Source organism: Lonchura striata, chromosome 20 (assembly GCF_050655825.1).
Source record: "Lonchura striata isolate lonStrDom1 chromosome 20, ASM5065582v1, whole genome shotgun sequence".
NCBI classification, from domain to species: Eukaryota; Metazoa; Chordata; class Aves; order Passeriformes; family Estrildidae; genus Lonchura; species Lonchura striata.
In genome coordinates, this window is record NC_140722.1 from 10,349,198 (window position 1) to 10,489,567 (window position 140,370).

At 43.3% G+C, this 140,370-nt stretch overlaps 6 protein-coding genes across 13 annotated transcripts; 2 read left to right on the forward strand and 4 right to left on the reverse strand.

Moving 5' to 3' along the window:
* Window positions 1-2,406: 2,406 nt before the first annotated feature.
* GID8 (GID complex subunit 8 homolog) lies at window positions 2,407-9,842 on the reverse strand. Of its 3 annotated transcripts, none has more exons than XM_021553542.3 (5): window positions 9,767-9,842; window positions 8,508-8,637; window positions 7,154-7,350; window positions 6,462-6,659; window positions 2,407-6,124 (listed from the first exon to the last, which is right to left on the reverse strand). In XM_021553542.3, the coding sequence occupies exons 2-5, from the start codon at window positions 8,623-8,625 to the stop codon at window positions 5,951-5,953; spliced, it is 687 nt and encodes a 228-aa protein (XP_021409217.1). In that variant the 5' UTR covers window positions 8,626-8,637; window positions 9,767-9,842; the 3' UTR covers window positions 2,407-5,950. The 3 variants fall into 3 exon arrangements, with proteins under 3 accessions (XP_021409217.1, XP_021409218.1, XP_085414366.1); XM_021553543.4 differs by lacking the exon at window positions 9,767-9,842 and adding an exon at window positions 9,272-9,520; XM_085558240.1 differs by lacking the exon at window positions 9,767-9,842 and adding an exon at window positions 9,110-9,226.
* Window positions 9,843-9,936: 94 nt separating this feature from the next.
* DIDO1 (death inducer-obliterator 1) lies at window positions 9,937-62,983 on the forward strand. 3 transcript variants are annotated; one of them, XM_085558236.1, is made up of 18 exons: window positions 9,937-10,392; window positions 12,043-12,155; window positions 27,232-27,421; window positions 29,006-29,110; window positions 29,433-30,342; window positions 30,647-30,965; window positions 32,856-33,068; window positions 33,562-33,787; window positions 46,012-46,459; window positions 47,284-47,443; window positions 47,865-47,981; window positions 48,201-48,305; window positions 48,718-48,853; window positions 48,987-49,533; window positions 50,295-50,448; window positions 51,434-51,523; window positions 52,137-52,332; window positions 57,926-62,983. In XM_085558236.1, the coding sequence occupies exons 3-18, from the start codon at window positions 27,337-27,339 to the stop codon at window positions 61,267-61,269; spliced, it is 7,155 nt and encodes a 2,384-aa protein (XP_085414362.1). In that variant the 5' UTR covers window positions 9,937-10,392; window positions 12,043-12,155; window positions 27,232-27,336; the 3' UTR covers window positions 61,270-62,983. The 3 variants fall into 3 exon arrangements, with proteins under 3 accessions (XP_085414362.1, XP_021409252.3, XP_085414364.1); XM_021553577.3 differs by lacking the exons at window positions 9,937-10,392; window positions 12,043-12,155 and adding an exon at window positions 14,728-14,827; XM_085558238.1 differs by lacking the exons at window positions 9,937-10,392; window positions 12,043-12,155 and adding an exon at window positions 15,300-15,435.
* Window positions 62,984-65,775: 2,792 nt separating this feature from the next.
* Window positions 65,776-70,653, forward strand: TCFL5 (transcription factor like 5). The gene is made up of 6 exons (XM_021553578.4): window positions 65,776-66,637; window positions 67,341-67,527; window positions 68,073-68,232; window positions 68,941-69,181; window positions 69,596-69,737; window positions 70,403-70,653. Exons 1-6 carry the CDS (start codon window positions 65,904-65,906, stop codon window positions 70,514-70,516), a joined length of 1,578 nt encoding a protein of 525 aa, XP_021409253.3. The 5' UTR covers window positions 65,776-65,903; the 3' UTR covers window positions 70,517-70,653.
* An 849-nt stretch (window positions 70,654-71,502) lies between these two features.
* COL9A3 (collagen type IX alpha 3 chain) lies at window positions 71,503-105,787 on the reverse strand. Its single transcript, XM_077787074.2, has 32 exons — window positions 105,689-105,787; window positions 104,458-104,535; window positions 100,220-100,255; window positions 99,568-99,639; window positions 99,259-99,312; window positions 95,621-95,656; window positions 94,998-95,021; window positions 94,081-94,134; window positions 93,855-93,908; window positions 93,102-93,143; window positions 91,598-91,654; window positions 90,279-90,332; window positions 89,739-89,792; window positions 89,577-89,630; window positions 88,775-88,828; window positions 87,656-87,709; window positions 87,206-87,259; window positions 86,871-86,924; window positions 86,248-86,301; window positions 85,489-85,533; window positions 84,586-84,639; window positions 84,184-84,237; window positions 82,041-82,094; window positions 81,147-81,218; window positions 77,578-77,613; window positions 75,570-75,614; window positions 75,311-75,343; window positions 74,805-74,951; window positions 74,390-74,444; window positions 73,551-73,733; window positions 73,214-73,291; window positions 71,503-72,521 (listed from the first exon to the last, which is right to left on the reverse strand). The coding sequence occupies exons 1-32, from the start codon at window positions 105,752-105,754 to the stop codon at window positions 72,346-72,348; spliced, it is 2,037 nt and encodes a 678-aa protein (XP_077643200.2). The 5' UTR covers window positions 105,755-105,787; the 3' UTR covers window positions 71,503-72,345.
* A 1,964-nt stretch (window positions 105,788-107,751) lies between these two features.
* OGFR (opioid growth factor receptor) lies at window positions 107,752-119,017 on the reverse strand. Of its 4 annotated transcripts, XM_085558243.1 has the most exons (10): window positions 118,708-118,949; window positions 116,604-116,655; window positions 116,255-116,308; window positions 114,410-114,454; window positions 113,705-113,767; window positions 113,336-113,420; window positions 112,921-112,999; window positions 112,408-112,474; window positions 111,976-112,124; window positions 107,752-111,165 (listed from the first exon to the last, which is right to left on the reverse strand). In XM_085558243.1, exons 1-10 carry the CDS (start codon window positions 118,806-118,808, stop codon window positions 109,794-109,796), a joined length of 2,067 nt encoding a protein of 688 aa, XP_085414369.1. In that variant the 5' UTR covers window positions 118,809-118,949; the 3' UTR covers window positions 107,752-109,793. The 4 variants fall into 4 exon arrangements, with proteins under 4 accessions (XP_085414369.1, XP_085414367.1, XP_085414370.1 ...); XM_085558241.1 differs by lacking the exon at window positions 116,604-116,655 and having other exon boundaries at window positions 118,708-119,017; XM_085558244.1 differs by lacking the exon at window positions 116,255-116,308.
* Window positions 119,018-120,736: 1,719 nt separating this feature from the next.
* MRGBP (MRG domain binding protein) lies at window positions 120,737-125,550 on the reverse strand. The gene is made up of 5 exons (XM_021553580.3): window positions 125,316-125,550; window positions 124,315-124,436; window positions 123,694-123,775; window positions 123,115-123,192; window positions 120,737-122,079 (listed from the first exon to the last, which is right to left on the reverse strand). Exons 1-5 carry the CDS (start codon window positions 125,533-125,535, stop codon window positions 121,889-121,891), a joined length of 693 nt encoding a protein of 230 aa, XP_021409255.3. The 5' UTR covers window positions 125,536-125,550; the 3' UTR covers window positions 120,737-121,888.
* Between the last annotated feature and the right edge of the window lie 14,820 nt (window positions 125,551-140,370).

Here is a 140,370-nt window from a genome sequence, read left to right on the forward strand (position 1 = left end):
TAAATGATGGTTATCTCAGTCCACAACAAAAGGACTCGTGACGCACTTAAAGATCATGAACAAGCAGCGGAGGAGCCTTGTTGAGGCATCGCTCGGGTGATGCTGTGGCCGATCGCAGGCTGGAAGCAGGAACGGCAAAACTTCAGGTGAGCAAAGGATGGAGGAGCTCCCGCACAGCCTGAGCAAGGTCGTGCATGGCCCCTGGGAAAGATAGCAGAGCTGCTGGGCTGCACCTCCTGTCTGCTATTCCTGCACCCAGAAACCCCTCAATCCTTGGTGGAATGAAGACTTTAGCAGACTAATATTTAGGTAATTCAAATATTCTTCTCCCAACATGAATCCCTTGGCAGGCCCCAGATGAACAGCTTGCTACATAAATCAGGAGGCTGATTGTTGAGCTGAACCTTTGAGAGTGAAATAACAAAAAGGTTCCTTATACACCAAAGACAGTTCCAGGAGAAGGAGGTTGCTGAAAAAGCAAAAAATCAAGTCATACTTTATCCTTTGCTTTAGTGTTTCTTCCTCAGAAAAAAGAGATCTTCCCCAAAAGGCCTGTGGCATAGTCAGGCACAGTCACACAGACCTGCTGCACACAGAGAACACAAATACAACGAGCTTTGCTGCAAGTAGGGACTGAGGGGAACCACATGCAGTAACCACCTTAGTTTTCATTTAGTTGTAGGCTTCCCTCCCTTTATTTGGGCAGAAAACGAAACTGAAGTATTTTTATTCACTCTGCTACTGTCCCCTTTTCCAGAAGAGGGAGCCAAGTCATGGCAAATTGCAGCCAAAAATGTAAACCATTGTTCAATGTATTTTGGGTTTTTTAAATTGTATGTTTGGAGTCCAGTTAACTCGAAGCAGGAGGGGACATGAGCTCTGATGTAACTACAGAAGTGAATTCCATGCATTAAGCTCAGGAAAGAAGTGGTAGAGTAACCACAGCTCCAGAAAACTTAGCAACTCATACCCAGGAATGAGGGATCCTGTGTTCAGTCTCACCGCTGAGGGGTGCAAACGCTTCCAACACTGACACTGCAACAATGAATCATACTTTCAATGAATAAGTAGTCGAGTTGGAAATCAATCACAAATTTTTGTTATTTTTGTACTCTTTTGTTCCTTTCCTTGTCTTGCTCAGTGCCACCTCTTCCATTAGCAGCTTGACTAATCTGCCTCTGAGATAAGAAGTCACTTTCACTGTCCAAACCAGCTGCAGTTGAAAGTGTTTGAATGCAACATCCATCACATTCACATAAATAAATACACAGACATCATTTCTTTTACTGCTGTATGATTTTCTATAAGCAAAACTCCCACCAAGCTGATTAAATGACAAATGGAATCAGCTTAGAGAACAGGTACTGACTAAAGAAAATAATCTTATATGAGAACACAACCTCCTGTCATTTTTCCTGTGTTCAGCTTAATCTGTCAAAAGATTAAACCAAAGAAAAGATTCCTAGATTAATACTTGACCTGACATTTACTATCCCTGTAGTTTATCCATACAGTGGTTGAATTACTTGAAGATTTTATTAAGTACAGATTAGGATCAATACCTGAAAGGGTGTGAATGGAGCAACAGGCTCATACATTCCAGGAAGGACAATTGTTGTCTCCTGAAAGGACAGTGACTTCAGCTTGAAATCTCCCTAACCCAGCAGTTTCAATGCAACTTCTCCACACAATAATGCAAACACACCTGGGTTTCTACTGCTAAATAATCCAACTTGGCAAAATTACTAGACAGTAATACACTGAAAAAAAAAAAAAAAGGCAAATTATCAAAGATGTTGGCAAATTGAGCCTGCTTGTAAGTGAAGAGCAACTTCCATGCAGCAACTCATCCAGGTGAGACAAGGTAGCAGGATAGTGTTGGAATCATTTGTAATCCTCCTGAAGAGCATGACAGAACACTTAGGGCTTTCTGGTCTGAGGTGCCTGAAATCATCAACATGCAGCCCACCAGTGGTTTGACCAACTTTGTGCTTAACTTAATCAGGTGAAGGCAGGAGGGGAGCAGAAAGGAATAAAAATAGTTTGTAGCACCTCGAGGTGCCCATGGAGAAGTCCAAATCCATTTGAGGGTGCTGTTCATGAGTTCTGTGTTCTGTCTCTGCTCAGCTGAGCACACCAAGCACCGAGCAGGGCTGGGGACATCATCTCACACAAAAGCTACAAACCCTCCTCGTCCCTTTTTGTTAAGGACAGCAGAGCAGAAACAATTCCTGACGTGGTGTCACTTCTGGAGGGAAGAGAGAGCTACAGTGCAGGTCAGAACCTGTAGCCTGAAGGCAGATGTAGGGCAAATAGGACTCCATATCCTGTTCTATTCTGGCTCTCGAGGATGCTCTCAGCTGTGGCTGACAGCAGCAGCCCCATTTCCCGTGAAGACACAACACACAGGGATCCAACTCCATTTAATGAGCTTTGCAACCCACTTGGACACAAGGTGGTTTGAAATAAGTCGAACAACACTCAGCTAGTCAAGGATTTTTTTAAGTAATGCCTTTAAGCTTATACTCAAGCATACAAAGCATAAATATTACAAATTAAAAACAATAAAATCACCCTGGAATAATGTAGTGGCTTTTCCTGTATTTACAAGGAGTGGAAAGGAGGCAGAATTCTTTTCAATTTTTCTTTTAATGTGGGAGGAAGAAGCTGAAAGTGTTTCAATGAAATCATCTTAAAGAGAGAGAGATACTTCATCTGGCTTAAAGGTGTACATTTGCCTCTTCAAAAGTCTTGAGAGGAAATGCTTTACTCAAAATTTTGCTGTTCAGTTTCTGTGCAGCAGCCTCCGCTTTTCCAACTATATAAAATTAAATAGTTCAGTAAGTATTTGTCAAAGTATCACCACAACTTCATCTTCAGGAAAGTCTGTGAACCCCCACCCTTCCAAAACCCCTCCTTTGTACAACAGAAGCAGCCACAACTCAGCTTGGATTTGACAGGCAGAAACAAAACATGGGAACAGCAAAGACAGTTACAGTGAGGTGATGGCTTTGGGAAAAGGAGGGAGATTTGCAGCCTAATCAAAACACATTTGCTGTGCAGCCTTTCTGTGAGACAGGATATTTTACAATCCAGCTTCTCCACATCCATAGCATGAATGAAAAAATCTTATTTACTTTCACCAAAGGCAAGGCTGGGGGAGGATAAGTGCACCACCTTTAATAATCAGATCTGTCTGCCAACGTTGGGTTTGGAACAGTATCTTCTTACAGAAGTTATTTTCATATTGTTCTAAATTCAGTGGAACAAAATATGTATTTTTACACTAAAGCAAACTGATCAAAGTGGCTTTTAATAGTATTTGTTAAAGTGGTTATCTAACAAAAATGGGTTAACAAAAGCCCATTTATTAGTAGTCACCAAATAAGACACTTCTCATGCATATGACAAAAATTCATTTGTGTGCTGAGACATCTGTTTACTGTGTACAATATTTCCATAAATTATAATATGTTTCACAGCCCCTACCATTCAAGAATATTTCAAACAGATTATATATTATATTTGTATATGCAAACTATTTTATATACACTAATATAAAGATCCTTAGAAGTACCAATATCACTACCTTTATGCTTTCTCTAAAATGCATAGCTTTCGAGTATCTTCTTGCAGTTACCAAAAACTTTACAGATTAAAGCTGCTTATCAATGTGGCATGTTCATAAAAACAAAGTGAAATAGTTCTAGACTAATTTTATATTAAACCCCTTAAAAACGTGTTTATTTTTTAATGGAAAAAAACAACAAGCTAGTGGAAATTCAAGTAATCTATGCTCAATCATTGCCCAAATACTCTATGGAATTAAGGTAGCGTTCTAGGAGGACAGTGAACTTCTCACCCAGGGCTGTAATAATGCATTTCTCATGGAGAAAAATGCTCATCATGCCACAAAACCACACCACTTTCCACTTCACCCAGGAGAAGCTTTACAGGAGATTCAATAACACAAATGTCAGAACAGAGAGGAAAAGCCGATCAGTTCTACATGAAGAAATTAGAGCTATTCCAGTTTTGTTTCTGCAGTTTGTTATTAAACAGTTACATTAACCATACAGTTTCTCACAAACTAAGTGTTATACATGGTTTTCAGACATAACCGACTTCAAAAAAAAAAAAAAAAAGAGAAAGAAAAAACCCAAAACAACTAAACCCACAACTGTTAAAAGTTTGGTGTTAGAATAACCAGCCTGTGTGAAGGAAAGCCAGACTGCTGCTGTAGCTGGGGGGCTACTGATAGCATGTTTGTTATATATAAACTTGAAGACCTCCCTACCACAAATGCCTCAAACTGGAGAACAGAACAATCAGTAAGAAATGGGAACAAATGATTTTGTTACATCCATCATCTTGCTTAACCTTGGTGTTCTGCATCTCTCACAGCTGCTTAATGAACAATGGCTTCCCCCCCCCAAAATAGCTACACAAGTAAACAGTGTTCACAGTAATGCAATCAGTAACAAGTTTTGTTAGTTCCCCTAAGCCAGGTGTATCTGCAAAGCTTTATACAGTTTAATGCATTAAGTATTCCAGTAAAATTAAGTGAAAACTAAGTTTAATTCTACAGGGTAATACCTACCATACAAGACTAGATTATGTACAGTATGGGACTGGTGTGACAACTGCCAGTGTCTCATGATGTTAAACTGTTTCACTCATCAGCTTGCTCTGTGCTTGGCAAAACTTGATCTATAGACCTAAAAATCTAGAGATAGATTTGGCAAGATTAGTGCTTCCCACCACTGGGTATAAACCAGTGTGCAGTGCTGCAATCACTCGACCAGAATATCCCATACCCAGAAGATTATGATTTGTTGACTTGAAAGTCTGGACTTCACATTAAAACTATAGTTATAACTGGAGTGAGGACAGTCAGTAAACAAATACAGATGAGGATGAACTGCATCTCTTCAGAAAGGTATGGAAGAAGTGACAAAATGCAAATTTCTGGTTTTAGACAGCCCTGCTTTGCTTAGCTCAAGGCAGAAAAACAGCCCAAGTAGCTCTAAAACTACAATTCTTATTCAGCAAGCATGAAGGCAGATCCTGCACAAGATGATGCATCAGAGGCTTCAACAAGCATCTCTCCCCACCACTTGATTTCCTAACGTAAGTCTTTCAGCTTACAGACATCCAGTGGCCTTCAAAGCTGTAGCAGCCAACTGGAATTGCTGCAAATTTAACATAGGGGGAAAAAGGCCCCTCTTAAAAAAAACTTTCAAATGCCTCTGGGGCCGTTTTGGTCATTTGTGAATATTAAGAAAAAAACTATTTCCATCAATACTCCTCCTGAAAAGATGGGTCACTGATCCATTATGAACATAGCTCTCACCATATAAAGCACCAAGAAGTCAGAAACAAGGAAGGAAAAAAAAAAAACCCCAAAACAAAAGTCCTTAAATTATGATTTACAAGTTTGTACACTATTTCCTAAGCAAAAAGTTGACCTTACTGCAAAGTTTATAGATGAAAACTTGACCAGTAACTTTTAAGGGGAATGTATATCTGGCTATAACTTAAAGGTAGAAAATATTCACTGTTCTATATACACATTTCAAACAGGAGACAGTTAAACTGAACAGTTGCCATTATAACTCCATATTAACTCACTGGCCACTAAACTAGACATCAGCAGCCAATTAGAAAGCTTGAGTTCTGTACTTTTAAAAATGCTATTTTTCCTGTCCTGTTTAATAGTTTTTTTAAAAATGTATTATAGTGCATAGCCTAAGTCAGACTTCCAAAGAGATACAGCGCCTTTCAATGCAGTTTTTGCAGCATTTAAAAGGGACTTTTCCCCCTTCAAATTAGATGTTCATTGAAAAATCTGAATTGAGTGCTGTACTGTAGTAAAAATATTTCAGTCACAGACTGATATAAATGTATACTGTGCAGTACTAAGATTTTTTGATGTCCATCTGCACACATTTTACTTGGGCTCTTCAATCGTCCCCTTGCTGAGGTCTGTCATTTTGGGGTATTTCACTTTCTTCTGGTCCAGCTCATTCTGAGCCCACAGTAGTAGTTTCAGTAATTTTGCCAACTTGGGTGTTGATTCACGATTTTCATAGTCTAGAACAGCTTGATTAACCTCACTCCATACCTGGAAAAGAACAACTGGAGTTCAGTGATAGTTTTCATACAATTAACACTGTTAAAGTCACAAAGACACTGGGAAGTTCACACCTAGTGTGGTAATGCCTCAGAAATGGCCAGGACAGAGCTACACAGACTATTAGCCTGAAGAAAGCAAGAAAAGAGCCAAGCAGCTGAATACATTTGGAATATATTAACACCATTTAAAAAAATCTTGCTCAATAAACACTTCTGTTCTTTTGTGTATCACTATATAAGTTTTCTCTAAGCATTTCAAAAATATTTAGATTTTATTTTCATAACATACATATACAAGACATCAGTTCCCTTTGAGAAAGGACTACCTTCTGTCGCTGCATCATGTTCAGCAAGTCTCCAAATGGTGATTCTTCGGGATTATCAAAGGCAAGCAGAGCCAGCGTGCGCTCCATTTCTGTCAGGCATTCCCTGCTCTCCTCCCCTTGTTCTGCTAATTGGGTCTGAGCAAATTCCAGAGCTGCCTCTGTCTCACGCTGCCGAATCAGTTCAATCAAGTGCTGTTGCTACACACGAAAGACACAGCAATATTAGCCCAACAAATGAACAACTCTCCACTATTTCAAGCCTGGAAGATTGAGACACTGGTGTGTAATTTGAGACAAATACTAATCAGTAATTTGACAGTTTGAGGTCAGTTCTCAATGTGTGAGACAAGGAGCAGCAACTTGGCTGCAAAATCTACTGAAAAAGGGAACTTGGTGTTTTTGAGTAACAGGGTTTGAGAAGATGGGTTATTAAAGGAATTCAGACCAACAGCAACTGGAAGCTGGTAATTCACAGGTCACTGCTGCTGTTACAAGTTTTCATATTAGTAACTGTACGTGGTGGCTCCTGCACCATGCCACAAAGTTTCCCACTGCTACCAAAAAATGCCAAGAACACCCACAAGTGCATCCATGCTGAGTTACAAACGTACCAACATAACCTGAATTTCTTCACTACCCCATTCTCTCAGCAAACTCTAAGACAAAGATAAAAGTCTGCCACCTGTCCTCACCTGTAAATGAAAGTAGAGATATCTGTTGGTATCCAGCAGCTCTGGATGGAGGCTGTTTATCAATGCAATGGCTTCCTGGATCTGCCCTTTCAAGATCATCTCACGGATTTTTATTCTTTCATCCAGAGTCTCTAAATCCACACTGGGTTCAATTCCAGACTCCATCCGAAATTTCTCTGCTGCTTCTTTAAAGCCCTCTGAAATAGGAACATTTTACCCATAGAATGTATCGCATGAAACACTTTAGAAGAAAACCTATCAGCTGAAATGAAAGTATTTGAATGTTGCTTGTGCAATTTGGGGGTTTAAAGATTAACCCAAAACTGTGAAAAATCCTTCTCTATATAAGAAGTAATTTATCCAAAAGGCACCTTAGAATAAATGCTTAATTAATTCTGAACTCATGTATGCTCACTCTCCAGGAAAGCAACTTGTAGTCCAATACCTGTTAACATGGAAGCCTGTTTTATACTTAAATAAAGCACTGTGCTTATTGCAAAATGAGATTGTGAAAGTCACATTTTCAAATGGGTGGTTTTGCTTCACCCTCCAGCCCCAGATCTGTTTACACAGATCCAGCAGCTTTTCTGAGAAGATGGACAAGAAGATACAATTTTGCTTTCTTGTGTAGTATTTAAGGTTACAACAGCTCTTTTAAATTCCAGGTCTTGTGTTCACAGACACAAAACTGATCTACACCAGCCACTAAGATGCTCTTCCTTCAATCCAGAGGCTTCACCTACGCTCAGTGTAAACAGGGGTGTAGATGGATACAAACACCTCCGCCCTAGCACAGCTTCCTGGGATGGCATGCACCTAATTACTAGCAACAATTCTTGAGAAGTTTGGGCTGTTCCTAGTATAAAGCCAGGCCACATGCTGAAGGGGTTAATATTCTGGTCTCAAATTATTTTGACAACAGCACCCTTCCAGAGTTTATCTTTCTGCCCAGTTAAAAACTTGCTTCTGATAGTTGTTCTTGCAGCTTTCAGACTGTTATTTAACAACAGCAACTTATCTTGAGCTGCTTCAATGGCACAAAAAAGGACATCACAGAGAAGCAGGTCATGTTTACAGCACTGCAGAAAACACTTTGTTTTCTCTATACTTTAGCAGAAGAGTTCAGGCTCATAAATGTCATCTGTATTCCATGAGAACTGCTCAGTCTCTGATTTTTTGTCAGTCTGCAGCTAAGAGAACACCAGAGCAGTCAGGCTTTGCTAAGAGAAGCCAACAGCAATGACAAAGTTCTCCCAGCCCTTAATTCCACTCCATCCAGTTCCATATTCTACCCCAAACTGATCAAGTATCTGACACATACGAAGAGCCTCCAGGCATTGCCAGCTGCTTTTACCTGTGACAAGGTAGTTCATGATAAGGCGGTTCATGTCTGCTCTCTGGATATGTAAGTTATTAAGCTTTTCCATCCATTCATCTTTCGTGATTTCATCAGGTTTTTCTGCATAACTCATCCTGGACTCCAACTACAAAAGAAAAGCATCTCGTTTAACATAATTCAGTAAGAGGTTTAATGTGTGTAAGAATTGTGTTACTGCCATCTTTAGAACTGTCTCTGAGCTCTTTTAAATAAATAATCCAAAACTGACCCTTTTATCTTAAACCAGAGTTTTGTATTTTTTTCCTCATCATTCCTGTACTCTCCCATATCTATTTGCCAGGCTCTAAAGCTGCTTCCAGAAATCTCAGAATAAAAAAAATCAAATACCATCTTTTTTTACTTACTCTTAAATCCACTCTATAAAATTTCTAAAATTTACACAGGACATGCAGCATCACAGTGAGAAACCAGCGAATCAGAATTTGACAGCCAGCCAGAAAGACTGTGACAAACACTTATAGCAATGCCTACATAAACAATATCTGCTTTAAATCTTCACCAAAACTTCAGACCGCTGCCTATATTGCACAGCTACAAAACTGTCCATGATATCTTACCCAGTGTACAACTCAAAGCTTTACACCAGCTCAGCTTCGCTGCCGCCGAAAGTTCTCCTGTCAGCGCTACTAAAACGCTATTTCCACTATTTTTCTAGACAATATTTCTGTTCAGATTGGCACGCAAAGCATTTTACCAAAGCCGCATTTAGTGATTTCTACCTCCAAGTCACGACCACCGGGGCAGCGAGAGGGGAGGCAAGGCGGCCACAACACCAGCAACAGGCGCCGCCAGCCCGGTCAGACAATACGAGCGGCGGCGCGACTCCTTCGCCAGCGCTTCCAACAGGTTCTCCCCTCTGCAACCCGCGGCCGGAGCCGCCCCGCACCCGGCAACTCCGACAGCGCGAGCACGACCTGCCCGGGCCCCGATCGCTCCCGGCCCCGCGTTCCGCCGCGCGGGGGGAGCGGGGCCCGCACCGCCCCGCGCTGCTGCTGCGGCCCGGCCCGGCTCGCCGGGGACCCGGCTTCCCCCGGCGCGGCCCTGCGCGGGCCACAGGCGCGCTGGGCCACGGCAGCGCTTGGGCCCCGCTCGCCACAGGCCCGGCGCCGCCGCTGCAGCCGCGGCGGGCGGGCGAGCGGCGGGCCCGGCTCAGGGTGAGGGCCCCGCTCCCGCCGCGCCCCGAGGCCGGCGCGGCCCGCCCGCCGCCATCTTACCGCGCGCGCCCGGGGCCGCTCCGACGCACGAACGCGGGGCCTCCGCCGCCTCCGCCGGGCCGCCGCCGCGCGGGTCTCGCGAGAGCGGCGCTCGCGGCCAATCAGCGCGCGGGGAGCGGGCGAGAACACGCGACCGCCGAGCGGAGCCGGGGCGGCGCGGGGGCGGCCATGGGGCGCTGAGGGGCGCGCCCGCCTCCTCCTCCTGCCCCTCCTGCCCTGCACGGAGCGCCGGCCCCGCCGCGAGCAGCCGGGCAGAGGCTGATCCCAGCCGTGCTCGGCGCGAGGGGCGCAGGAACCGTCCTGTGAGGCGGCGGCGGCTGGTGCGCGGTCCCAGCAGCGGTTGTGGGGAGCGGCCGTGGGAGCCGCGGCCCCGCCGCCTGCCAGGGAAACGGGCTGGGCACAGCTGCGGTATCCCTGCGCAGCCCCCACGTGTGGCGGACGGCGGGGCCGGGAGCCGGCCTGGCCGAGGATTGATTGATGGTCTCTGCCAAAACGCGCAGTGCCTGCTGAGGCGTTGATGAACCCGCGCCGGGGTTTGTGGGTCACTGCAGAAAAAGCAGGAAAATGTTGCCAAAATAGTTTCTTTCACCGGGTGAACAAGAAGCCAATCCACACACAGAGTCGAGGTATTTGATTTATTTACAGTTCTGCGTAGAAACGGGTGCTGGGTGGCAAATACACAGAGCCGGCACGCCAACTATCAAAATTTCTTACTATTTATACATTTTAGCAAATGAATTGGTGTTCATTGGCTACCAGTTGGTTAATCCGCATGCTCAGTCTGGTGTTTCGGATCCATCAGTGGTCACGATCTGCCCCTGCCCTAATTACCTTTAACCCAGTTGGAGCTGATTTCAGAACAATTGCTGAATTGGCTTTATTAGTATCTTCCTTATCTTGGAGTTCTGTCAGGTGGCCTTGTGGCCCATGAATTCTGCATTCTTTGTGTCCACTATCATTGGTCCATCCTTCTTACCAAGCTTTGTTAACTTCCCCAAAACTTCAAAGAACATCCTCCCTTCAGAAAATTTTACATATTCCACACTTTACAACAAAACCTCAATTTATACATTTAAAGGGAAAACAGGTTTAAAATGTACACTTGTCTGTGTGAAATGATACTCCTCAGAAAAATGTAATTTCACTCACACAAATGGGGAATATGGACACAGTTGTACACTTTTCACTCTTGATTTTGTAACTGCAATAAACCCCAGGCTCCAAAATTCATTTTCATTACAGTTATGCTTATGTTAAAACAGAGAAAAGCCCACGATGTAATAAATAATCAGGATAATAGAATATCCTGAGTTGGAAGAGACACACAAAGAACAAAGTCTTAAGTCCTGATTCTATGCAGAATATCACAGCCAGCTGCATTTCATCAGGAACCACAGTGGTAGGAAAAGGAAGAATAGCTTTAAACTGATAGAGGGCAGGGATACCTTCCACTGGACAAGGTTCCTCCGAGCCCAATCCAGCCTGGCCTGGAGCACCACCAGGGATGGAAATCCTGATCCATGCCTTTTTTATTTCCCTACTAATGCTCTGAATGCAATGAAAATTCTGCATGTTTGGGTAATTGAGCAGTGCCTTGAGCAACAAATGATACATATTTTATACTCTAGGAAGATCCCCTGCTGTGCAACAATGCAGGGGAAAAGGTTTCCTACATCATTCTGTCTTTTAGCACCAAACACTGATTTCTGTTAAAAACCTTCCTAATTCTCTCAAAAGTTGGAAAAAACCCATTGTTTTATTGCTCACGGCAAACCTTGTAGGTTTGACTCCTTTGACTCCTAAGTTGTATTAAAATGCACAACTACTTTGCTCTTGGGAAATTCTCCCAAAATACAGTTTCCATATGTCACAGTTCTACAAGAATCTTACTGTGATGAGGGCAGTAATAACATGGAAAGTTGGATTTTGAGGGGGCAAGATGACAAAATTGAGATTAAAAGAAACCTATAATAACTGTAAGTGCAGTTTATAGATTTTTAGCATTAATTAGAATTTGTTAAATCCTCATTTCAAAGTGGTGTTTTGATGGCTAATATTTGGAGTTGTGCAGTGAATCCCAAACCAAAGTCACTAATTCCAGGAGAAGTCACAAAAATGCTTGTATTGAAGGGAAGGAATTTACCTAGAATTGGAGAGGGGGAAAATTCTGCAAGTTTGTGTCAGCTGGTTAAGAAGGGGGTTATTTTATGTAAACATGATGAACCCTCATTAAAGTATTTCTCTGTGCTCATCCAGTCTTTTTGGAAAATCTCCAGGAGCCTTGGAGAATCAAGAATCCTGAAGAAACCTTACCTTGACTCCTGACATGTCTGTTTTGAGATGTGCAGAGCTCTGAGGACAGAGGCCTTTTTCCACTAAAAGAAAAAAGGTAAAGTTGGAGCTCAGCCAATCGAAATTAGTCTATTCTGACTTAAATGTATTAATTATCTGTTAAATACAACAAAATCACCAGAGACTGAGGAGGAAAAAAAGACTTGTTTGCTGTCATCCATGCTCCTTTCATGGGTTAACTCTCATCTGCAGTTTTTCCTGCAACTGGCTCACTCAGAGGAATCAGTGATAGAGAACTGAGGGAAGGAATGAACATAAAATAAGTGTGGTATTTATATTTAAGGGTCGTGCATCTTCAAACAGTGATTAAGGGAAAGGGGGGTGAGAAGTGACATCCCAGATCTGGGGACATGGTGCCACACAACAGTGATGTCTTGTCACAAGGTTTTATGGGTCACATGTAACAACCCTTGTGTGAGACACAACAAATATAAGCGAGGCCAATTTTAGAAACCCAAAGATAAAAAGATAAAACAAAACATTAATTAGGGAAACTGAAAGCATAAATAAGATGTGTTAGCTGCAAAGCCAGTGCACTGACCATCCAAAGGTTTTGGAAGAAAGTGGAAAGAAGTTTTAAGGAGAGTTAGTGCTCAGGGATTTGTAGGTATCTCAGAATAAGCTTCTCTGGTGTCTGAGCAGTGACAGCTAAAGTGATTATTAGACTGTTTTAGAAGCTGATTGATGGTTATTAATCCCTTCTAGGATTTCCTAGCAGAGTTTTCATTTCAAACAGTTACAAATTACCATCATGTTACAGGAGAGAAAGCCTAAAGTGAAAAAAAAACCCTCACATTATAACAAAAAAAAAAAAAAAAATCCTTCTGTTGCTTTGCTGACAAGATGATGTAGATTCAGACCAGTAACCCTGGAGTAAATTTCCCAAATTACAAGAAATTAGGCTGTAAAAGGAAAATAATTAGGAAGACATCAAGGCAGGAAAAGAACTGAGGTGCTGCTGATGAAGGTGACACATGTTTAGTCAGCAAAGGTAGATCCTGTGACTGGCTTTAACACAAAGGTGTAGAGGTTTTGTGGTTTCAAGTGTAGTGTGCTCATGTGGTGCTCACTGCGCGTGCAGATTGCATCACCACTACGTTGAAGCGGTGTAAGCCTCTTACTAAATGTGTGTAAGAGGATTTTAATACCTGTTTCACTGCAGGATTCCTTGTGGCAGGTATCCCCCATTCCCTGCTGCTGTTGAATTCCTTGTTTTGTGTGTTCCCTCTCTGTTGGTGTGTAATTCCTGGGTTTGAGCACTCCCTAGATGCTAAATTTATCCATTAAAAGCATGTTACTAGCTTTTCCCAGAGCATAAATCACAGTGCAGATTGATCTACCAAACCCTAAGGTATTTTCCCTCCATGTGATTTCATTTATTGCAGCTTTGTAGCTGCAGAACAAAATCTGAATTCCTGCTTGCCCATAATTGTGGTGTTTTGTACTTTTGCACAGGAATCTGTTGTGGCTTTTTACCTCTTGGTATTCCTAGGTGAAGTATTAAAACTGCCCAGTTCTACAGCTAGAGAAAGAGGCTGACTATGCTAGCAGCAGGTTTTCCAACATTATCCTGAGCTTTTGCCACCAGAAGTGTCATGAATAGACTCCTAAAAGATGTAATCAAATTACTTGACAGAATCCTGTAATTCTGTAGAATTATTTCTAGGTGGGTTTTTTTTTTCCCCCTCATGTTTTCATTCCTTAATCTCAGTAAACACTGTATCTATCTGGAATCCACCTGAAACCTGTGTTATCAACCCATGAGGAAAAATGTGCAGGATCAGGGTAATCAAAGAGCCAAACCTTACACCTCCAGCTTTCTAAAGGCTCTTCAGGTGCCCAGGTCAGGAGTCTGGTGTTGGGGGTGCTCTGCAACCCTTGGGATCCCTCAGTGTCTGTCATAAGTAGGTATTTCTGGGTGCCAATGTCCCAGAAAGCAACAGAAGGAATTCCACACGTAAATTGAAATTAACTCCTTGTAGCTATTTGTAGAAACTTGGATCCTGCATTGGTTTTTTAGTAGCTTAATCATTGACCAAGGATGTTTCCTGTGGAGGCTCCATGTGTTGGATGGGCAGATGCAGAGAACATTCCACTCTTAGCACTCCGAACTTGGAGTCAGAGGAAGGCATTACAGCAGCTATTTGCCAAACAGTGTGAGTAGAACAGAAAAAGCATCCAAGTCCCAGTGGAATGCGCACAGGTGGGGAGCACAGCTGCTGTGAGCAGGTGGCTGTGCAGCAGCAGCCTGGCTCCGCTGCCCGTCCACCCTCACGAATCATGGCTAAAGCTGCCGTTCCCGGGACCAGCCCGGGTTCGCGAGCGGAGAAACGGGAGCGGGCCTGAGGGGGCCCGGAGGGGCGCGGGGAGTGAGCGCAGAACGGGCAGAGGCGCCGCGCCGTGCAAGCAGGAGCCGCCACGGCCCTGAGGGCTCCGTGGGGAGCGGAGCGGCCGCCCGGGCGCTGAGGGCGCTGAGGGCGCTGAGGGGCGGGGCCGCCGCCGCCGCTCTCCCGCGCAGCGGCCGCCGGGTGCTCCGGGAGGCGCGCGCCGAGGGCGGCGCTCTGGCCCCGCCGCCGCCATCTCGGTGTCGATGGTGGCGGGGGCGGGGCGGGCCCGCCCAGCGCTGCCGCGGAGCGAGGAGGAAATGGCGGCGCGGCGCGGCTGAGACCTTTGGCGGCCGCGGCCAGAAGCTCCCCTTCCCTGCTCGCGGTGAGTGCGGGAGGCGGGTGGGGGAGCACCGGGGCGGGAGGAGAGTGGGAGCGGGGCCGCCGCTGCGGCGGGGAGGCCGCGGGACAAGGCGGCCCGGCCGCCTTTGGGCTCGCTATAAAATGGAGGCGGGCGGGCGGCCGGAGTGGCTCGGGGGTGGGGGGGGTTCCCCGGGGAGCAGCGGGGCGCGGGCACGGCACGGTCCGGCCCGGTCCGGAGGAGGCGGCGGCGGCGTGCGGGGCCTCGGAGGAAGCCTTTGGCTCTCGCCGCGGCGGGGCGGAGAGGAACGGCCGCTCCCGGGCGGAGCGGGCTGAAGGCGGCTCCTCCATCTTGGGGGGAAGGAGAGGCGAGGAGCGGCCGGGCGTGCTCGGAGCCCGGCGCCGTCAAGGCCAAGCTGACGCCGGGAAGCTGCTTCGTGACGGCACCAGCGACTGCACCGCCGGCCCCGCGCCCGCGCCGGGGGTGGCTGGGGCGGGGCAGCGCCCGGGGCGCCCAGAAACCCAACCGAGCCCAGCCGGAGCCGTGCCGGGGCTGCGGCGGGCGGGACTGCAACTTCCCCGCCTCGGAGAGCTCTTGGTTTTCTCTGGGCAAAGGAGGGGATCTCCTCACTGGTGAGTTCAGCACGAGGAGTCGAACTTAATCATGATCTGCGTATTTTGTAGGGAGAAAAAACCGAATATTTATACAGTAGGAATTTTTGGTCGGTTTAAAATATTTAATAAATTCCTTGTCGATTTCCTATCCTTGGCACTAATGTATTGAAATGTTACTAATGTATTTAAATGCTGTCTCTTGGAGGTGGTGATAATTTGGAGCTGTTTGTTTGGCTTGCAAAAAAAAAAATTACTTGGTGGCGACCAAATTTTATTTCATACAGTTAAATAGTTAATACCTCCAAGCAACGGCTTATGTTTTAGTTGTGGTTATGAAAATGCTACTACCTTAACTTGTCCTTTTTAACTTAGAAAGAATGTTATCATCTCAAAACGTGTTATAAAATGAATGTGTATTATGCTTGCCCTGCAGTTTTAATCTCCAAAATTTTGAAACAGTGTAACCTGCTCTTTTTCTTGCGTGGGCTTTCATGGATTTTCGTTCCAGGAATTTCACAGAGAAAAAAAAAAAAAACAATTCCTTTTATTTAACTCGGAAGAATATATATAACATTCCTAATTTCCTGGGTTTTCCGCTTAGTTTTCCCCTGGATTATAGAGTTCACATTTTTTTCAGAAATAGCTCTTTTGAATACTTAGTAATCACAGTCGTGTTAAACTAAATTCTTTGGCAGGTAATATTAAACTATATTTTGCTTTATTTTATAACTTTTTCCACTGTATGTCTTTTATTTTGTGTATTTTCCTCAGTTTTAAGGGGTAATTCGAATTAGTTTAGCTTTAATTGTGCTACTTCTCCAAACAAAATTTGCTAGCTGCTAAAGCAATTTAATTGTAGGTCAGTGAAAAATGATGTGTAGTTACTTTCCAAGTGTACCATGTCCTATGTTAATTGTAGTAGATATTCTGGGTTGTGCTCCACTTTTATGTGTGCCAGCTGCTTGTTATCATTCCTTGACATTTAGAACTTTCTATAGGAATAAATATAGAAGTCAGCTTAAAATAGCTTTTCAGTTAGGTTTTAATATTTTTTCCCTTGACAGTTCCAGAAGCATGTCACACATAAATGTGTTTTAAAGCACTGGTGTGAAAGACTAAAGGCCCATGTTGGCCTTCAGCCTCCTTTGAGACCGCTTGACTCCAGTGATTAGAAAATCAAATAATTTGTGTTTTCAAGACCAGCGTTTAGATAACTTTTAACAAAGTTTTTGGGTTGTTTCTTTAAGGGGTATTTTCTTTTGGTATGCAAATGAAAGTTTTGCTACGTTGCAAATATATATACAGTGCAAAAATACCTGCAGTTTTTAAAATTGTTGAAATATAAAATCATAATATAAACTAATGTCTATTCACACATGATTTAGAGGGTGTTTTTGTATAATTAAAAGATGGATTTTGAATTAAAAAACCAAATAACACCAAAACCTTGAAACTCCTCAACGCAATGCAAATAGAACAGAATCTAGGTTAGTAGATAAAATAGAATAAATATTTTTTCAGTGTCTAGTGGACTCACAGAAGCCAGTGTTTGTTCTGCTTAATCCAGCTTTACTACTGAGATTTTTCTGGCAGTTGATCACGTTACTTGTTTCTGGTTTAAGATAGTAATTGACTTTACAGTTGTAACGTAAGGACTGTGGGATTTTAATTCTGTGCAGCCTGAAACTTTAAGCTGGAGGTATTAGTGGGAAGAGGAAGAGCAAGGATTAAAGGGGTTGGGCTGAGAGTTATAAAACCGAACTGATGGAAGTAGGAGCAGGGCCTGGGCTGGGTGAGAGTAACATTAGATGGCTTTACTTGATAGAACTGGTGTCTTTGCACCAGTTTTGTTCTCTGGTGCACTTTCTGCTTTGTGTCTCTTGTGCCACAAGTAGTAGAGCAGTGGTAGGAGATACAAGAAGATTTTAATAAGAGTAAGGTTTCCCCAGTTTATGCAAGAGCTTATTCCTGCTGGTGTGTGCAGTCAGGCCTGAGTGCTCAGCTCCCAGTTAATGCTGGGAAGTTTTTATCTAAGGCAGCTTCTGAAATAAGCAGATATTTGACAGGTGTTATTGATGGTGGTCTCAAGAGCACTGAAAGACTGTGAGGTTACAATGCTTAAATTTCTAATTAGGCAGCTCAAACACACATATTAAATTAGCATTATGCCTGTTCTCCCAGTAAATTCTAACCAAAACTGGAAACTCAACTGTGTTTACTGCATCCTTAATAACATAATCAGTATGCTGTAATTACCATGTTTCACCAAATTTGGAAAAAGTTAATTTCTGTTTATTTCATTTAATGAAGCTGTTTTGATGAAATAAGAATTAAAAATGATAGCTAGTTTCAGAGGTTACATTTTAACTCACTTTTTACAGCTGAAATAAGGGAAAAAATTTTATAACCACGTTAGTTTTTTTTCAACAGCTGCACTGGTATGATCAGAAATGATAGATTATTTAAAGATAAACAAACTGTGGGATTGTGAAAAATTAAACTTTAAGATTCTCTGATTTAGCTGTTGAACTTACAACTGAAAGTTTCTAACGGCCCTGATAAAGAACTAATTTCCCTGGTGCCCCGGTGGAGGAATGCCAGAGGGTGCAAATTGCCTTCCCTAAGCAATGTTTCCTGGACAGTTGCCAAAGATATCAAGTTCAGTTGCAGAAATTGAACATTAAGCAAATATATAGTATATATTTGCAAAATATTTTTGTTCAAGATGATGGAAAAGGAGTGCTAAAGATCCTGTATATTGAGTGATACCCCAGCAGTGTTTGTAATTGATACTTCTGTTGACTAAACTTTCAACTATGACTTATAAAACTGGCTTTTGCTGGAGCCTTTAAGAAGGTTTCTTGTTAAGTGATGATTGTGCTTGGGCTTTTAATCTAAGCATTTGACCACCTAAAGTTGTGTTTATTGATTCTTAATCTGTATAAAAGAGAAAAAAATCCTAAATAGTAGAGCTCTCTATGCTGCTTTGATTGTACTCACAGCTTTCCTTAATGGGCAAAATCTTTTTGTTACCTGATTTTTGCACTTGCTGTTCAGACCCTGAAAGCAGAAGTAAACCTGATAAAACCTCAATTTTTTGGGGGCTAAATTTTCGTTGTTAGGATGAGTATGGAATTATTTTACTCAGAAGAATATGAGTAAAGGCTTCAGAAGGTGTTGTAGGAGTAGTGAAATGCCAAATGTCAGTCAGTTACTAAGTCAGTATCTGCCTAGGTTACCCATGGAGCTCTGACTAGAAAATAAAAATGACATGTATGTAATACTTTACTTCCCTCTTAAAATTAATGTTTTCATAAGTGCCAAAAGCACTGCAGTCAATATGAATTTTGTTTCCCAAACACAGTTAAGAGCTTACAGCTTGCAGGATGTGCACAGTGTAAGTGCCTTGTATTAGTAGGGGTTACGAAGTTCATCAGTGCTGTTGTCACAGTTCTGTCCCCAGCTGCTGACACAGAGCTGAGCTGGCAAAGCTTCTCCTGCCTACACACCTACCTTGGAATCTTTGCCAATGTGACTTCTTTTCCCAAGGAATTTGATTGAGCTTTCCAAGTCTTTTTTTCCCCCCCCTGAGATGAACTGCTTGGAGGGGCCTGGCATAGAGCTGAGGTTCTGTGTGCAGCTGCACTGAGAGCCCCCTGCACAGGATGGTGCTCCTGTGGCCCACTCTGCAAACTGCACAGACAGGTAAAAGTACAGTTTTGCAGATGTCATTGCAGCAGTGGGAGGCACTTGTGCCAACGCAGCTCTGTTGATTATGGGTTGCAGCCCTTAACGTTCCTGACTTGTGCAGCTGTGACAGGCAACATCTGTAGTACAGATAGGATCTAATATTAAATTAAATCTTCCTGTTTGCCAGATATCTGATGGGCTGGCTGCTAAAAAGCCTTAAGTATTTCTATGAGAAATTCTTCAGCTGAATTTAACTTTGAGAACCTCAATCTGGCTCAAATAAGTTCTTTTTGCTACTTGCCCAGAATAAAATGCCTTTAATGCCTGGTGCCATTCTCATTCTGTGCATGACCTACCCATCCCTTCTTCCCATGACTGCTTGGGTCCTGTGTGCTGCCATCTGAATTAAGCGGGTTTTAACCTGAAAGACATCAAAATAAACTTCAGTGTGTGTGTGTTTTGCTTGGCATAAACCAGGGAGCTGCTCTGTGGTTTTGCTTGGTGCAGTTCTGTTGTTCTGTGGAGTCCCTCGTTGTCTTTGCTCTCTGTGTGCTGCTGGGCGCAGTCTGTGTGTGCTGCTGATCTGATAATCTGCTGCTCTGCACACACATTAAATTCCTCACTTCCAGGAGGGTCCCACATTCCCTGCAAACACGCAGGACTGCTGACCTGTGTGAGCACAGGTTTCCATCCTGTGAGGCACTGGCCCTCCTATAAGGCTTATGTAAGGTAAGTGAGCAGCCTGACATCAACCATGGAAAGCCTGAAGGTGTTGTAGTTTCAGACACAGCAGAGAGGGTTTATAATGCGTGACTAAAGACATATTAATTTGGAAATGTTAATGTCTTTATTATTGCAAGTAGCTTGTTCATTTAGTCTCTCTATCTTGTTATTAAGGGAAGCTATTTCTTCTTGGAATTAATACATTGCTTTGTGTTTTAAAAAGTAAGCTGTTCATTTGGTTTGCTATAATGTTTGTTTTAAAGTTCAACTATTATTTTCTGCCTTTGAAAAGTATTGATCTTGTGAAATTTATAAATGTATTGTCTAATTTTTCATGATGGAAAAATCTAGGAGATTGAAAACTTGTTTCTGCATCTTTGAAAATGTCAAAAATAGTTAATATTTGTTTACATTTTAAATCTCACTAGCTGATTGTCATCAGCACTGTGTGTTGGTATGTGGTATCATGTGAATGTGCACTTAATAGGCTTTCCTGTACCAAGGCAGGACGAGTGTTCATACCATGAATATCTGAAAGAATTCTTCAGCACCAAACTTAGAAAAGGCAGAAAGTCTGCAGTCCACAAAGCTACACTGAAATCTCCTGAGTGTCCTGGGTGCACAGAGGTGGTAGGGATGGGCACTCCTGAATAATTCATGGCACCACATCACTACACCTCATCCGCTGCCTTCAAAGGTTTCTTGAAAAAAACCTCAGGGAGATTGAGGAAGAGGATCTCAACAGATCCACAAACCTCTGGGTTAATTATGCTTTCTCTGTTCATCTCACTGCATTGATGTGCTCAAGTGTCCTTGGTGAGCTTTGCCCTCCTGTGGTGTTGGTACCATGAACACCCTTTCTTTCCACCACCTTCAAAGGGTGCAGATCCTTCATCCTCTGGTTCAGCCATATCTGTCTTGGGACAGCCTGGTCTCCCAAACCGGTCAGTTCTTTTCCATTACTTTTGGCAGAAACCCTATGGGATATTCCCCAACACTGAAAAAGGAAGCTGTACAAGGAGTAGAACCTCTCTGTATTTGGAGATGGGGAGGTGAGGGCACAAGCAGCAGGTCTGAGTAGACTGAGCTGTGGTGTGAGTCTGGACTGTAGGTATCCATGGTGCCATCCCTGACAAATCATTACCCTGCCATGCTCTGTACATCAGACATCGAAATACTGTCCTGATACTAAAAGCTACCGTAAAACTAGACCTTGGTGATACCTTGTCTTAATTTGGCTGTAAAGAACTTTTCCTGCTGGCCTAGAATGACTACTGCTTCCTGCAGCGTTTAAGAAGAGCACAGGTTTCTTGTGTGAGGCTGGGTTGTTCCTGAGGAGCATGGCTGTGTTACTGCTCAGTCTACATCTTGCAAATGTAAAAGCTTGTTAATTTTTTCAAATGGGAGTAATACATTGACTCGAGAATAGGAAGAAATGAACTGCCACTTTTAAGTTGTTAGTATTGTAGGTAGAGAAGGTGTAGTCTTGGAATTAATTTAGTATGTTTAATGATAGCCAGCAAAGCACATAGAGATAAGTGTTACAGGTTTTGTAGTGTTATTTCTCTTTGGTTTTATTCTTTTAGGTCTAAATATAAACATTTAAATGCTGTGATTCTATGCAAACTTGTTTTTTAACATGATATTTCAAGTGTAAACTTCTGGCATAAAATTCTTGTGTTTACCAGGAATGTCTGGACGTTTGACCTTGAGCTGCAGCTTGGCTATAGCAGTCAAGCAGTGATATAATAATTTATTTGGAGTGCAGGGGAGGAATTAAGGCCACAGTTTTTGTGTCTCACGATATCCAGCCTTAAGCTTTAGGACTGTCACCTCTCATTCTTCAGCTCACATTGCCTCTCTTTGTCACAAAGTCCATCTCAAAACTGTTTGCAAGACGTTTTCCTTCATAAGATACTTAAGTTAGCGAGCAGTGGATATGTTTCACATGAAGATAAAAGACTGGCTGCACTGTGGAATCCGATTTTCTGTTGCTTTCCATGCTAGTAGAGTATCTGTCCTTGCATCTGTCATGACTGAGCAGGCAGAGGGAGCATGTCCAGAGCCAGGGCAGAAGCTGTTTCTGCTGTTCTTGGGGGTCACTGAATGGCACTTGTCCCTGCTCTCACTGGAACCGCTTGTTCCTGTACAAAGTAGGTGATGCCCTACTGGCATCCACACGGTTGCTTTTGGAGTGTTTGTTGATACAGGGGATTAATTTTGCTGCTGCTTAGCAGAAAGTGCAGATTTCCCAGCTGTCATCTTTGCCAAAAAGGGATGCAGAATAATTTTCAATGGGATCAATCTTCTGAGTAGGAGTGCATCAGCTGAGCCATGCCAACATTTATTTGCATCAGAAATTAAATCCTTATATGAGTTCTCACAGTGTTTTGGTTTTGCTCATGTGATTATATTTGCTGATTAGAAATTTTTAACACTTAAAGGAGGCTATCATAGGCCAAACCCATTAACTCTTTTACAGAGAATAAAATGAGAAGATAGTGGAAATTTGGACTGAAATCACTGTTTTATCATTCTGGAAAGGATGTTTTCTGTCCTGTTTGTAGCATTCTACAATTTCTTTGGTATTTAAGAAACAAGACTCAGATATCATTGTTTCAGCCAAGTACTTTGCATATGAGGCAAATTCTAAAGAAACCTGTAGAAAAATACATCTAAAAGCCAGGTACAAGTCATTCTAACTGAAACTAGTATCTTATATACTGGGACAATCTGGATTTCTATTAGGACATGGACATGAAATTGCTCACTGATGAATGATACCTGCTTTGAAAACCTAGCTGGTGTAAAATTGTGGTTTGGCTTTCCTTGCAGATGCAAAGAGTGTCTTCTCACCAACCCTCATGTTCAGAACTTTACACTGGCCATTGTAATTGTTGAGATTTCCATCCTGTCCTTGGGACGTTGCCATTGCATTTCCTTAATGTATCTAACGCTATAACTGGAGTTTCAGTATGAAGACTTTAAAATTCTAAAAGATGTGAATGTTGTCTATCACAAGTCTGAAATAGGAGTAAATCTTCCTTCCATGGGTGTTTGTTTAGGGGTATATGTGTGATCTTTCAAAATCACAGAAATTCCTGTAGAGTTCTCAATGCAGTAGCAGTTAAGAGAATGAACAGGTGTCAGATATTAATCATTTGGATTAAAGTATTTGTGTAAGGGGCTGGTGTAATCCCTAATGAGGTACCATCTTCGGTGCAGATTACAGCAAATTGGCTGAGTGTTAAAGGGTGCTGACATCCAAGATCAGGGAATAAGATGCTGCATAATTTTCTATCTAGACGCAAGAATGAGGGAATAAAGATCACTGGTCTTTCGTACATATTCCTCAAACACTGAATAAAATCCCCAGTAAGCTGAGTTGGAAGAATTTATCCCGACTATTGACAGACTTTTTCGTATGGAAGTCCTCAGAGAAACAAGAAATTAAGTTACCTTTTTTGGAATGGGTTTAGTTAATGTTAAAGGTTTTATGACTATGCTTCCTTTCGAGATTATTTTGACTGCATTAAGATTTCCTTTCTTCAGGTAACTGGCAAGACTTCACTCTAAAAAAATTATCAGCTCCAGAAAAGACAAAACCTTGATGCAGTCAGAGCTTTTTATTTCCTCTTCAGGGAAATGAGAAAAAAGCAGATCCCGATCTGAATTAATATTTGTCATAATTTATTGAATCGGTTCTTTAAAGAAAAACAAAAAGATGGGTAAATGTTGATGTTCTTGAACAAGTTTCTTCTTTCATCTCAGATAAAGATGTTGTCGTGGGCATCCTATAAAAGGTTTAATGAAGTCAGCATGAGCAGATCAGGTGTCTTCAGAGCCCATCCTGCCATGAATATCTCAGCTCTGTGTAACTGGCAGAGATAATCTCTCCTTTTTCACCTGTGATTGCTGAGTGCTGGCTCACAATGGAAGGCAGTAGATAAGAGTGTGCTTCCTGTGAGGTTTTGTGTGAATGTGAAAGGGAGATTACAAGCGAATTTTTTGTTTGATTGCTGAAGGTGTGTTGGAGATTAGATTTTGAATGTGTGTTGTGAGGTGTTGCAGTAGTAGGATTTGAAATTCGGGACTCTTTTCAGTCTGTGATTAAATTGGCTGCTGAGTCTGCTCTGGAATGTCTGTTCAGTCTGTTTATTGAAAACCACAAGGGTTTGCAGTAATTGGAGAATCCACGGGGCTGCTGGATGTGCGTGCTGGGCTCTCTTGCAGTGTGGCAGCCCTGTGATTTCGGGTTTGTTACTGCTTGAGAATAATTGACTGAATTTCAATTAAAAGCTTGTGACAATTCTACAGTTTTTCTAGGTTACAATACCTCAGTGCTTCCATTGCATCTGGAATTTAAGTCCAGAATGAAATCACATGCCTAATTAATTTCTTTTGGAGAATTTGAAACATCTAACCTGAAAACTACTGGAAGAGGAAAAAATGAATTATTTCCTTGATTGGACCTTCTTTCTAGAGATACTGAGCATCAGCTTTATGTTCCACTTCAGTTAAGTGACTGTTCTGTTTCACTGGAATGTTCATGCTACTGCAGCGACTCCTGATTTGTATTTCTAAATTAATTTATAGTTGATCTTACAACCGTAGACATTTTCCCACAGAAGACTGCTTCTCACAGAAGCTGTGAACCTCAGCAGGAACCCGGCCTTTTGAATATGTATTTGTTAATGTTAGTTTGCCTTTTTATCCCATCATTTGTAGAAGTTCTTGCCTCAGTTTTTTTCAGAGGAACAAAAGTTTCCTTATAGTTACCTAACATAGAAAGACAGGATGATGCTTATAGGAATTGTCTACTAGAGGAAATACAATAATTTTCAGTTTCCAGCTGGAACTTCCAATTTCAGAAATGTCATTAATACACTGTGTTAGGAGAAATAAGTAAAATTATCCTGGATGTTCAGCTTGTTTAAAACAAGATAGCCAGTTTTCTGCTTCTGTTGTTGGTATTTCTTTCAGTATCTCAGCTGTAGTTGAACACTGAATTTGAGAACAAACACAACAAAATGAACAAAAAGTCCCACTGAATCTGGAAGAGGAACAGATACTGAAGATTCCAAAGTTGCCATATGTTGTAGTAAATATTTTGCAGGCAGTTTGTAGAACATTTGCTTAGAAGTACGAAGTATAGTTGCTAGTTAAGGCTTCATCCTTTCACGTTTTGATAGCACTTGATTTTTCAGCTTCTTTTAGGCAATTAAGTTTAGTCTGTATTAAGATGCAATTCTGCAAGAGCAGGTGCATCTAAAGTAAGTATGAAACTTCCTCGTTTTTTGTAAAAAATATTTTGAACCACATGGGAAAGGAAAAAGTGAAGATACTAAACAATAATAAGTAATAACCAGGCATCTTACAGCAAACACATGAGATCTGTAACTTCAGTATTAAAATTCACTGTATATTTTTATCTCTCAATTTTGGAGTTATTTTTAAATTGACGTTCCATAATTTTTTTTTCCTGTAGGTAATGGTGATAATATAGGTAGGAGCAATTAGATAATATTTACTATGGCAAAAAGAAGAATGGTTCTGGTGTAGAAGCTTAGTGGTTTTCAGGTGTTGCAGGTGTTACTGCTGTTCTGTTAAATCAGAGCTGGAGCCTGTGCAGCTGAGGCACTGGGTGGGCAGTGAATGACCCTGGAAAATGCACTTTGTGTTCAACCAGCTGTGTCTCCTAAGAGATGATGCTGCTTCTGGGTTTGGAATGTTGTTGATACTTGGTGACTCAAACACCATTTGAAGAGCAGGTTGCACACAGGGCTTTGAATGCCCAGGTGCAGCACTGAGAGCACAGCCCAGCAGACAGTTCTCTCCTCAGGGTCAATGCCCAAACAGGAGGTACTTTTTGTGTATGCTACAGGCATTTAGTTTGTTTCATAGTTTAATACAGAGTTAAATTAAGTTATTAGCTTTCCTCTCTCTTTAGGCATATCACTTAAAAATTGCATGATCTGTGATCAGTTGGAGATTCTGCACAGGGAGATTGGAAGATTCTTGCAGAACTACACTGTGGGAGGAGGAGGCATTTTAAACTCGGTGACAGTCCCTGGATATAATCCCGGATTTAGGCAGTGGAGCAAAATACCTATTAGAGCAGGTATTCAATGCCATGAGATACAGCACTAGGGTCTTTATAATTAGTGTGTTCTGTTCTCTTTTGCTGTTTAATTTTTCCTCCTGTTGTTGGAGTGGTAGTGATGGGCTGAGGCAAAGAATGTATGTAATCCTATAGAAAAGGCAGGTGAGGGGAAAAGAAATACCAATGTGAATCTAGCTCCCTACTCCAGTTAGTATTGTTTTCAATAGTTCTGCTCTGCCACAGTCATGCAAATCTTGAGATTTATAGTTCATTAAATAAAGGGATCTACTGATGAAAATCACATGTGGGAGGGTTTTGTCTTTTCCCCATTCCTTATTTTTCGGGTCAGTGACAACAGAGAACACCTAGAGATGACTGCTTAGGAAGTAAAAAGTGGTTTTGGGAGAGCACAGGTGCTTTAGGAGTTGAGGCTTCAGAGATCTGTAAATATAAAAAAAGGTATTGTTTAAAAATCAAAGTTAGACTATATATTGGTGTGTCTGAGGGATTATCTAACCTATTTTAAAATTTATATGTCTCCTTCCTGAATCCTTTCAGAGAATTATTATTGTTTTAGTTGTGTCCTACACCTGCTGTGGCAATTCCCCAGCATCTTTAATTGCAGGGTGCTGACACACAGGGTCTGTGTTCAGTTTCGTTCTTTTGTCTTCACTAATTGTTGTGATAGTCCAGTTCATCCTGTCCAGCTGGTCCTCCTTTACCTCCCAAATTCTTTTCCAGTGCTCTTGTAGTCTGGTAGGCCACTTTGAGTTAGTGCAGGCATTGCCTACTGATGATCAAACTCAGGCACTCAAAGCTGTAGTGTCTCCTGGATTGAAATTTTGTCTAAATCAGTAAATCTGCCCTATTGTAAGCTAGGCCATGCTAATGGATTTTAAAAGCATTTCTGTATTTTCACTGACAGTCTGTGCTTAGTAAATTCAACTCCCAGAATGGTTTTAAATGCTGTACATGGACTAAATTAATTATTACAGATTTGTTGCTGTTCTGGAAATCTTAATTGTATCTAAATGAATTAATGAGAGTGCAATAATCTTTTGTATTTCTTTTAGAGGTTCTCAGCTGTTGGTAACTGGGGAGGTGGTATTGCTTAATTTTGACTTTTTTTTTGGCAGTTCCAGTGTATTTCTGAAAGTGCAAAACTGTCAAGAAGACAAAATAATGGAATTTGCTTTATAATGTAATAGAAGCAAAACAATTCCAAATTCAATTAAACAACAGTAAGATAAGTTAATAAATATATTGATGCCTTATTTTCTCCTTTTGTTGTTTTCCAGGAGCCAGCAGGAAAAAGAGGATTCATAGCATTTGGACCTGCTGACAGCCCAGAGATTCAGTGTGGCACTTGTGAGTCAGGAAATTCAGCATGTCCTGGCTGGAGGATGCTGAATGACTCTGATCCCGTGCTGCCCTCCTCTGGCTCAGCTTTTCAAGGAGAAATCATTCGAGCCTCTGATGCTGTGTCAGGTACAGAGGACATTGGAGAGCCCTTCTTAGTTATTTACATTTTACCTGAAATTTGTATCTCAGAATTTGGGTAACCTCAACTTGTGCATTTGAACGTTTCTTCATGTTCCAGAGCAAAGATGTAAACTTTTAACTTTTTTGACTTGCTCCCTTAATTATATTGTGATAATTTTGGTACAAATATAATTTTAGTGCTGCTGAAAAAAAATTTAAAAATTTATCATTAGTGGTTTTTTTAATGGGGGCAGTGAAAGAAATTTCATATTGGATTGAGACAGTTTGAGCTCTTTGCATGTGTACTGCCAGCTTAAATTTCACTTATTCTGTCTGTAATGTTAATCAGTTACTATTTAAATTAATGTTCTGACGTCTGCTGCTTTTCCAGTGACATTTAGAGTATTCACAGTTACAACTGAAGTGTTAATTTTTTCAACATATCTGCATAGATTTTTATGTTTCCATAGCATTGCCCCTTAAGTTTTCTGTTCCAGCAGTGTTAAATGTAACACTGAAAGCAGAGGATTTGCAGAGGAGGGATTGTGTTAAGACAGAACAGCAATGGAAATCATGCAGAGTATGAAATAAGGAGGCATTTATTCCCAGGGAGCACTGAAAAGCTTGCTGAAGGATGTCTCTGAAAACTTTTAGCTGTGTTATGTACTGCTGTTAAAAGCATCTAAATCTTCAGTGCTGTTATCTAGGAATTCTGCTCATGTTCTCTTTTGGTTTTACACATCCAGAAACATCCTTGGGGAGAGTTGGGGTGTGTCCTTTGTTGTCAAATAACTTTCTATTCAGCCTGTTCTTTGAGGTGCAGTTACTACTGCATGTTCCAGTTCCCTGGGAGCAGTGTCACTGCAGTGGCTGCAGAGCAGTGTCAATCTCCTTAGGAGCAATTCCAGGGCATGCAGCTCATTGGAAATATATTAACTTTAATACTTGTTCAAACCAGGTTATTCTCAAATTTATCAAAATACAGATCTTACATTTATTTCTGTCATTTGCTTCTGCCTTCTCAAATAAGTCTTCCAGTAAGCTGGGAAAAACTTTTGAAAAAACAGATCTGGTTGTCAACACAGAGTTTCTTTTTTTTGTGGCTGAGTTTGTGACAGTTTTAGGTTCTTTACTGAATCAGGCTTCTTTTTTTTTTTTTTTTTTTTTTTTTTTTTTTTTTTTGTCATTCTGGTAGATCACATAAGCTGAAAATGTTTTTGTAAATAACTATGTCAAGGACCAGCCTTTCTTACATTTCATTTCATTCCACACAGGAGTGAGTGGAACTGCTATAGAGTTTTTGCCCAGCCAAACCCTAGGGAGTAGATTAATTCAAAACTCCATGGAGGAGTTTTTGTTTGGTTGTTTTTTTTGAGAAATAACCAGAAAATATCAGAAATCCTATGGCTACTCAATAAGATATGTTGGTACAGAATCCAAACTCATATGTTTAACTTAGTACTTTGAAGGAGCATTGTGGCTTGAAATATAAGTGCTTGTTCAAATTAATACAGAAATCAGACTATTTACTAATTACTTGTTCTAGGAATGTTTTTGAATGAAAGTTTTGGACATTTTGTTTCCTTTTAGCATTTCAGAGTGGGAACACTGTTGCTTGTACTATGGAACAAGCTGGAAACACAGTGCCATTAGAGTCTGAAGCTAATACTGACAACATGGAAAACAGTTCTCCTGGTAAGAGTTCTTCCTTTGCAATTGAAAATGCTTATTTGTCCATTATGTATGTGTGTGTGTGTTACATGTGTGTAAATTATTTTAAATAACTCAAGAGTTGTAACAGGAACAGCAGGATTATGTTGCCACAGTGATCAGCACTGTAATTAATTGCTACTGCTTTTGTATTACATTCACAAGAAAATACTTTATCTGTTTTGAGGCTCATCATACAAACTAGAGATACACAGATGTTACAAAGAAAATGACACATTGGAAAAAGGTTTTATCAAAGCACATCATTCATCACCACCACTTTATTAATCTTTCCCTTGTTTTTTAGCATCAATGTTGGATGATAAAGGAGAGCAAAGCAATGAGGAGGAACAAAAGTCTGTCAAGCCAACAAGTAAAGAGTTCAGGAAAACCTGGGGTTTTCGGAGGACCACGATTGCCAAGAGAGAGGGTGCAGGAGATGCTGATGTGGACTCCAGTGAGCAGCAGCCTCAGCAGCAGCAACAAGGCATAAACCTCAGGAGGAGCGGGCGGCAGCCAAAGCGCACAGAGAGGGTGGAAGAGTTCCTGACCACGGTGAGGCGCCGGGGGAGGAGGAGTGTTCCCACTATCCTGGAGGACTCCAGTGAAGCAGCCTCTGGGCCAGCCACTGATGCTGAAACTGCTTCTGAAGACAGTGTTGAGAGCACTCCAGATACAAAACCTGTCACTCGGAGGATTTGCACCAGGAGTTGTAAGGAGCAGAAAAGCCCTAAAAGCAGACCCCCAAAAGAGGAAGAGGAAGAAGAGGAGGAGGAGGAGGAAGAAGAAGATGCTACTTCTGATAGTGACAGCGATGGGTTGACACTAAAGGAACTGCAAAATCGGCTAAGAAAGAAACGTGTAGAGCAGAAATCTCCTCAGCTGGTGTTGAAGGATGTGCAGAACCATCTGAGGAAAAGGAATTCAGAGCAAGATCCTTCCAAAACAGGTGATGTCACACTTGGAAAACAGGATGAGTCTGAGCTGCCTGTCAAACAGGAGCCTGAGACTGCAGACAGCACTGAGATCGCGAGTCAGGTGGTTGTGTGTGAGGAGGACACTGAAGATCTTGAGGCTCAGAAGGAGGAAAAGCCTGCCCTTGGTGCAAAGGGGGCCTCAGATGAGGAACCTGAAGAACAGCCCAAAAGCAAACCTGAGTCTGAAATCTATGACCCAAATGCCCTGTACTGTATTTGTCGTCAGCCTCATAACAACAGGTAGGCAAAGGGCTCAGCTGCAGACACTGTGCAAGAATTTTGGAATTTTTCTGTGATAAAAAATTAAGCTAGGTGCTAGTGCTTACTTTTTGAATGAGCTTTTGGGTTTGTTGAATTTTGGCAGGGAGTTCTGAACAAATACTTAAAAGAGGATAAACAGATACAGAAATAACCAGTAAGGCAGAGCCGTGCACTGGTGCTTTATTGGGGTGCTGTAGTTGTGTTGCTTGAAATATTAATTGAACATTAATTCTCTTTTCATTTTACAGTGTTTTACTGTTCCTTGGTGTTTTTTTTTTTCCAGGTTTATGATTTGTTGTGATAGATGCGAGGAATGGTTTCATGGTGACTGTGTGGGTATTTCTGAGGCTCGAGGGCGATTGTTGGAGAGGAATGGTGAGGACTATATCTGTCCAAACTGCACCATTCTCCAGGGACAGGATGAGCCTGTTTCAGAACTAGACCAGCAGGAAGCTAAAATGGAGCAAGGAAATGTGGATGGCACAGAATTCACAAGCATAGGAACAATTGAACAAAAATCGGTTGAGGACCAAGGAATCAAGGGTAGGATTGAAAAAGCTGCAAATCCGAGTGGGAAGAAAAAACTAAAGATATTTCAGCCTGTAAGTATTGCTTCTTGTTTTTCATGTTTCACTGAGTACATGCAGACAATGACCTGTATGGTTATAAATCTGACTTGATTTAAAAGGTATGCATAAGCTGAACAGCCCACTGAACACTTCTGGTTAGCAGAAGTTTATCCATAGTTCTATCAGTACAGGAATTAAAACTCAGTTTCAATGAGGGATTTAAAAGTTTGTGCTGTTCTGCCCTTTTTGAATACTGTTTTGCAAGTCAAATAATGTAGTATTCTTTTAATAAAAATATTAGAATCCTGTGCTGTTTTATACTATCTTTGAAATAATCTCAAACATTTTGAACATTTTCAATGGTAATGAAACTTTTTACTTAACATGAACAAGACTGTTGGAGTTAATTCCAGCTGCACTTCCAGTTAGTCTTTGAAGTTCTGATTTTTGTCCTGAAGCTGCTTTAGGTTATCAGCAAATAGAGAATTTCTTTATACTGTCTTTTTAAATTTAAAAATGTGCATTTTTAAATTTCAAAATTTGAAGTTTAAATTTTGTAATATAAAGTTCCATGCCCAATTGGAAAGGCTTAGAAGCTTATTCAGCTTAATGTACCTGAACTGAAAAAAAGATCTAGTGCTACAGTGGTTGTCTTTCTTCTGCCTAAGGTACTGCAGTAGTGCCAGTGTCTTGGACATTTCCCTTTTGATTTCAGAGTTGTCCATGGCAGCACAGTGAGATTAATGTATAGATAGAACAGTTTGAGCTGAATAGATAAATATTTGCACATTTAAGATAAGTGTATGGAAAACAATATTCTCAAAAATATTTTCAAATACATTTGTACACCTTTGTACACAAAGGTTTTTGAGAGACCGTTGGTGTTGGTTCTGCTACTGAATATCACCAAGTGCTCTTTATCTGTACTTCTCTGTTAAGAGTGTACATAATGGGAAAATTCCCAAATCGAGGTTTTATCAGGCTGGTGCAGATAAAGCTGTGTACTGACTTTTGATTGCAGAGAAGTCAATCACACGATGAAAATAATATTTACTTAACTGGAAACATTCCTGAAAATTTTGGTAATTTCAAATGATGAGAGGTTGTTTAGAACTACAGTTGTTGTAGTGTCTTGTATCATTTTTAGGAATAATTTAGAAGAGAGACTAAAAGCATAATACCCAGAGGTGATAGGTTGAAGCCTAAAAAGCTTTCAAGTATTTCTAGACTTCAGCTTAATGCACTCTGTTTTCAAGGAATGTGTTATTTTCTGTATCATAACATTGGAAGAGGAAGTTCTTCATCTATAACACCCTAACATAAATGGAGAGTAATTTTGAATTAGAGGAAAATTCAGGTTGCGGAGACAAACCTATAAATGTGTAAGGAGTAGGAGGTTATGTGAAAGTTGTGTATAAGAATTTAAGTTAGAGACTTCTAAAATTGAAATTGGTAAAACCTCTAGAGCAAGAATAAGCTGTACACCTGAATATCTGAGTGCTTCCTCTTACATGTGTGCATGGGCGAAGATAGCAGCCGATGGGGATGCTTTAGAGACCTTGCTGTTGAGAACCCAGCTTTGCATTATTAAGGACATTTCTCACATGATGTAAAAAGCATTTGTGTACTTACGGGATTTGAAAATGTAGGAAACGAGCCTCTTTTATTCAGGGCTAGCAGAGCAGCCACTTGGAAATGCAGCATATACTGAGAAAAATGTGTTAGAGAAGTGAAATTCTAACCTTTGTATGGGTTATTTGTGTTGTGTCATGAACAGCTGTTGTCCTCGCTCTGGCAGTTGTGCAGGTCAGAGCTGCAGAGTCTGCACATGAGCTGTGTCAGCATTTCTCCATGTTGCAGAGGCTGTTCCTGCTGTTTACCCTTTGAAGTCTGACCTCGCTCCATTTCTCTCTGTATTTGAAGGTAATTGAAGCTCCTGGTGCTTCCAAGTGCATTGGCCCTGGCTGTTTCAACGTGGCCCAGCCTGACTCCGTGTACTGCAGTAATGACTGCATCCTCAAACACGCAGCTGCCACCATGAAGATCTTGAGTTCTGGCAAGGATGCAAAACCAAAACCTAAAGAGAGGATCAAACCGAAATCTGAAAAACCTGGCATACCAAAGTCTCAGCAGCAGGTAAGCTTGTGTTCATGATCCAGAGCAATTGCACTGGAGCACTGTGCCTTATTTCTGTGCTCTGCTTTTTGACTCAAATAAAACTGCCAAGTCCTGCATTGAAGAGGAGCTTTCTGTTACTTTTTTTATTATTCTCTTGCCTTTTCCTGTGGTAAAGACAATAAAATGTTTTTCGGTCATTTAAAAAAAAAATCTTAATAATTGCCTCTAGATGGAGATAGTTCCTTGCAAGGGTTTTCTAGATGGCAACGACTTTAAAAAAGTACTGTTTTAAGTATACATCTTTATTTTACTTTAAGTCAAATTAATTTTGCCTTCTTACACTAAACTTCACATTACCAGGTTTTGGAGTAATCAGTTTCAAATGGTGCACTATAAAAGTAAGGAGTTTACTATAAAAGAAACAGGTGTACATGTGTATAACTCTTGGCTTGTTTGTGAAATGCAATATATTTGATGATTATTCATAATCAGGCTTCTTTTATTTATCCAGGTGGGCAGCAAACCAGTTTCAAACCAGAAGAGACAATTCCCTGAGAAAAGAGAGGTGAATGTGAAGAAGACTGTTGTGAGCACAGCCAAGACTGAGGCAAACACCCAAGCTCCTGCTCGAGAGCCGGTGGCAGAACCCGTCACGCCGTCCTGGGCCAGTGATCATAATTACAATGCTGTAAAGCCTGAAAGGACTGCTGCCATTTCACCTGCACTGTTGTTCAAATGTATGTATGGCTTAGGGATATTCCTGAATAATCATATTTTCTTTGAATACCCATCCATTCTTGGCTCTGCAAAACTAGGGAGTTTAGAATTTGGGGTTTTTTTTCTTACTGTGGCACCAAGCTACTTTCCTCCACCTTCAAAGATTCACACATAGATGCACACAAATGAGAGACACTTCTAGGAGTTTCATATGTATCATATGACAGTTGTATGATTAAGAGCCTGTCGATCTACCCAGCTGATTTCTGGATGAAAACTACATGGTTAAGCTTGAAATTTTTCCCATAAAGAAAGTGTCTGTTTCTAATCTAGAGGTAAGTATTGAGACATTTGTGTTAAGTTTTACAAAAAGTTTGTACACTGTGCACTGTGAATCAGCAATTGCCTATACTAATTTCAATTGTATTTTTGTAATTTAGATTTGGCACCTGTCTCTCAGGTCTTGCATTTTCAGTGCCGGGTGCCAAGAGTGAAATCTTCAGCGTGGTATCCAACGATACTTGACACCTCTGCAAACAGCTTTTAACTGTCAAGTATTCTCCTGCTGCTTTTCTTTCTTACATGAAATAACTTACGGACCGTCCTCTACTTTTATGCTGGGGGGGAGGCAGAACTGTTATCTTCATTTTGGTTTTTTTCCCCCCTTTCTCTGTTCATATTCCACACATGATCCACACACACAAGAGCACATCTCAGCTGGATTTTGGGCAGAGATACTGCCTTACATATTTTTGCAGGTTTTGAGTAGCATCCTTGTAAGTCATGCAAAGGTAAGTAAATACTGCTTTGAAGCCTCAACAAATCTTTTTGCTTATGACATTTTTTTTATTGACTCACTTTGAGTAGTTTTATAATGCAGCTATGGAACTGGAACTTGGGATGAAATCTGACATTTCAGTTACCAACCATGTGACCTCCACTTTACTCCTTTGAAAAGTAATGAATCAGAAATTCAGTTCTCACAGCTTCTGTAACCACACTTCAGCCAATATACATTTTATTTTGATAAGTAAACCTAATTATTGAACACTTACATCTAAAGTAACTGATAACGTTATAAATAATACTTGAGATGAGATTTTCTACTTAGAGTTTTAAAGCACTGAGGGAACACCTACCCTAAATTGCTGTTGATGAACATAGCACATACCAGGTATATTTTAATGGTCATTACCTACATCAAGTTAAACGATTGTAGTTTTTCTGTGTGTATTTTTGCTGCATATTAGGCCCTTGTCCTCTTGTATAGTAAACTGCCTTAAGGTACATATTTTAATTAACTTCATTCCTTTTAGGCTCTTCTAAAGAAAATTTAGCTTTTTTTATCAGAAACATTAGTGTTTTAAACCTAACTAAAATTAGTAAAAAGATATAAATTAAACTATAAGAGCTTATTTTATGTCAGATTTTTCTGACTCTGACAATTACAGATGTCCATGGAACTATTTCACTTAAAATGTTCTTATTCCTACAGGGCTTGTTTTTTTCCTAAGAGACAGGAATACAGGTTTTGAGGCAGGAAGTTTGATGGGGTTTTTTTAAGGTAGTTTGCTCTTAAGATTTGCTACACTGTAGGTTTTACAGATTTAACCACTTCCAGTAGAAAACTGGATTCCTGCAGCTAAATAGTGAAATTTATTCCAAAACATTGTAAATACTAGACTTTAGCAACAAATAGAGAACAGCCTAGTTCATGTGATGAAGAACTCTCATATCAAATGTAAGGAAGAGTTTCAGTTTTTCTTTTAAGGTAAGTTGCATTGATATGTGGGAACTCTGCTGTTACTAAATGTCCAGATAAATTGTTTGTGTATTTGTAAAAAAAGTGTCCTGCTTTTCAGTGGATAGGTCTGAGCTGTAATCTTCCTGAGAAGCTGCCAATGCACCATCTGCAAAAGTGGCAGATTTTATTTCTTTAAGAAATTGTTACATGCTGCTCAAAACCCAAGAGTTACAGCATTAGGGAAATTCATGAGAGTCATCTCACTTCATTTCAGGTATCTAAGAGGAGAAGTCTCTTAAGTCTGAACTAGTCTGTCAAAGAAAATGTTTAGTGGACCAAACATAATCTGGTTTAGATGCAAATCTTAAAACTGAGCAACTCCCAGTTTAGAAATGTGCATTTCTGAACATTGAATATGAAGGACTTGTAGTCCAGAAGAGGCAAAGGACTTCCAAATGCAATATTTCAGAAGGCTGCCCGTGTTCTTCAGAGCTTCCAGCCATGTTCACCAAATCCTTGTTTGCAATTTCAGTGCAGGTGGCCTTTTAGGCATTCAGAAAACTTAACCAGATTGACAGAATTACTCTATAATACTCTTTACATCAAACTGTGTATAATTTCAGACATAGATTTATTTTATGTATTTACTCAGTACTTATGAGTTACAAGATTTTGTTGTTATTATGTGAGGTTGTTTTGTTAAGTAGTACTAAGAAAATCAAGTCATTCCTAAAGATGTACTGGGTGGTCAGAGCATGTAGGGTATTTGCATCTAAGCCTACCACCAGGGCCCTTCTCCCAACCTGTTCTGCAGTTGTTTAGAAAAGGGATATTTGGTGCTACTACTGTGCAGTTATCAAGAACAGTCATATTTTTTTCCTTCTGTTACCCCATTACTTTGTGTATTTTCACTTCCTAAGTTCCCTGTGTTCCCCTAAGTTTCTTTTGGGGATATGAGTTAGGGTTGTACTTTGAAGTGACTTGGTACACCAGAATCTGGTGCCTGAAAAATGATACGTATCTTCCATCTTTCTGTGCCCAGTGAAAATAATCCTTTTGATTAATTAAAAAACTAGCATGGGAAATACCTGGATTTGATAAACAAACATTAAGTACTTCCAAAGTTTCAGACAGCATTTGAAGTACATATATAAAAGGAAATTAGCTTGGAGTCGTATTCCCTTACAGAAGAGTTGCTTTTACTTTTGTTAGGAAATTTTGTGTTAATTTAATATGCAGTACTCAGCTTTTATATTGCATTTCAACAGTCATCCTGGCTTCCAAATTCACACAAGTATGTGGATTGTTGAGATTTAGGAACATTGTTCAAAGATCCATATTACAACAGCAACACTTTTAACACTTTTTTTCTGTATTTTTGCTAATGATTGTCAAGCAGAAGTCAGTAGCAAATGCAATTTTAAAATAGAAAATGAATCCCAAAGGAGGGGAAGAGGATAAGCATTTGCAGTATCCCAGTTTTTAAACTACCTGGTCCTAAGAATGCTGAGTATTCATTAGTGCTTTAAAGCTTTGAAGTTCACCTGATTTGTTAATATATATACACAAGGTGATAATTTACTCAATTCAGGTATTAAAATGGTTTAAATATCTTGCCTGCTTTTCCTGAGAAGAGCAACTAAGCATGCAGGAGAATGAGGAGGGTTTATTAGATAGAAACTCAAAGGCTTAAGTTAATGTTCTTGTGGGAAAACTTCAGAGCACTTGTCACACCAAATCACTAAACTTGTGTTTACATGAACTGCAGATAGATACCATGTGAATTTACAGCAAATTGTGTTCATACCTTATTTGGTACCAGTATTTCACTAAAGTTCTTAATGAGTGGGGTTTGGAAAAGGGGGAGTGTTTCCTTCAGAGAAAACGTCAATGTGTGTGGTCCTGCTCCTGCTTCCCAGCAGGGAATTCCGAAGAGACAACTCTGCCACCTCCTGGAAGTGGGAGCCCTGGCTCTGGTGATACAGATTTCCTTTTGTTACCTGTTCTCAGTATTTTTAATCTCTTCTACATCTGAACTTTACCACACACAAAGGGAATAGGACATGCATGTGTAGTTACAGATCTTGCACTGTTTGTTCCTGTACACCTCTAACAAAATAAGGAGACTTTGACAATGCAACACAGGGATAGTGGGATGCCCCACCAGCAGAAATTGCTGTTTGTATCAAAATGGCAGGATTATTTTATAGTATGCATAATTTGTGTGCATTTGCTTGTGTTTTTTTTCCTTTATGTAATAACAGCACGAAGACAGGAAAGAAAGAAAGTAAACCACTCTACAGAGAGCAGGGGGAAGAGAATGCACTAAAGACAGGATTTATGGCTCAGGAAGTAGTAGTGATGTAGGGAGCTGTAAGTACTGATATGAAGAGTAAAAGATAAGGTCTTGTCTACCCACAGGCTGGTGCCAATTTAATGCTGCTCTTCAGGCAAGATTATGCCACCTGAAGTTGTGGCTGTTGAGTGCAGTGGATGTGGATATACTGCTGTTGGTTTAGCTTAACTTAAAATACATTTTAGTAAAACTTCACTTTTTAAGCCATAGATATGTTTGCCTGCAAGGACTGACAGATTATTGGTAAACTGGATTCTTTTGGGTATGACTGCCTCCCCACAGGAAAAACTAGGCTGTACGATTCTATACTGTTGTTACTGAAGTACTGCTGGCATCTGAACTGACTCCTAGAAAGACAAGGTGTCTTCCTTAATGCTTTATGCTGCAATGTAGGCCCATCCTGAGAGGCAGTAAGTATCAAGTAGTACCAGGGAAATTAATTACTGATTTTGGTACTGTCCACTTTCTGGGACACCTGGCTGCCCTGTATAGCGGTCTGGCCTAAATGTTTGAACTAGAGAAGTTTTCTGAAGGGCTGACAGACCAATAATGATCAGCTTACTCAAGATGAGTCTGCCAGAAGTTCTGAGAAATTCACCTTGAAGACTTGGCTTTGGAAGGGTTGTACAGGAGAATAACCTGATGGCTCCAGTGCTGAACTCCCATCGTGAGACTGGCAGGGGCTGTGCTGGCCTGGGGCTGGCACGAGACCCAAGCCCTGCCTGTGGAGGGAGGCAGACCATAATTGTGCTGAAGCCAACGTCCCCTGGGACCCAGCCAGTTAAAAGGAGCAGTGGGATCCTTGGGGAGCTGTTTTCATCTCCTGCCTGTGAACTACTGGAGCTCCCCTTCTCTGCTCTGCAAGGTATGTCACACGTGCCCTGTGGCTGGCAGCCACGTGAAGATTTTTGCCATCTCTTAAGTTAGGAAGGCTGGTCCCTGCTCCTGGCATGTGCCTCTCAGACACCCAGCAGCACACCCGAGGCACTCGGAGACAGCAGGCCAGCACTCCTGCCATCAGGGGTGCTGGCATTCAGTGTGAGAACCATTGCTCAGGGGAAGGGTTGGGGGGCAGAAACCCGGTACAGCTTCCAGAGGCACTGCACATATGAGGGTGGTTTATCTCATCAGCAGCACTGAAAGCGATGAAATTTTGATTAAAAACACTCACCACCCTCTTGCTGTTTTGCTTTATTTTACTAATTTTACTTCAGTTCTTTGAACTTGCTCACTTGACTTCATAGCCAGTGAAAAAGTTCTTTGCTAGTTCCCAAATAAAAGGGATTTTTTTGAGGTGATCACTTGCACTTAGACTCAAGTTCACTGCTGATTCGCTGTGTCCAGTCTGTGCTGAACTTGGAACCTGAAGATGGCCTGTTCCTGCAAGGAGTGATGATGCCAATCCATGAACAGTCTGGAAAATAAGAAGTCATTTTTTTTGCCTCAGATAGTGCTTCTCTCCCTTAAGAGGGGGGGTAGGAGTTAAGATGTAGTTGTATAATGGAGATCAGATAGATCATTACAGTATCATGTAGATTAAAATAAACCTTGTATATCAAAGCTACAGATGTGCATCAGCACATGGCTACAGGTTGGCTTGAATACAAATCACTGCAGGAAAGGCAGGCCCTTGTCTCTTGAGTCTCCTGAATTAACTTTAGGGACAGATGTACTTTGTGTGCCTAAATGTAGAGGCTTGGCACACAGGCAGCTTAACTGCAGTACAGATCGGAACTGATGGAGGCTTTCAGAGGGCAGCAGTGGGGCAGGCAGCATGTGCCAGACACTAGTGTTCAATAAAGCTTGTTCTAGTCTTGAAAATGGAAGGCGACAGGGCAGACAGCAGTGAAAACTTAACACTGAAACCGGTTTAAGAGCAGCTCAACACGTCTGAATTAGGGCTAGCACCGAGTTATCTGTGAGGGGAGTGACCAAAGGCCCTGCAGAAGCAGGTGTGAGGTCAGTCCAACAGGCTCGGAGCTGCAGTGGTCCCAGAGCTGATCTGCACAGCAGCGGTGCTGGTGCCACCAGAGGGGGCTTCGGGGCACCCAGCGGCGCTGCGCCGTGCCCGAGGCTCGCCTGTCAGGGACTGGGCACAGCTGGCTCGCAACTGGTAAGTGGCTTCCCGATGTGGAGTGCTTGAGGACTGACAGCTAAAGCACCTGCTCACCCGTGTCTTTTACTCAGCTTTTTCAGTTCTGAAAGGTTTCACCTCGGAAGAAGCTGTGGATTAAAGTTCGGTAGTGGCCACTGCATTGGGGTGGGGGGGTGGCGGGGTTGGTTAAATTCTGCTCAGGTCACAAGTCACACAGGAGGGGGTCATCACACAGCTGTGTCGGATGACTCCTCTTGGGACGTGGGCTGAGTGGCAGTGGGAAACTGCTGAACCACACCAGTTTGGAGGTTGGGAAATCCTGCCTGTCCTCTCCAACAGTTGTCCAGAGAGGAAATGTGGTTGTTAAATTCTCAGCTGCTGGCAAAGGGGTGAGATGTTTCCCTCGTAGGCCAGCTGTGTGCCAGTGGCTGCCCTCGCCTTGCCCCGCTCGGAGCAGAGAAGCTGCAGTGCTGCAACAACAGTGCAGGGACAGCCACCGCAGCCACCTGCGGCTGAGTCCGAGGAGCCGCAGGACTTGGAGGCCGAGGTCACTGCTGAGTGGTGTGACACCGAAACACTGGCAGGGCAGGTCCTGCGAAGGTGACTGGCTGTGCTGGGCTGGGCTCACCTGTGTTCTGTCAGCTGGTGTAAGGGCCAGTGCTGGGTCCTCTAGAGATCAGCTCTTGTCACAGGATGTAATGGCTCAGGCTCTGCTCAGCCTTTACACTGGCTGTTTAAATACTTAATAACAGATATTAAAGGGTTTATTTCAACAGCACTGCTGCAGCATTGTGGATTTTCATCCCTCTAAGGGTATAAAAATCTACTTTAAACAATAGTAAATATCTAGTTTTGAAAAAGTGGCTCACAAGTAGCTGTTCTCTGCTTAGGTTGCATTATTAATTTTGTGGAATTTTACAGTTTATTGTTAAAGAAAAATGTTTATTACTAGCTTTCTTACTGTTCATGTGACAGAAGTTCATATACTTTGCATAAGACTGAAATTAGATATGGGGGTTTGGATGCTTCCCTAAAACTCCCTATTGTAGTGAGACAGAAGTCTGAACAGGAGCAGTAAAACCCATTCAGACTTGGGCTGCCTCTGTGCTGGGCAGTGCCCCCTCAAGCACTGCCTTCCTGACGTCCTGCTCCCTTGGGCCTGCGCTCCCACTGCAGAAAGTTCTGTGCAAGCTGGACACCACACAGCTGTCAGCTCCTCTCAGTGCCTGGAGGAATTTCATCCTGGGGAGACAAAGTAGATTAATGTAGGTGGAAGAGAACATGGGAGACATTAAGTTGATATTCAACACCAGAGATAGTAGTGCTGGTGTATGAACAGCCTTATGCCAAGATCTTTATTCGGTAGAGGAAATTGCAGTACTCTGCATGGTTGCAAGGCACATTGCACAGAAGTATTTTAATGTCCTGTAAGAGGAGCTATGATGCTTTTCTTAATTTAAGAAACCACCAAAAAAAAAACTCCAGCTTTACTGGAGTCATTGTGAAATGGGCTCTTCAGGTGTGATAGCCTGTGGTTTATCTCCACAGCATTTAAAAGTTTTAATATCAACTAGAGCCAGAAATGAATGTTCTTTTCAAGAGCAGTGATTTGAATAATTTTAAAACTAAACAGAGAAAAGAAATAGCACATTTATTGTAGTATTTTAAAAATGAAAAAAAAATAGTTTCAGCAAAACTGCTCATCACAAATGAGATAACCTATATAGAAATCAGGAGTTTTGAAGTGGCTTTCAAAAGCTGTAAATCCAAGGAAGGATTGGGTGGAGAGGAAAGAACCAGAATAGATTTAAATGCTATACAGAAATATCCTTTAAGGATTGGAGAAGAAACAAGAGTTTCCTTTGGATAATGTACGTGCTGGTGGTGTGAAACCCAGCCCCTCTGGGTGTTGGTGAGGGACTGGGCTACACATACAACCTGCAAATCCTTCATGCAAAGTTAACAACCCTATGCTCTGGAAATCCTGCTTAATTGGTCCTCCACAGTGGCCTGGCAGTGCTGAGACACCGTGTTGAGATGTGAACCATCAGGCTCATCTGTCCCAGCAGATGCTGTGAAAGCTCTGCTCCGCATGCAGAAACCTCGTTCACAGCTGTGTGTTGTAATGTCAAGTGTAACTGCAGGGGAAATTTCCTCAGGGGAGGGGTTCTGTGTCTGTCAACACCTGGTGGGAGAGATTCTGTGTGTGCCTGTAGTGAGCACACCAAGCAATGCTGTTTGTTAAGCCTGGGAGGAGCGAAGTTTTCTAGCAGAGGACTTGTTGGGTTTCACCCTGGGAACGTGCTGGCGTATTAGCTGCAGCTGCACCTCGGTCTCTTTAGTCCATGCCTCCCTTCAGTCAGTAAGGATCCTGTTCCTCTCCTAACAAGTGGCCCACAAGACAAAATGGGACAATTGGGAGTTACTGTTCTTTTCTGTTGTGTTTCTGATGTCAAGCCAGGGAGGTTCACCTGGGTATTTAAAAGGTTGAATAGAAGAACCACCAAATGCCTTATTCTAAACTGCCAGTGGTGAAACTCCATGTTAATCACTTAGGTGGGATAGGCTGATGTTCAGTGCTTGTCTCATCCTTTTATTTTAAATTTGGTTTAGGGTATTTATTACAGGTGCATTGGAGCTACTGATGGAAAGGACCAAACCCACCATAATAGTATAAAACACAGTGGCTAGTGTGTGCAGTAGCATTGGCTGTGCCTTCTCAGGCTGCCCATAGACTGCAGGGCCAAGCAATCTGGCCATTTCCAAGTTGGAAGTCATGGTTCTGAGGGAATACCTGGTCCATGATCTGTCTCATTCATTTGCTGAGCAGCTCTGGCATCTGTTCCGAAGTAAAGCTCCATATGTGTTGGCACACTGCTCTCAGAAAAGAGCGCATTTTGCTGTTGGTGCTTCCAAACATAATGCTGCCACACTCCCATTCCTGTCAGGAGGTGCTGTCACCTTTGGGGTGTGCTCACATTGTGGCTAAATGAATAGGAGAGTGAGCTGCCACTCCAAAAGACAGCGCTGCTCCTTCCCCACCCTCCACTGGCTGCTCTTGGGCGTTGGATTTAAGACCCATGTAATGCACAGTGAGTTGCTTCAGCTGAATTATGGGACAGCACATTGACACTGTAACCCAAAACTTGATAGGATAAAAATTCTGATTTCTCATTGTCAAAACAGAGTAAGAGTTGGGGTTTTTTTTAGATTATGTACAGGTGTTACAGATTATTTGTTTGTACAGAAGATCTAAGTATTCTAGAGTTGTTACCAAAACCTGCACATGCTTGATTGGACAGTGTCAGTTTGAACAGGACCTTGGTAGTTCTGGAGAGCTGAAGGAGTCATTTATGGCTGAGCTAGTACATAGAGAATCTGTGCCATCCATGTCTGATCAACAAGTCCTGCTCAGGAGACACTTGAAATTGGTATAAAATAGTGTTGTGTCTTGAAACAGTCAGGTGTGCATGATGCTTGGGAGTTAATTACATGTTTTCTGTTGGCTAAAGAAGCATAAAATCACACACCTTAAGAATAGTCATGGTGTTAGCTGGCAGGTTTAAAGGATGCCTCTGTGTGTCCTTTGACCTTACAGACTCTGGTGACCTTCAGCCTCAGGAATGTCACTCCAGCTTTGTACTAGGAGCTGGGTTTTTTTATTTATTAATTTATTTTACAAATCTATAGTCTTACTGTGGTATAGCTCTTTGGAACAGAAAGGTGTTTAGTGCAGGTATAGTTCTTACATATACACAACATCTGATGGATACAAAACATCTTGGTTCTGCTGATTTTAGTTTTATCAATGTAGTTTTTGTTAACTACTGTGAACTAATCATTACATAGATAGTGGTTAGAGGATTAAGAATAAAATTACAGTCATACTTCTGCTGTAACCACAAAGAACTAAGCATCTTAGTACTGAGGATTGAATTTTGCTGTCACTGCAAGCCAAGCTGTTCTGTCCTGCCTTGTCATGTAAGGTCACAGAGCGTGCTACTGTCCTACCTGCCTGGAAAGGCACAGTTCTGTGCAGAAGATAAATAAACCAGGAGAAAGAGAATGGGAAATTTCTGCAGTGTTACCAGTGCACACGTTTTGGATATTTGCCATCTCTCTGTTCAAGACTGACCTCACAATAGGTTGGCTGGTTATCTCTCGGGTTCTGGGGACCCTGCTTGACCAAATCAACCATATCAGCAATAGTTCCTTATCCTCTTCTTCCCTCCTGGCATTGCCAGAGTCTCTTAACAACTGGAATAATGTTAGGGGACACATACAGAGAGACTCTGTTGGTCACAGTGGAAGGTGTCCCTTGCTCGCTCAGACAGGAATCAAGGCCAGTCTAGGGAAAACTGGGGGTAGTGTGAGGGTAATAATTGCATTTCATTTATAGCAAAATCATCCCAGCCTATTAAATGATTTAATATATTTTGACAGCTGGTTTTGTTTTACACTTCAAGTAGTTAATCTGGCTCAGAAAAAAATCCTCAGTTTTAAAACACTTCTAGGAGAAAACTGGGATAAAGATACAGTGTCTCTCCATCTTCTGGCTTCTTGTGTTGAGCATACACTCCTGCACTTCACCTAACAAAAGGTCAGCTCCTGTGGTGTTTCTTGGCTCATCTCCCACCAGTGTCCATGGAAGCTGCCAGCACCAAGGGCAAGTTACGGGGAGGGGGCTGAGAGGGGCATTGCTGCAAGTGCATGCTGCTGCCCAGGGAAGTGCTGGTCTCCACTAGGCATGCAGAAACTTGCAAGGCCATTTCTTCATGAAATAAGGTAGTATAATTTGTCCCTTAAGAATACCAAACCTTCTGCAATTTGGGGGATGATTACATTGGGAATTTATGCTGATGTGTGGGGTGTTTTGAACCAGGCCCCCCCTAGGAGGGCTTAGTCCCCATCAAGTCCATCTCAGGACAGTTCAGGCCTTTTCCAGTGATTGCCGCCCTCATCGGAGCAGACCTGGAAGGTGAAGAGGGACCAGTTGGTCCTTGGTAGAGTTGCTGGGACTCCTGGATGTTGCCCAGGAAGTGTCCTGCACTTTGCACCTAAGGGGTGTGAGCAGATACAGCTACAGACTTTCAACAAAGTTTGAAACAGCTCTATTTTAGGAGTTGATTTTTGGTTGTTTTGCCTCAGAACCCATCCTCATTTGAGCTCTCAGGATCCATATGCTGATGTTACCTAATGTAAATTTGATGTCTTGGAAATTGTGTTCTGTTATGTGTATGTTTTGAGGTTTGGCTTTTTTTGCTGGGTTGAATTGTTCCTTTCAGTGCCAGGTGGTATAGATGAAATGCAATTTAAAAACTTATTTGCTTTTAAAATCCTGTGCCAAGTTTATCTTTTACAGGTGTGAAAATGAGAGCTTTTACTTAGACTTTGTAAATTTCATTTTATATGATGTGTATCAGTTACTGTAACATTAGAATTTTCAATGGAAAACTGAATATTATGAATGGAATAGTTTGAGAATGGTGAGAATTAGATTGTTGCAGCCTGACAACAGTGCTAATGTTTAAATACTCTTTAAATCTAGACTCTAGCTAGGAACTGAATAGGTTTATTAAACTTCAGTAATATTCAGCTTAGGGTAATACTAGTGCAATTTCAAGTTCATGGACTTTGTTGTCAGGTCAACCTCTGACTGGTTCTGTAAAGTGTTGATGAGACTTTCTCATGTAATGTAGCATGTGGATTGTATTGCATTATTTTTATTTTTTATATGTGTAAGTATTTGGGTTGATTTTGAAGCTTAACCATGAAATCCCACTCAGGAATCTTTGAAGGTGGTGCCTTTCCCCCCCTCTCATTTTTCTTTTGCACAAAATTTTCAACAAACAAGTCAACCATGGCATGATTTTAAAAATCACTTTTAACAAGGCAAGTGAGAATAAATAGCTTAAACTGCTTGCCTGGTAGCTATTCAGTGGAGATGGTATTTCACAGACTTTTCTTTATAAATTGATATTTGGTCTTCATGAATACAGAGTTATAAAATTAAGCCTTTAATATTGTATTTTCCTCTTTGTTTTAACAGCTCAAAGGGAAGAGAAGAGGAACGAAGATCGAGCAGAGTCCACGCTGGCACCAAAGAAGGCTGTGGTATCTATCATGGAGAAACAGTCCTCTTCTCTCACCAAAAATCTGCCTTCAAAGAAGTCCCCATCCTACTCCAACACCTCACTAACTAAACCACCACTGAAACCTGCTGGAAGTTTCAAAGGTGTCATTCCCAAGAAACCTTGGCCTTCCTCAGGCAGTGTTCCTTCCAAACAGTCACCTCTCTCTCATGGCTCATCAGTTGCCAAGAAAGCAGCTCCGTCTTCCGGTTTGAGTGGAGGACTCAAAAAGCCTTCACTGTCTTCTGTGTCAGCTGCAGCTGGAAGTAGTCAAGCAAAAGCCTCAGCCAGTCCTGCCCAGTCACAGCCCAACTCGCAGATTCGACAGAATATTCGACGATCCCTGAAAGAAATTTTGTGGAAGAGGTGGGAATTCAAAACACTTTATATAGGAAGTTACACCTAGAAGTAGCATGGAGAGTTTAGTTTGTCTTGATAAGGAATTTTGAGGGATTGAATTTATGCAACAAATTACTACAAGTGCAATCAGCATCTCAGGTTTATATTTGAAATAAAAATTCCTGATAGAAAATAAATGTGCATATGACAAAGCCTTTATAAAAAGAAACCTCTATTCCATTTATATGGAGACAATTACAGTTGAAGGATTAAATCACATCTTAGAAGTTTTTATAATGTAGGTGCTCTGAGTTTTAAAATCTGGAGATGTAGAGTTGTAGGGAACATAGTACAGGAAATACCATAGTTAAATCTCACTGAAGGAGAGATTCCCTCCTATCCCAACATGAAAATCAACAAGAAATTCTTGTCAACAGGCAGCTATCACTTAGGAAAAAATAACACCAAAAAATGCAGCTTTTCCCATATTAAAGATGACAACTATATAGACTTGCCATAGAGCACTGCAGTCTGGTATTGTCTCTGAAAAGGAAATGCTGGTCACAAGTGGGGAATCAAGGACTGAAACTCAGGTGCTTGGGCTCCCTGTGTCACTCCTGGCAGAGAAGCTCCAGATGGCAGGAGTCTCCCAAAGCTGTGTCCTCCATGGCCATCTGCAGTAATTAAAGTGTGCTAGAGTTCAAGATCCTGAGATAGACTTTGGCTTTGAGGTTTCATATAAAGGAGTCTCAAGCCCTTCTTGCATGAGGAGCAGCTGAGGTCAGCTCTGAAAAATGTATTTTTTGTGTCACCCTGACATAACCACACATTCCTGGTTTTTTTTGCCACAGAGTCAATGACAGCGATGACTTGGTCATGACAGAGAGTGAAGTAGGGAAAGTGGCACTCAACATTGAGAAGGAGATGTTTAATTTGTTCCAAGTGACAGACAACAGATACAAGAGCAAATACCGTAGCATCATGTTCAATCTCAAGGACCCCAAAAACCAGGTTTGGAATTGTCTTAAATAGTAAACTTGTATAGAAATATGCTTTTGGGCTTGAATGGCATGTCAGACTCTACCCTCAACGTTAGGAGTCTCAAAATAGAGACTTATGAATTAAATTATGAAATGTTATGAAAGGCATGCAAGCATTTTAATGATATTTTTATCTAAGTAGAAGTTCAAAGCCTTTAGTTGGTGATTGGTATTTATACAGTTTGAGCATTTGATGTGATATATTTATACTTGGAGTTTATTTCATCCCTGATTTCTGGTTGCTGCACCTTTCCAAGTTTGCTTATAAGTAGGTGATATTATAAATAGAGAATTAAGAAACTGGAGCAGGTTTTGCCTGTCCAACACTGTTAATATTGTCAGTTACCTGAGCATGTTCCCTTCAGCATGGCAAAAGTCTCTTCTGTTTTCAGGGACTTTTCCATCGTGTCCTTCGTGAGGAGATCTCCCTGTCAAAACTGGTGAGAATGAAGCCAGAAGAACTTTTATCTAAAGAACTGTCTGTGTGGAAAGAGAAACCAGCTAAGGCAGTAAGTAACATAATTTTTCCCGATGTCCTTAAGTGCAAATTAAGAACAAGTTTGCCAGCCTTTACCACCCATTATACATTAATGCACCATTTTCTTCCTGACAAAATACTCATAACACTCAGTTTCAATACACTTTTCCCCTACCACATACCAAATGATAGCAAAGCACAGAGTAAAATAAATATATGGAGCTTTTACCAACACTTTTGTTTCTTTCAGGTGGAGTCAAGAAGCAAATCTCACGAAATCAAGAAAGCAGCTGTAAAACGGGAACATGTGCCTGCTGTCAATATGGAGGATTCTCCACCAGTATCTGACTCTGATGTGAGTACTGGGGCTGTTCCTTCAGCATGAGGATGTGGAGTGGGAGCAATGGCAGTTAAGGCTTCAGATTTGGGCAGATGGTTTCACTGAACTGTGGGGATATCATTTGCCCACTGGGTGTGCTGTGAGCATTCAAGTGTGAAGGACTGCAACAGCCAGTATTAGGTGTATTTTTCAGCCCTTGATGTCAATTTACAGAAAAATCTTTTCTTTCTTAACATGAGCTTTACCTAAAAGCACTGTGGCTTGAAATTTGGACACATGTAATGTGATAACTCCAACTGACATGATATGCTTTAAGCAAGGACTTCTATGCAGTCTTTTAAAAAACTGAATTAACAGCTGTCAGAGTATTTTTTATTGTTGAAGTTAATGATAAACTGTAATTTTTTTTGTGCTCAATCACTTTTAGGAACAGCAGGAATCAACGCGAGCTGCACCCAATTTGAACAGTCCTCCTTCTCTAGACGTTTTTAGCAGCATGTTGAAGGATACAACAAGTCAGCATCGAGCCCATCTTTTTGACCTGAACTGTAAAATCTGTACAGGTATTTATTGACAATGCTGACCTTGGGCAAAGTAAAAGAGCTGTTACTTAAGTGTTGTTTATTTGTTTTTTTTAAATAGTTGCTCCAAACTACTATTAAATACTAATCAGAAGTGCTTGATATAAATCTATAGGTCAGATTTCAGCATCAGAAGATGAGATACCAGCTAAGAAGGTGAAGTCAGGGGCTTCTGCTAAGAAGGTGGAGTCGAAATCCAAGCCAGAAGTGCAGGCCAAGTATGAGAGTCCTGCAGCAGCCCCAGCAGCAGAGCCTGACAAAGAGCCTGTCGCTGATGATGCAATGGACATTGATGTTGAACCAGCAGCAGAAACGGTTTCCCAGCCAGCCACAGAAGGAATTTCCATTCCTACAAGCCAGAGCGAGAACAGCACAGACTCTGCTGTACCTGAAGAGGTGTCTGCTCTCGCTGCCTCCTGTGCTGGCCCTGTTGTCACAACTGTGACAGTTTCTGGCAGAGACCCCAGGACAGCCATGAGCAGCTCCTCTGGGACTGTGACACCGGCCCTGCATCCTGGGCCCGCAGCTGACAAAGTCTCCACGGGGGAAACCAAACAGGAAACTTCCAAATCAGTTATGGCTGCCCCCAAATCAATATTAACCAAACCCTCTTCCTCACCAGATACCAGATACCTGGCAGTTCATCAGTCACCCAACATCAAGTGCGTATCCTCAGCAGCTGCCACATCCCTCCTGTGGCTCTCTGCAGATTCCCATGTGTCCCATATCCTGTTCCCTTTCCTTCAACCAAAAGGCTTCTTGAGGTTTAAAGTTCAGGGAGCCTGATTCACGTTTTAAAATACCATCTCTCTTTATTTACTTTCTCTAGCTGGTAAAGTTTTCAGAGTATCAGTGTATGCATCAACAAGATGCACAGAGTATCAACAAAGATTCTTCAGTGTTCCAGCAGAGAAATAAAACTCGAGGGTGTCATGCAGACTTAGAGGTCTTAATATACATTAATATCTAGGAAGACAATGCATAGGAGAGGTGCATTTTCATCCTGTATTAAAATACTCTTGAATCTAAATACAAATTTAAATTAACCAATTGGTCATCTTGAAAGGAAGTGGATTTATTCCACATCCTGAATATACAGAATAGTAAAAATAAATACTGCTGAGTATATTCTTTTGCAAGGATATTGATTACTTAATTAATGACAAGTCTATAATTGGTTTTATAAAAGTTGTACCTTTTGGCATCTCTTTGCCTGTCTGCAGGTACAAGTTTATTTTCTGCTATTCCTTGATTTTTTGACTAGTACCAAGTTGATGGAAAACATTAACGAACCATCTAGTAAAAATTTTGTTACTTATTCGAAAGAAAGTATCAGATCAATAGGAGGAGGGAAGAAAATTTAAAATAAAGGACCCATCCTCACTGGCATTCTGTAACCTTTCTGTTTGGATTTGTTTTGCAGTGCTGCAGAGCCTCGCTCACCTCAGGACAGCGACACTTCCCTCTTTCTCTCCCGTCTCAACACCATTTGGAAAGGATTTATTAACATGCAGAGTGTGGCCAAATTTGTCACTAAAGCCTATCCAGTCTCCGGGTGCTTTGATTATCTTAGTGAGGTGTGTGTGTGTCTGGAATGGGTCTGTGCTGCAGTTCCTGGTGATAGAAAGGCTGGAGGCACTGTGTGTTTATAGAGTTACATTAGAACTGTAGCAGTGATAAATGACATCTTTCTAGTAATAGGAAAAGTAGCTCAAGAAAAAAACTTCAGCCTTTTAAAAATTCCTTACAAATCTGTGAAGAATTCTAATGTCTTTCAACGTGTTTATACATATGTTAGGATCTAACATGGGATAATGGCCTTAGATCAGCTTCCTTGTTTAGGAGCCAGTGTTTTAAAGTGTGTGCCTTGTTCTGTTCTCAAGCTGGATGGGTCACTGATGTGATCTGTTAGAAAATTTTGTTCAGCTGTTTTTGAAAAGTATCATCCTTGTTACTAACTTTCAAGTAAAACCAGTTGGATGATACTGTTCTGAGAGGGTATACATGCAAATACTGAGACAGTAGAAAGGTTTTTCTTTCTCTTTTTTTCTTTCAAGGGCCTTTTAGGTGACTTAGGAATTTTCAAACATAAATGTATGGTTTAGGACTTAGTAGGCTTGCTTGTTCTTTGGAATACTGCTTTTGCTGAAATGATTTTCACTGTCCTCATAGCAGGAATTTCACCAGAATTCAAGTGATTTGGGGTCTCTGCAGATGTGGAGAAAAGCTGTATTTCAGATAGCAGCTTCTCTATAAAAACCAATATATATACATATTATAGTTTTCCTATAAATGCCAGTAATGGGTATACAGGACTATTTGATGTGTTGTTGCTCTCCCTGTTTGGGGTGTGTACCTGTTCCATGTATCTTGTGGGCCTTTGGGTCACAGGCCATAAATACCTCCAAATTTAGGAATGGCCTGTCTGAATTTAAAAGCATGTACAAAAGTCTACTAAAATTTAACTATCCACTGGGCTACTGGGATGGGGCAACATGCACTACCTTTTTTGGGTTTAATTTTTGGTTTTTCTCACTCTACCATGTAATGCTTCTTGTTTAGGATTTACCTGACACAATTCACATTGGTGGGAGGATCTCACCGAAGACAGTCTGGGATTATGTTGGCAAACTCAAATCTTCGCTTTCTAAGGTATTCACTTAAAATCCTTTGCAAAACCCAGAAGAAATAGACAACAATGTAAAATGACAACTTTTTATAATACAGGGTAGTAAACAACAAATGCTGACATAGATCACGCATGGAAAACTACCTAAACAACTTATTTGAAATTTTTTATTTATTTTAGTAATGTGTTTATTAAGCTGTAAACCTTGATCTCTCTTCCTGCACAGTAATTAAATCTTCAAACTATTTACTAACTGAAATATTGGAGATTGAAATTCAAATATTAAAGAAATATTAATATTTTAGTATTAAAACCACTTCAGAGGTGAAAAAATTATAGACATTATAGAGAAAAACATGAAACTAAGAATTTTCCATTTCTTTTTCATTTGAGCCTCAAGCTGTTCAGTTTGAAATAAGATACACAAGTAATTTGTGTTTCTGAAAATGACAAACATAATTCTGTTTTAATGTTGCAAATTGAACAGCAGTAGTCTCTTAAATCTAGAGTGTTATCCTGAAGGCATAGTTGGAGTGATAAATGTGCAGTTTATTTTACCTCTGGAATTTGTCCTTTACCATTTCATTTGCTGGTATGTTGCAGGTTGAATTTTTCCACTTTGCTTTTGTATTCCAGGAATTGTGTTTGATTCGTTTCCATCCTGCAACAGAAGAAGAAGAAGTTGCCTATATCTCTCTCTACTCCTATTTTAGCAGTCGTGGTCGTTTTGGTGTTGTAGCTAATAACAACAGACATGTCAAGGATCTCTACCTGATCCCCCTGAGTTCTAAGGACCCAATTCCTTCCAAACTCTTGCCCTTTGAGGGACCAGGTAAGCACAAAACAGGGGAGGTTCAATGCTAGGTAAAATCACAAGACAAAAGGCAATCTGAGACAGATTTTGAATATTTAATGTAATCATTAGTTAAATCTTTTATATAATACCAATTTTGAAGTACATAATTAGGGAAAAACTGGAAATCAAACTCTAAGATAAAATTGTCCAAACTTCAGTCTTTCCAACAAGATGCTCTTAGGAGAATGAGTTTACATGTAAAGTCAAGGATGTGGAACAGCCATTATATTTAAAAAAAAAAAAAAAAAAAAAAAAAAAAACCAGAAAAAACTCCCACCCTCTTATCAGCAACTCCTACATTCACAAACCCTAGACCTGTACAAGCTGTTCACCATCACTTAATTCAAGCAGGAAACTTATCCCACAGAGGCATCAAGAAGTCAGAGTGAAGACACAGGTAACATTTCTGATGCTTCCACTACATTGTCACTGCCCATGCAGTGTGGGGCACGAGGTGTTTGAAATCTTCTGTTCTACTTGGATCAAACTCTAGTCAAATCACTGACTTCAGAAAATCAGTCCTTTGGGGAGAAAGGGACCCATTCCTTAGGCTTAGATTCTTCTATCTTTAGATAAAAAAAATTAGCTGTAATGATGTTTGGTCAGTTTGCCCCATGTTGAACATGAGAATTAATTCAGCTGTGAAACACCCTTCTACAAAATTTGGAGCCATCTTCATCTAAGGATAAGGAGAAGCATATGCTTAGTTTCCAAAAAGGATGTAAGTTTTATAGCAAATACCAAGTTGGGAAGCTGAAGAGCTGCAGGCTGCACTGAAGGCAGAACTCCATTGTCATGGCCATGGCTGGCACTGCATGGTAGGTATGGAACAACAACAGGAGCTCACCTTTCTGGGGGACTGAGTGAGCTCTGCCCCTCAGACACAAGTGTAGCACAAAACTCAATAAAGCATTCTCAGAGCTTAATGCAGGAGCAACAGTGGCTGGGACAGGTGTTCAACAAATGGAACATCATGAGTTAAGTGCTGTCTCTTCCTCCATGAGATGGCTGAGGGCTTGTACTGCATCCCCAGACAAGATTTTTCTCATACACTTCAAATCTCTTCTATCTGTCCTTGAACAGTACACAGACTAGGTGATTGTTTTTAGGCAATAACTAAAGAGGCAGGATAGTTGCTGTCTAAATTACTGGATAACTAGGATTGTTGAATCTCAGTACTCCAGAGTCTGTAATTTACTGTATTTTTGAAAGCTAGGAAAAAATTTAATCCCATTTCATAGCCAAGAATTGAAAAGACCATATACAAAAGACCTTGGCACAGGGATGTAGGCAAAGAATCTTAATTCATGGACTGGCTTTTCAAGGCAGAAGTAAAGAAATACCATCCTTTTTGGGCAGTAGCACAAGGATGGGACTGGCCATTGAAGCTGCTATAAATGTCTGCTGCTGGTCTGATAAATAACTCCGTTTATCTAATTGTTGCTGCTTGCATTCCTGTGGAAATACCAGCTTTCTGTTTTACACTTTTTTAACTTCTACATTATGGGCTTCATTTCAAATGAAACTCTTTTACCTTGGATTGAAGGCTGGCAAATATAGCCAAACTTTACTGTTAATAAGAGATATTTTTAATGTCAGACTGGTTTTGCCGAGTTTCAAGTGCACAAGTATTTCAAAACTGGAAGGAGTTGCTCAGAACAAGTTCAGGTCTCATCTGCAGGTGTTCATGGAGGCAAATATTATAATGCAGGTTTTCAAATTGACAGAAATAGTTGTAGGCCAAGTAGGTTAAAGGTTAGCAGAAACAAGGTTCCAACGGCAGGCAGGCCATGAGATGGGACAGTTTCATAGAAGATTCACTAAAGAGTTCTGCCATCAGCTAACACTTGTTGGAAACTCCTGTGGCAGCCTTTATCTCAGACGTGCTAAGCTGTGTTGTGTTTTAAAAGTGAGTGAAAAGAATCAGGTAAGCTGTTCCTCTTGTTTTGTATATGTATGAAAACCACAGCATGTAATCCACACCTTTTTAATGACATCTGATGGAATTTACTGTGTTTTCTTTCTTTCACAATCAATAAAAATATTTTGTGGAACGTGGTCATTGTCTCCTTAAATTTAATCGTGTGCCTTCCAATAGAGTCTAGCAAGGCCTGGAAAAGCATTGCCTTTGGATGGTCTGTCATATTTAGATAAATATGAGCTGAGGGGGGAGGAGGGAGAGGACAATCAAGCCCTGCCACTCCAGAAATCCTAGTTAGAAGATTTTCCAGCTGTATCAGGCACGTGTGGATTAGGAATTTCTCCTGTTTTCTGATGGATTGGATTTGGAGCACAACTGAGGACTGCGCTAGTACCTAGAAGATCTGCAGAAAACTTTGATGTGGGTGGCTTAAAAACACAGGAAAATGGAGGGTTATCCTGATTTATATTAACTCAGATATTTATTACCAGATTTTATGTGCTATGGGCTCTTCTGCACTGTCCTTTCTCAGTGGCTTACGGTATGTGAATTCAGTTCTCTGTTTCACATACACACCACTTCCAGTTGTAAAAGTACTATAATCAGACTTAGTTACTGATAGAAAGTGATTTTTTAAGGGATTTAGTGGTGATGGGAATGTAACAACTATCTTATGTAGCTGAATTTTAATAAAACAGACATATACGTATCAGCAAAGATTCCACAAATGCTGGTATGTCTTTTGGTAGTTTTTTATAGGGACTGTGAGTTTTAATAAAATAGAAAGGCATGAAATCTCCTCATGCTGCTGGAATGGTTTTAAAAAAACAAATGCACCAAAATTTTACCTGAACTGTGAATGGAGTTTGTTGTGTTCAGCTGAGCAGATTTCATTAGGAAAAGCAGCAGCAGTGGAGGAATGTGGCATTACAAACCCGAGTTTCTGTGCCAGTCAGTTCCACTCAGCAAAGGAGCCTGAACGTGGAGCAGTGTCACAGTGCTGGGAGCCAGCTGTAGCTCTGAATTAAGGGGGCACAAATCTGATGACAGTTGTCAGTTGCTCTCATGATTAATTGGGACAAATATTGAAATGGCATTGATAAGATACAGACAGAGTCTTGTGTTGGTCTCTGCAGTTTAAAATTCACCACAGGTGTGCTTAGTCCCTCCCTTGGGTCTCTCAGGGATGGGCAGAAGCTGTGTTTTGAGCAGTGCAGGTCAGCTTTTACCAGCTGCTGCTAATGGGGAAAGATGGGGCCAGTATACAGCTTATAAATATGGTAAACTTGATCTAATGAAGAAATATATTTAAAGCCAAGGAAAATAGTATTAATTCAATATTAGTATTTAGTAGATCCTATTTTATTTGCTTTAGTTACAGGAAGTAACTCAATAAAACCAGACTGGGGATTTCAAATGCATAATAGAATAATAACTGTTATAAATAATTTAGCACTGAAAACTACTAACTCTGCCAGCACAGCTTGCAGCACTTTTAAAACCTGTGTTTGTGAAAGGCAGTCATTTAGCAGTAGTGGCAGACTGCAGTCAACATTCTGTTGTTCCTAAAATTAGGCACTTAACTTATTTATGGATATTGAGATAGAATGGGGCTGTGGCCTTTGAAAGCTGCTCTGACCATGTGTCTTCATTGAAGGAATCATGCAGTATTTAATCTCTCAGAACTGAGTGAGTGTAGAAGTCAGCTTGGGCAAAATGTCTAATATTTGTGTAAAATTCCAGTATCAAAATGAAACATTTTAATGGATTTATTCTATGATGACTAAATTCTAAACATGATAATTTATAACTAATGCTCTTAACTTGCTGCTGGAATTTTTTGCCTTGAAAGTGTATTAAAATGTTACCCTGTTTTAATTAGTGATTTGATTTCTGTTTCTTACAGGAATTCAAACCTGATATCTCAGTAATTACTGTTTATTAGATATCCTGCCTGATGGATATTTGACACCTGTTTATTTCAGTTATTCAGTGTTTGAAATTCATTGTGACTAATCGCATAAATCACAAGTCTCTGCATGAAATTTGGTAATCAAAACATTTAACAACAGCAGAACAACAAATGCCTACTGGCAGTTTCTGGGTGAACTCCTGATTGTGAGATGCTCTGCACTGGTCAACACCCACCAGCTGGGGAGTTGTTATTCATTAACATAAATTTAGGAAAACAGCTGATGTGTTTTCCTCTCTAGATGGTAAATTTAGGAGTCCCAGTAAAACTTCTGAGTTGTTTCACCAGATTAATGTATGTGTGATGAGGTTTGCTAATGGAATGTATCTGCTACTGGGGGGTTTGGAGGTCGTGTTGGTATGAAAAGGTTTTTCGTGCTAATAATTAGATATTTAAAATTGTTGCTCAGTGAGAAGTTGGTGTAACAAGGAGAAAAACTTATATATAAAAACTTCCTACTTATGGGCTCTTGAATAGAAGGGTCAACATAAGTCAGACCTCTCACATTACCATTTATCCACAATGAGTATTATCTTTTATTTCATAGGCTATTTTATGTTTCTGTATTGCTGCTTCCCTGCTAAATAGAAATCGTAACTAGTGGCACATACATGGAGGGCAGTGGTCCTTAAATGAGAGTCTTTTAAAGACCATTTGGTCCAGAAGTTAAAAGATTTCTACATTTGCCATCACTGTATGTTAAAGGATTTAATCCCTGCCCTTCATTCTAGGCATGTTTATCTGCCAGTGGGACTGTGCATGTAAGAGTCAAAAATACAGCACACAGGCCTACAGACCTTTGCATTTTTCCTCTTTATCTGAAACTTTCTTATCATTTCTGGACATACTTCTCCTTCAAGTCTGAAGCTCTTCCAAAAGGAGCAGTTCTGTTCATGGTGTTTTTTACTGACCTATCAAGGCCTGACACCCCCCCCATCCCCGGCAGCTCCCAAGGCCTTCTCACCCCCATACCAGGCACTGGCCCAACCAAACACCTCTCCTGGGCTTGTCTGGGACATCCACAGTTTCCCTGCTTCTCTCGCCTCTTTAAATAATATCTGGCTGGAAAAAACCACAACAAACTGGGAGTAATTACCATCTTTACGCTGTTTCCAAACGCTGTTTGATGTGATCTTTTTTGCCATTTATTGGTGTTTGTTTAGCTTGAAGACAGGCAAAATATTTACAGATTGGTGTCAATGTGGACTTTTAGTACAGATTATATGACACATAACAATGTTTAGTCCAAGTTTTTTCTCACTTTTCAGTGTCTCTGTATGTTTGCAAACTAAATGTAAATATTTGCTTTTTCAGGAGGAGAGGTGGGGGTAGTTGAACAGTAGGAACAATGTAAAGATACAAAAATAACAGCTTGCTTGGGGTTGAACTTCTGCAGAAACACTTTAACAATGATGCCTGGTGCTGCAGTCCTTTATTAAAAATCTTGAGGAAGGAATTTAAACTTTTCAATTTATGCATAAATACATACAAAAAGTAAGAAATACAAATGCATATGCTATGTGGACTAATGAAAATTGCTAATAGGTCTGATGGAACTTAGAAAACTGTTACCTTTATGACGTTTGTACCTGCCACTTAGTAAAATAATAGGTTTCTATTGAAAGCATCATTAAAAACCAGATTTTTACATATACAATCTTTGTGTTCTCTTTCAGGTCTTGAATCATCTCGGCCAAATTTGATCCTTGGGTTGGTTATCTGTCAGAAAGGGAAACGTCCTGCCACTGAGACAGAAAAAATAGAGGAGAAGCGAAGCAGAATTCAAACACATGAGGAAGCCGAACCATCCCTGTTCTCTAAAGGGCCTCCAGCTTCACAAGAGAAGAAAACTCCAAAATACACACTTTATTCAGGAGACTCCACCATGAGTACAACACCACCTGGATCTCCTCCTCCACCTCCACCCCCGCTTCCCATTCCAGACACCTCGGCAGTGACACCTTCAGTATTAAAAATACTGTCGTCCATTAAAAGTGGCCCCATGGCTACTGTGACCCCACCGGTTTCAACAGCTGCTCCTGCAAGCAGCACTGCCACGCACTCCTCATCCTCAAAAACCTCCACGCCTCTCGAGCACATCCTGCAGACCCTCTTTGGGAAAAAGAAAACTTTTGAGCCCCTTGCCAAGGATTCTGGAACTGTTCAGTCTTCCAGTCAGGAAAGTCAAGCTGCGGCAGATAGTGGGATGTCAGCGGTTCCTCTGTTAGATCCCATTGTGCAGCAGTTTGGGCAGATGTCCAAGGACAAAGCCATAGAGGAGGAGGAGGATGACAGACCTTATGATCCTGAGGAAGAATATGGTCCAGAGAAAGCCTTTGAAATGCAGACTGGTGAAAGTGACAAACGCTACAGTGTGGAAAAGCCATCTACTACAGCAGAACTAGAGGATGAGGCCTATGATCCAGAGGATGAAACTATCTTGGAAGAAGCAAAAGTTACTGTTGATGATTTACCCAACAAAATGTATACAGACAGTAAAAGCAATTCTTCAGAAGCGTCTGCTTCATTTGTGTCTGATTTATCTGCATCCTCCTCCTTGGTAGAACAGCAAAAAATGTTAGAAGAATTAAACAAGCAAATAGAAGAACAGAAAAGGCAGCTAGAGGAACAAGAAGAAGCCCTCAGACAACAAAGAGCAGCTGTTGGTGTTTCAATGGCTCACTTTTCAGTGTCTGATGCTTTAATGTCACCTCCACCAGCAAAAGCTTCCCTAATGAAGCCTGAATTATTCCATCAGGACCAACAAGCTACACAAAAAGTAGATTTACCTTCATCTTTAAATCAGCAAGCACAGGTTTTAAACCAGAGCTGTGACCCAAGGCAGAACAGAGATCCTCGACAGGCTCGAAGGATGGTGACAGAGAATGACAGCGCTGACTCTCGAATAAAGCCACAGGCAGTACAGAATGAGATGTCCACAAGAGAAGTCGCTCCACCAAGTTTTCCAAATGCTTTGCAGACTTCACTTGGTAAGGAAGATAATGCTTTAATTTCCACTACTCAGCCTGGTTTTACTGCAGATAATTGGGTTTCAAGTGAACAGACATCTACGGTGGCCCAGAAAGAGACATCTAATAGCAAATTTGAACACACCATTCAAGTTACTTTGGAAAACTTGAATCAAACAGCTTCTGGAGATCCTTCTGCTTCCAAACCTGTACGTAAAGTGCTGCTTCCAACCCCACCAAGTACATCTTTTCAGCCTAATTTCTCCACATCAAATGACAGCCCATCTTTGCAAGATATGCATCAAGTGTCATGGTCAAATGAGTCAAAGGAAGCAATGGGAAGGGATTCCTTTTCAAATACGATGTTTCCTCAGCAGGAAAAGGCAGCTGGACACTTTGAACCAGAGATGGGTCTTTCGTCAGTGCAGTATGATGAACAAAGAAATCCTCAGTCTCATCAGTTTGTAGAACAAACTGAATCTGCACCAGCTCAGAGTGAGGGTGGACCTCCCTCACAGCACTTTGAAGAAAACCGAGCGTTTTCTATGTCTGGGCAGAAAGGGGGACCTCCAATGATGCTCAATGCACCTGGAGGACCTCATGGACCTAATTTTAGAGGGCCAGCACCACAGTTCTCTGAAGAGCATGGTTTTCCAAACAATGATGGGCAAAGAGGACCTCAGTCTGGAAGATTTGGAGGTCAGAAAGGTCCCATTCCTTCCTTATTTTCTGCACAGCATGGACCACCTCTTTTTGGTGATAATAGGGGCCCTGCTCCTTATCATGGTGGTCCAAGAGGAATGTCACCATCTCATTTTGAAGATCATAGGGAACCTCACATGGAACAAATGGAATTCTCAGATTCCCAATATGATGAAATGATGGGGCCTCCAGGACAGTTTGAAGGACCAGATTCCCCCCAGTTTATGGGAAACAGAGGACCTTTTCCTTTTGGAGGTCAAAGACGACCCCCTCCAGGTCAGTTTAAGGGACAGAGAGGAGGCCCTCAGTTTGGAGGGCCAAGAGGTCCAGCCCCAGGTCATTTTGGGGGACCAAGAGGACCTCACGCAAATCAATTTGAAGGGCAGAGAGGTCCAGCTCCAAATCATATGCCTGGTCCAAGGGGACTTTTACCACAGCCATATGAAGAACGAAGAGGGAGCCCACCACCCAGATTTTCCAACCAGAGAGGCCCAGGACCACATCAGTTTGGAGGACCAAGAGGAGGCACACCTCCAATGTTTCCGGATGAAGATGAGCCTCCTTCTAGATTTCATTACCAGGGTCAGTCACCACAAGGTATGAAACCACCCCCAAGACCGCTCCTGGACCTTCCAAGCCATCCACCAACTCACAGAAAAGACATGTGGGAAGAAGGTGGACCATCTGCATCAATGTCTGGACAAGGACCTGAGTCGGAAGGACAGTGGCCCACATCTGACTTCCGAGAAGGCAAAAACCCTGACTATAGAGGCCAGACATTTGAAGGGAGGCAGAGATATGAGGGAGGAAATAAAGATAAGGGTTTGGATCAGCAAGAGCTTCAACAAGCAGATAATCGCCAAGGTAGAGGCTTTGAGGAAAGACGAAGAGATCGAGAACACGGCAGACCTTGGGAAAGAGACCGTGGCAGAAACTGGAACAGAGACAGGGACTGGGAGAGACACAGAGAGAAGGAATGGGATAAAAACAGAGATAGGAGCCAAAACAAAGATAGAGACAAGGATTCAGAGCGAGGTAAGGACTGGGAGAGAAGCAGAGACCGAGACAGGACAAGAAACAGAGAGAGGGACTCTTACAGAAGACGTGATAGAGAGCGATCGAGAAGCAGAGACAGGGATCGCGACAGAGAGAAAGACAGGGACCGGGATCGAAGCCGGGAAAAGGACAGGGATCGAGACAGAGATCGAGATCGCGACAGGGACAGAGGGAAAGATCGCAAAGATAGGAGTAAGAGTAAGGAAACTGGTAAAGAGACAAAGCCAGAAACACTGAAGGAAACTCAGAAACCAGTGGAAACTGAAGCTTCATCTTCCAGCAATCAGTCATAGAACTGTGACTGATACTTCCCACAAATAATACACTTCAGCAACACAGCAAGGACTGCACATCTGTAAATACTGTACATTTTCTCACCTTTTAAAAAATTCTGTTGTAAAACTAGCCTTACCCGATGTACTGACAAATAAGCAATTTTTGAACAACTGTGAATGAAAATAATCAGATAGATGAAAAGCAAGAACATACTGGACTTTCACTTGCTGCATTTTGTGCATAAAGTTTTTCTTATAAAAATTCATGATGTTACCTGTACTGAAATTTTGTTTTTTCTACTTGCATCTTTATCTTAAAGTTTCCATTTACAGTACAGAAATGGAAAAAATCTAAGAAGAGCATATTGCTTTTTAAGATTATAAAGTTATGTTTTCCAGTAACTTGAATTGTAATTTTATAGGAGAATTTAATCCAGACCTGAGGAGCCATACCTTTACGTGATATTTTGGTGTCAAAATTGTTCCTACAGCACACACTAAAAATGTTGGTGTCATGTTTCTTTTACAATGGAAGGGTCATTGTTTAGGAAAAGGCTGCAAAAGAACAGTGTTAATAATTTCTTGTGACTGATGAAGGGTTTGAAAATGGAATGTTATAAGCTTAAAGTGCACTATCTTCCTTTTATATACATGTATTTTGGGTCTGGAATCCATCTGTTAAATGTACAGCAAAGAAACAAGTCATAATTAGTTCTTTTTCATGGGGTTTTAAATATCCCATATTTACAAGCCTGTCATTAAAGAAAATGCAAGAGTAGCACCTTTATAACCAGCAAAACTTACAGAAGCATCAGACATTTATTTTGAAAAGTGGTAAACCAAAGGAAGGGAAGAGCATTTGGTTAAATAGGCCACTAAATCTGTTACTTCCGTTGAACTGGTTTAGTGGAGCATTTTTCGGTTTTGTTTAGATTTTGTAGAATTTTCCCACAGATTTAAGAAATGTCCCAGTGTGATTGAACTTTTATTATAGAAGTGCTCTTTCATTCTAAAAGGGCTCTTGAAAAATAAATGATACTGTTCTTTTGTTAGGCCCTACTTAGGCTGGCAGTGTATATAAAACTCTCCACTGAAAAAGACACAGCTGCATTGAAGTTTAAATTATGGTGGTACATCATGTTGTAATTGAAGAGGGACATTTTTCATGGTGAAATACATCACATTGCTACTTCCCATGTAGTCCTCAAGCATGTAATTCTAAAGTGTGAAATAAACCCCCACTAGTTTATTTGAATGTGTAAATTGACCGCTGGGTAAATATTTTGGTATTTTGCTAAGATACATTTGGAAATGTAAAATTAAGATTCCTGTAAACATTTTGCATCTTGAGGACTATATTACAGGTAGAGTGTGTGTCACCACAGTCACATTGGTGCATCCTTGAGGTCCTTGTACATCCAGGATTTGCTGGATGAAATGATCATCTGTGTCCTGAACCTAAGGGAAAACGGTAATGTGCAAAGAAATCATATAAAATGCAAACATCAACTACGGTGTAAGATTTTTTTCCTTAATGACATGTTTCTAATTTAAAGACATACATCGAAGTATGCAAAATCTGTGTTTGTTTAGGTTTACTTGATAGAAATTTCTGTAAATTGTATTTTATATGGCAAAATATATAATTGTACATTAAAATATGGGACTTCACAGGTTTTTGTTACTGTAAGTAGAATAAACACCTACAGAGAGCTGTTGTCCATTTCCTAAATGTGTATGTGTATATTATTTTCTACATTTTGCTATTTCTCAACAAACCACAAGAGACTGATGGCACACAGGTTTTGTTTCCTCATAGTTTAATGACAGACATTTTGCAGGATGTCACAGCCAACCAGTGTGTGATTGCAGGCCCTCTAAAAATAGCAAAAATCTGTGCTAATAATTCTTTTCTCAGTTCTGAGCCATCTCCTAATTTATTTTTAAGGGTGTTTTTTTTGTTGTTGTTGGTGTTTTTTTTTTTTTTTAATTTGCATCAGAATGCTTGAAATTAAAAAAATTTTACATCAAAAATTCTGAAGAAAAGAAAAAGTATTAATTCAGGTCACACCATTTATGATTTTCTTGGTTTTACATTTTTTATGAAATGGGTGTGTGGCTTTTAGGAAATTCTCCTTTAGTAGTTTGGGGGACCTGTTTGTGCTTTAGGATCAGTAAATCCATCCTCCCAGAGATCAAGTGACAAAAAAAGCAACAGCATAGGCTCCAGTGACTTTGTTAAACCACAGCTTTATGTAGTTAACAATCATCTGGAGTTGGATTTTTGCAGGGTTCCTGTATCCTCCACGGCCGCAGGCAGTAAAAGCCAGGCTGGAATCAACAAGTTAACTCAATTTACAGAGAATAAAATTGGTACTGAATGATTGTCTTGCATTGCAAGAAAAACAATTTTCTGGCTTTGTCCAAACTTTTGATCAGCATGAAAGAACTCGCTATTTTGAGCTCTTGTCTGTGTTTATACTAAGAGTATTTTGATAATTTTTTTTTGTAAAAACCCCTGCAAAATCTAGAACAATATAAGCAGAAATATTATTTCTATAAAAGGCTGTACTATTCCAACTGTCAGCATTGTAAAGGGCAGTGTGGAAGAAGATTAGAGAAGTAGCAAAGTGTGTATTGAGTTCAGTGCGCACAAAACCTCTTTTGAAGCTGCAGGGTTTGTGTCTAGAGGGAAGTCACGAGTGAGACCGTCGGACTGCGGCTGCATTTCATGGAACTGTCGGCGCACACTTGGGACATTTGTTCCTCTCGGCTTCCCCATCCGTGCCCCGGGGCGGGATGGGCCGGGACCCCTCGCTGCCTGGGCGGGCTCGTGGGGAAGGAATGACAAGCGATTCCCGTTAACCCAGCTGTTCATCCCGCTAACCCAGCTGTTCATCCCGCTAACCCAGCTGTTCATCCCGTTAACCCAGCTGTTTATCCCGTTAACCCAGCTGTTCATCCCGTTAACCCAACCGGTTTATCCCGTTAACCCAGCTGTTCATCCCGTTAACCCAGCTGTTTATCCCGTTAACCCAGCTGTTCATCCCGTTAACCCAGCCGGTTCATCCCGTTAACCCAGCTGGTTCATCCTGTTAACCCAGCCAGTTTATCCCGTTAACCCAGCTGTTCATCCCACTAACCCAGATGTTCATCCCGTTAACCCAGCTGTTCATCCCGTTAACCCAGCTGTTTATCCCGCTAACCCAGCTGTTTATCCCGTTAACCCAGCTGTTCATCCCGCTAACCCAGCTGTTCATCCCGTTAACCCAGCCGGTTCATCCCGTTAACCCAGCTGTTCATCCCGCTAACCCAGCTGTTCATCCCGTTAACCCAGCCGGTTCATCCCGTTAACCCAGCTGGTTCATCCCGTTAACCCAGCCGGTTTATCCCGTTAACCCAGCCGGTTTATCCCGTTAACCCAGCTGTTCATCCCGCTAACCCAGCTGTTCATCCCGCTAACCCAGCTGTTCATCCCGTTAACCCAGCCGGTTCATCCTGTTAACCCAGCCGGTTTATCCCGTTAACCCAGCCGGTTTATCCCGCTAACCCAGCTGTTCATCCCGCTAACCCAGCTGTTTATCCCGTTAACCCAGCTGTTTATCCCGTTAACCCAGCTGTTTATCCCGTTAACCCAGCCGGTTTTATTGCCTGTTCCCCCTGGCACCAGGGGCCGCGGTTTGCGTGCCCCGTGTCGCTGTGCTGCGGTTGGCGCAGCTGGGCTGTTCCCTCAGCGCAGCCGAGCCCGCCCGTTGCTCTCCGTGAGCTTTCCGTTAGCGACAAAGCCGAGGAGCAGAGTTCAGCCGTAGGCTCACCAGGCAATCGGTTTAATTAATCAAAATCTGGCGTAACAGCGGCTACCCAGCCGAGAACCTCAAATCAGCTCAAACCATAAACCGTGTGTCCAGAACCTGAAGTACGCCTGCAAACACACACCGCAGCCACACTTTCTCCTCCTTTACGTTCTCACACCCCCGCCGCCTTTGCCCGGCCGGGGCTCCGCTCTGGGTCACTCGCAGCCCTGAGGGGCCGGGCCGGGCGGGGCGCGCGGGCGGCGGTTACGCGCGGCCGTTGGCGGCGGCGCGCGGCGCGCTCGGGCAGCGCTCGGCCGGGCTGAGGGGCCGCGCGTCCCCTCCCGCCCCTCCCGCCCGGCCCGCCCCGGCCCGCCCGGCCCCGCCCGGCCCCGCCCGGCCCGCCCGGCCCGCCCCTCCCGCCCGGCCCCGCCCGGCCCGCCCGGCCCCGCCCGGCCCGCCCGGCCCCGCCCGGCCCCGCCCGGCCCCGCCCGGCCCGCCCGGCCCCGCCGCCGTCCGGGCGCTGTCTCAGGGGGTGCCAGGCCGCAGAGTGCCCGCAGCCTCCCCGCCGAGGCCGGGCCGGGGACAGGTGAAGGCCGTTTGTCGTGAGCAGCTGTGCTGGAGGGGGAGGGAGGGGCTCAGCCGGGGTGGGGAGACGTGGTCAGGGTGTCAGGTACCCCGCCAGCAGCAGCTTGCTCCCCACTCTGTTACCTCGCCAATCAGTGTTAAGTGCAATTTTTTTCCGCCTTTGGGTTTGTTTTTTTCTTTTTTTTTTTTAAATGGATAGTACTGACAATTGTTGAAGGTTTTATGGTTTTCTGTTGAAAGGGACATTGGTAACTGATTAGGTTTGCTGTAGCCATGTCAGGATCAGCCCCCGAGGAGCCTCAGACCATTCCTCAGAGCCCAGCTAGTGCTCCTGACCCCGCTCCCGTTGCTGTCGGACCTGCAGGCTCAAGTGACAGTTCCTTTGGTGAGCAAAACCTTGGCTTCGCCACCCCCGAGGCCAGCCTGGTGGAGATGATGGACATTGAGTACACCCAGCTGCAGCACATACTTTGCTCGCACACGGAGGCGCAGAGTAGCGAAGGTGAAGTGGAAGCCAGGCTCAGCACTTTCTCCTCGCCTGGCCCCTCTGCAGACCCCCCTCTGCAGCAGCCCTCCCCCAGCACCAGTCAGGACGGGGGCTCATCCAACAGCTCTGGGAACCAGTCGGTCTGCCCAGTGACCTGTCAGTCAGGGTTGCCTTGTGACAGCTACTGGCTGAGTTCTAACCCGCACCTGGGCTATGCTGACTTGCAGGAGCTCAGGATGATGTTACTTAGCGAGTCCAACCTCCCCGCGAACCAGAGAGAGAAAGCGCCCAACAGCAGTAGCTCTGTAGAAGTCTCGGGATGCAGTGTAGCAAAAGCTAAACAGGGTGAAAATTTCTTGGGGGAGAATAAGGAAAACGTATTTGTTGAAAATTTGGCACTGGCACCAGAGGTTAGATCTAAACCTGCAGTCAGAGCTCGGTTGGAAGACAGATTCAACAGCAGCCCGACAGAAAACCCCAGATGTCAAGAACCCCAAGAATCTGGAGTAACTCTTAACAAGTGTGTTGCAATTACTTTTGGTTTATGTTGTTAAAGTATGTATCATGTAGTTCAAAAGTGATTTGCTAAGTGAAACCTGTGAATAGTGCTTGTTTTAATATATGAGAAAGATGGGCTGGGCTTTGTTAAACTGTGCCATCAAACATGGCTGCGACTCTGCTGAGCTCAGCTTAGGCCCTTCTGTTTATTACATAAATGGTACAGCATGGGGTTCCAAAATTAATTACTTTACAACTTTATTCTTGATAACATGTACTGTAAATAAAGTTGACAGAACATTACCTAGTTTTAATATGCAGCTTGCTAAAAGCAAAGTAGATTTTTGATAATAATAAAAATAATAATAATAATGATAGATTCGGGTTATAATGTGGAGGCCTGACTATGGGGAAAACTGGAGCAAAAATATTGTTTTACAACCTAACCCTGTACCTATCTTAATGTGCTGACAAAAATGTTTTATTGAGGTGTGAAGCACCTTGTTATTGCACAGAATAAAATACCTCCTTGGCTGGTTTTTCTTTTCTTTTATTTGGCCCCTGAAGTGGGCAATACAGCAATAACAGTGATTTCTGTTTACAGTAAATGAAAGTGGTTTCTTGGTGATAGTTTCTAGATTATTTGTAGCTGTACTTTATTTCTGCACTCATTTCCAAGCAGTCAGCCTGGTATGTTTTCTGTGTTTGTTTGTTTTTGTCTGAAGTTTAGTGACATTGATACGCCGGCCCTCAGAAGTGGTGGGTGTTCCTCTTCACCAGCAAGGGAACAGGTGTGCTGCACTAGGGAAAAATAAGGCTGCACCTGCCACACATTCCTTACCATTTACTTACCCGTTCTTTACCATGAATGCATGTTCTGCTGCTGGAAGTGCTAATCCTTCCCAAGCACAGGTAACTCCTCTGCCCAGTTCCAATGCTGACAGTATTAACTTCCTGGGTGTAGTAGAATTCTGAAGGTTTGTGGTAGAGTATGGCTGAATAGGGATGATCAGAATGATCAGTAATGCAATTTATGTGTTAATCTTTAAGACAATTGAGTCACTTTTGTGGCATTTGTAATTACGTGTGTCCCAGTAAAGAGCAGTAGGCCATCAGATTTCTTTTTTCCTAGAGTTTATCAGTTTATAATCTGTTTCATCTGTGCAAGACAAGAGACAATTTTTTGTAGTTCCTTTCTTTCTAATTAATTTTGATGATAGAGGCATTTCCTCCACCACAACTTGCAGGAACCTCTGAAGCAAAAGTGATAGCATGTCACTGAGAAATGTCAGAGGTATCCCCAAAATTCATCACTGTCAAAACCCCATGGTTGTGTGTATTTGGGATTTATTCTGCCTGAAGAAGTAATATAAGAAGCTAGCAGAAAGATATAAAAGTAGTAGTCTATTTTGTTCTAATGTATATAGTCCTGTATTTCCTTTTTTTTTTTTTCACAGACCTGTGGAACATCTTGCACTATTTTGGAAGCTGCCAAACATCAAGACCTTGGGATACCCAAAACATTCCCTTTTATCTATCAGGAAGCTGAATCCACAAAACAGACAGTAGGCACTATAAATAAAGCTTTGCCTGAGGAAGTTTGGATTAAAGTTGGAGGTAAACCATTTATCTTATTTTCACTTAGTTTTCTCTTAGTCTTCAAATCTGATTTTTTTTTTTTCCTGAATGTGTGTCTTTTCTGGAATTAATATGATTTTAGTGAAAGTGGGAGGTGGGGTTCTTATGGCAAATAAGTTCTATAGGCAACATGGGGCTGGATTTCTCCAAGGAGGTTCAACACCTATAAGTTTAGCTGTACTTTCAAAATTGTTTAGCACCTCTGGCTTGAAATGAGGAGACTTGAGGTTAAAAAGTACCTTTGAAAATCTGGGCCTTGGGTCAGCAGCTTGTTTCTTTAATATCATAAAGGTTGGAAAAGACCTCCAAGATCGAGTCCAGCCTTTGACCAAACACCACCAGACCCCATGGCAGAGAGGTACATTGATCCCAAAGCTGATCCAGCAGACCCAGTCAGTATCAAACTGAAGAACATTTTAAGGGCTGCCTCAAGTGCTCACCAAGGGAGGGCAGGCACAATCTCAGTGGGCTCTCTGAGAAAATAGAAGCTGTTTGGATTTTAGGAATAGCAAAAGTGCCTTAGGTCTTCTGCAGGACATGTCTTGCTGTTAGAATCAATGTAGGCTGGCAGTAAAGCTTCAAAGATTACTCCACATAAATAAAGCACCAAAAGAACTTTCCATGATCACTATTTTCAGGTTAGTGGGAGAGTAATAAATAGGTAATTATTTTTATTTTTCCAACAAGACACCTTATGCAAGCAAGCCATAAACAGAAGTTGCAGCCGAATAAATCTGTTGGATTCAAACATGGATCGCAAACCTCTCGGTGAGATTCGGAACACCCGGGACAACAACCAGAGCACTGCAGCTGCCCAGAGCCCTTGGCAGTCAGCACAGCCCAGCTCCAGTGTGCAGGTACAAAGTGGTTCCCAGGATGGAAGCGCCCAGAGAAGGGAAAGGCACAACCGCCTGGAGAGAGACAGGAGGTAATTCTGGGAGCAGGGGCCATGAAACACCTCTTGAAGGCTGAAATACTGGTACTGCAGTACTCGATTATCCAGAGTAAATGTAAACTTGACAGAATTTGTGTTAGCTCCAAGAAAAAGCAGTGCAGGAGGTAAGGGTTTGGTGTTTGTTAGAAGGAAAATATAATATCTGTTTCATTGTGATTGCCTTTGTATTTTCACTCTAAACAAACAACATGAGAGTTCAAAAAATTTCACCCATTCTATAAAGATAAGGTGACTTGTGTGTAACAAAACTAATACACAAAGCTTGTAGCAAACACAAAGCAGTGCCCAAAGTCCATGGCTGGTTGCACATGTGAGTTGTCTTCCTGTTTTCTGTATTTTTCCCTTCCCTCTGGCCCCTGGTTGATAACCTTGGGTATTTGCCTGCAGGCGCAGGATCCGGGTTTGTTGTGATGAGCTCAATCTCCTCGTTCCCTTCTGCACCATTGACACTGACAAGGCAACAACTCTGCAGTGGACAACTGCATTCCTCAAGTACATTCAGGAAAGGCACGGCGACTCCCTGAAGCAGGTTTGAAATCTCTTTTCATTTTTGGTCTTGATAAAAAGGGGAAATATTTTAAAGCTGTCATAGCCTATAACTGAGATGCAAACCTTCTGCTTGATGCTGTTTGTGAAGGACCCATCATATCCTTGAAGAGTCCTTTAAATTTTTATTTTTTATTTCTGTCAGCTGTTTGAGTTCACTAGTGAGAAATTACAGACTGTCCTCAGTCACTGTTTTCAGACTGGATTTTAAAATTAATTTTTTTATTTACACAATTCCTGAGCATGAATCTATTTGGACAACAATATGAAATTAAGGTCATCTTCAATCATTCCTCTTCTCCTTCATTTTCTCTATTTTCTACCTCTTTCACAGGCTTCTAGGTAGTCCAGGGAGGGGGATCACAGCTACATGCCCACACTGTATTGAGTGGGCGAGCACTAAGAGTTAAAGGGTTACATGCCTTAGAAGCAGCTCCCATTCTCCTCAGCAGCAGTGGCAGCTCCAGAGTAGCTCTGGCTCTGCCAAGAATTTTGGGAGGGTGTGTATTGGAAAACCTGCTGGTCTAGATATGGATATGACCCCTCTTCCTTCCTGTTGAAGGCCCTAATGAAACAAAAGCATCCATCTCAAGTAAGTATCTACATTAAATACCACATTTATCTTTTGTATTTTGATTTTTTTTTCAGGAATTTGAGACTGTGTTCTGTGGTAAAACAGGCAGGAGACTAAAAATTGGAAGACCAGACTCATGTGTAATGTGTCCAGCGCAGGAAAACCGCACAGCTATGGAGACCAAATAGCCTGACCTGCCCACCCTGAATTGTGGGGCAATAGTCCAAACTGTGTTTTATTCTTTCCATTTACATGCTGAATAGGAATTTGAAAGTGTAACTTGTAAATATATATAAATAGAAATTTAAAGGAAACATTCTCTATTGCAAATGAAAATGGAAGTTAACTACCAGCAATGGGAATCAGTGCCCTGTTCAAGGGGCTTTGGGACCAGAAGCTACAAGAAAATGTCATGTCTAAGTATTTTAACCCTTTAGGTAGACAAAATTTGCTTGTCCTGCTTTGAGGTCTTATTTAATTCTTTGCTTTTATTTTCTTTTATGAAGATGATGCACTACAGAGTGGAAGACTTGTAGAACGTTCATCTTCCTCTTATTTTAATGGCTAGATGCAAACTCCTTCTGCCAGTGTAGAAAGAAACTGAAGCTACTATATCATAATGCCCATTTTTCCATTTAAAATGTAAATATTGTATTGGTTATTTGGACAAGTGCATAGTTTCTTAACTGTGTGTATTATGAATTTTGCATTTGCATACATATTTAACATAATTAGCTCCAAAGAGTAGTGCAATGCTGTTGGCATTTTTAAATTCGGTCCTATTTTTAGTGTGTGCCACACAACTGTCCAACAGGTTCTTGTGTTGTTGCTTTAGACCAAAAGTGATACATTTTAAACAGTAGATATTTAAATGCACAAACTATTTTTATATTTAAAGAGAAATATGATGCTTCTTTCATAGGCTTTGGCATATAGGACAGAAATAGAACTGTGTGTGACCTGAAAGGGTTTTATAATTTTTTTTTTTAATAGATGATGCTAGCAAGTTTTGAAGTATAAAAAGTTCTACCAAAATTAATACTGGTTTAAATCACGGATAAGAACAATTTTGGAGCAATTTATGTCCAAACAATCCTAGTAAAACCAGTTCTGGAAAATGGAGTTTAGCCAAGTTAATTTGATTTGTATAATGACACTTACAACATCACAAAGAAAAGGTTAAAAAAAATCTCCTTTTATTTTTACAACAGTTCATACAGGTGGTTTTGGCTGGACTTTAAAAGAGCATCCTTTCTTAGGTGGGGTTCCATCACAATTACTGTGCAAATAGCTGAAGTAGAGGTCATGAAAATGTTGTTACTTCATTTCCTTCGTTATCATATGGAAATATGCAAAAATTCTTCCCTGGAAATTAAAATATTTACATTACTCCTTTTGCAGAATTTGCTTGCAAGAGGATTACTGTTTACTAGTCTTGGCAAATATTTGAGTTGCAATCTGAAAATTTCTAGCTGGCAGCACAGACTCAAGCAATGGTCATTCCTTAGGCCAGAAGGTTCAGATGTTAAAATACAGGATATTGAAATGCCTGATTTCCACTGATGGAAGAGGCAGCTTGGTGCCTGAGTGTCTTAACAACGTGTCTGAGTGCACAAACCTGCAGGACTGAAGTCAGTGGGAGCAGCACCAAGGAATTCAGTGGAAAAGGCCCAAACTTTCTTAGGAAAAACTCGTGATCTTTAGTACAGGGGGGGTGATGGTACCAAGGAGCAATGCTTCCTCTTGCAGGTCTCTTGAGCAAAGGGAGGAAGGAAAGGTGAGGTTGTTTAGCAGTAAAAATTCTGGGAAATAATTGGGGGGAGGAAAAGATAGTCATAAAGCATCTTTTAATTAAAGTTTTCATCTGATGCATTCTTTTTCATAGAACTGTGTCAAAGTCTCCACTTAATAGAATAGAAGGAGCATCTGTCCTTTTAGCACTAGAAGGATTCTTTTTTCTTACAATGCACTGTTTATTTAAATATTCAGTCACTTCTTCACTTCTTGTACTGTTGGTTTATGATTTTTTGGAAGTTGATGCTGCAACAGCTCCCATGCAAGCCGACGTGTCACATATTCCTGGAGTTCCCTGAGCCCCAGTAGTCCCAGGAGTCCCAGGATCCCCTGGCAGCCCGGGTTCACCCTGAGCACCATCACGGCCGTTTTTAGTAATCCCAGGCACACCAGGTGGTCCTAAACAAGAGAGGGGAAAGATACATGAAATGTTTCCATCTTTTCTTTATTTAATATCTGTATATATGTGTTGATTTTAGAGATCTTAATATACTTTGAGTGTCTGTACATCACACTTGTTATGGCCTGTTGGGTACAAGGTGTTTTCAATAAATTTACCCTGAATCTGGAGTATGTGCTTTGGATTTTTTTATCCCTAATTTGGTGAAGGGATGTTTTAGCTGTGTGATCTCACAGTTTATTAACATGGATTAATTATTTTATGAAAGATTCTGAGACAACAAGGTATAAATATTATTAAATTTTATGGTATAGATTTTGTGGAAGAATTTACGATAACATGGTTGTAAATATTTTGGCTTTATGAAATTCTGTGAATGGAGAGCCTACTTTTGGTGCCTGCAATTTATTCACTGTACAGGTGTAATCCCAGTTAGAAAAGCTGCTTTAATAGGTGAGCAGAATAAAGACTATTCTTCCAAATTTCCAATAGATATTAATTTGCATAAGTTAATATTGAATCTTTTAATAAATGAATCATCAGGAAGCAGGTGTCATCCTCTCCCTTAATCTGGAGAGCCTCAGAGTTGTCACACACTTAAATTAGTGATGATCATCTATTGCCATCAGCATCAGAGCTGTCCCTCCTCAGCCTTCAGCCATGGAGCATTGAATTGATTCCCCACACTTACCCTGCAGTCCTTGGTCACCATCAGGCCCATCGATACCTTGGCCAACAGGTCCTTTGTCTCCCTTTTCACCAGTGTCACCTTCAATCACAAACACAATTCCCACACTGAGCCGTGCTCTGCAGCTGGAGCCACCAACAGCAAGGGGAGAGAGCAAGAGGAGCTACAAATCCTCTGGATGCTGCAGGATCTTTGCTCACACAGCACCCTCCAGATGCACAACTCCACCCGGAGCTCCACCAAGGCCTGATTGCTTCTCCCCAGTGCTGAATTTAGTACCAGTTCACAATTTATTTCAGTAGGCATAAAAGAGAAGCAAATTGTTTCACTCTTAACTTGCCTCTGGGTCCAGGATCACCAAGCTCTCCTGTTGGCCCTCTGTATCCAGGGGGCCCACGAGGACCAGGATGCCCAACACTCCCCGTGGTTCCAGGAGGGCCTGGGGGCCCGGCTGGGCCAGGCCGTCCTGGCATTCCAGGAGCCAAGGGCTTCCTCAGGTTAGCAGCCAACTGTGCAATTTGCTCTGAAAAACACAATCAAACACTGCATCTCCATTTGCACTCTTTCCTTAGGCAGAACTTCCTGGCAGGAGGGAACACTGCATCTGTCCTTTCAGCTCACCTGTAGCTTTTTGGGGCTTTTTACATCTCCAAAGATGGAGATATTAATCATAAATCTGCAGGGTTGATTATTCCTGTTTCTAAAACCACTTAAAAGGATGTCAAGTATTCTAACAAATGACACTTAAATAATTTTCTGAAAAAAACTTTCGGAGTTTAACCTCATCCCAAACAGGGGATGTAACCTCCAAATGCAAAACAGTCACTTTGAAGAAAGAGGGACACTCCACGAGGACCTCCTCCAAGGAAATGAGGTGCACTGAGGAGAGGTGGAGTTCAGAATGACACAGGTTAGGGCAGGAGGTCTCACACAACACTTGTGCCAAAGCTGCTTTCAGTGAATTTTGACCATTGCCATGATGAATCATTTAAAAATTCTAATTTTAGAACACCGAAAGACATCCCCAGCTAAGTGACCTCCTGAATGATTTCCTTACACTAAAGGTCACTGTATTTTTTTTCATATGAAAACAGAAAATTAAAAAAATCTCAGAAGCTATTTGTGTTCAGGATCTACTCATCTGGTAATTAAAGTTGGTTTTCTCTCAGTAATACTCACCATTTATCATTTCCCCACAGAGTTCTCTGATATGTTGTTCACTGGCCTCTTTGCCCTGCAGTTAACAGAAGAATTTGTCTTTGTAGGAACCTCCTTATCAATAACCAGCCCTGGCAGAAGCTGCAGGACACAAAACACATTTCCAGGAGCTCGGGAAGCAGCACAGGGTCCTGCATGAAGAGCTGGGGTTTTTTCCCCTCTTCAAAAGGTGACAGCTTCCCTTCAGAACTCTGCTGTACAAATGGCAGCCAGTAATTTTAATGTTAGGCCAGATATTTAATCTGGGTTTTATTTGGCCTTATTTTTGCCTGCTGAAATGCAGGACCTTATTTTTTGTATATCATCCAAAACCCCACAATCCATTTTTTCACTTCACAGGCTCCCTAACTGTGCTGCAGAAGCAGCAGATACTTACAGGAGGTCCAGGTTTTCCTGTGATGCCAGGGACACCCCTCTCCCCCTGGTGACCCATGGGTCCTGGATGTCCTGGGATCCCTGGTGCTCCAGCTGTCCCATTAGGTCCTTGCACACCCTTTGGACCAAGTTCTCCTCTTTTTCCTGGCTGTAGTGAAGCATAAAAAAGCCAAAACCACTTGAAATGGTTTTCTTTTTAGTTCAAACTTTCTTCAGGTTTCCTGAATGGATCTGCATGATCAGATACATTCCTTACAACCTAAGGGTGTTTCTGCATATACAGGTCATGATAAGAGAAGTCGTGGCAGCAAAATTACCAAACAGATTTCAATATTTTTAATGCCACAAATCGCCATTTTTCTCATAGATTTTATAACATGATTGAGAGGAAAGCCTGCTCCTAGGCAATGACACCAGAGCAGATTTTATTCTATAGTTATAGAGGTGCAATGGTCACGTTTACTCCTAAACCCTTTGGGGTATGAGCCCCCAGTGTCTGACACTTACCTCTCCTTTTTGGCCAGGGGGTCCAAAGGGACCCTGTCAGAAAGAAAAGGGAAATAAGAAAGAGTGATTCATTCAGAAAATGCACATCTGAAGCCCAATCTCCCAGGCTGCTGTGACATGTGCAAGGCTTGGGTTGGCCCCTTTTCACAGCAGGGTTGGAGACCTCAGGGGATTAATTCTGGCTGACCACAGTGATCCATGGCTTTCTGCACCATCTGTTATTTGAGGAGTCAACTCTACTGAATTTAAGGACACCTACCAGCTCTCCTTTGTCACCCGGGAGGCCATCTGCTCCAGCAATGCCCTGGGAGAGAGACCAGAGTTAACACCACACTTACTGCTGACAGCAAGGATTTCCCTGCAGCCTGGGTAACCTGGGGGAGATGGGGGCTCCCCGCAGCCACAGCTGCTCCAGCAAGAAGAAATTCTTTCTTCCCAAAGCTGGACTCCACAGTAGCTACTCCCCGGCTGATGAGAGCACGTGTGCCACAAGGCAGATGGATGAAAGGCTGAATCCATATGATGGGCTGGCCATGAAAGACATCCACAGGCTGGCACTGGCATTCCTCAAGCAGGGAACCTAAATTGCAGCTCTGCCTGCTCTGTCTCACAGAAAACAGGGTTTGCAGCCACAGGCAAATGTTGAGTGCCCTGTTCTCATGGCCTCCTGAGCAGGGTCTCAGGCATAACAGCTTCATGCCACCCTCAGACTGCAGTGATCTCTTGGAGAAACATCCCTCTCCACTCCTGGGGACAGGAATACAAAGGTGGCTAAAGCTCTGGTGGCATCCACTGCACCAGCCTTTGCTGCTCACCTCCACCAGCAGCTGCCTGAGCAATCTGAGTGAGGCTGGGGTGATGTCGGAACTCAAAATGTCCCTCAGACATTTTTGGAGGTTCTGGGCCCAGGTCAGAAGCATTTGAGACCCTGACAGGCAGCTGGAAACAGCTGTGATTTTGGGTTTGAGCCATGGAATGGTTTACCAACCTTGCAGGAAGAACAAGAAGGCACAAAAGTTTAGATGTTAGAGTAGAAGTAGTTACAAAGTAAAGGGAAGAATTTTTGAGTGCTGTACAGGGGGGGTTTTGGTTTTGTACATGGGGGTCAGAGGTTTTAAGATGGAGGGATTTGGGCCTGCCCTGTCCTCCCTCTTTCTTCTTCCTCACCTCCACGTTCTTGGTGATGTTGGCACTCACAGATTGGTTTAGAGTAGAAAATCACCATTTAATATAGGTAACAGGCACTGGGGAAAAACTGTAAACATGTAACACGTAATGCACCATATAAAAGATAGAAAATCACCATTTAATATAGGCAATAGGCATTGGGAAAAACTGTAACCATGTAACACGTAATGTCCCATATAAAAGAGAGCAGCAGCCCTGGGCAGGGAGAGAAGAAGCAGTCGGGGTCAGAGAGGATGTCAGGGTGTGTGTGTGCCTCTGCCTGAGCTGTGAGCAAACCACAGCAGCCCCAGGAGAAAATCTTTTAGATAACTTGCAATAAACAACCATGAGACTGAATAACAGAGGCTGCTGAGCTTTTTTTTGAAAGCACGGGTTGGAGGAGAGATTCCCTGCAATCACTGCCCTGCCCAAGGCAGAGCTGGCTCCTCACAGAGCTCTGTTATTAGAGCAGATAATGAACATTGTTGTGGTGACTCCACAGCTTTCCAGGGGAAGTTTTCCAAGACAAACAGACATCAGGTTGGTCTTTCCCCTTAGCAACAAAACAGAGACCACACTGGTGCTGGTAAACCAAACCAGCAAGGCTTGCTAGGGAAGCTTCACCTTCTGCAAGAACACAGCCATGCATTAATGAGAGCCATATATTTGATGAAAACTGGCTCAAAAACTGCTGAGATTAAACCAAGCATGGAAGCTGAGCAACAAAAAGCAAAAGATATAAGTAGTTAATTAGTGTGGCAAGCTTTGAGGTTAGGGTGAAATATTCTTCATCAGGCACATGAAGCTGAGGAAAAGCTGCATTTCTAAACATAAATTGGGAGGAATTTGATGTGAGGAGCTCCTGCACAGATCCTTGAGGCTACAAAACACACAGCAAGGGCCTGGTGTTTGTGCCACAGCATTTTCATGAGTCTCCATTAGAACAGCAACATCTGTGCCAATGCAGGGAAAATGGGACCAAACAGAGTTTTGGGTTTTGCTGCAGGATATTTTCATTTGTGGAAGAAAAAGCCATTTGTGCTGTCAAAGACTGTCCCTGATATTTCTCTGCTGACAAGGGCATGGAAGTTATCACTTACCTGGTTCCCCTTGGGACCAGGAACACCAAGAGGACCCTGAAAATAAGAGAAAGAAGCAAGTGAGCTCAAATTGTTACTTTCCTATGAATTCCTGGTGTGGTCAGACACTCTCAGCAAGGAGTCAGAATCAGTCTCCCAGCTGCCAAGTTAGAGGGTACAAATCTCATTCACAGTTCCTAGAAATAAGAAGGGATTTCAGCACCCCTGCTAGCTCTGTGACACTCTCCACAGTCCCTGGTTTGTGTTGTGGGGTAATTTCTCAGCCTGGGATGTGAGGAGGAGCTTGGATTTACTTGTGGTATAAAACAGACAAGAATATTTTCATACCACAAGGGCAAAAAGCCAAGATGTTTTTTCAAGGCCTTATTAGACTCTCAGTTTTCCTAGAATTTAGGATTAGGTGCTCCTGATTTAAAGATTAATGGAACAACACGGCCACAGGAATAAAATACATTTAGATGATGAACTGATTATCGCCTCAGGAATAATCCAGGCAATTTGGAAAATCCTTCCATCTTTATCTACCTGACATTCACAGAGAGACATTTTCAGTCCTATTTGTGACTCTTCTGCTCCACAGAGCAGAGCCAACAAGGAGTTCAGGAGAACCCCTGATTTTTTTCTCTACTGCAAAATCTACATGTGAAATTCAGCTGTTTTACCCTTCAAGCAGGATTTCTACAGCACACTCATCAATCTGGCATCTGCAAACTGATCTTTTTTTATTAACTAGGTCTAGAGATGGCTCAGCAGAACAGAATCTTCAAGGAGAACAAATGCACACAGCAAGGACATTTTATTTTGTTCAATTCAAGCACTAAGTTAAAAAGAGAAAGGATTTCTATTAATGTAAAATAACTCAGAAAAACAGACAAGGGCATGTATAAATGCAAGAGCGGCTAAAGTTTTATAGCACCCATTTTATACTTGCTGATGACAAAAGCAATATATCCCTTTCTGAACATTTTAATCTAAATTTTATACCTCTGACTTCACAGAGTTTCAAGGCTCCATGACAGTTTATGGCAATAAACCACATTTCAGTCACCAAAGACCAGGCCCTGCAAGGAACATTCCCTTAAAGACAAGCTTAGCCCAGGGGATTTTCATTCCAAACTCTAATTCCCTGCAGTGGTGATTCCTAGCAGCAGGAACAAGGAGCTCAGGACTGCCAGCCCCATGTCTTCACACATTTCCTCTGATCAGTGCAACAAAACTCATGGTTTTGGCCAAGTATTTACTGCTCCAGTGGGGAGCCCAGAGAGGCAATGCCCCAGGTGGCTTCTGGCATCCAGAATCCTCAGGAATTTGATCATAATAAAAATCCCTAGGAAAAATATTTGTCTATTGCTGCCTCAGTCAGCAACAACAGCCAAGCCCTTCCCCTCCCTATATCCCACTCCAGCAGGATGGTTGATGTACTTTATCTCAACACTATTTTATATCTTACCATCAAATGCACTAAATCAATCCTATTTTTCATGCCAGCAAGCACATTTACTGAAATGCTGGTTTATATGCCTGACCAGTCAGTCCAAGGACTGTGAAAAAGCCTGTCAGTACTCAGTTAGCTCAGGCATGGGGGGATTGTTCTTTTTTCACAGAAAAGTCACAATTGATTTCAGCAGAGTTCGATGGGTTGGCTGCAGCTGGGAGAGGCCAATTGCATTGATCTGTGTGTGCAGTTCTGCCTTTATCCAGGCCAGACCAGCAGTGCAGCGAGCCCAGGGCAGATCTCTGGGTGCTCTGTGTGTCCCCAGCAGCACAGGCTGTTTGTTCAGGCTTTAAAAACACAACCTGAGGGTTTAGGGTCACCCAGCACCATCAGCACAGTCACCATTAAACCATCAAGTGTGGGAGTCCAGGGCTTCCCTCTGGCTGCCCTGGCAGGTCTGGGACCCTGGCAGGGGTCAGGAACCCCCCTGGACAGAGCCCCCAGAGACACTGTCTGTGATCTCTGTCCATGGAAAAGAGTTTTCAATCCTACAGGATCAATTACCAGCTCTGAGTGTTTGATAGAAGTAATAATTATGTGTGGCACGGGTGCAAAAGTAAAATTTTAGGATTCTAGATGAGGGGTCCAAAGGGCACAAGATGGAGGAAATTGGGTGTGCCTTGTCCTTTTTCTCCTTCTTCATGCCCTCCATGTCTCACTGTGGTGTTGGCATTTTTCTGTTGGTTCAGGCTGGGGACACACTGTCCAACGTAGGTGACAGATATTGGCACGTTCTTGTAAATGCAGCCCAGGGAGTTTCTGGTATTTAATGTTTGTCACATCCCACTGAGGGCAGAGCCCCACACGCTGCCCTGCAGGACAGAGCTGGGCAGGGCAGCAGAACATGTGAGAGATAAACAGAATAAACAACCTGGAAACCAGCACAGACCAATTATGGCTTCTGCTTTGGCAGGGGGCTGACAGACAGAGACTTTCTACAATCTGGGAATCATCAATAACACAGATTCTGACAATCAAGGGCCACATCCACACCTTGTTTGAACTCCTCCAGGGATGGTGACTCCACCACTTCCATGGGCAGCTTGTTCCAATGCTTTACAACCTTTTATGTGAAAAAAATTCCAAAAATCTAATCTAAACTTTCCCAGGTGCAGCTTGAGTCCGTTTCCTCTCATTCTGAGCAACCAACAGTCACATCTTAGAGTAACTACACTGAACTTCAGAGCCAGAAATAAAACCTAGATTATTTTTTATTGCTTTATGCACATTTTCCCTCCCTCTGCTTGGAGCAGCTCCCTGGATGCTTCATGCAGGGGCCTCTTCCCCTCTGAATGTACATTTTTCACCACAGCAAAGCCCTGAATGCAGCCAAGAGCCCCACAGCTCCACAATAACGCTCCTGTTTCACACTTCCAGCCCACAGCCACTCCAAGAGGCTTTTTTAAACCTGCCTGGAGCCAGCACAGAAGGACCATTGTGGAACCCCTGTGGTGCTGCTGCAGTTGCTTACACAGAAAGCAACTTAAAGCTTTTTTTTAAAAACATTTCTACCTTAAAGCTGAAGAGGAGGGAGCTGGTGAACATATGGCTCCTGTTCTCCTGCAAGCTCCCAACAAATGCTGCTCACTTTGCCCTGATGGCTTCTTTCAAATGAGAATGAACTCATTTAAATAAGAAGTCACATTTATTGTGAGGTGGGATGCCCAAGTATTTTGCTGTTCAGAAAGAAAAATCATTGATAAAACTCTAATTTAAAACAAACAGAGAGTCTCATCAACCATCTGAGTAACAAAAATTCATTAATCAGCTCTCTTGTGCTCCTGGGGAGCAAGGTTTTGTTGGAATCAGTGTAAGGAACAGGGAAAATTCCCAAAGACTCTCTAATCTGGCTAGGATAGGGTCTGGAAGTCACTTTTAAACAATCCACCCTGGATTGAAACAGAAACCAGGAACAGAGGGGATAGGATGCTCGAGTCCTGCTCCCTGCTCTGAGGTGTGACTTGGGCAGCCTCAGGGACACCCAACACACATCAGCTACACCAGGTTTTGGATCCCCAGTGACCTCTAAATTCCCATCCCAAACAGGAATGAGTCTCAGGTGAGTTGTCCTTACCCTGTCTCCTGTTTCTCCACGGATCCCAGTCGGGCCAGGAAGGCCGGGCTCCCCACTGGCACCTTTGGGCCCCTGTTGGGAAAACAACAAAATCCAAGTTACAGCTCACGGTGCCTTCAACACCCTGGATGTTCACCAGTCTCCATAGCAGGTTCAGAAAGGTTATTTTTGGATGTGTCTCTCCCTTTCTCCCCAGGACCTGGGGACCACTTGTGTTGCTTGGTAGAGCTCATTCCAGCTTCTCTCCTGGTCAGGTACGTGCCAAGGTGCTCCAAACTTTGTCCTGGGTCCTTCATTAATAAACCTCTTAAAATTAATAAGCCTTCAATATCTGTGATCCCACCAAGTGATGCTCCTCTCAGCCAGTGCCAGTGGGGAGTGGAGGAGTTCCCACATCCTTGGAGGAGGGAGGAAGAAACATTGGAGACCCCAGTGCAGCAAAAAGGAGGAGAAACTCACTGAAGAAATACAGGCAGAGAGTGGAGCAGATCAAGGAGAAACTGAGGTGTCTTTACAAAGATCAAACTTAAAAAGTCATAAAAACCTTCAAGCTCAGCTCAGAGGCTGGGACACCATCCCCAGACCAGGCTGGCCTTGGACCCTTCCAGGGATGGGGCAGCCACAGCTTCTCTGGGCACCCTGTGCCAGGGAACAGGCTCAAAACTCAACCCCTCCCTCTGCAAACAAACACTAAATATTCATTTCTCCTGCAGGCAGCTTATCTGGCCTTTTGCTCTTTCCACCATCCCGTGGTAATGAAGGTGCCACATCAGTTCTGGCAAATGGAAAGACATTTCTCCCTTTCCCTCGTGGCCATCACCCAGGGTCTGGCCAGAGGCTCGCAGAGAACACTGACCTGCCAAAACACCACAGTGACCCCTCCACCACACTCACCTGGAAACCTCGGACACCACGGGCTCCTACGGGGCCTTGGAGGCCCAGTGGTCCCTGCAAAGAGAGAGATCAGCTTTGGGAAGGAGGAAATTTAGGGCCAGGTGAGTCAGCTGTGTCCCTGAACTGGCAGAGTGTGCAGTTCTGTGCTGCAGCCCCTTGGCACTGCTGCTGAACCACTGCAAAGTTGGGTTTGGTGCTGGCTGAGCTTTGTTAATGGCTGTGTTGTTAGCAGGAAGGCTCATTTGGATAATCAATGCTTAAGAACATACCATGCTCATGAGTAGTAGAGATCAGGGACAGCAAAAAGTGCCAGCATGACAGAGCATAGACATCCATTAGAGGGATCTGCTATCCCAATATTATGCTTTTAATTGATTGCAAGGAACTCCTGCAAAACATGTGCTACAGGCCCTTGGAAATGAAAAATGGCAATTGCATCCATTTGCTTGGACATCCTTGGTTCCAGCAATGCACAAAAAGGCAGCAGTTTCTGCTGTCAGGCTTTTAAGAGCTCACCAGACAGAACATGCACTTTACCATTAGGAGTCTCTATTGCTTTCTCCTGAGAAAAATCACATATCCAATAAAGATCTTGGATTTAAAAAAAAAAAAAAGTAATTTAGGCATTTAAATCTCATTTTGTAAACTGTCTTCTTGAAATAGATGCCTTCAGCAAGCTTCTGTCACGAGGCAGGGCTGCAGCTTGGGCTCCTTTCACTGCCATCCCTGCTGGGTGGAGCATTCAGGGACACAAATAAACCTCAAACTGGCCACTGACATAAAGCAGCATCATCTTCAAACAGAGCTGAACAACTGCTCAGGTATTTTCGTGGTTGCTGTTTTCCACTTTGTTTTCTGCTTGTATTCAGCAAGGAACTTTGAAAGTTATAAATACAAAGCTTTAGAAAAACTGAGTTAAAAGCTGCATCAAAAGCGATTCTGCTGAGATGCTGATGGGAGCTGGAGGGACCTGACAGGTTCTGAGAAATCCTTGGTACTTGGAGCTAAAAAAACCCAAATTATTTTGAGCCTTAACACTGGAAAAATCCTGCACCTCCCTTGGAACAGCCCAGTCTTAACTAACAAATTATGATTCTAATAAAACAAATCAGAAATGAGAAGCCCAGGTTGGACATAACCATGGGTTCAGCTGCAACTGCACCCCTGTCAAAACTCTGCACCAACACAATTAGCTCAACTGCTTTTGCTTTTTGGCTATAGTAATGTGGTACCTTTTGTGAAGCCAGCCACTTTGTGAAAAATTGCAGACATAAAAGAAAACATTATTAATACAGCTTATTTCTAAAGCTGATTTCCCTCTCCTTGGAAGTTAAAGCAGAAGCTGCTCACAAACAATAAATCATGCAGTTCAATTTCTTCCAAGTGGCACGTACCAGAAATCATATTAGACTTGCTGTAGGCTCCTGGATTTCAAAATGAGATTAAGATGGAAAAAAAAAAAAAAGAGGGGAAAAAAAGAAAAGAAAAGAAAAGAAAACAAAACCAACAAAACCACTAGAAGATCAGATCCAACCCCAACAGCAGCACTAGCTGGGGAGTGACAAGTTTAAAAAGGTACCCAAGCATTTGTAGTAGTGGGAACAAAATCAGGGTTTTACCCTCCTGATATTATTTGTTATCTATTGAGCAGGGACACCATGCAGTTATTCCCAGTTTTGTTGTACGTGTGGCTGCAGGTTTTGCAGGGAATCCCTTTGCACTGCTCCAAGGAAAAGGATGCAGGACTGGGGAGGATTTCAGGTGTCATGTGCTGGTGGCAAAGTCCTTTGCAACTGTGAAGCTCTGCTTCACTAATGCCTGACTTCAGCATGGGCAGAACCTCCCTACTCCTGTGCAATGAGGGGCTTGCTGACTGCCCAGTCCCTCCTGGCAGCTCCACAAACCTCCTGGGCAGCTGCAGTTTGCTCTGCCAAGCGGAATGGGAGGGATCACTTGGCATTTGCACGGAGCTGTCAGTGAGAGCAGGATCTGACCCAGCTTGGGGGAGGAATTTCTCTGCTGCCAGAGCTCCCCAGAGACACCACTGAGAGAGAAAGTGGCCTTTTGCTGGAGCCAGAGAGTGACCCCCCCACACAAACCCTATTCTGGCACCTCTCTGGTTCACAGCCAGCTCTGTACTTACAGTTGCTCCTCTGGGTCCTGGCAGGCCTCTCTCACCAGGAATGCCAACATCGCCCTGGCAGGGACACCAAAGTCAGCTGTGATATTTAGGAGCCACAGACCCACCCTTCCCAGCCCACTGGGACATATTCCTGGATCCCAGGCCTTTCAGTCCCAAACTCCTGCCCCACTGGCCCATCTGCCAGCCCACTGCTGCTGGGTTTTGCCCAGCACCAGTGTTCAGCACCCTGCCCAGCCAGCTCAGTGCTCCCTGGGGAGCTCACACCAGTGTGAGCCTGGAGTGCTCAATCCCATGGGATTGCAGGTGCTGCATCACTGGGAGCAGCATGTGAGCTCCAGCTCCCCAGTTTGGTTTAAAACTGACCAGCAGAGGCCATGCTAAGTGGAAATGTGGGGCACTTACAGGGATGCCTGGCTCTCCAGAGGGACCTGCCTCTCCTGTCTCTCCAGGGCTGCCCTGCAGAGCACAAAGCAAACACTCAGTTAGGGCATCACTGCAGGGCATCACATCCTTTCTGCCCTGCCTGAAGCAACAAAAGAAGGAGGGCGTTGAAACCTGGATCAAGAAATATAAACAGCTTTAAACTTTTACAGATTTAGGGCAAAACTCACAGCACCAGAGAACAGAGGAGCTGCACACTCTCTCCTGGCACCACTGGCCAGGGAGGGCTGCTAGCCCCAGGGCAGTGTCCCCATGTCCCACATGAGACAGGGATGCCAGGACATCCCATCACATTCACTCCTGAACCCCCTCCACATCAGGAGGAGATTCCTGCACCACCTTCCTGCAGTGTGCTCTCCTCCATGAGGATTAGAAGCAATAATGATGCAGAGGGAAGAATGCATAAAGGAGAGGGACAGGGGAAAAAAAGACATCTCTCAGAGCAGCTTTGTTCTGGACTGCTTTGGTCTGCCTGAGGTTTTCTTTCATCTCAAAGGTAAGTGTCAATCTAAAGCTTCATGGAAGTTTTTTCTCCTGCAGTGAGGGAAAATGTGCAGAAGGCAAGATGAGATCATTCTGCTCCTGCTGGTGCTCAGTCCTTTGATTCCCAAAGATCAAGTCTCCTCCTGGGACTTTGACAAAAGGATGAGGTTTACTGAACCACTGATGCCTCTCCTGTATATCTGCTGTGTCTTTACTGACCCAGGTGCCAGCTCAGTTATTTTACCTAATTCCTGCTCTTCAGCCCCAGCAGAAATACAGAAATCATCACTTTGGGGTAAGTCCTCCCAATCCCCCAAAGCTAAAAAGTCTTGCTGTGACCAGGTTCCCCACCAGACCCCATCATTAAAGAGATTCACTTACTGGTTCACCCTTTGAGCCTTTAATACCTGCTCTTCCAGGCAGACCCTGAAAAAAAATTATGTTAAAGCAATGTCAGAAGAAGTGAAGTTATTAAATTTGTTATTCTGGTCTGATTTGACACACAAGGAGTGACCTTTGCTTGAAGCAATGGAAGGTTTAGACTTCTGCAGCTTTCACTGTGAAAATTATGACTTCAATGCCTCTCTTGCTGCCCTTGCAGCTCCATGAACACTAATCCTTGGCATGAGAGCAAAGAGCAGGAATATACAAATGGACCAGCAGCAGCCACATTTTGCACAGCAGAAACCTCTCTCCAGGGGAGTTCAAAATATTCTGTAAATGCAGGAAGAAAGGAATACTTGATCTCTTTTAAATAGTGGGAAGTATGGGGAGATGAAGCACTTTGCCAATAAGCACTGGAGTAAGGCACGGACAGAGCTCAGAATATTATACCCCAGATCTTACTCCCTCCATAAGGGAAGCACATCAGTGGGATGTGAACGGGAAAATCCCTCTGAAGTTTAGATTTTAAAGAGTCAGAGAAGCCAACAGCCAGGGAATTACTGTGAGATGCTCCAGGTGCTCTCCAATCCTGCCTGGCACACTCCTTCCCTGTCTGCATGGTGGGAAAAGTGCATTTCCTCTTGACTTAACTAGAGCTCCTTGTGAAACAGCCCACAGAAGGACCCTCCCCTGTCCCCAGGAAGGATCTCTGAGCTGCTGGAACCCCGGAGGTGGCAGGTCCTGCTCCATACTCACAGGAAGTCCATTTGGCCCCTTCTCTCCAGGAGCACCCATGGGAGCTGCATCACCCTGTGGATAGGGAGAGGTTAGGAGGGATCCTCGAGCACTGGGACGTGGCCTGGCACAGGCAGGGGACACATTCCCAAACAGGCATTTGTACTTTCCTCCCTCCCTGTATGCACAGGACCAAGAGCTGCTGTGTCTAGAGGAGGGAGCTCCCAGGTGTTCCCCTGCCTGCTGCAGCTCCCAGCCTGCCCTGGCAGCACACGTTCAATATTCCTGCAGGAGCACTGCTCAGGAACCAGGCAACCAGCACCTGACAGCACCTTGTCTCCGGGCTACTAAAACAATTCTGTCAACAGCTCTGAAAAGGCATCTCTGAAGGCCTGGAGTCAGCCAGCAGGGATCACTAAATCCAGGGGCACAGCTGAGCTTGCATCACATGTGCACCTTCCTTCTTTAGGGAATTCCCTTGGGATTAACGAACAGGAGAATTTCATTCTCCTTCACTAGTGACAATATCAGAAATCTTTTTAGGAGGAAAAGCTTCCCAGCCAAGCTTCTTGAGGAGCATTTGCAGCACAGCCAGCTCAGTCTCAGGAATCTCCCCTGCAGTGTTTAAGAAGGACTTTACAAACCTTCTCACCATCGAGTCCAGGAGCTCCATCCTGCCCATCCTTGCCAGGCATTCCCTGCAATCATGGACAGCACACCTTTAGGTCAGGAGGAGGCTCTGTGGTTTGCAAAATACATTCACATCAAAGAAGCTTCTGGCAACGAGTCCAGCTCCAGTTGTACTGGGAGATTTTGATCAGCAGCAGTACAACTGTGGCTTAGCCCAGCTGGGCTTACACAGAGACCCACAGAGCAGAAGCTTGACAGCAAAGATGGCAAGAAGCAGCTTTTTGCCTGTTCTATCTCCATCTGCAAGCAAGACAAACAGCAAGACCTGCATCCCATTTAACTGACTTACAGGTTCTCCTATGAGCCCACGAGCCCCTGGGTTTCCTTTTGGTCCAGGTTTACCCTAGAAAACAGCAATAAATCCTGTGTTAACCTGAAGAACAGTCAACAAAGACAATACTCAGATTCTGTAGGGGCATTTCATTCCATTTCAGCTGGGTCCTCTCTGCCCACATAAGTATGGAGGTTGTTTTGGGATACAGCAGGAAAGCAGCCCAGTGCAGGATACAACACCTGGCAAGATTCTTGATCATTGCAAGGGATGTCAGATCTGCTCCCTGTGCTCCAGGCTGTAGCAGCACTTGGACACCTTATTGCTCAATCATCTTTAGTAAGAGTTAAACATCTCATTTTTGAGATGGTGCTTCCATCCCTTTGAAGCAAATTAAAGGGGCACAAGCCACAATAAACGTGTGGAACAGGCTTTGGACTGGAGCAAAGGGTGTTTGAGTGCACTTACAGTGTCACCTTTGGGCCCCCGGAATCCCTGAGGTCCTTTGCTCCCTTGGTCTCCCTGTGACAGAGGAGGAAAAGCCATTAAGCATCTTCATCACCAGTGACAGAGGTTGCTGCTTTGGGGGTGAAATGAGGAGGTTTTTGTGCTGTTTGCTGGTGTCAGCAGAGGTGTGAGCACACACAGTCCCCAAGAGCTGGGCTGCACTTTCTTAGTTTCACTCTAATTCCTGACACACTCCCTGCAGCAGGGACTTTGCCAGCAATCCCTCAGAACTTTGCCATTTTCCCCTTCATTTAATGAAGCAATTTCTTTAAGCAGAAACAGAGTGGGAGAAAAGCTTTAATATTCACTGAATAGATCCTGCTGGATGTAATGAAAGGTTTGGTGAGAAAGCACCTCATTTTGTTTTAGTTTGGATCAATTTCTTCTATAATTGCAAGACTAGGGAGGGGTCCCCAGAGGGTGGTGCTGCAGAAGGATGTGGATTGCATCCTCAATACACAGCTATTCCTTCTTGGAGCAAAAATCCTTGAGAGCTGTGGGCACCTGGGAACAGACCAGGCTCAAGGGATGTAAGCTCAGACAGGGTTGATTCTTCCTCCAAAAGTAATGGATATTCACAGAATCACAGAATAATGAGGTTGGAAGAGACCTCTAAGATCATCAAGTCCAACCTATACCCTAACACCACTAGACCATAGCACCAAGTGTCAAGTCCAGTCTTTTTTTAAACATATCCAGAGATGGTGATTCCACCACCTCCCTAGGAAGAAAATTCCAGTATTTTATTATTCTTTCAGTGAAAATTTTTTTCCTAATATCCAACCTAAACCTTCCCTGACATAGCTTGAGACTGTGTCCTCTTCTCCAGGGCTTGCCCACAGCTGCTGGTGCTCAAGGAAGAGCAGTGAAGCACAGAGAGAAATGGAAATGTGGTGAACTTATTCTGGTGTGGGGCAGGGCAAAGAGAGACACATTGTGAGGTCAGGTGAAATAACATTGCTTTGAGTGGAGGGCAAGGGCAAAGGGAATAATCTGATGGAGGTGGTCAGCACAGCCTCTGCTCACTGGCAGCAGAGCTCAGGAAGGAGGAATAAACCACAGAAGGTCTGGGATACATACAACTTTCCCTGGGGGTCCTGGGATTCCAGGTGGGCCTCTGAATCCAATGTCACCCTGCAGAGGACAGACACCATTGTGAGGCTGGGCTTGGCAGAGGATGAAGTAACAGAATCCCCACCTTGTACCACAACCTGAGAAAACACAAAAGCCCTGGAAGGACACCCTGGAAAGACTCCCTGTACCTCCTGCTGGTTTGCAGGACAGACGTGCAAAAAATCCCACTCTGAACAATGGGTTTTTCCTCTGGATTTCCCCACCTTTGTACCTCTGATACACTAATACCATTCATGGCCTTGCTATCTTGATAACACCCTTACTCCTAAATAAATGCATGATTTCATCCAATTCAAAACCATTCAGCCTCTGGGCTGCTGCTCAAGGGACTGTGACAAGAGCCCAAAGCCTCAGTGAGCTGGAGATTGATCCTGTTCTCACTGAGGAGTCTTTTTGTGTCCTGAAAACCTTTGTCCATCAGTGATTCTTTGGCTTTTTCTTGTAAAGAGGCAGAACAGAAAGTAAAATGTACCTTTTTTTTTTTTTTTTTTTTTTTTTGTTTCCCAAGATTCTCTAACACTGTCAGTCTTGCACCTTGGTTGGGATGATTCAGCCTGGCTGTCCCTCGGGTGTGTGGATTATCCTGACTTTGGAAGGCTGTTCTGATGCAGGGAACAGCCCACACTTTATACCTTTACAAGTTTCCCACTGGAATTCAGTAAGAACAAGTGCCACTGGCACCTCTCACAAGACAAACTGGTGGTGGAGAGGAAAAGGAAAAATCAGAAAATCAGAAGTTTTTTCTTACTCTGTCGCCAGCTGGACCCATTGGACCAGGGAGGCCTCTTAGTCCTCTTGGGCCCTAATTAAGGAAACAAATCAGCTCAAAGTCAGTCACTGTTTGTGCAACCAAGGTGACTCCACAGTGACAAGGCCAAGGCAATGGTGGGAAGAGAAGAGCTGGGGTTACCTGCAGGCCAACACTGCCAGGAATCCCTGGAGGGCCAGGAGGGCCAGGGTTACCCTGGGACAGAAAAATCAATCAGACAGGAGAAGGGACAGCAGGAACCTGCAAACACAGCCAGGGACATCCCCATCTCATTTCTCCTTGAGCACCCTCTCTCCCTCCCTCCCAGATTTCCATACAGAATTTGCTGCTGTGTTGTAGACAATTTCTATGTGCAAGAACATTTGAGATCAGTCAGGAATTTATCCAAGTGATTAAAGCAGGGCTTCTACTGAGCTGACATCCCTGCATGGGAAAGGATAGCTGTGAATTCACACTGATCCTAACGTGATGATGCTTGGAAAGATGAATCATCTTGGAGAGTCAGCACAGGGTCCTACAGGGAGAGCAGTGGAACCCAATGCACTTCAGCCAAAGTAACTGCTCCTCGTTCAGCAAACAGCCTCATTCCTCCCTGCCTCCTTGAAAAAATCCCTTATTTCTTCTGCATGGTGTTATTAAAGAGAAAAAATCCTCCCCCATTACTTTTAAATTTAAGTTTACCTTCTCTCCTTGTTTTCCTACTTCACCAGGCTCCCCTTTGTGACCAGTGTGTCCCTAGAAATAAGAGTTGTGATTATTCACATCCCAGTAGAGTCTTGTTTTAAAATTCAATTTGGTGAGACAGCTGTGAAAGCTAAACCCCACATCCCAAATGACTTTCAGGGAAAACAGTCTGTAGGTGTGCTGTGAATGGAGATCCCTCCTGGGGGAGGTTTATCAGGTACCAGTGTCAGAATTGATGTAGCTCCTGAAAATGCCCAGATTTGGTTTTCCAGAGTGACTTGCACTGGTCTAAGCTCATGGTCTGGATGCAACCCTCAAACACAGATCAAGCACCAGAACTCAGTTCCCATCGCCCCAGAAAATGGGGATGAGTCACTCCTGAGAACCCCATTCTGCATTTCTAACCTCCCTTTTTAAGTCATCTTTAATTCTGCATCATCAAGCTTTCAAAGAAATCCATGTCCCACTGGAAGCCTTCATATAAGCTCTGATTCACTTTGTGTCTTGGCTCTCTTCCTGTGACTGTGGGAGAGGCCCAGGCTAATTTCAGCCATGGCAGATGTTGTTCCTCACCACAGCAAAGGTCCTGTGCACCATTTGCATCATAATTGGAGAATTTCACAGGGTTTTCCATTTCTATGAATTTTGAGCAGTTATTTTGTATTTGTAATGATATTTATGACTCAGTGCACAGCCCAAACAGACAGGGAAAATGAGAAAGGTCACTTCAGGAGGAATTGAGAGCATTTCCCAGGAGTTATCCCACTCACTGCCAACTTCTAAATCCTGCTAAAAGAACTTGAGTCACTTTTTACTTTGTCTCACTGCTGGAGTCAATAACTGCAAAGACTTCATGTCAACCATAGAGGGGACAGACGAGGAGATGTTTAACTCCTGAGGACTGAAAATTAACATACCAGAGGCCAACAAAATAATTCTGTTTAAAATATTTAAACATAAATCTGCCTGCTGCTACACTGGCTATAAAAACCAACAATTAAATTGTATTATTTTAATTATGTAAGTTACGTTTTGCAGTTTAAGAACTGGTGAGGTTTTTTCAGCTCTGACAGCTGGAAAGGCAGCTCTGAAATGCTGCCTCTGTTTTTTTCCTTCATCAGCTCTGCCCCACTGGGCTTACAGGGTTTTTTTATCTATGCCAAGGGTTAAATTTCATTTGTAGGAATAAATGCAAATGCATGGCTGCTTTGGGAGGTGTGGAGCCTATATATAGAGACTGTATATACAATTTAATGCCTTCATAGTGGTGTTTATTTTGGGAGGCAAATATGGTGTTGCAGGAGGTGTTTCCTTACCTTGAAGCCTGGCATTCCTGGGGGGCCTGGGGGACCCGGTGGGCACAGAGCTGGGCACTGCAGGGAACAGGAACACTTTGGTTGAACAGGCACACAGCACACCCACTGGCTTTGTCCATGAGGTGAAAAACTCATGTGGATTTTGGCTCTAAATTCACTAAATCTAATGGAATCACAGCTCAATGGATTGACCAACATTTCCCTGTGCAACGGGGTTCTAGAGGTCCTGGTACCCCACAAAATAATGATTTATGAATGGCCTACTCCACTTGGACTGTGAGACTTCCTGAAGGCTGAGTGTCCACAGCCCAAAATGCTGAAGAACCCAGGTTTCCCAGTGAAGCTGGATCAGTTTCTTTAAATCATTAGGACCAGATTTAATCCTCTGCACTAACTGACCCCTATTGATTTTCTTTAGCCAACTCCTTAAGTGAAACAAGGACAGGCATCAGAGTTAACTGAAGGGCACCAATAAAAAAACAATACCTATAAGCTGATATCATGTCCAGGGGTGGGAGAGCCCCTGGTGGGAACTCCAGCTTGAATGGGAACAGACCAGAACATGCATGGAAATGGAATAGAGGAAAAGGCCATACTCTTGAAACTTTATAAATAGATCTTAATTTGTTTTGTTGTTATTTTTTGCTTTTAATACAACTTCAGGCAGCACCTCTGTAGCAAAAATGTAATTTTCTAGTATATTCCACAGGGTAACTTAAATTAAACATGCAGAAGTAGCATCATTTCCTATTAACTCCCATGTGATGTGCCATAAGGCAGTCTAAACTGACTCGGAGCTTTTTTTGGGACACGCCAATTAGAAAACCAGAGAAGCTGTCACAACAACAGCTGTGAAATCTGCAAATGTCACTTCCATCATTCCTGGACCCAGCACTCCTTTCAGTCCCCTGAAAGAAAGGGATCAAGGAAGGAAGCCTAAACAAAGCCCATGGAAGCAGGGCCACCATCCCTGGGAACAAACAGTGCTGCACAACAGCCTTTCCTGCAGCAGAGCAGGACTGGAAGCATGAAAAGCTGATGTCTTTTACCAAATTCTGTTTAGCACATGAAGAATGCATGCAAAATGTGCATTTTGGGAAGCAAAAATCAAGGACAAAATAAAAAACTGGTTTGGGTTGGAAGGGACCTTAAAGCTCATCCCATTCCACCCCCAGCCATGGCAGGGACAGCTTCCACTATCCCAGGTGCTCCAACCTTTGTCCAGCCTGGCCTTGGACCCTTCCAGGGATGGGGCAGCCACTGGAATTGGGTCCTTTCCCAGAGATTTCTCTGGGAAATCTCTTCCAGTGCACATCTGCCTCCTTGAATAAACATTTCAGTCCAGTAAACACACACCCCACTCTGATAAGTTGGTTCAAATCCACATCTACAGCTCTAAGCAGTGCATGTTAAATGTTCTGACACTTCCCCAGCTGTGCCAACCAAAAGTCACATCAGGGATTAAAGGAAAACATATTTTCATGCTACATAAAGAAAAACCTACCTGAAGGTCCCCACCGCCATCAGGAAGGGCCCCTGGGAGACCCTGCAATTCAGGGAATGGTGGCTTTTAAGTACAAGACAAACACCAGGAGGAAACACAATTTCTAGGACAATTCTTACTGACCCAGCTCAGCTGGATCAGCACAAGGCACATACTCAGCCCCACAGCCCAAAGTGCTGCCCCTCAACCTGGAGTGCTCTGAGCTGCACCAGTCCCCAAAACCAGACACAGCACGGGGGAAACCATCCCCTGGGTGGTTTCAGCAGGGGGGAATCCATCCCCTGGAGATGCTCAACTGGGTTGGAAGACTCTTAGATGATGAAGGCAGCAATTAGAGAAGAGCAGCTGTGCCTGGCTTCCTCCTGGCCTTGGGAAAGACCTCCCAGTCCCACTGTCCAACACTCCAGAGAGGCCACAGCAAACCCAAAGCAGGGACTTGGTTGCAAGTTCCCAGTTGCTGGCCCTACAAGAGCAGATCCTGATCCAAGCAAGCACAAAAACCTTCCTGGAGAGAACAGCAAGCCCACCCCGTGCCCCGTGTGCCATAAAGGTGGGGTTCACTGGGTCACACAGAGCACAAATAACAAACAGGAGATCATCAAAGCATCCAAGAGCAGCCAGGGAAAAGTCCCTGATCTCCTCAGGGCATGGTGAATGCTCTTGGCAGTGGCAACAAATAAAAAGGGCAGCAAGAAGAAAATTGAAGACTCCCCCCGGGAATTTTCTCACATTTATTTGCAAGTCTCAACTTACAGGAGGCCCAGGTGGTCCAGGAGGCCCTGGGAATCCTGGCAGACCAAAAGGTCCCTAAAAGGAGAGAAAAATAGTAAGAATTCCCTTTCAGTGTAGATGCAAAGGGATGTGAGGGGTGGCTACCAAAGTATCACTTCAGAGAGAGGTAAGAGACAAAAATTTAACTCATTCTTCTGTGATTGTGGCACATTCAGTGAATGAGGATTAAATAGTAGAAAAAACTCACAGAAGGGCCCCGAAATCCATGTCCCCCTGGGAGCCCACTGGGTCCTGGAGGCCCCTGTTGAACAGAGAGAAGAGCTTTTACATCTGTGGGGACCTGGGCACCCCAAAACCAGCAGTTTGATGCCTTGAGAGGCTGCCTAGAACAGAGGCTAGACACTGTTAAAGGAATAAAGTAGGGACTTATTAAAGGCCTTCAAAGGATGCACCTTGGGCCTGGCCATGGCTACACCTGAGGTGGACCCTGAGTCACAACTTCTCAGACTTTTTATAAGTTTTGGTCCATTTCTGTATTGGGTTAAATGTCCAATTACAGCTGCAGGTTATGAAGTCCCATCCTCTCAGACTGCTCTCCTCAACTTGCTGTTGTTTATACTTTTTGGGGCTGGAGCTGTAATGGTGTCCTTGGTTCTGGGGCTGGAAAAGGATTGGTGTGACTGAACTGTGAGGAGAGCTTGCTAGCACTCTGTATTAAGTTCAGTTATACACTAATGCAGTACAGAATTTGGAAAATATGCAAGGTAAACTCAAGGCATCAGCTGGGCTGTCCCCATCCTGCACCACACCAGCAGCTTCCCAATGCACATTTTGCTTTTTCCTCCACGTTCCCCTGGAATTCACTGCCAACCTGCATCCCTCAGGCACAGGCAGCTCCCAGGAACCCACCCAACAAAAGCTGCCCCAGAGTTGGTCACTTCCACTGTTTACAAGGCTGCTGTGCCTTGAATTTACAGCAGAGCCAGCTTCCCCAGGGTGGGGCAAGGATAAAAACCCCACAGGGTCAATGATCTGCAGGACTCCACGTCCCTCTGCCTGGCACAGGAGAAGGACCTGAGGCCTGGGGTGGGTTTGCAACATTCAGGGTATCAAACAAAATCAGAATCTTAATTTATAATTTTTAAAAAAATTCTTATTACTTACTGGAGGTCCTGGTAGTCCTTTGCCCTGAAAACAACATTTGAAGCAGTAAAAGATCACTCAGAAACTGAGCACACAGGAATAAAAGACAACCTCAAAAAACACTGATAATTTTTTTTTGTTCTAAGTTTCCTTATCACTCCCTTGCTCCTAATGATTATAATTTGCAATCAGAGCAGAGTCTTGATGAATTCTTTTGTTGCCTCTAATAATTTGTATTCCCTTTCCATCTCTGTTACCTATGAGACGTGTGAGAAAAGAGATGAGTGATGACACAAGAGTGGGACATGGAGAGGAAGACAACATTCCAGTTTACCTATTTCTCCTTTTTCTTTTCCTTTTAATTTTGATTAGACATTACATAATGTCTAATAATTGTGATAGCATTTGATATGTCAGTCTGTATCCCAAGCTGGTTTGCTTTTAGAGCACCTTAGAGAATAAAACCAGGTCTGTGTTACCAGAACAGGTCACACATACATATTTTAACATTTCAAACAACATATTCACTCATTCAGGCTTTGATCCTTTTATTTGGGATACAAAGCTCCCCATCCTTTCTTGGAGATGGTTTTGGCACAATATTCCACACTTTCATCACATGTGCTGCTCTGGGAGGTACTTACAGCTGGTCCAGGTGGCCCAGCAGGTCCTAATGCACCCTATGGGAATAAAACAGGATAAAAGTTAGCAGGGATAAAAGAGAAACCTCCACATGGGGAGTCACCAAGGCCTGCTCTCCTTGATATCTTTGCTTGGAAACTCCAGCAGTGCCTTGCAGAAACAAGACACAACTGGAGATATTCAGCTAAAGTCACACATATAAGGACAAAAACTTATGGAAAATTACTCTAGAAGTCCCAGCTGGTCTCAGATGAATATCTAAATAACCTCCATGAATATCTAAATATTCATAACCTGAATTCTATCTACTTGAAATATTCCCATTCATAATACATTCATATTGTAGATCCAATTACTAAGTTTCCTAAAACTATTAGCAAAATTTGTTCTAGTGAATTTTATTAATTCATCTATTTTCCTTTCAAGCAAAGCCAAGATTTGGCAGCTTCTTCTTCTTCACTTGCTTCCTTGGCAAATCCCCCATCTCCTTTTCCCAATTTCGTTGCCACTTTTAGGCTTGACTGGAGCTCGGTGAGCTCATGGCTTAGACTAGAATTAAGTCACTCTTGAAGCTGTGAAGATCCTGTTTGACTGAAGATAACACAGAGAGACCTCCTTAACCCCTGTGCTGCATTGCAAAGCTGGCCAGCAGGCTGTAAAATTCATTATGGGTAATAATTCTAAAAAAGAATCCCAGAAAGGTTTGGTTTGGAAGGGACCTTAAAGAACACCTAATTCCACCCCCTGCCATGGCCAGGGACAGCTTCCAGGGGACCAGGGTGCAGGACAAAGCTTCCATGGCCTCTCCCCAGAACAAACCTCTTTTCCAAATATCCCCAAAATGCTGCACAGCAACATCTTGAGCAGATTTCCTGAGCTGGAATTAAACAGTGCCTGCCCCTGGGGCCAGGAGAACAAGGTGGGTGGAGAATATCCAGCACACAGAGCTGCCCCCAGGGATGACACCTGCCCTCTGCTCATGTTCTGTGGGCCAAAGGAGACCAGAAATGTTTTCCCTTGCCAAGTTTAAGGAGAAAGACTCCGAGGACTCAAGGCCTTGTTAAGAGTGGTCTTGTGAGCAGAGGACAGTAATCCAATAACAATCAGCTGTGCTGTGAATGTCAGCTCATTCATTTCTCCTGCTGCAGGTTACTCTGCTCTGCCTCCAGTCACTTCTGTCTGCTGGCTAAAAATCCTCCCAGCTGCTGCTGGCTGTGAGGGACAAGCTGGGATCTCCTCCTGCAAGGAAAACATTGAATTCCTGGCACCTCTGACTTGCACCCTCATTCTGAGAGCAGCTGCATTGCCCCTTTCTGCTTTGTCCAACGGGCCAGAAGGATGGCAGAGCACCCAAAATTCCAAATGTTGGCCCTTTACACTCCCTAATTTTGACACACTGGAGGGTGTAAGGTGCAGAATGCAGCAGAATGAACATTCCTGGTAAAGTAAGAGACCATGAAGTCCCTGAATGAGCTGATGCTACTGCATTAAGGCAAAGGAAAAACTCTAATTTACATCTCAATTTTAATAAAACTGTCTCACTCGACTCATTCTCCTGATAACAATGTTCTTTCTCTTTTGATTAGAAAACACTATCACCATAATTTTTCATTTTGTAGTAATTTACTCTGTGAATAGACAGTTATGGAGAGTAGAAAACACTTGATTATTATGACATTCATAAATAGAAGTGAATAATTATGTTTTCCTTATTGCTTTCATTGGAAAGCAACAAATTTCAAAATGGCTTTCGAGAACTTTCCAATGAAGGACACCAGCACCTAACATGGAAGTCAGGAGCCAACTCAACCCCAGCTAAAAATAAAGGGGTTTTAAAATTGAAAAAAACAAGCAGACTTGATCTAATCAGTCTTTAAGCAGAAGCAGGAGAAAAGCTAATGGATGCAGGAAATATTTAAGATAAAAATATTTTTGGATATGTTTGGTAATAAATTATTACTGAAAACTGGTTTCTATGAGCCCACTTCCCTATGCTAAACAGCTTTACTCTCAGACACTCCAGTTCAAAAAATTAAGCTTATTTAGAAGAAATCAGAGTGTTAAGCATGAATTCAAACCCACAGCAATAGTAAACACCTTATTTCAGTGAGTCCTGCAAGACTGAGATATGTTCTACAGGACAGAGAGAAAAAAAGCTGGGCTAACAATGCTGTCCATTTAGAGTGCTAAAGCATCCTGAGGTCTTCCCTTTCCCCAGGTTTTTATCAGACCAATTAAAACAATTTCCCAGATGGACCACTGACCTTGAAAAGCTCCCATAAACAATGAGGGGTCTCAGGCCTGCCCACAACTGAGTTACAAGAAATGGGAGAGCCCAGCAGACCCGAGCACGCAGCGAGGGCAGCTCTGCCTGGGGCTCCTGCCCAGCAGCCTGAGAGGAATTTCTGTGCCCAAAAATGATCAGCTCAACTACCCTGCAGGGCAGGAGCTGTGTGCTAACGTGGGCATGGGCAAGCACTGCCACCCAGCCCAAAACAGGGCACAGAACTGCTCACAGTGGCCACGGGTGGTCCTGAGCTTTCCCACTTTAAAAATCAGGGATCAGTTCCCAGATGCTGCTGGGCTCTTGCCACAGAATGTCTGAGAGCAGCCAGGATTTTGCAGGCCTGGATCTCTGGGGAGGAAGATGGGCACAAAGGACAGAAAAGGAGCAGGTTTAGGGTGGTGGTGATGGACAGAGGCTTGGGGCTGTTTGGGTCCTGCCACTCAACTTTGCCAGTGGCCACACAAGCTTTGCCTGTCACATGGCAAAGGAAGAAGAGCATATCACAAATACAGTGTTGTACTGCTCATCCCCTTAAATAACACGCAGATTTGTTTAGATTTGAATAAGTCCTTGGGCCAAGTGGATTATTGGGATATACTGAACAGGTTACAAAACTCCAGCCCATCACTGCAGCCCTGAGTCCAAGAGGCCAGCAAGCCAGCTGTGGACACAAGCCTTATATTGCCTTCTGGGAGACAGGAGAATAGCCATGCTGCATCACAGTCTGTGCTGAGTGGCTCATTAATGATTATTCCTTAATGTCAGAGGCAGGCCTAAGAGGGGGTGATGACTGTGGCTGATCTGAAGGACATCTGTATCATCTCTGGCAGTTGTTTCCCTGTCCCTGTGGTGCCCCTCAGCAGAGCTAGAATATGCAGAAAGAACAAAAAACTCTTATTTCTTGCTAGGCTGGCTGGGGAACACTATGGCAACTAATAATTCAACCATATGGACAGTTCCAGAAATAATAAAAGGCAAAAGTTCAAACAATTAATACACAGTAGCATTAATTATAAACAACACAGATCTGCCAAGTAAAGGCCAAAATCACTTCACTTTGATAAACTTCACCATTGAGTCTGTTGACTGCTTCAAGAAACTTTTTGGATACTTGAAATATCCCCAGTACAGCCACCACTGAGGCAACCCAAAGCCATGTGAAAGAAAGGTGGAGTTCATGTCCTGCCTAATGAAAAGACACCTGGGGCTGCATTTTGAGGGTCCAAGTATTCTGCAAAGGTTTACATCAAAACCAACACTTGAATATCACCAATTTACAGCAGAATGTGAAAATCATCCCTACCATCAGTGACAATGACCATTTAATGACTCAGGATTTAATGAGGTACTCACACGGTCTCCTGGAGGCCCATTTGGGCCAGGTGGGCCATCAGCTCCTGTTAAACCCTGTAAAAAAAACCCCAAAAGATAAACAGAGTGCCATCCTGTCAGCAACACATCTCAAAATTGTTCTCATATTCCTTAGTTCAGCCAGAGCTGCTTCTCCTTCCATTTCTCCTGTTGTGCAAGACACAGATGTAGGTCCAGGGCTCCCATTCCTTCTCCAGCAGGCACAGAGGAGGTTGATGAGACACAGCAGGAAAACACTTCAGCCTAGCTGAAAGGCTTAAAAAACCTAAGAGAAGATGCCACAATACTCACATCCACTCCAGGCAGGCCAGGCAATCCAGCTTCACCTGCAGCTCCAGGCCTCCCTGGTGCACCTTTTGGCCCCTACATGAGGTAAAAAGTCAATTATTATAACAAAACAACAAGAGAAACATGGCAAGGATGCAAGGATGGAAGCTCATGTGTTGATGTGTTAATCTTACAGCATGCAACATGGGAGAATCCCATGAAAAGAGGTGAGTCTTGCTATGAAGCCATAACCAAATCCTAAATTTCAGTGCTTTGGCTCATTCCCATGTGCTCACAAGCTGTTCTTAGTGGGGATAGGAAGGGATGCAGTAAGTGGCCAAGGCAAAGGGTACAGTTTTGAGCACCCCTTGGCAGCCTGAGGGGCTGAAGCAGACTCAGGGCAGTGCCAAAAACAACCACATAACTTGGCTTGGTGCCATGACACCTGTCACCATACAGGTGATGCACAAGCTTTATCTCACTTATCCATTAATTTAAATTTAATTCTATTTCACTGATAGCAATGAAGGTGTTTGTCCCCTGGGGCAGTGCTGAGCATCCCCAGCCCTGGGAATTCTGTGGCAGATGAAGAGGAAAGTGAGGCTGTGAGTGCCAGCTCGTGTCCTGTGCCCTCTTGAAAGGATGGACAAGTCAATACCAAGCAGGAAATACTTACTGGTGGGCCTGGCAAACCAGGAGGGCCTGGCTCTCCCTGGAGGAAAGGAAGAAAGGGTTAGTGATGAACCTGTGCTGACTTTTTCCAACAAGGGTGTTCCCAAGTACACTCAAACCTCTCCTCATGCCCACTCCAAGATTTACCTGGCTCAGCCTCATGAGCTGATGCTCTAAACCTGCTACCCCCTAAGCAGGATGAGCCTGGGTAGCTTTCTCCAACATCTGCAGTAGCAGATTTTGGGAAATCCACATCCCCAGTCTCCCAGAGAGAGCCACAGCTCCTGAACAGCTCCCAGAAGTTTCAACTTCTTCCAGACATAGCTAGAGTTTATTTGCACTTGGGATTGGCAGCAAGTGGGGCAGAGAGGAAGCTGGATGGGTGTCACAGCTTCCAAACATCTTCCTGGTGAAACAGAGGGATACAGGGATAAACTCCAGCTTTCCAGGGCACAGTATGGAGCTGTGGTACTGCCAGCAGCTGGGGATTACCACCAAGTGAAGGATGAACAAATTGTCTACAATGATTTTCTTCATATGACTAAACTTGGACAGGGAAAGCAAACAAGCACAGCCCCCAGCTGATTCCCATCTAATCCATTTGCACAATCTGGATTAAACACAATTTTCATACAATATTTCAAAAGCATTCTATTTTTTCTCTATTGTAATAAAAATAAACTTTTTAGAACAGCATTAAATGTGTTTGTGAGACAACATTTTAGAAGTCTTTAATCACTTCCTCCAGCTCGGCCAGTTGTAATGCCATTCATAAGTCTGTGTATGTACCCCAGACAAAAATTTGTATTTTATTGTTAGGCCTCAAAAGAAGCAAACATTTGTGAACAGCAGGAGCTTGACTGGAGCTTGCTTTCCAACTCATCCCACAGAAAAACACTTTGTGGCCCAGTCCAGAGCTTACTGTGCCCTCCTGGCTTTAGGTAAGTGCACTGAATATTGTGAGAGGTGTTGTGGGTGAGCAGAAGGGAAGGGGCAACCCAGGAAGGAGAAAACCACTGTGGAAGAAGCGTGGTTATGAACAGAGCAAGGCTGGAAATACCATCCCAGCATGGGGCTGGTAATGAGGAGGCAGGAGGGGTGTGCAGGGTTGTGGGATTTGCAAATATTTCTATATTTACTGGGAAGCCTGTGGGCAAATCCCTGCAGCCTGGAGCTGCTCAGGATTTATGTCCTGCACCACTGACCGACCAGAGGTTCCCTGAACAGAGGCATCTTTATGCTCTGACTTGCTGAAAACTCCTTCAGTAGCCTTTGCCCACAGCTTTTCCATAAATAGTTATCACAGCACAGCTGGGGAAGGTTCCCTGCCCAGGAAATGAAAGGAGCAGTTCTTTGGAAATGAAAAGGCAGCTGGAAATGGCTGTAGGGGTGGTTTGCTCCTGGGATTTACCAGCCCCTTGCATTTTTCCTTGCCTCTGCGGTGGGAATCTGCACAGGGAGGTCACAGCACCAGCAAAGGCTGCTGGGGACCACCTCAAACCCTGATCCTGCCCTGCTGGACCCCTGCAGGACCCTGCAGGAGCACCAGAACTTCAGAGAGCTGATTGCAAAGCCTAATCAGGGTATGTACCCCCAGTGGTCACTAGGAATTAGAGCAAAAGGAAATGCTCTCCTGGTGCTATGTGACAGAGCTATAGGAGGTTTAGTCTTTCTCAGCAAGTCAAGCCAGGAGACAGAAAGCAGAGGAAAAAAAAAAACCAAAAACCTTGATTTTTGAAAAGTGACAATTGCTTATTAGCAATTTAGGGAATTACATCTCCAGAAATAATTCACAGGAACTTGTCACTAATTCTTTCCATCAAAACATGCTGTTTCTGGTCTTAGGAGAGGGATTTTGCTTGTTACTGGGTATGAAACAAGAAGCTTGTTAAAGGCTTTAATTATAAAATATTTCAGAGGGACTTAATGTTGCAGCTGCCCCTGAAAGGCAGGGATGAAAGCTGGACCTCTGAGAAATTGTGCTGATGGAGTTCATCCAAGGAGATATCCTGAATAATTCAACTGCACGCTCTGCACCTCTCAGTGCTCACACTGATGGTAAGAGACTGCTGAACACCTCAGCAGCACTCACCCAGCTCAAAGACATCCAGCACCACTTCCACACCACTTTCATCCAAAGTCACCGATCACGATGATCTGGCTGGAGTGGCTTACAGAGTTCAGGAATACAGTGCAGAAGATTTTCAATTGCAAAAAAAAAAAAAATCTCAGCACAAAAAATAAAAAGAAAATAATGGCTTCAATCTGCAGTGGCATAATTGATACTGCCACTCAGGATTCACATGACCCTCCCCATGCAGCACTAGGAAAATGTAGAGCAGTGCTGAATTTTTTATACCATCATTTTTTTGGAGTGTACTGACACAAAAAGGGCAGCTCATAAGCAGGGAGGCTGTGTGACTCTGCTCAACACCAGCCACAGTCCAGCATCTCCTCCTGTGCAATTCCTGAAAGGATTCCATTTCCTCTTGAAGAGCAGGAACCATCCTGGAGCCTGCCCTGGACAGCCAGACCATCTCACTGAGCAGGGCACCTGACATGGATGGGCTTCAGGTCTGTTCAAATTGGAGACTATTTCTGTGTAGCCAAAAATCCAGACTGAAGTTGGGACTGCAGGACTTTGCACCTTAAACACTTCACTCAGCCATTTGATTTATTAGGACTAAGTTCTTCACATTAATTAGATGTTATTTGATCCTGTCCCACGGGGAGCCTTCCAAAGATTTTAGTAGTGGATAAAGGGGTGCAGGTCCACATGACTGACACCTCCCTGGGCTCCTGTTTCCAAGAGCAATTAGAAGCCATGCAGGTGCTGTTCCAGAATTAAATATCCTGTAGAAAGCAGGAAATGAACAACTACAGGGTTTCTTCCCATTTCCTCTCTGCAGAAGTTGAAACGCGAAGCCTGAAGGGCTTCATCCTTCCCAAACTCTTCTTTTTGCTTCCACAGTGGATCACAGCCAGCCTTTCCCAAAGCATGCTGGCACAGCAATGCCCAGGGACTCTGCTGCAGATGGGAACCAGTGTCCTCTGCCCTCTCCTGGGGTGTCCCCTGAAGCCTTTTGTGACACCACGAGAAACAGCTGGAAGCTGCCGAGGTGCCAGCTCTGAACGTCTCTCTCTGAACCACAAAACCAGAGGGAGATTCCCAGGAGTACAGACTCCTTTAGCCAAAAGGACACTCAGAGGGAGCAGCTGGAAATCAATGAGCTTCTCTCTTCAGCCCAGCCTGGCTCAGGGAGCTGCAGGGAAAGCTCCCCACTGCAGGCACAAACACTCCTTGTTCATCGTGTACCAGGGAACTTGTATTTTTTTTTTAACCTCCTTATTCAAAAGAAAATGACCTGCATGGAATGAATTGATTTTTTCAAGGTTGCTTGAGGGCCCAATTCCAATAAATGTACTTCAGATGAGTTTTAATAACCCCTGCACTATTCCATAGGCAGCGCAGAGAGACAAGAGCTGCTCAAACTGGAAACTGAAGCAGGAACCCAGACTTTTGCATTTGATGTGCTCTTGCTGAAGGTCCATCTGATGCTCATTATATCCACTGCCAACTACAGGATACAATTCAGTTTAATTTCTATATAAACATCAATTAAAAGTAACAGAACAAGATTTTCTCCTCCATTAAGTCCTGGGTTATGTAGTCTTCTCCCTCTGCAGGAGGTGTAAGGAGCTACCTGCTGAAACAAAGGCTCTTCATTTTATTTGTCTTTTGGGCCACTACAAACTCAAGTCTGGCAACACAAGAGCCAGATCCTGATACATCATGTGCCAAAAGTGAGGGGTAACCATGATGACAATATTGAAATAAAACTAATAAGACAAAAGTAGTGTCCAGTGCTGCATATTTGAGTCTCTTGTAGACTCTCTAGAAATGCAGATGTCCTGAAGCATCACATAAGTCTGTCTTTGAACTGCTGAACGTGCACTGACCCCACACACATCGTACCCCTGCACTCAACCTTGCACAAAAAGAGAAATATTCTACTTTGCAAGCAGGGTCACAAAGCCCTGATCTCTCCCTGGAGACAGGGGATTGATCATGCAAAGAACCTGCTCAGCACCTCCACTGGCTGTTCAGCCTCCTGCAGAACGAGGACAGTGATTTTCCAGGTCCATCCCCCAGGGATGCCCAGAGGCTGTGGATCTGGAGAGCAAGAGCAGCTTCTCTGCCCCTGCCCCACCCCTGGCCCGAGCCAGCCCTGTGCCACTCACATCAATGCCGTCCTTGCCAGATGGTCCAGGGGGTCCTTGTGGTCCAGGAGGGCCTTGGGGTCCAATTCTTGGAAGGGACTGGGGAAAAGTGAGAGATAAGAGCTTGTTTTTCCATCAGAAGGAACATATGTGCTAGATCAGAAATCAATGGTCAAGTCCTTAACAGCTTCACCCTAAATCTGCACCCCCTGCCAGCCTGGGTGGGCTCAGAGTTGCTCCAGAGCAGTGCAAGGCTCTTTGGAAAACCCCTCTGGCTGAGCACATCTCCAGCTCCTTTTACTGGTGGCCAGTACTGGGAATGCAAACTGGACACTGGGCAGCAAAGGGGTTTTGTTGTATAGGAAATTGTTCTGACTACAGGCACGTTTTGGGTTGGGCAGAGGAGGAAATGCAAAGGCCATGGAAAAGGTGCAAAGTACTTGGTAGAAATAATTAATTTATAGCCCCAGTCTGATGGGGTGATGGCAAAGCCAGGCAGACACCAATGAAGACAGGAGGAGAAAGGTAAAGTCTCCTCTCTGAGCGGGGTGACACTTGAGAATCTGGGATTTTGGAAAGGTCTGAGGTGGGGGGAAGGAGAGAAAGGTCCAATAAATGACTTCTGTGTGGAGAGGGCTCCAGAGAGCAACTTACTTAGCTTCAGGGAACAAAGGTTTCATTGTAGAAGCAACTCTGCTCACAGCAGAGTTCTGAATTCCCAAGCCAGGCTGTGAAAATTCCTCACTAACAATGAAAAACTTACGGAGGAGTCACTTCCCCAGACAATGATAATATTAACACCAGACAGGGAAGTATAATACAGCTTCATGTCTCAAGTGAGCAAGGGTTAAACACACTGTAAGAATAAAATCTGAAAACTGATTGAGGGAATGAGTAAGAAATTCTGATTCAGATAAAGACCCAGATCAGATCAGTTCAGATTCGCTGAAAATCTGTTACTTCATTGTAAAAGCAAACTGTTTCTCTTGCATTAACAGATCTTCCCTTTCCAAGGCTTTCCCTCTCATAATTGCAGTCCTGAATGGGAAAACACCACTTCTACAGCAACAGAAAGCAGCAGTTTTTACACCTACCCACACAGGTACAAACCCAGGCACACATTTGTAATAAACTTTAGAATAATAACCTGCCTATTGCCACGTTTCACCCCACAGGTACAACACACAAAGATCACTCTTTTTCACCCTTACAGGTTTTTCCTGGAGCACGAGACACAAATGAGGTTTCTCACCTGAGCTGATGCTGTGGCCAAGAGCTGACACAGGGACAGGAGCCCAAGGGCAGAGATTCCAGCCATGGTGCCCAGGCTCTGCCTCTCTCCTTTTCCTCCGGGGCAGCCAAACCCTTTCTCCTCCAGGGTCCAGCAGATCCCTCCTCCTCCTCCTGGCTCTCAGCTTACACAGCAGACACTCCTCGGCTCCAGATAAACCTGTGGCTCCAGCTGGAGCCAGGCGAGAGGGGCCGAGCTTGGAGGAGAGGAGGTGGGAGAAGGAGGGGGAGCAGCAGCTCTCATTCCTGCCCTGCTGGGCAGCCCCAGCCTCCTGCTCCAGGAGCCTGTGGAAGGGCTGGACTGGGAGATGGGACACAGGAGATAAACTGGGTTACTCCAGCTGCAAATACAAAGCTGCTCCTTAGGTCTCACCCAGGACATTTCACAAAGTTCATCATCACCTCTGTGCTGGAGAGGTAAAAAGCAACACAAGGTGAGTTTTTCAGTGCCTGAGACCACCTAACTCCAGCAGGGACATTACTGTAACAGTGCACGATGGCTACACAGAAATGCACTTACTGCTTAGTGAGGTGCTTTGGTAGCTCTGGAAGTTGTTCACATCTGGCTTCAGGGTTTTTTTTAGGGTGATCTGAAGAGCACCGATTCCTTGAGAAGTGATGAATGCTGGTCAGAAAACAGACAATCACAGACAGATACGAGGAGGAAGGAAAAAGGAGGAAAATTCTCAAAGGCACAAGGAAATATTTGAAATACTGTGAGGAAGGAAGAGGAGGACAGTTCCCTGCCTGGTGATCCCAAGTGGAAATAGATTCATGAAGATGCATCTCCTGCAATGAGCCTCACTATTGCCTTTATTGATTAAAGACAATTTCATCCAAAGCAGGACTTGGAAGTGGAGAGAACAGTGGCCAGATTCCTCAGGGCTGAAGCGACACAGCTCATCTGGATAGGAACACAAGAGGAAAAGTGGAAAATCAAAGCTTAGGAACTGAAATACCTAATTTTAGCTTGAACACCTTTGCAACAGGAGGGACACAGTGTTTGTCTGTCCAGCTCCCCAGCAGCCAGTATTCCTAGAGCTTTGGCAGAGGGATAAAGGACTCAGATTTACCAGGCTCCCAGAGTTTTCTGTGGAACAGGCAGCTGGGGACAGAAGGGGAATGCGTGTCTCTAAGTCTTCTGATGGCTTCAGAGTCACTGGAATCCTTTATTAGACACCCCAAACCTCGAAGAGGGAGAGCAGCTTTGCACATCTTGTACCTCCTTCACACTGAGGCCAACTGGTGGCAGGAGGGAAGGCAAAGGAGACCCAAATTCCTCAGCCACACCTTGTCCAGAGCAAGCCAGGGCTTGGGGGGCTGCAGCAGCTGGAGCCTGCCCATGGCCAGCACAGGAAGGGCCTGGGAGTGTTCACCTTCAGGACCATCCCACAGACCAAATGGATTTCCAGAAACCCTCTCGTCCCACACCCACAGGCAGCACAGCTGAGGGGACACAGGGACTTAGAGGAAATGTTACCATAAATACACCCCTGTTCTTGTGTCCTGAGGGGGAAAAACCCTGAAGTGAAGCTCCCACAGGCAGGCTGGGCAGGAGCCCCAGGGGATGCTCCAAGCAGAGTCCTGGTTTGCTCTGCAGAGCACCACAACAGCAGTGGGAGAAGAGCTGCAAAAGCAGTACAAAACATTCTGAAAGAAGCAGACACCCATCCCTGGAAGTGTGCAAAGCCAGGCTGGATGGGGCTTTGAGCAACCTGGTCCAGGGAAGGTGTCCTTGGCAGGGGGTTGGACCAAGACAAACTTTGAGGTCCCTTCCAACCCAAACCATTTTGCAATTCTAGGATTTCCAAGCACATTATTAAACAAACAGCAAAGGGAGGGTCTTTTCCTCCAAAACATTCACTGGGCATCACCTCCACAGGGAAGAAACAGCAGCTGTGTGCCATAGTGAGCCCAGCAGAGCACCCACTTTTGGGAGGAACCAAGCAACAGCTCCAGGGGGATGGGTAAATACATGGTCATATCCTACCCTCAAAGATGAAAAAATATAAATGGAAACTGCTATGCATTAAAGTCATGCTTTAATAGGGGAATTAACATAACAGACTCTGTGATACAGCTCTGAGTGCTGGCAAACACTTTGTGAACTCACCACACACACCTACAGCCAAAAGTAAACCTGGTAGGAGAGGGAAGGGGTTGGTTTGAGCACTCACTCCAGGCTGGGGATCAGAGTGAAATCCCATTAAACACAAAATCATAACAAGATATAGGATCTATGCCCCAACTGAGCACATATTCACACTGAAAACTTCATTAAATAAGAAAATTACTATAAATCTGTACAAAAGCCACAATTAACAGTTCTTAGGAATCTGTTAGGAAAGAATTCTCACTCAACATCTTCAAGTATTTCTATCTGTAGTTAAGTGTATTCTTATTGGCTGTTTATCTCCATCTGTCCTTAAGAAGAAAGAAGTCTTTTAAAAACATTAAAGCCTTTTTTCAGTACGTGTGTGACCATGAACATCAGATGTTAGGCTAGCAGACTTTTATTCCCACACACATATGTGGCATGCTGGATCAGAACCTAAAGTCTGAGAAGGCAAATCACTCCTCAAATTCCTTGAAATATAAAGCTGTGGCAGAGAGGAAAAACACTGACATTGCACAAACTGCTGCATCTGCTGTCTGGCCATCTCCTACACAAACCAAACAGCACCAAAGAACCTCAAAACCAACCCAAACAACCTGAGCAAACAGCAAATCCAGAACTTTGGGCTGTTGAAAACAATTTTCTCTGCTTCATGAAACAGAACCTCTGTTGTAAATTTTTAGGAGTGAAGGTGGTAAACTGTTTTAATGCTCCTTCAGACCCAGTGGAACATTGTGTAAGTGCAGCAGAAGAGCTGACAGGGAGTCAGGAACACTGAGGCAGGCAAAGAGCTGGCAAGGTCTGAAAGTAAATTCTTGAGGGCTGGAAATAAATGAACCAGACAAGCGTAGTAGCCTCTCCAATTAACAATTCAATTAACTGCCCCACAAAGCCCAGTGGTTTCCAGACATGCTGCACTGGAACATGCCCTGGCTGTCTGACATTAAAGCCAAAGTAACCCTGCCCTAAGTAGGAAACAGGTTGGATCTGACACATCAAACCTCATGCCATGGGCCTGCAGGAAAGAGCCTCCCCAGGCCACTGCAAATTACCAGCAAATGCTGAAAAAATGCACTATGAAATATGAAACTGCTTTGGCAACTGAGGAATGAGGGCCTCTGAAACAGTCATGGACAAAAAAATCTGTGGAAGACTATAAAGTGGTTGGAAAACATGGGGAAGAGCAGCTCTAAACAGTTTTATACAAAACCTGGAGTTTTTTCTCTTAGAAGCTTTTTCTCTTAGGCAATTTGTGGTCTTAACTCTAACAAGAACTACAAACCAATCTCTGTGGGGATAAAGAGAAATAATTACTCAGCACTTTGCACCTCAGAAAACGGATTCTCTAAACAAAGGTTCATACTGGTCAGAGACATATTTTGGCTACAGTTTTTATCCCAGTTTAGAGCCAAACCTACTTTCCTTATAGGAGGAGAGGCAACTACACTGACATCATGTGAAATCCATATATTCATGTCTTTTAAAGAAACAGCACTTTTGCCAGGAAAAAAACTCCTGGGAAGGTACAGCATTTCATAATAACGAACAGAAGTTACACAGTAGTAGCAAGGCCTGGCAAATTAGGTCATGCTGTCTCGCATTAAAAAATCATGTCTTTAATAAATACTTAGGTAATTCAAACAAGGAGACAGATCAATTTTCCTCTTCTCTTTCAGTAGGGACATAACCAGAATCAAAGCAAAGTGCAAAAATCCCCGTTGCTCCAAGATAGCCCTGAACATCAGATAAAACCCAGGAACAGGACACAGCCTGTCTGTGGAGGTGAGTAAATAAAGTTTTCCTCTTTAGGGTAACCAAGAGCTGGATCTCAGGGAGTTTACTAGAGATGATTAAAAAATCATGGGAGAGTGAAAGTGAGACAGGGGCCAGCTGGATCCCAGCAGACAGGGCAGTGCCATCTCCCCTGGCTCAGGTGCTCGCCGTGCAGCTCTCACTCTGCTGCTCCCTGCTCTCCTCCAGGCTCTGCTCCATTCGCAGAACCTTCACCTTTTTCTGCTGGGACCTCAGCTCTGTTTTCTTCAGGACAAGTGGGTGTTACTGTCTGCTCATGACTCTCTGGAGCTTGCTTCTTGTCTGTGTCTTCTGCTTGCCCTTTTTCACCTGCCTTTTCCTGTTGTCCTACCCCATCTAGTTCACTTTTACCCCCCAGGATTTTGCTGTTGCAGTGGTGCTGATCACCCCCTGCTAAGTCTTGATCTCCACTTGACTTCCAGCCATCCTTGATTGGAGCAGTGCAGCCAGTCCTGGGGGGCCTGGAAGCAGCCGGGGGTCTCACAGCCCCACCATCTGCATCACCACCACCACCTCCCTTCTCACTTGGCACTTCCACAGCTGCATTTTTCTCACTGACACTTTCTTTTCCAGCCTCGCCGTTAGCAGCAGATGGATTTGCCTTGGCACCAGAAGCTGAGGGCCCCATGCTCAGGTTTATGGCCAAGTTGATTTGTTTGCCTCTCAAAGTTCTTTTATCAACTTTCCTGCGTTTCACAGCTGCATCCGCTGCCTCCGGCACCGCCGGCTCTTTGGTGCTTGAATCACCTTCCTTCAGTGCTTCCTGACTCTCTTCTACCTGGGAGACTGGGTCTGAGGAGGGGACCTCTGCATCAATTGCACACTCTCCCAGATTATGGGAAATGTTTTCAATATCAGCAGAGTTTTTCAATGATCCATCCCCTTTAGCATCTGCCAAACTTGCATTCAGTTTTCTCTTCTTGCTTTCCTTCGTGCAGTCATTCTCTGCAGTGCCCTGCCCTTCTTCAGCTTCACTTTTTAAATCCTTTTCCTCCAGCTGGGAGAATGAAGCTTCTTTCTCCTCTTCATCATCTCCTACCTTCAAAACACATTTGCTTATCTTCTCCTTTACATGTTCATCACTCATTTCAGGCTGCAACTCTGCAGCTTTTCCAGCTTTCTGTTCCACCTCTGGAGACTGGTTCTGATCCTTCTCCACAGGATCACCATATTCCTGACACGGAGTGTCCTGTTTCTCCTCAGGCCTTTGGTGTAGCTGTGGCTTGGCAGAGCGGGGTCTGTACTTTCGGAGTTTCTCACGAGGCCCCCACACGAAGCTGCTCTGAGGTTTGAAGTGTTGCCAAGCATAGTGGATGAGTTCCCTCCTCTTTTCTTTGCTTCTGACAGTGAACAGGAAGTAATCCAAGGCACTTCTCTTGACATTTGGTAATTTCTCCTCGACAAGAGTTTCTGTGAGGAAAAACTTCACCAAGTGCACTTGATAGTCTTCATATCCCATCTCCCCCAGGCACTTCAGGATGCGAGTAATCCTCAAATTATTGTGGCTGAACCTGAAGGAAACAAATAAGCAAAGCTGTCAAAGGTAAGTCTTACAAGTCACTTTGAACTTCTGGGACATCTGCAAAATGTTTCATCATTTACTGACTGTGAGCCATTAAAGACTATCTGACAATGCAAATGGGAGCACAGGTGAGCTTACTTTTAAGGCACCCACTGCTGCTGTTTGCCTTCAGCAGCTCCTTCCTAACCCTCCCTGGGCTTACAGGATTCATCATCTTGGCTGCTTGGAAAGGTTTTGGCTTTCTGAATCAGCCACCAGTAGTTAAGAACCACCATGTTGGGGCAGATGCACAAGTCCTGCCCCTGACAGAGACCCTGCAGGGTAAGCCTGCAGTATTGAGAATACAGGCATGAAAGGATGCTGCCAAAACCTCAGGACTTAAGCTAGACACAGCTGTTTTTTCATTTTTTATTTTAATATTTTATGGACTTAAAGCTGTTTTTTCTTATGTGATTATGCTCACTCCTTTCAAGAGGTTAGTATCACCAGGAAGGATTGTTACTTACTCCACAAAACTTGCAATAATATAAAAACATCCCATTTGCAGAGCACTTTTCACACAAGGACTCAAAGCATTTTACACACATTAAGGGTGCCTCATAAACAATCAAGGAACCATATGGGAAGGCTTCTATTTTGTAGCTTAACAGAATAAAAGTTAAAAATACTTTCACTAGAGAACATTTATCAACAAAAGGCTCCATTCCTCAATGGCTGGGGATTTCCTAGGCTTAGATTTTTTTCCCCTTTGAAGAAGTGCATGGCTGCAGTAAATGTTCAACAGCATCAACACAATCACCTGTTCAAGTTTTCAAATCGTTCACGCCAATTCTCTGCTCTCTCAAGTTCTCCAGTTTCTTCGTTGACCAGATTGATGCCATAAAATCCCAGCATGAGTTTGTAAGCACGGATAAACCTGTCCATGACTTCCTTGGACTTCCTAAAGGCCTGAAAACAAGACGCAGCAATTAGAAAAAAAATGCAACTCCCTAATTACCTGCACAAATTAAGTGGCACCTGAATTCTAAACAAGGCTTGACTGTATCACGAAGCATTTCATTTGCTGACACGAGACAGGCAAATGCTTCACTCTGAGCTCTGTGCACAGTAAAAACCCAAGGAAACAATGGGGGAAAAAAAAAAACTAGACTTCAAATATAAGGTATTTATATGAAATCCTAACATACTTCAGATCTCAAAGAAAAAAGAGAGAAAAGCTTAAAATAAATACCTGGATTTCTTGACAGGTGAGTGGCCTGGCACGCCAGTTCATCCCATGTTCACGTAAAGGGAACAGCCTGAAAAGAAAGGAATTTTCAGGCCAGATGAGCAAGGATAACATCCAACCCAGAGTACCCAACTTGTTAAAACCAAAAAAGATTCCAAAATTTGTGGTATCACAGGTAGCTCTTGGAGAACTCCCACCCTTATGGACACAGAAGTAGTTTTCTAGTAAACCCCTCCCATAAAATCCTTGTCTACACCAATAACAAAAAAACTTTGCTTTTGTGGATCTCTCTCCTTGCCTTAACTTTGTGCCCCAAGACCACAAATGACTGAGATCTATTGCCACAGCTGCACTGGAAATCTGTGTTTTCAGGAGTTCTAGTGCTTTGCTTCCTGAGGAGTGCAACTCAATTAACTAAAGTAATTCTTGTGTGAAGCTGAAATCAAGAACACAGATCCAGCTGACACTTAAAAGAGGCACAACTAGAGAGGCACTGTGTCCATGCAAACAATTTACCACTGTATGTAGGAATGGTTTTCTTCCAGTGTTTCATACTTGTCCCCCCAGGATGAAAGCAGAGTTTCAATATTCACACCTGCAAGGAAAAGGAAAAGGTCAGGCAAGAAGTGACACCAAATTAAAATTAAAGTTAGCCAGTCAGTGACTCCACACAGCTCACTATTCTACACAGGCATTAGCTTCTCCAAGACAACCAGCCAGAAAAAAGTCTTTGTTTCCTACCACCAAAATATTAAGGAAAATACAGCAGGAATATTTAAAAATGAAAAGTTCTTGATGGGTTTTTATTGATTTGGGTGGTGGTTTTGGTTGGTTGCTTGGTTTGGTTTCTTACTGTCTCACATGAATTAAACTATTTTCATCAACCAGCTGCAGCAGATGGCATCAAGCAGCCACCACACAAAGCACTCACCGTGGGGTACAAAAGCAATCTCATTTTTGTAAAAGCTTAAGTTCCACATCTCTTCATCCTCCTCATTCTCTGGTTCTTTCAAATCCTGGAGACGAGAAGAAGAAATGAGCAAGCAGCAACCCTTTAAAAGGCAATACTTCTCCTTGTTTTCCCTCACATTCCCTACACATTTCAAACTAAATCCTCAAAAAGTGCTTTGGAAAGTAGCAGCTTGTTTCTGATGCACCCACATGCACATCATCCCTTCCCCCTCACAAATGAATCCCTGGAAGGTGCTGAGCCTGTAAAGCAAAGGCAAAAAGGTGCTCCCAAATCTAGGAAGTGTTCCTGCAGGCAGAAGTGGTGAGGAGCAGCCCCAGGAGCACGTACTGGGTAATGGTTTCTGTATCTCTGCAGGTCTCTCGCCGCAGTCCAGTTGCGCCTCCCGCTGCACTGGAGAGAAGAGACAGAGCAGAGATTCAGAATAAAATCACCTTCTGCAAAATAAAACAACGTCATGACTGAATTCAGCACCTCACACAGGTTCCCCTGCATGTCCTCTGCACTCCCAGCACCCCCAAAACCAACCAGACTGGTGCTGTAGTTATGTCTCTGCATTCCTGACGACAAATTTAAACCAAGAGAAGGTAACACAATCTCCTGTAGCCAAAATACTTATTTTTCCTTCTCATCTTATTAATCAAGGTTTTTGTGAAGATCAGAACAAGCCGGATATCCCAAATACAAAAATGAGATTGTTTTTCCTTAACTCAAAGGTTTTCAAACAAGAAATGTTTCTGAGCTGCTATAAACCCTAGTGAAGACAGAGACTTTAAAATTGTAGAATTTAGGATGCAGAAATATCCCTTGAATTCAAGATTCTCATTCCCTGCAGACCTTGCTGAAATAAAAGTTTTCTTCATCTTTGCTTTATGCTCAAGATCAGCATTGAAATCAGCAAATCCTTGCTGATTTAAACAGTGGATAGCACCAGAGCTGCATGGTCAAATTAGATCTTTTATTGGACTTCTCTTCCAATTATAATCTTCATTATTACCCATCTTTCCATGTAAACAAATTTTATGTCAAGCCTACCTGAAAACCCCTCCAAGACAGCAGTGAGGAATTTGAGCTTTGATCCTGCAAACAAAAAGCATTTAGTTGGAACATTGTGAAACCAAACTTCACTAAGAAAATAAAAAATATATACAAAATGAGAATACCAACAACAGTGACTCACAGGATCCCTATTAGTTGCCAAGTGACAGATTTACCTAGTTACAGCTGAATTCACTATATTTTATGCATAATTCAAATTGCTACAGAGAAAAACCTGTGGTGTCACATGAATAGACACCAGGTTCTCATCACAGATGTGCTAGCTTCATTCCAAGTGCCACATTTAGACAGAACTCATAAAGAATAGCTTTTTGTTCCCCCTCTGAACTACATCATGGAAATAGAAGTTTCAAGTATGCCTTAAAGTGCATTTTAACTGAAATATATAGATATTTATTTATACAGTTGATTACCTCAGCAATAAGGGATTTTGTTACACTTCACAAGCAACACAGACAGGTTTAATCTTGCTGAGTGCTGAACCATCTTACCCCAAACCATGACAGGACTTTACAGTGTTCTGTGAATTGAGAACCACCAAAAGGAACAAGATTGCTCATGAACAGAGGGCACCCAAAGCACAGCACAGCCAGAGCATTCAATGCCAGCTCACAGAGAGAATAGGGAAGTTGGGAAATGGGGGTAACATGTTCAGAGTCTTGCAAAACAAGCGTTAAATGAAATTCAGAAGAAGCAGCAAAAACTCCCTGAAATTACTTCATTACCTCATTTGGTATTTCTTAACATCACATGCCCAGAGAAAAAGAAAACCATTTTCTAACAAACACTGATCACTAGTTCATTAATTATTAAGGCAGGAATTGGTTTACATTTGTAACACCTTGATGTTGAGGTCACCCATTCAGTTGCCCTGATGATAGTTATGTGGCATTAATGACAATTTTGTTACCAATTACCAAATAATCCCAGAAATTCTTTACATTTAAAGTTCTAAAGTAACATCCTTGAACACATGCCAGGTGGGACATGAGAACAGCAGACTGGATCCCACTTAGAACTGGTTTGCTGAAGAGCCATTGCAGGTACAGAGAGAGATGCAGTGCCATGGTGTAAGAGGCTGTAAAAGGCTTGTCCAGAAGGAAGCCAGATCCAGGGAAAAGGCAGCTGGAGCACAGCAATCCAGAGAACAAGACGGGGAAGCAAAGAGAGCAAAACTCAGCTTTGCTCCTGGGTCTCTACAAACTTCCAACTTAAGGCCTTTCTTTCTAGGTAAGAAACACAAACTGAACAGCAAGGCTGAAACCTCCCTGTAGAAATCCAACACCTTTTTGTCTCACAGCAAAACTGAGTGGGTTTCACGCTCCAAACCTGCATCACACCAGGCTGAACATGCATTGCTGTGGGAAAGGCAAGAGAAGCAGGGAACATAACCAGGAGAAGGTGACAGAAAGAGGATCTGGCTGAGAAACCAGCTGGAAAGCTGCTGTAACCAAAGGGGATGTGGATTGTGAACAAGGCCAGGAACATGAAACGTAAGAGTCCAGAAGAGTGATTGAAACCTTTTGTTGATGCAGATTTAGGAGAAGGCATGACCGTGGGGTTTGTTAAAACAGCTAATTGTGAATTCCAGGTATTACAGCAGTCTCAGAGGAAACTTCTTAAAATGAACACAACCCTCAAAGTTTTCAAAGCTCACTCGTAGAAGCTGAGGGCACTGAAAAGCAAAAGAGCTGGAAAGACACACCTGCAGGAGCTTCAGGCCATGAACACTCACACAGACACCAGTGAAATGCAAAGAGAAGCAGAATTTTAAGTTTGTTTTGAAAGTGCATAGTGAAAATAACAATAAAAAACTCTAACCTCAGTACCAAAGAAAGACATTATCTGCTTCAGGCATAAAGAAAACCATTCAAGCTGAGGGGAGAAGAATGAGAATTAGTGTAAAATAAGCAGAAATAAGAACAAATTTGAGGAACTGATCTATGCCTTTGACAGGCTGCAAAGGCATAAATGGCTAGCAGATTTACTACTTCTTTGTGCATTCATTCTCAGTGCCCTTACAATTTTTTGGGCACTGCCTGAGAGAGGTGACTACACATTCATCACTGAAGGAAGAGCTCCTATTTAAAAATGCAGAATAATATTCCAGGGCTGTCTCAGAGACAACAACATTCTCCTTTGTAAGGCAAAGCTGGGAAAGTCCACTCACTGGAGTGAAAAAATGGTCCTTGCTTTTACAGTTGTCACCATCCAGAGTTGCTCTAAGGAAAAAAAAAAAGAACCTGAAGAACAAACACATTCAAGCAGAATAATGGGAATGTTCTGGAGTTATTAAAGCTTGTGAAGTCCAGCCACATACAAAAGAAAAGATGATAGGGTGCACTCAGTGTAAAAAACTTCAAAGGAAATCTCTGCCTATTCCGTTCAGAATTACAGCTATTCTACCCACAATACCTTTGGCCTTTCTCTGATCTATGTGCACAGATAATTTACTGTTCCTTCAAAACAGTATTTTATTATTCTTATTCTTATTCTTAATGTTATTTCTATTTTAATGTTTATTAAGAAAAAAAAAGGAAGTTTAATATTAAGCTATTTTAAAAGTATATTAATTAGAAAGCTTTATCAGCCTATTTATATTCTAAAAATAAGAATGAGCTGCAGAAATGAAACTCGAAGTGAAGGAGTGGTTTCCCCTTCCCAGAAAGAGGAGGAGTTTAAGGACTGTAGTGTGTTTTGCCTGGCATAGGAAGTTCTGAAAAGGAAAAAGTTGTATTTACCAAAGCAGTACTGGAGAAGAAATTACTGACACCCATTGTCAAACTGAGAACCACTGATGCTATCACAGAAACCTCTGATAAGACTAAAAAATTCCTTTTATTTCAAATCAATATTATTTTAAGGCACCAGACACAAGTGCTTGGGCTTTGCAGAACTTGCTCAAAACTGCAGATGCAACTCTAGTTTTTAAAGCACACCATTTTTTGGTTGTTAAAGTTGCTCTACACAAGCTCCCTAAGAAATAAAACATGTCTATGAGAAATAAAGAGTTACAGCTCATTTTTAAAATCGAGCAGTTATGTAATGGACTTTTATTGATGGCATGAAAGAGCCTAGGGAAGGCCACTCACAGAAAGCTGAAGATACCAACCAAAAACTTAGAAGAACATCAATGCCATAACATCAGCAGTGGTGAACAGGCAGGTGCTACACACAACCTGTATTTATGGGATAAAGTACCCACATCACAGGAACGGAGGGGAAAAACAAACTAAAATTACATTGCCCAGTTCACGGCAACCTTGAGGAGTCACGAAGTGACAGCATCCCTGTACTCCCCGCTCCTCCAGGGGGATTCGCTTCCACAAGGACAAATTCCGTGCTGAGGATCCCCCCGAGGGCCGCGGAGCCTCCCCCGGCACCGAGCTCGGCGGGGAAAAGGAAGGAAGGGTCGGGAAGGGGAAGGGCTGGAAGGGATGAAGGGCTGGAAGGGCTGGAAGGGATGAAGGGTTGGAAGGGATGAAGGGTTGGAAGGGATGAAGGACTGGAAGGGATGAAGGGATGAAGGGTTGGCAGGGATGAACGGCTGGAGGGCTGGAAGGGGTGAAGGGTTGGAAGGGATGAAGGGCTGGAGGGCTGGAAGGGATGAAGGGCTGGAGGGCTGGAAAGGATGAAGGGCTGGAAGGGATGAAGGGCTGGAAGGGGTGAAGGGCTGGAAGGGGTGAAGGGCTGGAAGGGGTGAAGGGCTGGAAGGGGTGAAGGGCTGGAAGGGCTGGAAGGGATGAAGGGCTGGAAGGGGTGAAGGGCTGGAAGGGGTGAAGGGCTGGAAGGGATGAAGGGCTGGAGGGCTGGAAGGGATGAAGGGCTGGAGGGCTGGAAGGGATGAAGGGCTGGAAGGGGTGAAGGGCTGGAAGGGGTGAAGGGCTGGAAGGGATGAAGGGCTGGAGGGCTGGCAGGGGTGAAGGGCTGGAAGGGGTGAAGGGCTGGAAGGGGTGAAGGGCTGGAGGGCTGGAAGGGGTGAAGGGCTGGAAGGGGTGAAGGGCTGGAAGGGGTGAAGGGCTGGAAGGGGTGAAGGGCTGGAAGGGCTGGAAGGGATGAAGGGCTGGAAGGGGTGAAGGGCTGGAAGGGATGAAGGGCTGGAGGGCTGGAAGGGGTGAAGGGCTGGAGGGCTGGAAGGGATGAAGGGCTGGAAGGGGTGAAGGGCTGGAAGGGATGAAGGGCTGGAGGGCTGGCAGGGGTGAAGGGCTGGCAGGGCTCCCCTCACGCCGTCCCGCCCCGCAGGCTCCGCTCTGTCCCGTGTCCCCCACACGCACCTGGCCGTGCCTCCAGCCCCACGCCCGGCCCTGCCCCGGCTGCTCCCCCGCATCCTCCGCCTCCTCCGCCGCCGCTGCCTCCGCCTCGCCTCCGCCGCCATCCTCCTGCTCCTCGCCGTCCTCCTCCTCCCCCTCCCAGGTGGAGTCGTACTTCCAGAGGTTCGCCTCGTCCTCCGCCTCGTCCTCCTCCGCCCTGGGCGCGAACCAGGCCGCCATGGGAAGGTGCAGGGAAAGGGAAAGCGAAAGGGACGGGGATGCGGCGGCGGGCCCGCCCGCCCGCGCGCACAAAGCCCGGGCACGTGTGGGCGGGACCGCGGGACGGAAGCGCGGCCGCGCCCCGCCCCCTTCCTGCGCCGCCCGCGCGCGCCCTGCGCCCGCCCGCACCGGGAACGGCGTTCCCGGGACGGGAACCGGGAACGGGAACGGCATTCCCGGCATCGGGAACGGCATTCCCGGCATCGGGAACGGCATTCCCGGCATCGGGAACGGCATTCCCGGGACGGGAACCGGGAACGGCATTCCCGGGACGGGAACGGCATTCCCGGGACGGGAACCGGGAACGGGAACGGCATTCCCGGCATCGGGAACGGCATTCCCGGCACCGGGAACGGCATTCCCGGGACGGGAACGGCATTCCCGGGACGGGAACCGGGAACGGGAACGGCATTCCCGCCACCGGGAACGGCATTCCCGGGACGGGAACGGCATTCCCGGGACGGGAACCGGGAACGGGAACGGCATTCCCGGGACGGGAACGGCATTCCCGGGACGGGAACCGGGAACGGGAACGGCATTCCCGGGACGGGAACGGCGTTCCCGGGACGGGAACCGGGAACGGGAACGGCATTCCCGCCACCGGGAACGGCATTCCCGGGACGGGAACCGGCACCGGGAACGGCATTCCCGGCATCGGGAACGGCATTCCCGGGACGGGAACGGCATTCCCGGGACGGGAACCGGGAACGGGAACGGCATTCCCGGCATCGGGAACGGCATTCCCGGGACGGGAACGGCATTCCCGGCATCGGGAACGGCATTCCCGGCATCGGGAACGGCATTCCCGGGACGGGAACCGGGAACGGGAACGGCATTCCCGGCCCGGGACGGGAACCTGGATCGGGAACGGCATTCCCGGCATCGGGAACGGCATTCCCGGGACGGGAACCGGGATCGGGAACTGCATTCCCGGGACGGGAACCGGGATTGGGAACGGCATTCCTGGGTTCGGGAATGGCATTCCCGGCCCGGGAACCGGGATCGGGAACGGCATTCCCGGCCCAGGAACCGGGATCGGGAACGGCATTCCCGGCCCGGGACGGGAACCGGGATCGGGAACGGCATTCCCAGCCCGGGACAGGAACCAGGATAAAGATTGGCATTCTCGGCCCGGGACGGGAACCGGGATCGGGAACGGCATTCCCAGCCTGGGACGGGAACCGGGATAAAGATCGGCATTCCTGGCCTGGTACGGGAACGGGGGTCAAAGAATGGAATTCCCGGCCTGGTTCGGGAACTGGGATTGAGAACGGCATTCCCGGCCTGGTACGGGAAGCGGGATAAAGAATGGCATTCCCAGACTCGTACGGGAACCAGGCTAAAGAACGGAATTCCCAAAAGCCAGCACTCCCAAAGCAAATGGGGGCAACAAGCAAAGTGTTTATGTTTGCTGATACTCAACTTCACATCCAAACAATTCCTAAGAAATCGGCATTGCTGGATTGACGGCGAAATCCCCAAGTAGACTTTCCTTGTTCCGAGGTTGGTTCTGAGTGGTTGCACCAGTACACGCTATTGCCGACATATTTCTACTTCAAGCCATATAATAATTTCATTGGTAGAGGAAAAAATTTTGATTAGAATCCCATAGATGAGAAGGATTTGCCCACAGGGACATGAGACTTGAGTTACAAAATCTGCATTTTATGACCAAAATCTGTGTAGATCGTGACAACATAACCAACACTTTAATGCTAAATTACTTTTAAAATAAGTTGGGCCAGATTTTAATCAAGTCACACAACAACTGCCATTTAGTAAAATAAAAACAAGTCAAATTTATTCTTTGTATAAAACAAGAGAAGCAAATTAGGCAGACAAGAACTTGGCTATGTACCTAGAATAAAGCCAAAACATGAGAAGACTCCTAGTACCTCACCTTGAAGGTAATAGTGAGAGATCAAGAAGTAATTCTTCTTTTTATTAACTGATAGTTAATACAGTGAAACAAATTCAGTACCATTTCAGCCTGCTTCATTCACCATTTAACAGGTGTGTGTTGACTGTAATTTATCTTTTGACAACACAAAAATAGTAACTTTATCAAATCTCAATGTTCTAGCATATAAAAGATAAACATTACAATGTCAGCAAGATTCTTGCATTGTAGAACAAAACAAACATTTTGGAAAACCAATTCCATTCACATCTACTAAAACTGCTTTTAAAAAAATAAATTAAGTACAAACCCCACTGTCATACACTACTGTATTACAAATGGATGAAGCAACACCTCCACGTTCAGGCACAGCTCAGCTGATCCCTTATAAAACCATGTGTCATCACCAGGTATTTTATTTAGGACACTTTAAATTATTTGGGCTAGGGGCACTATAATTTTCACTTGACTTATGGTTAAAAAATTTTACATCAGAAAGGGTGAAATTAGGTTCCTCCAGCAAAGAGCAACAGAACACTTCAAATGCAGTGGTCATCTGCATTTAAAATAATATTACTTTGCTGAACCAACAAATTGATACATTTGATACAAATGGAAGGGAAATGGCCAAACATTACCCACAGATGGTCTGTAACAATCACAGACAGCAGAAAATGCAATCCCACACTTAGAGAAATCACCTCTGGGTGATGGTCCAAGGCGCTGTGCCCCACGGGGCACTTTCCACGAGCTGTGCTGACTCAGAGTGTGCTGCTGGTTTGAAATGCAGCCCTGGCACTGCCACACCCACCCTCCCCACTGCCAGCTTTGTCCCCACACCCCGGGAAGGCAGCTCCTCGCTGCTGCCCAGAAAAACCCCCAGGAGAGACAAAGCCAAAGCGCAAATTCCTCAAATACTGGCTCAGGTATCTTTTACTTCCTCTGAAAGTTTCTGTAGCGACTGTGCCGCTCCTTGTTTTTGCTGCTCCCTCCTCCCATCCCAGAGTTTGCCACTGCTCCTCAGCTCTATGTCCTGCGTCGTTTGGCGGCGCTGGGACTCGAGGGGTTGCTGTTGGCATTTAGAACCTTCTCGGTGACTCTGTTGCGCTTCCTCTTATCAGACCCTTCTTTGGATCCAGGATCTGATGAAGTTTTCTCTTTCTCTTTGCTGCTTGGCTTTTCTGTTGTTTTTCCTAAACTTCCAGAGGGTGCAAAAACTGAAATAGGACCAAAGTAATGATTCCAGATCAGAGTCATACACATAGGCAAACAAGAGTGATATCAAACTTCTTTATATTCCATAAAACTTCTCAAAACAATCGACTCTCAGCATACTTGTCCATCATTTAAGTCTTACTTTCAGTTCTAAAGGAAAAATCTCTGAGAAAGGCACATCTTGCTTTTATTATTTGCTTTAAAGACAGGCATATATTTTGACAGGCTAAAAATCAAACTCTTTAAGTGGAATTAAACAGCACTTAATATTGAAATAATTAAAATGAACACTTACAGAAACATAGGACCAATCTATGGAATTTATAATCAACAGGAGTCATTACATTTGGTACCATAGATAATTTTAAAACTGAACACCCAAAAATTTAATATATTTTAAAATACATTTTAAATCTTTTATTACAGTCTTTAAACACCACTTATTCAGTGATATAAATATGATGAAATTATATAGTTAGCAGTTGGCTTGGTCTGTTAAGATAAATAGCAGGATCTCTACTGTTCACATTTGACTTGTTCTACAGCGAAGTGTTAGGAAAACAAGCCTTTTATTTAAAAGCAGCAAGATAATGAGAATAAAATAAAATAAGCACTCTGCCCACCTTCCCATTTCAGCACGCAATTTTACAATCTCTTTTGATTTATAGGCCCTATTTCCCCCATGACTACAAAGTTCCAAACACAGAGCATTTAAGTTCAAAAAAATCAGACTCAGCTTTCTTCCAGAGATCCTCAGATTCCTTCAGACTCCCAGGGGTTTGTCAAGTACATATTAAAGCAAAAAATCTCCAAAGCTATACAACTTTGTACAGATGAATTAGGAGCAAAAAAAGAAATCTTTTCAATAAGCAGCTGCTTACTCTGTGCACTATTAGTCAAGTTCTTAGCAGGAGCACAGGCTAAGTCTGAGTACAAATCACACAGTACACTGCATTTGGATTTACATTTTAACATTAATTTCTCAATTACAGTTGGTTTTTAATCTCGTATTACACAGTAGAGAGTTACAAAATTACCTTCTTCAGGACCTGCATGCGTTTCCATCTCTTCTTTTAAAACTTCCTCTTTCACTTCTTCTTCCATCATTACTTTTCCTACAGAAAGGATTGTTAGCATTAGTTAGATGGTTTTAAAGAACCACGTGAATTTTTTCTGGATTAGTAGCCTCTGCATATTTGTATGTTTGCAAATAGTCCATGCAACGCTCAGCAATAATTCAATGCCAGGAAATTATTATTAACATGAGAAAGTGAAATGCTGCATGGGCAAAACATATTGCAATGTCTTATCTGTGCTAAGATTTTTCACTGAATTTTTAAAGTTTAATGTACCTCATAATTGAGAAGCATTCCACTGAAGTTTAAAATATCCCAAGAAGTCTTTGGCAGGTGCTTGAATTTTCTAGTTCTTACTTTGTATAACACACATCAGCTAAATTTCAAAATCCTTCTCTCGCTGTTCAACCTGAGATTTCTGTCAAACTCCTGTACATTTCTATTAGATTTGACAATACATGTTTTCTGGGGGGAATTTTGTTAAAAATTATGAGATGAGAATAAAGCAACCAAGAATCAGAGCCTGCAATCACATCTCACCTTCTCTCACTTCTTGAATCATTTCGTCAGGAAGAGCAAAATTCTTCTCTATATTAGGGAATGGAAGAATCTCAGATTCATGCTTAGAAAGAAAAGAAGGATCTCTGTGAGTGACTGGTAAAGACTTTAATTTGAATTTTGACATGCAATCTCAAGTTCTATTTTACATGCAATTAGGAGCTATATAATTTTTAACAAGACACTTCAGATGTTAGAAAATCAGGAGGCTTCTAATATCAAACTGATTACTGAGGTCAGGATACCTAAGATCACAACTCACCATCATCTGAGATCATTTTTGGAACTCAAACATAGCAAATTCTTATGTACACAATGATAACATTCTCCTTTGACACTTATAAATGTATATCAACATTTTCTGGATCAGAATTTAGGTGACTTTAATAAACAAAGTCAGAACATGGTATCAAAAAAAAACCCAAAAAAAGCCACTGCAGGCTTTATTGTCTCCTACCTAATCTACTTTTATTCAGGGAAAACCCGATCAACTCACTGGAATGACACCTAATTCTAAGTACCATGACAGGCCCAGTGATTCTGGCCTGGCAAAACTTCTGAACTCCATGAAACCACGTGGCAGCACCAACCCTATATACTCACAAGAGCCTGCATATCATACATGGTGCTCAGATGGTCCCAGATCACTTTGGATGAGATCTGCCGTCCGATATTCTGGCTGAATTTATCCCGGATGCAAATCATGTGGAAATGGCGATTCACACCTGGGGGGAAGAACCCAGTGCAATTAACGCTGCTAACAGTTTTAGTTATGATACTTAGAGATATAAAGAGATTTATTTATTTACTTATGAATTAAAAAAGCTATGTTGTTACAAGGAATCCATACATTAACAGGAGAGACAGCTGGCAGCGGGGCTGGCTGATCTTTCACCCTACACTGCAGGTGCTGTTCTCTAGGGAGCTGAGGGTGCCCCTGTGGCTAATTCTAACACAGACAGAGTTTTTAGAGGGGCTGTGTGAGAAACATCCCAAGGGATGTATAGGGAGTGCTGTGCCCAGTTCTGGGCTCCTGACTGCAATACAGACACAGAGCTCCTGGTGTGGCTGCACTGAGAGAAGGAATTGGAGCATCCCTGACAATGAAAAGGAGAGAAAGCTGGGTCTGTTCAGTCTCAGAAGAGATGTCTAAGAGGGGATCTCAAACAATGTTTATGAATTATTGTTTCTGAAAAGGGGGGTGCCAAGAGGATGGATCCAGGCTCTGCTCAGTGGTGCAGAGCAATAGGACATAAAGCAACGGGCACAAACTGATGCACAGGAAGCTCCACCTGCATACAGGCAAGAACCTCTTTACTGCGAGCACTGGAACACACTGCCCAGAGCGGCTGCGGAGCCTCCCTCGCTGGATTTATCGCAGGCCGGCCGGCACACGGCGCTGCGCCGCGTGCTCTGCGGTGACCCTGCCGAGCCGGGCCCGCGCCGCCCGGCCCGCTCCGAGCCGCCGTGGAGGCGCAGCGCGGCCGCTCGCACGCCGGCCCGGCCGGGCCCGCCGCTCCCTCCCGCCGGCCCCGCGGCCCGGCCCGGCCGCCCGGAGCCCGCGCCCGGCCCCGCCGCTCCCGGAGGCCGCGGCCCGCGCTCACCTACGGGCTTGTGGCCCAGCATGGCGTGGAACAGGCACACCTCCACCTCCGGGCTCCACACCACCGCCGCCTCCTCCGCCGGCGCGCCGGGCTCCGGGCCGGCCGCCGCCGCCGCCGCGGCCGCAACAGCGGCAGCGACCGCCGCGGCCGCCCCGGGCCCGGCCGCGGGCAGCGGCGGCTTCTCCACGGCGGCGGCCGAGCCGCCCTCCGCCTCGCTCATCCCCGCCGCGCCGCGCCCGCAGCGGCTCCTGCCGGCCGGGAGCCGGGCTCGGCCGCGCCGGGGCCGGGCTGGGGGCGGGGGAGCCTCGGCGGGGCCCCGCAGGTTCGGGGGGGCTCCGCCGCACGGGGAACCCCGCGCTCGCAGCGCCGGAGCCCGCGGGCGGGCAGCACCGGGCGGGCAGCGGCGGTGGGCGGCCCTGAGGAGCGGCGAGCCCGCGGCTCTGCCCGGCAGGAGGCTCGCGGGGTTCTGGGAGCAGCGTTAGGGAGCGCTGGGAAGGGCCTGACGGAGCGCGCTGCTGTGTCAGGCCGCGCTGCAGTGCCCGTGGGCTCCGCAGGGCTCGGCTCTGCGTTCTGAGAGCCCCGCGGCTGGGCTGGCGGTCAGCCCGGCTGCCTCGGCCACCCCAGTGCTTCCCCTCCTGGTCTGTGAGGTCTTGGCCAGCTCAGCATCTATCCCCATGGCCTGTCCTTGTCTGGCACGAGGAGCTGCCACGGTGAAGGATGTCCCAAGCACTGCAACCCCCCTGACTGCTCCTTGATACAACAGGATCGTTTTATATCAAATACCAACCTGGCACTGATGCTTAACAAATAACTGTGCCTGGCTTGGTTACAAAATGCAGAACCTACCAGCTTTGCCCATCTTTTAAGATGTAAAAAAAAAAAAAAATGTTTGGGAAGAAAGGGAACGTATTACTCCCTCGGCGATAAAGGGGTTTTGCCTTGTTAAGTATAATTAGACACACAAGCATGAAATAGGACTGCTGTTGCTTAGGTGATAGGGCTTTCCAACTGCTCACTCCTCACTTGAAGATTTAATCCATTTTGTGACATTAAAAATATTTCAACAGCAAATAACGATCGCGTCATATGCAAGGAATGAGTGTTCTGAGTGAATAATAAAGCAGTGGGGGCAAACACTCACAAGCAGAGATATTATTTTCATGCAAATTATCCAAATAATAAAAAGCAGGAAGGGAAAGATGCAATTTTCTGTAATTGAACTTTCTGTACCTATTCGTACCCAAAGAGCTGACTCGTATCATTGTTTTGGGCTTGATGTAGTTAATACCCCACACAGGTTAATCTAACATTAAATAAACATTTGAAATAAGTTAAGCCCAGAACCTCATGTGTGAAGCCTTGAGAAATTTTGTTGTGTGAATCCTGGATGTGGATGCCTGGATACAAATCCTCTTTTCCAGTGGGGTTCATTCTGGCCTCTTGGAATGGAAAGGATTCTGTGACTCCAGTCTGGCTTTGATGCTGTTGAAGTTCTCCAGGAACAGCTTTCTCTGAGAGCTCCAGAGTGAGCAGAGATCTTGCTGGAACAACTTCTCTGCATCAAGACCACAGGAATCTCAGGATTATTCCTTCTGCCTGCTGTCACTGCTGTACCTGTGTCCTGGCTGTGCTGGGTCTGCCTTCACACAGCTCAGGCTTCACACCGATTTCCTCGTTTTGAACCAAAATTACCTATCCACAGGACTTTGCCAATCTCAAACACAGCTCCTCATGTTTTTGCAGTTAAACCCAGCCCTAAATCTCAGCCCTGTTTAATCTTCCAGTTTTTATTTGATCTACACTGCTGCCTGGTCTTCAGCTGCTACTGAGAGAAAGGCTTATGATTTCCTGTGATGGTTGCACAGCAGGAGGAAATGATCTCCTGCACAACTAAATCCCTGTTTTCATACATGTTTCTGTATGAGGGGAGAAAGGAAAGCAAATTTTCAGAGTGTAAAAATTGTTCCCCAGTAGAACAGTTTTCAAAGTTTTGCAGGAATAACTTATTTTTAAGCCTGTGTGAGACACTGAGTTTCAGCACTCATCTGTCACATTATGCTCCTACTTAAAGACATCAAGAGGGAATAACTGTGTCAACTCAGACAGCAATTTTTATGTCACTAACTTCTGATGGCTAAAAAAAGTAACGTGAAACAGAGTATGAAAAAACTGATGCCTACCTCTGAAAATAAAACAGCATCTGAAAACAATTCAATTCAGTACAATAATATTAGTGCAACAGGAGCAGTATGTGCACAAACTGGCTGCTATTTTGTTTCAATCAGAAATAATTTCTGTGTGTCTAAATTCCCTTGTCACATTCAATGCCTTTAGGAAACATATGGGAGCCTATAATAATGCCACATACAGCCTCCACCTGGATCTTGACTAGAGTTTAATTTTTTCCCTCATTAAATTTGACTAGGTTGGGGTTTTTTTGTGGGTTTTTTGTTTTTTTTTTTGGTTTGGGTTTTTTTGTGTGTGTGTGTTTGGTTTTTTTTCCCAGTCAGTTAACAGATTTTTCAGAAAAAATTGCACTTCTCCCATTCAACTTTAAATTCTACTTTTGGGTTTAAGCAGATAAGGGCTGTGTAAGAAGTGCATGATTTTATTTCTTCCTTTTTCTCCCTACTCTTTAGGTTGCTTAAAAACCTGGCTGGTTGTTGTGTCACCTAAGGGTGCTGAGCCCTTGGCTGGATCAGTGTTTCCCCCACCAGAAGATGATCAGTAATTTCCTAAGACTTTGCAACAACTGAGAAATCTGCCTGGCATTTGGCATTCTCCCTAGAAGTGTTGGATTTCTGGGATAAGCAATATGGCTACAACTATTTCTGTCATTATTTTAGAACACCATGTGCTAGTGCCCTTAACAAAGCAAAAATTTAATTCCAAATCCTGTAATTTTTGGTGTGCCTCATGAACATTTGTAAAAGAGTATCATCTGCCTACTTTTGCATTAAACCAAGTCTTTTAACCTTTGCTGGGGGTGGTTTAGAACTTCTTGAATAGAGAGTCTAACAGGTTTTTTCTTACACAGGTAAGAAGTACATGCAGAAGTACATTTTTCTGGAGCTTCTTCCTGCAACAAATTCCTCTCAGATTCATAAGTCATCCTACAAAATAAGTAACCTCCATACCTTGGCACATTCCAGTATTTCTGAATAAAATACCCTTTATGACTGAGGAGGACCTCCTGAAGAGAGAGTTCTGATGAGATTTGTAAGCTTTAGCTGTACTTTCAGAATCCATTTTTTTTTTAAGTGTGAAATCTGTGGGAAAATTTGCTTTAACAGAGCTGCCCAGGGAATTGTCCAAAACTTGGAGCTTGTTTATTTTACATATCTTTTAATAAATCAGTGAAGATAGTTTGATACGGGGATGGTTTTCTCCCTATTAGAAGATAAAGCAGTCTGTTGTTAGAGTCTTATCACAAAGCCCCTCAGAGCAGCATTGCCTCTTCCAGATAATTACCTTTTTTCTTTGCTTAAAGGTGTATTAGATTATATTAAACAAGGACATTGAATGGAAAATTTACTCTCAAGATCTGCTCTGCACGGCTTCTTACAGGTGCAAAAGAGGGAATTTAAATCACAATGAGGGTGAAGCAGCAAGGCTGAGGGCAGCAGCTGTCAAACAGGGGATCCACCCTGCTCCAACATATGTTCCCAAACTGAATTTTTCCCTTGTGATCATTTGTGCTCGTTCTCCCAGCGGAGAGAAGCTTCATATTAGGTGGGCATCAGATGGCAAACGTTGGCAAAGTAGATGGAAACAGTGCAAATAATTATCTCAGAGCATGCACAGAGGCGTTTGTTACTGCTGCTGTTGTGCTTTAAAATATCCCAGCACAGAGGGGATTGGAGAAGGAAAAGCCATTTACTGATTTTTCAGTTTGATAAATCCATCATACCCCAGGCTTACAGAGAGGCAGAAAGATGAACCAGTGGATTTATAATGAACAAGCTCAAGGTTCAATTGAACATTGAGCACAAGGATCAATTCCTGAATCCTTGGCTAGCCCAAGCCAACATCAGAGTATGTTTTACTGAAGGTGATTTTTACTGATTGTACCTGCCAGCAAACTAAAGTCCCATTAGCCCAGCTGGTCCGGACAGATCCAGAAGGAATTCCCTTCCTTGACAGTTTCAACATTTGATTAGGCTTGTTCAGCTCATCCTTTCTTCTCAGGGGCATTTAATTTTAATTTTTTTTAACTACAACTATTAATTTGTAAAATAACAAAGAGGCAGCATGGGCAGAGAGGATCTGCAGAGGGGAAGCAGGGGAGCAGTAACCCTGCCTAGCTGGCACTGGAACCACAGCCACACTCACTGTCGCTGTGGCGGTGGGTGGCAGCAGATTTTCATGGAGCACGTCTGTTCCTTTAAACACACACAGAACCACTCAGGGGTCTGGGAGATCCTCTTAGAACCCTTTTTTTTTTTGGCATTTTGTTTTTGCTAAGGGCATTCACAAGCATCTTTCAGCAGCATCATGCCTTAGGCTGCAATGTGTGGGCGATGCCTGAAGTTGTTTCCTAGGATGGATCCGAAGCAGGGGTAAAACTGCAGCCACAGCCAGGCAGGCAATGCTGCAGGAAACAGCACAGAAAGCTGGGGAAGGAACAAGCCCGCTTGAAATCTGGCTTGCAGTGATGATAAATCAGTAGAACCAGCCAGGTCTAAGCCAGGTAATTTGTCAAGGATTGTCTGAATTTGTAGAAATAGGTCTCTAAAGTCGGTGTGTCTCTGAAACAAGAGTTCACAGAGTTCTACTAACTGGATCTTTTTTTCTCAGTGATTATGGAAATAAGTCCTGTCCCATCTCCTGTTTTGTTTTATAAACACTTCTGGTTTTATTCTAAATTTTCATGGGATTTACAGAAGCAAAACAGAGCTGTGTAATTCTGTCTTTCCTCAAGGTGCAAAGTGTATAATTACTCACAGTAGGGAATGCTTGATAAACCAATACATCTCATCCTGAAGCTTTATCTGTTGAACCAAATTCCATCACCTGGAGAAGAAATTGGATTCTCAGAAATCACCAGTGTATTTGCAGTGGTTCCATAGGAGATGTTCTTAACCTGGGTCACTTTGCCTTGAGCCAGGCAGATGCAGCCCTGGATCAGGAGCAACTTTGCCTGGTGTGGCCTAAAGTCTGAGTTTTGTCCTTTACATTTTCAATGACTCCACCACCATCTTTAATAACACTAAACCAGACTGACTGAAAAAAAAAGTATTTTTATGCATAAGTGTGAATCAAAGGGGAAAAAATCCATTTATGTCAGTGAAGGTAGAATTCTCTATAGAATGTATTCTGTTTTCTGTTTATTTGGTTCTTTAGGAGATATCTGTAAGAGGAGATGGGATAATTGGTTATTATTTTTCAGGCCTGGGACTCTTAATTTTTTTTTCTGTAATTTACAGCACATATTGCAAAGCCAGTTATTCCTTCTAAAACAACACAGACAAAAAATAAAATCAAAATATCTCTATCAGTAATTTAAAGTATTTGGGTTAGATCTGAAATGTTTCCGTCTTCATAGCCAAAAAAATGTCAGTTTTTACTATGTGCCTGCCTAGGGTGTCTCAGGAGCAAAAAAAAACCCTCAAGTAAATAAACAGGTTTAAAGAAAGGCTGTAGACAACACTGTCATGACTGACATCACTATATAAAAAATATGCTAAAAAAATCTATATATATATCAATCTGTTCCTGTTAAAAGGCACAGATACAGCTAACAATATCACCAAGGTAGAATGTGCAATTTTTGTTATGGATTGATACACTTGGCTACTTCCTGATTTCTGATTCAGCAGGCAGAACTTTATTTTAGTGCATTGCAGTTTGTGTGGCAAAACTCTGGGATTTTTTAAACTCTAGTGTGGTGCTATATTTTGATGTAAGAGCCAATGATGCCAATGAAGGATTGCTGAGGAAGTTTGGTAAATTATGTATGATATCTTCATCAGAGACTTAATTGCATAAACCTACCCACTGGATCATCAGTTCTCTACTGCATCCAGAATTCTAATTGCCACTTTCTGCACTGTTTCCTACTCAGAGCAGCACCTCATTACACTCTGGAGCTGCAGGAATTTAAAGTGGAGTCAGGGGCTGACTTGGCCAATGTGCTCTGCTGCTTTACTAAGATCAAGCTCTGCCTTTAAATTACTGCTCCTGCTTTATCCCTTGTTTATTTTGCTCAGTAGCATCTATTCCAAAGTTGATATTTGAAGATAGGAGCATTCACTCCAAACTCCATCTTGATATTCCCGTGGGAATGCAGCCTTTGCTGGGTCAGGTCTGTCAGCAATGTTACATATATATCATAATTCCCACCTGAACACATATGTTCAAGTGTTCTGAGGACAGCTGTGATTCACAGACCTTTTTTTTTTTTTTTTATGGAATGGAAGTAATTGAAAACCTGCACTTTTAAGTAGATTTTATCTCTTTGCATTCTGGGGATCGTTTCCTGTCCTTAGCATAATGGATATAAATCTTAACATTTCCCATTTCTTCAACTGCATCAATTGCTTTGAATGAGGATCTCATTTTCACAAGACTCCTATAGACCTGATGGACCTAAATTCAGTGAAAATTACCTAAAATTGAAAAGAGCAAATGTAAGTGATGGCATGGCAGCACTATTACTGTCATCTACTTTGCATAATCATGTTAGGGACAGAGCCTGGGAGCACATGCCACAGCTTTTCCCAGCAAGCTGTGCCTGGAAGCTTTTTGCAAAGAGACAGAGCTTCTCCTCCTAGTCAGGATTTCTCAATTGCCTCAGCCACTCATGCTGGTTTTATGCTCCTTGAGACAATATCAAAGGTAAAGTACTAAATGTAAGGCATTTTCTGAAAGGTATGAAGAGCCCAATTTCTTTCATAATAGCCAATTTCACCATTTATCTATGTGAGACAAAAAGAAAAGACCTGTTTGATTTTTGTTGTGTCTTTTGGGGGTCTTTCTTTTAAAAGCTCATAAACTCTGTGTGCACAGCCTGGAACAGGGAGGTGAGGGATGAGGCTGATCATGCACACAGGGCTTTGGATCCCACCCACACGCCCTGGTGCTCCTGACTCATCCTCCAGTCCCTGAAGGAGAAATCAAGGCTCCCTCACTCTTCTCCCATTCTTAAAACCATCTCTGATGAGATCTGAGTTACTCACACTTTCCCATTCAAAAGGAAATGCTGATGACATACAGAAGGGAACGCTGATACAGAAGGTGCCAATGTCCCTGGGGGTCTTTCTCCTGCCTTCCCAAGACTTCGGAGCAGCCCTTGGGAATGGGGGTAGAGCAGCAGCATTTGCTACACATTTTCTCTTGGAGAGATAATTTAAGAACATCCAAGCAATATCAGAGTTCTCTGATTCCCCAACCTTTTCATGCCCGTTCTTTAGGACACTGGAGATGCTGCTGTATGGCCAAAAGAAATTAACAAGGACAAAAATCCTCTTTAACAAAAAATATCCTCATTCATTAACAATTTTTCCCATTTACCAAGGAGTCTGGTTCTGGCTGGATGGGACAGAGGCAAAACTGACCCTTCATTCACACAAAATCAGTGCATTTGTTAACTGCTATCCTAACTGAGGGATTTTTGTTAACTCTGATGGCTCTATGCACTTTGTATTATAGGGACTGAATATACGTGAAGGAAAATTTAATGTCTAGTTTATATTTGCCAAACTTACTTTACCTCAGAGCTAAATCCAAGTCTTTCAGCACACAGCTCTTTTTCAAGCTTTCTTGGCTGCTATGAGATACCAAAACCTTAAAAATGAAAACTTCTTTTTGCAGTAACTTCAGAGAGATAAATTAGGCCCAAGGTTCACTCGCCTTCACCTGTGATAGGAGTTATTCAATCACATATATCTGACTTTCAAAAGCTTTTCTTTTTTTATCCCCCATTAGAAGCAGATGCAAGTTTGTTTGGAATCCAGGTACGTCTTCCCATATAATAGAGTTCAATAGACTTGAAGAAAATAATAAGTAAAAATCTCTTTTGCCTTAGCAGTAAGAAATTTGGGGCTCAGGTGAACTATAATCTGTCCTATTAAGATTGCACACCAGAATTCTGAATTGCTCCTGCAATGATAATAAAAATATACAAGGTTTAAAGGATGGCTTTGTCCCCAATGTTTCATTTCCCCTCCCTGGAAGCTATTACCTTAAGTGCTCTCTGCTTTCAGTGATGTTAAATATAATCACCACTGTTTTTCATTTGAATGACTAAGTCTCCAGTAGAAAATATTTACAGCTGGGGTAAGTTCAGAACTTGCATCTACCAATGTTTTGTTTGATGCTTTTAAAGGAAGGGTTCTGTGACCTTACAAGAACCACCTGACCTTGGTCAGGGGGCAAAATGCTCCAGCTCTGTTGAGTGGAAAAACCTTCCACCAAATCTACTTTAACAAAGTTGAGTTTTTCAGAAATTGCCTTCTGTTATGGCCTGTCTCACAATGTCTGTTTTCCCTGACATCTGGGTCTGCTGTTCTCCCTTTTACTTATTAATCTGAAAACCAAATGTTCAATAGCCAAAGTGGAAAAAGACCTAAAATAAGAGGTGAAAAAAAATAATGTTAGTGGCAAATTTTTTGTGCTGGGCCTCTGTTAAATGATGCCCTTCAAACTGGTCTCATCATTTTAATATTCCTTTATTTTCTTTTTTAGTTTTTTATGGGACAGATTTTCATCAGTGAAAGCAATAAAAACCCAGATGCAGAGTTAGCCCTGGGCCTGCTGTGACTGCTGTCCTTGTACAGGTGCCAAATATTCATCTCCAGGGCTGATTTTTGTTGTATTCTCATTTCAGAAGCTCTAGTCCTGCTCATGACAACATTTCATTGCTGTTGCCTTTCTGAGTGTCCAGCTGAGATGATCCATGGTGGCTTTCATCCCTGGGCACAGCAAGGAAAGGAGCACTTTCTCCCCATTTTGTGTTTGGCACTTTCTCCCCATTTTGTGTTTGGCACTTTCTCCCCATTTTGTGTATAGCAGTTACTAAAGTTGTTTTAAGGAGTCTGGCTATTCCGTCAATTTAATTTAATTTATTTTCTCTCCATTGCAAGGGAGTCTGGTTGGTTTATGAATATATTCCATGATCAAAAATGGGATTAAATGGAAATATTTCCACCCTTAAAAAACTACTTCAAGTGTCAGGTGTGTAGCTGTTTGTGCAGAAGTGTAATTAACCTTCAAAGGATTTGGGAGAGCTGATGAATTTTCCACTGTATCCACAGTCTGATCTGGAAGAGGAATCCAAAACCACAATATGCTGCATTCACTTTGAATTCTTTTAGTTATTCTTCTTGGATCAACTTAGTGGAGTTGTTATGAAAAATAATCTTATCTCATTTCCCACTTTACCTTTATTGCTGCAGTTCATATCTGCATATTACCTTATCTCTGCTCCCTGATGGGATTGTTGCTAATTTATTCAAATTCAGAACATTTGCTATCTGTTCTCACTATGATCAAGGTGGGCTCATGCAAACCTGTGCTCTTCTAATCAGTTTTATTAGACAGGATTGCTGATTAAATTCTTTATACTTGCCTTCCAGACCAATTTCTGAAATGAGTTTTGACAACGGCTCTTTGAGGCTCCTGTTTCTAATACAGGTAATAATCAGGTTCATAATAGGAAGCTCTTTGACAAACATATTTCTAGAAAATGAAGATCACAAACTTACTGGAACAGTGAATATCCCATTTGTACTGCTCCCTTTACTCTTCAGTTATGAGCAAACAGTACTGTAAATAATTTAAACATGATGAAGTTTTATTTCACTGGGCTAAATTTGCTGAGTTCAGTCACTGGAGCTACTCCTAATTCTTTAATACGTCTTTATAAAATAAACTTCTTTTGTCACCAGACCCTGCATTTTAATTTTCAGTTTGAAACAACAATTGCCAATTACATTGTAAAAAATGACCAATCATGGAAGATAATGGAACTGTAAAACTTTGTGACCTATTATAACATGAGGGCAGCTGAGGAAAATATTTTCATTTTGATGGTTAACTGCATTGTGAGTCTAAATTTTTTTCTCAATTTTCTGTTCAATTGAGTCTTCTGCCAAGAGATACTATATTAAAATAGTTTTTCTCTTTATCTAGTTAATGAGAAGTTATAATTAATATAAGTGGGATGAAGCATGAGATCTAAAATTGATGTCACTGGGTGGACACAGCTCTATTTTTCCTGCTTTATGAGTCTTTTTGGTGTTAGCAGCTGGAAACCTGAATGTTCTTCAGAATCATCATTAGTTTTTTGTGTCTTTATTCAGCTTCAGAATGAAAACTCTTTGTAATCCTCTGGGCTTGATGCAGTGATTCCATAGACTCTAGAGCTCACAGGATTCACAAATTCAGGTCATCTCAGGGGAGGAGACAACCAAAGATTAATACAGGGCAATTACTTGGCCTCGTGGTGCACTCTGACAGTTCCTTCCTTTCAAATTCAATGTAACTTTACAGGTAATTAAAAACAGCTTGGCCTCCTAAGGCAAAATGGTTTTAAGAGTGGTCAAGCATCTCGTGGAGCCCTGCTGAGGACACTGGTGTCCCTTCTGTGCTATTACTGCACATGGCAGAGCAGAGCAGTAACAATTTCTAGCCTGAAGGTTTTAATTCTCCAGTCTTTTCACAGTTTACCACTCCCCACTCCGGGTACCACGGGCTGTTAATCCAGACTCAAACTTCTCTCAGTGGCAGAAAAGGTCTGATGTTAACCCTCATGCTTTAAATCTGCCTCTGGGAAAAATCCCAGCACAGAGCTAACACTTACAGAGCTGGAACTGTTTGGAATAAAACTATTTTAAGTGACAAACTGTTTTAATGTTGGGTCTATAGAGATAACAGTTTCAAAAGGGAATCTTAGTCTCTGTGCGTATTTTTCTTGAACTTCACATAAAGCAGAAGTGAACCTTTATCAGAAAATAAGAATTTTTGTTGGAGGTTTAGCAGCAGTAATGGCACTTTTGTAGATTTTTTTTTTTCTTTTTAAGTTTAAGTAGCAGTGGTGAATTTGTCCAACATCCCTGTGCTATCTGCAGGGTTATGTCTTGAAACAGCAAGAGAGGTACTGCTGTCAACATTTCTGGTACATGCTGTGCTTCCCCACTCAGGAAAACAAATTTTCCGGTTTTCTGGGTTTTTCTTCTCACCATGCCACCCCAGACATCTGACTCCCAATGTATAATTTTTCCTGTAAAGTTAATCCCACACATCCTTAAATGCAAGTCTGTGACTAAGTTCATCAGAATTCTTTGTCTCAATGCTTTTGTGTTTCTCCAAGGGGCACAGCAAGATGAGAAGTGGCCAAGTCCAGCTGGAGGTGGGCTCCTGCCTGATTTCTGCAGGAGGAGAACAGACTGCTCAGAGAATCATATAGCAGCTGTTTATTAGAGACACAGGCATGTGATTTTGGGGGTAGTGAAACTTGGCAAGAGCTTAAATTTCAAAAGAAAAAACAAACTAAGCAAAGAAAAACAAAACACTGCCAGTCACTGATCTCCTTCTGGTTTTACAACGAGTTAATCTTGTGTTTCATTTCAAATTCACACGGACATTCCAATTGTTGTGTGCTGCACCTGAATAAGAATCTAATCACACTGACAATTAATTTGTAATGAAACTTACTGAAAAATGCTGTTAAGTGCAAGAAGTTTTGGAAATGTAATAGAGAAGCTCACCGGGTGCCCATTTTTTTAAGTCTGAAAGGCTCTAATGTAATCTGACAAATTGAATCTGGGATGGAGCTGTGCTGAATTTCAAGGACCTCAGCAATGAGGAAAGTGCTAAACTTTGGTTTGCTTTGACCACTGAGGTAGGATAGCTTTACAAAACAGAATTAAACAGACTGAAAATTCCAATGCCTTTGCAGGAACCAGGAAATTGGGTATTAGGATACATCCATGTGTAGGTGCAGCTCTGCTGCCCTGACAGCAAGGTTGATTCACCACATCTGCCCCTGACACAGGAGACAGGGCTTGAATTCCTTCCTTGAATTCCTTTTGGATCCAGCACTCACTCTGTCAGCTTCCTAGAGCTTTCTTCATTACTTTTTTTGGTCCTATGTCTTTCTAACCATGCTCAGCTACTCCACAAACAGGGGTCTGGGCTCCTCCTCTGGATTACCAGAGCATTTCCCCCACCTTTGTACCATAACCCTGGAAATTTCTTTAGAAAACAAGATTTCTATTCAGTAAATCCCTTTTAACCAAGCAACAGTACGTTAACAAGAAACGATAATATCTAAAATAAAAAAGAAAGCTGACATGAAAGCTGAGGTTTCACCCCAAAGTGCAAGAAAGGCAAAGAATTAACTGAAATTTATATTCCCTCCCAGTTTGTATGTGGGAAGTGTTCAGATACTGTGCTGATGAGGGGTGATATAAATATCAGAGTTTAAATAAAAGGGTGTGGAAAGCCAGTGCAAAGATGTGTGAATTCTGAGAAAAATTCATTATCAATCTGGATAATGCTGCAGAAGGATCTTCACTCAAGTCCAGTCGCCAGGAGTTGAGATTCCAGCAAAACTTTTCTTGCTCTCCAGAAAACACCTTTGAGCAGACCATGATTTTAAATACAGTGAGCATCCACACAATCAACTTTTGCAAGGATGATCCCTTAGGAGGAAGAGAATTAGAAAAATGCTTTAATTTCCTTTGCTGTTCAGCTGCAGTAGTTCATCAGGATGGACAGATGAACATTTCTGTTTTCCTGGGCAGACAAGCATTTGCCTTTGTTCTTTCTGTTGCTTAGTGAGCTTCTGAACACCTATTTAAGTAGAAAGTTGTGTAAAACAAGAACTGAGGTGTATCTGCCTGAGAAGAAGCTGATGCAACAGATCTGAAGCTACCACTCAATGGAAAACTCAGAAACCAAATTTTTTTTCTAAAGGAGTGAAACAGCTCCTAGAAAAATTTCCTCAAATTCATGGAAAACACAAACATTTATATTAGACAGGCAGAACAATCTGGAAGGATAGGAAAGTGCAGGTGATAAGGGAGGGTCTCCCAGATTTGGGTATTGCCAGAAGCCAGCTCAGGGTGGTACCACCACAACCAACCCAACTGCCCGGGCTGTGTGCTGTGAAATCCACGGGATCCCTTCATCCTCTGTGCTATTCACATGCCCTCTGAACAGACTTGGCTTTCTCAGAGTTTCTCCTGAGAGAAGCTGTGAGAGAAGCAGAGAAAAGAGAATCAGAACAATTCTTATCTCATTGGCTGCTTGTGCCCATGTGGAATGTGGTCTGGGGATTGTTTACCCAAGGTGATTGCTTGGTTGGATTCTGGTGAGGGTGTTTGGATTCACTGACCAATTGGATCCACATATGTGCTGGGACTCTCAGGAGAGAGTCACAGGTTTTCTAGTTAGATACTGATAGCTCTTGTTAGTGTAATATAGTGTAAAATAGTTATAGTAAAATAAAGTAATTAATTAACCTTCTGAAATAATTGGAATTCAGACATCATTCTTCCCAAGTCGGGGATCCCGGCGCTGATAATCCTCAGCAAAAGCTGCAGCTGCATCCTCTGTGTCACAGTCATCCCAGCTTCTGGGGCTTTAGACTGTGTCCCTCTGCTTCCCCTTCTCTGCAGGAGACACAAAAGATGCTGCTCCTGCATTTATTGCTCACTGTGCCAAGATCCTGGAGTGTCTGGAGTGCTGGAAGCACTTTAACAGCTGCTCCCCGTCCTGCCAGTGTGCTGACAGCTCACTTCTGGAAAATTTAACTGTACAGAGGCAGCAATTTGTCTGCAATTTCTGATTTTTAGTTCTTTTATTCAGCCTTAAAAGGGGATTCACAGTACAATGTGGGCAGAGCAGCACTGCAGGCAGAGGCTCCCAGGTCCCCTCTCCATTGAAGCTGAGGCACTTGGCTGCAGCACCCTCTGTCTTGGAAGCTGCATCTCCCTGTTCCAGCAGAACATTTCAATCTGAATTTGTAAAAAAGCACATCTGGTGCATACACTTCCCTCCTAAGTGGGAAGAGCCTGTAAAATGTCAGGATTGGCCAAAGCCATGACTTGGAACTCAATTGTGGATTTGTACTTGGGGCTGGGAGAGAGCGGCTGGTCTTGAACCACGACTTCAGCAATGATCTGAGTTCAATCCTGGTCTCCCAGCTCCTCTCTCAGGGTCTGGATCCTCTTTTCTGTGCTTCAAACTACTGCAAGTTGTGAATTTTGTGATTTTACATTCCAGAGAAGACAAAAGATTCTCCTTTAGCACAGTAGCTGATCCTTGGGCTCGTGAGAGACCTCTAACTGTGTGTGATAAACTTGATCAATGTGATCTCCCTTCCACCTGCTGCATTGCTGTTTCTGCTGTCTCTGCTGTAGTGCCACTGATATTTGGAGCAGATTTTCAAGAGAGAGTAGAAAAATCCCTCTTCCCCATATATTTTTCATCCTTTTGCTTTCCCCAGCCCCACAGAATCCTCTGATGATGTTTCTGCCTTCTCTTTTGCCATTAACAACAATGTTTTGTGACAAGAGCTATAGTTGCAGTCAGCATGGAAAATTTGCTGTTATTTTAAATAACCATCTGCTCTCCCCACAGTCTGCTACCTCACCCTTAATTTCTTTATTTTTTGGATGTTTATTTTGATTAGCTTTGTCACATGGTGCTATAAGGAAATCTTGCTTCACTTCACACGCTGCTGCCATGTTGATACAGAAAACTGGCTTACAACCAAAAAGATGCTATTTTTTCCATTCCCTGTCCTTTTTTAATTTTTTTTTTCCCCAGAAAAAGTTTTATGTAACAAAGTGTTGTGTAAGGAGGAGAACAGCAGGGAGTACATTAGAACTCATGGATTTTATTTCATCTCTGTCACAAATGCACTATGGAACATTGGCCAAAGTCAGTACAATCCAAATTTTCTTATTTGGGTCAATGTGAGAGCTACTGAAATCTCCTCAGTACATCCATAGTCACAAGTGTGTAACAAGGACTAAACTCTAACCCAGAGCAAAAATGGAATCTTGGAAGAACCTTCTATATCAGGGAGGAGCTGATGCACTAAAAT

What these genes read in the sequence shown, in the direction of transcription:
- GID8 (XM_021553542.3), bottom strand. Translation starts at nt 8,625, where the DNA reads ATGAGTTATGCAGAAAAACCTGATGAAATCACGAAAGATGAATGGATG. An exon ending in ATCTCTACTTTCATTTACAG is followed by an intron (nt 6,660 to 7,153) that starts GTGAGGACAGGT and finishes TTTCGTGTGTAG; the next exon opens with CAACAGCACTTGATTGAACT. An exon ending in ACATGATGCAGCGACAGAAG is followed by an intron (nt 6,125 to 6,461) that starts GTAGTCCTTTCT and finishes GTTCTTTTCCAG; the next exon opens with GTATGGAGTGAGGTTAATCA.
- DIDO1 (XM_085558236.1), top strand. Translation starts at nt 27,337, where the DNA reads ATGCTGAATGACTCTGATCCCGTGCTGCCCTCCTCTGGCTCAGCTTTT. An exon ending in ACCTGCACTGTTGTTCAAAT is followed by an intron (nt 33,788 to 46,011) that starts GTATGTATGGCT and finishes TTGTTTTAACAG; the next exon opens with CTCAAAGGGAAGAGAAGAGG. An exon ending in AAAGAAATTTTGTGGAAGAG is followed by an intron (nt 46,460 to 47,283) that starts GTGGGAATTCAA and finishes TTTTTGCCACAG; the next exon opens with AGTCAATGACAGCGATGACT.
- TCFL5 (XM_021553578.4), top strand. Translation starts at nt 65,904, where the DNA reads ATGTCAGGATCAGCCCCCGAGGAGCCTCAGACCATTCCTCAGAGCCCA. An exon ending in AGTTTGGATTAAAGTTGGAG is followed by an intron (nt 68,233 to 68,940) that starts GTAAACCATTTA and finishes TTTTCCAACAAG; the next exon opens with ACACCTTATGCAAGCAAGCC. An exon ending in ACGGCGACTCCCTGAAGCAG is followed by an intron (nt 69,738 to 70,402) that starts GTTTGAAATCTC and finishes TTTTTTTTTCAG; the next exon opens with GAATTTGAGACTGTGTTCTG.
- COL9A3 (XM_077787074.2), bottom strand. Translation starts at nt 105,754, where the DNA reads ATGGCTGGAATCTCTGCCCTTGGGCTCCTGTCCCTGTGTCAGCTCTTG. An exon ending in CTGGACTCGATGGTGAGAAG is followed by an intron (nt 86,302 to 86,870) that starts GTTTGTAAAGTC and finishes CCCTATCCACAG; the next exon opens with GGTGATGCAGCTCCCATGGG. An exon ending in AGGGGCCAAATGGACTTCCT is followed by an intron (nt 85,534 to 86,247) that starts GTGAGTATGGAG and finishes ATTTTTTTTCAG; the next exon opens with GGTCTGCCTGGAAGAGCAGG.
- OGFR (XM_085558241.1), bottom strand. Translation starts at nt 118,923, where the DNA reads ATGGCGGCCTGGTTCGCGCCCAGGGCGGAGGAGGACGAGGCGGAGGAC. An exon ending in TGTCTTGGAGGGGTTTTCAG is followed by an intron (nt 113,768 to 114,409) that starts GTAGGCTTGACA and finishes TCTTCTCTCCAG; the next exon opens with TGCAGCGGGAGGCGCAACTG. An exon ending in GATTGCTTTTGTACCCCACG is followed by an intron (nt 113,000 to 113,335) that starts GTGAGTGCTTTG and finishes TTTTCCTTGCAG; the next exon opens with GTGTGAATATTGAAACTCTG.
- MRGBP (XM_021553580.3), bottom strand. Translation starts at nt 125,535, where the DNA reads ATGAGCGAGGCGGAGGGCGGCTCGGCCGCCGCCGTGGAGAAGCCGCCG. An exon ending in GCTGGGCCACAAGCCCGTAG is followed by an intron (nt 124,437 to 125,315) that starts GTGAGCGCGGGC and finishes TCTTCCCCCCAG; the next exon opens with GTGTGAATCGCCATTTCCAC. An exon ending in GATTCAAGAAGTGAGAGAAG is followed by an intron (nt 123,193 to 123,693) that starts GTGAGATGTGAT and finishes TCCTTTCTGTAG; the next exon opens with GAAAAGTAATGATGGAAGAA.